This window comes from Panthera onca, chromosome B1 (genome assembly GCF_046562875.1).
Source record: "Panthera onca isolate mPanOnc1 chromosome B1, mPanOnc1 haplotype 2, whole genome shotgun sequence".
Classification (NCBI taxonomy): Eukaryota; Metazoa; Chordata; class Mammalia; order Carnivora; family Felidae; genus Panthera; species Panthera onca.
In genome coordinates, this window is record NC_138342.1 from 47997817 (window position 1) to 48141995 (window position 144179).

Here is a 144179-nt window from a genome sequence, read left to right on the forward strand (position 1 = left end):
CAATTAGATTTCAAATTTTTCTTACTGATTCTATCTTATTTACTCACGTGTTCACATCTTTATTCATTAAGTCATTCATTATGTCAGCACTGGGAGAGCTACAAAGAATAAGACAAAGCTCTAGAACTAGAGAGACTAGTCTATCTGATAAGGCTGGCAGGCAAATAGACAATCACGATAGTGAAAAAGAAGCAAGCCCAGTTCTGTGGAATCACAGAGAAAGTAACGGACTATAAGAAAGACCATGTAGCCCATTACTCGGGATTTAGTCCTTAATTATAGTTTATGTTAGATTAACAGATTTGTTTATACATTTCCCAACCATTTATCTTTTCTGACACAACAGTTCATTTAACTGGGAATTCGAAGGTTGTTTATTTCAGCTATAAGAAAACAATTCTGGATTCTATCTTGAAAATCTGTCTGTTAGTTTTGCGGGAGGCAAACTAGTGGTGGATGCATATAATAGCTTAGTAATCAAATCCTGTTTAAAAGTCAAAGTGTAGGAAGTATTATAATAATAAAGATTTCATATTTTCCTTATGCAGTGTTCAGAAACACTCTGCAGGAAGCTTATATACATAATAAATACACTGGAAGTCTGAAGAGAGACAGTAGAACCAAATGTTTACTTAGGAAGCCACTACACTAGCAAAAACAAATGAACGAACAGTGTTGTGAGTAAAGAGCTTGATGCTGATGTTTTCTCCAACAGAATGCTACCTCTTTTATTGCAAACACTTCTATAAAACATAGTAAAAAAACAGAGTTCAAGAGATTTCCATCTTGTGTAATTCCTGCAAAAGACAACTGCAAATCCTGTCAGAAAATCTGTTTATTCCTCCATTCTTAGGGATCATTCAATTGACATTATATAGCTTTCAACATTGAGTATTGGAAGAAAACCTGAAAATATGATAAAGTTTTAAAATTTAATTTTTAACAAATATTTTGAATCTTTGTGATCCATTAGCTGGTAGTCTTAAAACCTGATGCAAAATTATATTGTTTCCATTTCTTAAAGAAAAAAAAAATATATGTCCATTTTATTGGGAAAATACATTTTATGTGTTACAAATTTTAATTTATATAGAGAACGAGAAACTTCTTTTGATATAACCTAAGTTGACAGAGAGAACTGTTTATACTAATAATTAAATATTTATTCTGCATTTCAAAAATATATCTAATTTTTAAGTCACTTTCACCAGCTGTAATATGGTTACCAGATATATCTCTAACTTATATAATTTTATAGAACCATAAAACTGATTTTTTAAAGGTTGACAGCTATTAAATCAGGACTTAAAGCAATGAAGAAAGTCAGAAGCCTTTATCCTAAAGACCTTACTTTAATAAATCAGGTCACCTATCACCTTGACAAGTGAAAAGGGTCTTCAGAGGAAAGACCCAGACTTTATACTTTTATACAGTGATAATGAGCATGATTTTGATCTAGAGACATTTACAGGGTCTAAGTTACAAGATAAAGACTATTTTTTAAGACCAGCTGAAGTTAATTTATAGGATTTGAAAGATGATTAATAATGCTGTGACAGGAAACAAGAGAGAGAAAATGTTTTCTGGAACTCCTTTCTCCTGTTCTCTAAGATAGGGTCAAAGGTGTGATGTGCCCAGATGCAGTCCAATGCAAATCAGTTATATCCTGTTTATGCCCCTGCTACCATCTGTTCCTTCTTCTAGAGTTAACTGCTCAGGTTGGGGAAGAAAGACTTTCAAAGAGGGTGAGATAGAAAACAAAGTCTTCTGAATTCTTCTTATTGTAGGAAACAAAGGCAAAAGGAAACATTCAATTTTCTTACTACCTACAACCCATTGACAAGTCCTTGAAACAGGCAGAGTGACCTTCCTCTAGGAACTCAGCTGCCTCGATGTTAATACTTTGTTCAAGGCAAAAGGCAATCTTAGCTTAACATTATCCCGACCTCCAGGATCCTGTAAGTCTATTTTACCATGTCAAAATTCCTTTGGAAACTTCTTATATTTCTAACCCCAAAGATACATGTTAGCAATCATCCTCCAAGCATATGGCCCCCTGATATACATGTGAAGGGTCTCACAACAAGGCTTTTCTAAACAGTAATAAATGACCTTTCCTAACAATAGCTATCCCCCTCAAGGTCCTGGCAACCTTGCTTCTAAAATGCCTTAGAGACTTATAATATCCCTAACCACCTCCCAATTTGAAAGTATGTAATCAGTCACCTGTCACAACCCCACTACAGCTTTTTCTGCCCATGGGTCCCCTCCCCATGCTTTAATAAAACCACCTTTTTGCACTGAAAATGTCTCAAGAATATTTTCTTGACCATTCGTTCCAAACCCTAACATTTCCATATCAGTCTTTACCCACTGTGGAAGGACATGGTAGTTTTCTAAATTGTTTTGTTTTCAGAGAGCAAATATACAGTAAGTTGGAATTACACTAATAAGAACAGAATACATAAGCTTGTCTTGTAAAAAAAAAATGTTAAGAGGGTTTTAGGGCAGTGGAACCACTCTGTATGATAATATAATGGTGAATACATGTGCTTATACATTTGTCCAAACCCAAGGAATATAACAACATCAGTAGTGAACCTTAATGTAAACTATGGATTTGAGGTGATAATGATGTATCAATGTAGGTTTATCGATGGTAACAATGGTACTCCTCGGTGGCGGTCACTGACTATAGGGGAGGCCATGAATGAGTGGGAACAAGGGGCTACATAGGATATTTCAGTACCTTCTTCTCAATTGTGTGGTGATCCTAAAACTGCTTGAAAAAAATAAAATCTGTTTAAAATATTAAAAAATACTTTATAAAGTGATTGCCTACTCTAAAAATGTTGTCTTCAGTACTTAATGTATTTATGCCATTAGTTTTTAAATGTAATTTTACATCAAGGATTGAATGAAGCAACACATTTTCAAAAAAAAATGGGTAAAGTTAAAAAAAAAGTAGAGTACCAAGTAAATATCAAGTGTGTCTGAGTAAAATGTATAACTGACACAATACAAATAAACATTTGCATTGACATACAGTCTACATTTGAGTAAATATATGGATTGTAAAGTTCTTGAAAGTTTTTTAATATTTACCCTTTATTTATTTTTTAAGTTTATTTATTTATTATTTGAGAGAGGAGCATGAATAAGGGAGGGGGAGAGAGGGAGAAGGAGAGAGGGGACCCCAAGCAGGCTCCATGCTTAGTGCAGAGCCCAATGCTGGGTTCCATTCCACAACCATGAGATCATGACCTGAGCCAAAATCAAGTCAGACACTCAACTGACTGAGCCACCCAGATGCCCCTGTAATATTTATCCTTCATATAAAATGAATTGAATAATAGAATCCTCAAATTATAATTGCAAATATTTTGCAAACAAATTGCAAAATTTCTATCTTTGTTACTTATAGCATTGTATTGTTAAAGTAATTATACAAAGAGGCCATTGGACTGAGGTGAGTCTAATATCTTGGTGACTTAGATAAGCAACCCAAAACCTGAGCTAGAGTCAATGCATTTGAATCCAAATGTGAAATTTAACAAAAACCAGTAACAAACATCCACTTGGTGTTTCCCAAATATTTAAATTATAATCAATCAAATAAGTTTCATGCTTTGCTTCCTCATCTTCTTTTAAAAACCTCTCCCTTAGCTCCTCATTCTGGGGTGGTCCTAACTCCCCCTCATTTGGCTCTATTCAGTTGGAATCATATATGTGCAAACAAGCTCTTCAAACATTTTAATGTGCCTCAATTTACCTTTATACAATTCATATACCACTCAATCTGGATTTAAGGAAGTACACATGTTGTCCAAATGCTACCACATAAATCTGTAGTAAGTGCTTCAAATTAATTCTATAGTTCTGTAATGGGGATGGGGATTTGGGTTATTCTACATATTTTAAAGAAAATGTTAAAAAAGGTAATATTTAAAAACATTTTAGTAACCATAAATATATTTTATTCCCATTTAGTAGATTAGAAATACCAAATGTTTGAATTAAAAGTGGCCAGCAGAACTTCATTTGTTCTCTGTGTAAGAGCCTCTTTCTTGCTAGTATACAACACTTCACAGTTATCTGGAATTAAGGAGGTTATAGAATCTAAGAGCTTCCACTAAGATTATCCTCATCTAGAGCATAACTACCTAAGAAAATTCTCAAAGAGAAGGCCATATTCTTCCTAGACTGGCTTCTAATCTGACTCCATAGCAAATGCTCTCAAATCTTCATTACTTCTCAGAACCTATCCTTCATTTGACTTCTCTAAAATTCAGCTGCCCCTTGAGACCAATAACAACCTTGCAGATGTCTTAGCAGTGACTTCCCCTCCACAACCAACACACCATAACATCTACCAGAAGTACAAGTGCCCCTTTATTCATCATTGCTGTAATTTCCAGGAGGCTGGCATGGTTTCTGTCTCTTTCTCTGGAATCTTATTTAAGTGTAGTGATCTCAGTTCTTTACTGTGATATGGTTCTTAGACTTTCACATAAGCAGCTTGTTTTCCTGTTCATAATAAACGTTTAGATTCCCATCATTCTTCTGTCTTTATGACATTTGTTGATGCTAATTGACTTCTGTGCTCTGCTTCTTGTCTATGACTCTGTTCTGAGATTGATGCTAATTGACTTCTGTGCTGTGCTTCTTGTCTATGAGTCTGATCTGAGATTGAATCATTGATTTCTCCAAGTTTATGTGGGTTATTGAATTATTCCAATGTTTTGTATATTAATGTCTTAGATCCAGCTGTTATATCAAAATACCATAGGCTGAGTGGCTAAAATGATAGAAATATCTTTCTCATGGTTCTGGAAGTGGGGAAGTCCAAGGTCAAGGTCCTGGTTCATTGGTTCCTGGTAAGCGTTCTTTTCCTGACTTATAGGTGACAGTCTTCTTGAAGTGTCCTCACATGATAGGGAGAGAGTAGGGGAGACTGGGAGAGGGTGGAGGGTGAAAGCTCTGATCTTTCCTTATAAGGGCACTAATCTCATCATGACGGCTTGACCCTCAGGACTTCACCTAAATATAATTATCCCCAAAGATTTCATTTCCAAATACATCACATTGAGGGTTAGGTTTTTAACACAGAAATTTGGGTGGGATACAAACATTCAATTCATAACAATTCATTGATTTATAATTCTATAATGCCAATTTGAAGAAAGGCAATATACCCGCCTCATATTCAGCCACCATTAGCCTTGAGCTACACTTTTCAGAAACATGAACCTACTCATGGTTCCTCTTGGCGAAATTGGCTGCTAATTATTGTGTCCTTTATAATTTTGCTTCTCTTCCTTGGGCACTTATTATTCTTTTTCACCTGAACCTCGCATGGACAATATCTATTCAGACCCCTCATATGAGGAAACTTTAGTTGCTGTTTTCAAATCTTGCCTTTCAGACTGAGTAAAATAAATCTTCTACTAAGACCTGTTTCATAGCAATGTTTATATTTGTAGCATCCAGTGCACAAACTCAAATGGTATGTAATGAAACAATGCATGGAACCCCATGAAATAAGTTTTCTTACTCCCAAAGCACAAAGGAAGACAGCCAAGGATAAATAAAATGATGGACCAGATCATGTTGATTAGCTACCCATAAACAAATGCGCACTTCTTCCTTATCTCTTTTTTCATTTGTATGTAGTAAAATGTTCCCTATCCAGGGAATGAATAATATTTGATGTATGTCGATAATGGAATCCCATCCCAACTTGCAAGTAATTGGCTTAAGACTGAACATATGACACCTCTGGCATTTGAATTATAAATGGAACTAGGGTAGGGGGCTTGCAGGAAACATTTTCCTCCAAGTAAAACAGATAGACTAGGATAAATAGTCCTTGCTCTCTAATTAGGTCACTGTAATAAAGAAATCATGTTCAGAGGGTACTTCAGACTTTTGATAACAAAAAGAAATAATCTAAGAATATATCAGAAAAACGAACATGGAGGCCTAATTTACTCAACTGTTTCATCGGCTCTGGAACTTGCCAGATGTGGACTACTTATTACATGAAAATGTAAATTTCTATTATTTAGTATGCCTTAAGTCAGGTACCTGTTTCTTGAAAATAAATGAATCCTAAGTGACTCAGAAGTCTGATGACCATGAGTGACAGATTTTCACCTGTTAAGAAACACATCTGGGTAGAGACACTCCCTCATTTAGGTCCTTTCCTATCTGCCTTTCAAAAGCAACATGTTGGAACTGGAGGGTGGAACTGGAGGCTGCCTTAGATACAGATTTTCCAGGATGTTGCCCATTATATTTTGTCTATATAGGGGCCCTGGGCTTTTCACTCAGCTAATACTATCTATGAATGTAACCTTGTATTACCCACTGAGAAATTTCCTTCCTTTGCTTTTCTAAGCAGAAGTTCATTCTCTGAGAATGTAGTGCAAAGAAAGCTCCTGCATTTATAAATAAACTATTAGAAGAGGCATGATCTGTGGACTAGATAAAACAATTAAACCACTGTCTTAATGTCTATAGAATTTTTAAAATCTTATTATTTCTCTCCAGAAAGAGTCAGCTATCCTGAAATCTATAGTAAAGAAAAACTTCCTTCCTCTGAACGAACTCTATTTTTATTGGGTATCAGGCATTGATGGAAAACCACCTCTTTGCATTCACTCCACTCACATCTTGATGCACTCATCTTCCATAAAAATTCTCCTATTAAAGAATTTAGTCCTTTGCTAAATGAGCAGCTCCGTCAGCATATGACATAGGACATACCTCTTACCCTGATGCACAGAGTACTTGAAAATGAACATACTGGCAGGTGAATGTGTGTGAATGTATTATGAATGTGATGTTTTTAGCTGCCATACAATGACTATTATGAACTAGCAGACCCATAATATTGCGTAGAGTAATTTTCATTTGAATTTACATATAATTTCCGGTGAAAAATGTCATACAGTTGAGTCTCAGTAGTTTATCAGTGACACCTTAAAATTCCTGTGCCCTAATTACTCCATTCATAAAATTGAAGTAAAAACTACTTTTAACATGATGTAATTAAAAGTGAAAGTATGCTACCTTCAAAGAAGCAGAAAACTTTATTGTTAAATAGCTCACAATGTGTCACCTATGAAGATACTGGTAAATTCAGGAAATATTAATCAGATGTGGATACTGCCAAATATATTCAATCACAGAAGTAAACTCAAGTAGAATTAATTTTGTATTTTAAAAATTTAGATTAATTCACCACAATTATGGATTACTTTTCATACTTTTAGGTATTATTTCATTACAATATTGAAAAAACGAGATAAAACTATAGGAAAAAAGCTTAATGAAACAGTTCATTAATTTACCCGATAAAAGGTGTAAAGTACTAATCCTAAAAATGCTCACTGACTAGGGAGAACAAAAGATGAACCCAGAACTTCAACAAAGAGATGAAAAAATAAGAAAGTATCACATAGAAGCCACAGAACTGAAGAATACAGTAAACTGCACCAAAAAACACACTAAAAGAATTCAACATCAGAGTAGATGAATCAGAAGAAAGGATTAGACAATCAGAAGAAAAGGCAGAATTTACCAATCAGAAGAGTAAAAATGAAAAATAAAATTAAAAGTGAAGATAGCTTGGAGGCTTCTGGGAAGATGGAGGCATAGGAGGACGCTGGGCTCACCACGTCCTGCGGATCACTTAGATTCCACCCACACCTGCCTAAATAACCCAGAAAATCACCAGAAGACTAGCAGAATGGATTCTCCAGAGCCAAGCATAGACAAGAGTTCCACGGAAGAGGGTAGGAAGGGCAGGCGGAGAGGCCATGCGTGCTACATGGACTGGCAAGAGGGAGCCGGGGCAGGGGTCAGCCCACAGGCAAAGCAGAGCCCCCCGAGTATGGCTTGCAAAAACTGAGGGGCCGGACGGAGTGTGTTCTCACAGCAAGCGGGGGACTTAACATCTGGAAGGTTATAAGTTAACAGCTCTGCTCAGAGAACTGGAGGAATGGAGGACAACGGGAGGGAGAGTTGTTGAGCCCCGGAAAACAGAGTGCAGCTTGGTGGGGATAAAGCACCATCTCGCTTGCCAACACCATCTCCCTCGCCCACCCCCCAGCCAAAATCCAAAAGGGAACCAGTTCTTGTCAGGGAACTTGCTTGCACCACCCAAACGCCCAACGCTGTGCTTCTGCAGATCCATCCCTCAGGCGGGTCTGACTCCCTTCAGGTGCCACAGGGCCCCTCCCAAAGCAGATCTCTGAAGGAAAAGCAAGCTGAGCCTGCCCCTCCCGCCCCTGTGAACCTTTCAGATCCACCCCAGCTAATACGCCAGATCCCCAACACCACAAGCCTGGTAGTGTGCAAGTAGCCCAGACGGGCCATGTCACCCCACAGTGAATCCCACCCCTAGCAGAGGGGAAGAGAAGGTACACACCAGTCTGACTCTGGCCCCAGTGGTGGGCTGGGGGCAGACATCAGGTCTGGCTGCGGCCCCACCCACCAACGCAAGTTATTCAAGACAGACCAGGGGAAGTGCCCTGCCGTTCCACACCACTCCAGGGACTATCCAAAATGACAAAACAGAAGAATTCCCCTCAAAAAACCTCTAGGAAATAACGAAAGCTAACAAACTGCTCAAAAAGGATTTAAACAATATAACAGAAAGTGAATTTAGAAAAATACTCAAAAAAATTAATCGCTGGGCTTGAAAACAGTAAAAGGGCAGCAGAGAATCTATTGCTACAGAGATCAAGGGACTAAGGAACAGCCAGGAAGAGCTAAAACATCCTATTAATGAGCTGCAAAAAAAAAAAAAAAAAAAAAAAAAAAAATGGAGATGACCACAGATCGGACTGAAAAGGCAGAGGAGAGAATAGGTGAACTAGAAGATAAAATTATGGAAAAAAAGAATCTGAGAAAAAGAGATATAAAAAAATCCAGGAGTATGAGGGGAAAATTAGAGAACTAAGTGATGCACTAAAGAGAAATAATCTATGCATAATTGGTATTCCAGAGGAGGAAGAGAGAGGGAAAGGTGTTGAAGGTGTACTTGAAGAAATAATAGTTGAGAACTTCCCAGATCTGGGGAAGGAAAAAGACACTGAAATCCAAGAGGCACAGAGAACTCCCTTCAGACGTAACTTGAATCGATCTTCGGCACGACATATCATAGTGAAACTGGCAAAATACAGGGATAAAGAGAAAATTCTGAAAGCAGCTAGGGATAAATGTGCTCTAACATATAAAGGGAGACCGATAAGACTCGTGACTGATCCCTCTACTGAAACTTGGCAGGCCAGAAAGGAATGGCAGGAGACCTTCAATGTGATGAACAGAAAAAAAAAATATGCAGCCGAGAATCCTCTATCCAGCAAATCTGTCATTTAGAATAGAAGGAGAGGTAAAGGTCTTCCCAAACAAACAAAAACTGAAGGAATTCATCACCACTAAACCCGCCCTATAAGAGATCCTAAGGGGGATCCTGTGAGACAAAGTACCAGAGACATCGCTACAAGCATGAAACCTACAGACATCACAATGACTCTAAACCCATATCTTTCAATAATAACACTGAATGTAAATGGACTAAATGCTCCAACCAATAGACATAGGGTATCAGAATGGATAAAAAAACAAGACCCATATATTTGTTGTCTACAAGAGACTCATTTTAGACCTGAGGACACTTTCAGATTGAAAGTGAGGGGATGAAGAACTATTTATCATGCTACTGAAGTCAAAAGAAAGCTGGAGTAGCCATACTTATATCAGACAAACTAGACTTTAAATTAAAGGCTGTAACAAGAGATAGAGAAGGGCATTATATAATAATTACAGGTTCTATCCATCAAGAAGAACTAACAATTATAAATGTCTATGCACAGAATAAGGGAGCCCCTAAATATATAAAACAATTACTCACAAACATAAGCAACCTTATTGACAAGAATGTGGTAATTGCAGGGGACTTTAACACTCCACTTACAGAAATGGACAGATCATCTAGACACACGGTCAATAAAGAAACAAGGGCCCTGAAGGATACATTGGATCAGATGGACTTGACAGATATATTTAGAACTCTGCATCCCAAGCAACAGACTATACTTTCTTCTCGAGTGCACATGGAACATTCTCCAAGATAGATCACATATTGGGTCACAAAACAGCCCTTCATAAGTATACAAGAATTGAAATCATACCATGCATACTTTCAGACCACAATGCTATGAAGCTTGAAATCAGCCACAGGGAAAAGTCTGGAAAACCTCCAAAAGCATGGAGGTTAAAGAACACCCTACTAAAGAATGAGTGGGTCAACCAGGCAATTAGAGAAGAAATTAAAAAAATATATGGAAACAAACGGAAATGAAAATATAACAATCCAAACACTTTGGGATGCAGTGAAGGCAGTCCTGAGAGGAAAATACATTGCAATCCAGGCCTATCTCAAGAAACAAGAAAAATCCCAAGTACAAAATCTAATAGCACACCTAAAGGAAATAGAAGCTGAACAGCAAAGAAAGCCTAAATCCAGCAGAAGAAGAGAAATAATAAAGATCAGAGCAGAAATAAACAATTTAGAATCTAAAAAAAACTGTAGAGCAGATCAACGAAACCAGGAGTTGGTTTTTTGAAAAAATAAACAAAATTGATAAGCCTCTAGCCAGGCTTCTCAAAAAGAAGAGAGAGATAATCCAAATAGATACAATCATGAATGAAAATGGAATTATTACAACCAATCCCTCAGAAATACAAACAATTATCAGGGAATACTATGAAAACTTATATGCCAAGAAACTGGACAACCTGGAAGAAATGGACAAATTCCTAAACACCCACAGGTTTCCAAAACTCAATCAGGAGGAAATAGAAAGCTTGAACAGACCCATAACCAGCGAAGAAATTGAATCAGTCATCAAAAATCTCCCAACAAATAAGAGTCCAGGACCAGATGGCTTCCCAGGGGAGTTCTACCAGATGTTTAAAGCAGAGATAATACCTATCCTTCTCAAGCTATTCGAAAAAAAAATAGAAAGGGAAGGAAAACTTCCAGACTCATTCTATGAAGCCAGTATTACTTTGATTCCTAAACCAGACAGAGACCCAGTAAAAAAAGAGAACCACAGGCCAATATCCCTGATGAATATGGATGCAAAAATTCTCAATAAGATACTAGCAGATCGAATTCAACAGCATATAAAAAGAATTATTCACCATGATCAAGTGGGATTCATTCCTGGGATGCAGGGCTTGTTCAACATTCGCAAATCAATCAACGTGATACATCACATTAATAAAAGAAAAGATAAGAACCATATGATCCTGTCAATCGATGCAGAAAAAGCAATTGACAAAATTCAGCATCCTTTCTTAATAAAAAAACCTCAAGAAATTAGGGATAGAAGGAACATACTTAAAGATCATAAAAGCCATTTATGAAAAGCCCACAGCTAACATCATCCTCAATGGGGAAAAACTGAGAGATTTCCCCCTGAGATCAGGAACATAACAGGGGTGTCCATTCTCAATGCTGTTGTTTAACATAGTTTTGGAAGTGCTAGCATCAGCAATAAGACAACAAAAGGAAATCAAAGGCATTAAAATTGGCAAAGATGAAGTCAAGCTTTCACTTTTTGCAGATGACATGATATTATACATGGAAAATCTTATAGACTCCACCAAAAGTCTGCTCGAACTGATACATGAATTCAGCAAAGTTGCAGGATACAAAATCAATGTACAGAAATCAGTTGCATTCTTATACACTAATAATGAAGCAACAGAAAGACAAATAAAGAAAATAATCCCATTCACAATTACACCAAGAAGCATAAAATACCTAGGGATAAATCTAACCAAGATGTATGCTGAAAACTATAGAAAGCTTATGAAGGAAATTGAAGAAGATATAAAGAAATGGAAAAATATTCCATGCTCATGGGTTGGAAGAATACATATTGTTAAAATGTCAATACTACCCAAAGCTATCTACACATTCAATGCAATCCCAATCAAAATTGCAACAGCATTCTTCTCGAAACTAGAACAAGCAACTCTAAAATTCATATGGAACCACAAAAGGCCCCGAATAGCCAAAGTAATTTTGAAGAAGACCAAAGCAGGAGGCATCACAATCCCAGACTTTAGCCTCTACTACAAAGCTGTCATCATCAAGACAGCATGGTATTTGCACAAAAACAGACACATAGACCAATGGAATAGAATAGAAACCCCAGAATTAGATCCACAAACATATGGCCAACTAATGTTTGACAAGGCAGGAAAGAATATCCAATCGAAAAAAGACAGTCACTTTAAGAAATGGTGCTGGGAGAACTGGACAGCAACATGCAGTAGAAAGAAACTAGATCGACTTTCTTACACCATTCATGAAAATAACCTCAAAATGGGAAAGGACCTGAATGTGAGACAGGAAACCATCAAAACTCTAGAGGAGAAAGCAAGAAAAGACCTCTCTGACCTCAGCCGTAACAATTTCTTACTTGACACATCCCCAAAGGCAAGGAAATTAAAAGCAAAAGTGAACTATTGGGACCTCATGAAGATAAAAACTTCTGCAGCAGCAAAGGAAACAACCAACAAAACTTAAAGGCAACCAACGGAATGGGAAAAGATATTTGCTAATGACACATCGGACAAAGGGCTAGTATCCAAAATCTATAAAGAGCTCATCAAACTCCACACCTGAAAAACAAATAATCCAGTGAAGAAATGGGCAGAAAACATGAATAGACACTTCTCTAAAGAAGACATCCGGATGGCCAACAGGCACATGAAAAGATGCTCAATATCGCTCCTTATCAGGGAAATACAAATCAAAACCACACTCAGATATCACCTCACGCCAGTCAGAGTGGCCAAAATGAACAAATCAGGAGACTATAGATGCTGGAGAGGATGTGGAGAAACGGGAAGCCTCTTGCACTGTTGGCGGGAATGCAAACTGGTACAGCCACTCTGGAAAACAGTGTGGAGGTTCCTCAAAAAATTAAAAATAGACCTACCCTATGACCCAGTAGTAGCACTAGTAGGAATTTACCCAAGGGATACAGGAGTACTGATGCATAGGGGCCCTTGTACCCCAATTTTTATAGCAGCACTCTCAACAATAGCCAAATTGTGGAAAAAGCCTAAATGTCCATCAACTGATGAATGGATAAAGAAATTGTGGTTTATATACACATGGAGTAATACGTGGCAATGAGAAAGACTGAAATATGGCCCTTTGTAGCAACGTGGATGGAACTGGAGAGTGTGATGCTAAGTGAAATAAGCCATACAGAGAAAGACAGATACCATATGGTTTCACTCTTATGTGGACTCTGAGAAACTTAACAGAAACCCATGGGGGAGGGGAAGAAAAAAAAAGAAAAGAGAGGTTAGAGTGGGAGAGAGCCAAAGCATAAGAGACTGTTAAAAACTGAGAACAAACTGAGGGTTGATGTGGGGTGGGAGGGAGGGGAGGGTAGGAGATGGGCATTGAAGAGGGCATCTTTTGGGATGAGCACTGGGTGTTGTACGGAAATCAATTTGACAATAAATTTCATATATTAAAAAAATAATTAAAAACATAAATAAATAAAAAATAAAGTAAGACCTTGAAAAAAAATAAAAATAATAAAAAAAAATAAAAAGTGAAGATAGCATAAGGGACTTATGAGACAACACCAGATTGACTATCATTCACATTTATAAGGCTCCCAGAAGGAGAAGAGAAAGGATCAGAAATCTTATTTGAAGACATAATGTCTGAAAGTTTTCCTAACTTGGAACAGAGATTCACATTCAGGAAGCTCAGAAAGTTCAAAATAAGAGGAATGCACACCGAACCACACCAACACACATTAAAATTTCAATGTCAAAGTTTACAAACAAGGAAAGCATATTAAGAGCAGCAAGAGAAAACAATTAATTATTTACAATGGAACCCTAATAAGAACATCAGCAGGTTAGTCGCACAATATGCAAAGTATTCAAAGAAAAAAATATCCAACGAAGAATACTCTACCCTCAAAATTATTAGTCAGAATTAATGCAGACATAAAAAAAAAAGTCAGACAAGCAAAAACTAAAGGAGTTCATCAGCACTAAACTGGCCTGACAAGAATTGTGATAGGGACTTTGTTAGGCTGAAAAGAAAGGGTGCTAACTAATAACAAGAAAACAGGAAAAAAAAATATCTTACTGGAGAGGTAAATATATCAGAAAGGTAGTGGATTAGTCACTTGGAAAACTAGTATGAAGTTTTAAAGACAAAAATTATAAAAAAAAAACACCCTACAATTACAATAATTAGTTATGGGATATACATGATAAAAACATAAAATGAGCTCTCAAAAACTTAAAACGTAGGGGGTGAAAGTAAAAATACTAAGCTTTAGAATAATATCAAACTTAGTGTTTATCAACTTAAAATAGACTGATACAGATACAAGTTATTTGTAAGCCTCATGGTAACCATAAACCAAAAAACTTACAGTCAATATACGCAAAAATGATAAAGAAATATAAGACTATCATGAAAGAAAATTATCAAACCACAAAAGATGAAAGCAAGATAGAAGAGCTAAAAACGTCTAATAAACAATTAACCAAATGGCAATAAGTAGATAACTATCAATAATTACTTTAAATGTAAATGGACTAAATGCTCCAATCAAAAGGCATAGAGTGGCTGGATGCATTAAAAAAGAAAAACACATACAAGATTCATCTATATACTACCTACAGGAGACTCACATCAGATCTAAGGACACACATGGACAAGAAGTGAAGGAATGGAAAAATATATAAATGGAAACCAAAGAAAGCTGGGGTAGCTATACTTATGTTAAATAGACTTTAAAGCAAATACTGTACCAAGAGACAAAGATGAACACTACATAATGATAAAAGGGTCAATCACACAAGATGATTAATATTTGTAAATATTTATACACCCAACATAGGAATACTAAAAATATAAAGTAAATATTAACAGATTAAAGGGAGAACTAAACAGCAGTACAATAATATCAGGGACTTTTAATATCCCCCTGACATGAATAGATCATTCAGATACAAAATCAATAAAAGAATATCAGTCTTACATGACAAGTTAGACTTTATGGCTTAACAGTTGCATATAGAATGTTCATCAAAAACCAACAGAGTGCACATTCTTCTCAAGTACACATGGAACTTTCTCCAGGTTAGGTCATGTGTTAGGCCACAAAACAAGTCTAAATAAACTTAGGAGGTGGTGCCTGGGTGGCTCAGTCGGTTGAGCATCCGACTTCAGCTCAGGTCATGATCTCACAGTTCGTGGGTTCAAGCCCCGTATCGGCCTCTGTGCTGACAGCTCAGAGCCTGGAGCCTGCTTTGGAGTCTGTGTCTCCTTCTCTCTCTGCCCCTCCCCTGCTCATGCTTTGTCTCACTCTGTTTCTCAAGAATAAATAAATGTAAAAAAAAAATTTTTTTAAATTTAAATAAACTTAGGAGGATAAATATCTTATCAAGAATTTTTGACCACAATGATATAAAAATAGAAATTAATTACATGAAGAATACTAGAAATCTCAAAAATATATGAAGTTTAAACAACATGCTACTGAACAGTCAATGAGTCAAAGAAGAAATAAAAGGGGAATGAAAAATGCCTTGAGATTTTTTTAAAAAAGGAAATATGCCAAAACTTGTGGGATGCAGCAAAAGTAGTTTTAAGAGGGAAGTTCAAACCAATAAATGTGTACCTCAATAAACAACAAAAATCTCAAATAAATAACCTAACTTTAGACCTCAAGGAACTAGAAAAAGAACAAAAAACCCTCAAGTTAGTAAAAAGAAGGAAATAAAGATTAGAGCAAAAGTAAATGAAATACAGACTAAAATGACAAGAGAGAAGATTAATGAAACTAAGAGTTGGTTTGTTTACAAGTCTTTTGTCACATTCACCAAGAAAAATAAGAGAAGGCTCAAAATTAGAATGAAAGTGGAAATATAATTAACACCTCAGAAATACAAAGGATCATAAGAGACCGCTATGAACAATTACATGCCAATAATTGGACAACCTACAAGAAATGGATAAATTCCTAGAAACATAAAACCTACCAAGACTAAGTCATGATGATAAAGAAAATCTGAGCAGACTAATTATTAATAAAGAGATTGAATCAATAACTAAAAACCCCACAACAAACAAAATATGGTTTAACTGATGAACTCTACCAAACATGCAAAGAATACCAATCCTTTTCAAACTGTTCCAAAAAATGGAAGAGTGAGGAATTCTTCCAAACTCATTTTATTAGACCAGCATTACCCTAATACCAAAGCCAGAAAAAGATACCATGAGAAAAAAAAAATACATGCCAATCTCCCTGATGAATATAGATGAAAAAAATCTCAACAAAATATTATCAAACTAAATTCAACAATGCACTAAAAGGATTATACAACATGATTAAATACATTTTTTTTTCCTGTGGATACAAGTATGTTTCAGCATCTGCAAATCAGTCAATGTGATATATCACAGGAACAAAATGAAGAATAAAAGTCATATGATCAATCATTTCAATAGATGCATAATAAACACTTAAGAAATTCAACAAACTCATTTATGATAAAAATTCTCAACAAAGTAGATATAGACGCAACATGATAAAAGCTGTATATAACAAGCTCACAACTAGCATTGTACTCAATGGTGAAAATCTGAATACTTTTCCTCTAAGATCAGGAACAAGACAAGGAAGTCTACTTTTGCCACATTTATTTAACATAGTATTAGAATTTCTAGCGAGGGCAATTAGGCAACTACAAGAAATTAAAGGCATTCAAATTAGAAAGGAAGAAGTAAAACTGTTATTTTTTGCAGATGGCATGATAATATATATAGATGATCCTAAAGATTACATTAAAAAAAACTGTTAAAATCAAGGAATGAATTCAGTAAAGTTGCAGGATATAAAATCAATACACAAAAATCAATTGCATTTCTATATAACAATAACAAACTATGAGAAAAAAATAAAGAAAACAATACCTTTTACAATTGCATCAGAAATAATAAAATACCTGGGAATAAATTGCACAAAGGAGGTGAAAGATCTATACATTGAAAACTATAAGATGTTAATGAAATAAATTGAAGAAGACACAAATAAATGGTAAAATATTTGAGGCTTTTGGTTTGTTAGAATCAATATTGTTAAAGTGTCCATACTACCCAAAATTGCACAGGTTTAATGTAATCCCTATAAACATTTCAATGGCATTTTTCAAAGGCATAGAACAAACAATCCTAAGATTTTTATGGAGTCACAAAAAACCCTAAATCACAAAAGCAATCTTAAAAAGAAAGAACAAAGCTGGAGGCATCATGCTCCCTGATTTCAAACTACATTACAAAGCCATACTAATCAAAACACTATGGTATTGGCATAAAGACAGACACATAGATCATTGGAAAGGAATGGAGAGCCCAAAAATAAACCCATGCATACATGGCCATTTAATTTACAACCAAGAAACCAAAAATTGGGGGAAAGGACTGTCTCTTTAATAAACAGTTTTGGGAAAATTAGACAACCATTGAATGAAATTCAATCACTATCTTACTCCAAACACAAAAATTAACTCAAAATGGATTAAAGACTTGATTGTAAAAACTGCAACCCATAAAATTTCTACAAGAAAGCATAAGTGGTAAACTCCCTGACATAGATGTTAGTGATAATTTTTAATCTGGTACCCACCAAAAGCAACAAAAGCAAAAATAAATAAGTGGGACTACATCATACTGAAAACTCTACCGAGTGAAGGAATCCATCAGCAAAAAGGCAACCTACTGAATGTGAGAAAATATTTTTAAATCATATATCTGATAAGGGACTAATATCCAAAATATGTAAACAACTCCTATAACTCAATAGGAAAGAAAATAATCCATTCAAAAAATGGGCAGAAGGCCTGAATGGATATATTTACAAAAATGGAATATAGCTGTCTAACAGATACATGAAAAGAGCCTCAACATCACTAAACATCAGAGAAATGTAAGTCAAAACCACAGTGAGGTATTACCTCATACATAGTATAAGTGCTATAAATAATTAAATTAAGAAATGAAAAGAAAAAACAAGTGTTATTGAAAATGTGGAGAAAAGGGAACTTTTGTGCACTGTTGATGGGAATGTAATTGGAGCAGCCACTGAGGTAAACAGTATAGAATTTCCTAAAATTAAAAATAGAGCTACCATGCCATCAAGGAATTCTACTTCTGGGTATTTATCCAACAAAAACAAAAACACTAATATAAAAAGTTATCTGCACTCCCATGTTCATTGCGGCATTATTTGCAATAGCCAAGACATGGACACAACCTAAGTGTCCATCAGTGGAAAAATGGATAAAGAAATTGTAGATACACACACACACACACACACACACACACACACACACACACACTGAAGTATTATTCAGTCATATAAAGAACTGAAATTTCATTTGCAAGAACAAAAATGGCTCTCAAAGACATTATGCTAAGTGAAATAAGTTAGAGAAAGTCCAATACCATATCAGTTCTATGTAGAATCTAAAACAAACACACAAATAAAAAAAAACAAACTCATGGATACAGCATAGATTGGTGGTTGCCAGAGGCAGGGATTGAGGGATTGATGGTTGAAGGTCAAAAGATAAAAAAAGAAAAAGAAAAAAAGAAAAAAAAAAAAAAAGAAAAACAATGCCAAGGATAGTTTGACTGATTTACGATGTATTGAAAACTAAACTGTGCTTTTAATAGTAGGTGAGCAAACAATATTTAATGAATGTATTAGCTACTCAACTCTTGGTTTAAAAAACAACCAATGAAACCCTCTATTATACATTTTATATTAAACACGGAAAGTGGGAATTAAATGCTGTTTAAAAGTAACGCATAAAACCTATTTTTTCAAAGTAAATAAAATTTATAACAAAAAATATGATTAGAAAGGAGAGGGCTTTCATAATTTTTTTTATACTCTGCTGATATTTAATGTCTGACTTCAAAAATTTTAAAGCATAATATGTGTTGTTAATTATTTATTTTTATTTATGTACAAGATCTAAAAACAAAAAACTGTTCGGAGTGATTATACCACACAGCTTACAGAAAATAAAGTTTCAAAATATTTTAAAAGATATATTTAAAATATATGTATGTGTTTATTGTTTTTATTTATTATTTTTCTTCAGTTTACGAAGAGAGGGAGAGAGAGCATGAGTGGGGAAGAGGGGTAGAGACGGATAGAGAGAAAATATTAACCAGTGTTCATGCTTAGCATGAAGCCCAACACAGGACTCTATCACATGAACCATGAGATTATGACCTGAGCTGAAATCAAGAGTTGGATGCTCAACCAACTGAGCTGCACCGATGCCCCAGTATATATTTATTTTTTGTTGTCTCTTTCTACTGTGCATTACTGATAACTAAAAATAATTGTATACCTGGGCACTAGGGAGGCTCAGTCAGTTAAGCATCTGACTCTTGATTTCTCATGGGTTGTGAGATCAAACCCTGTATTATTAGGCTCTGTGCTGACAGCATGGAGCCTACTTGGGATTCTCTCTCATATTCTCTCACTCTGACTCTCTTCACTCTACTTCTCTCTCTCTCTCTTGCTCTCTTGCAAAATAAACATTTTTTAAACATTTAAAAAATAAAAAAATAAAAAGTAATTGTATACCACTGATCTAAATAGCAGATATCTAAAATGAGAAGTGTACATTATTTATTTATTTTAGAGAGAAAGAGAGAGAATATGCTAGTGAGAGAGAGGGGCAGAGGGAGAGCCGAAAATCTCAAGCAGGCTCTGTGCTCAGCAAGGAGCCCAATCCCACTATCATGGGATTATGAACTGAGTCAAAAGCAAGTCAGACACTCAACTGACTGAGCTACTCAGGTACCCCAGAGAAGTATACATTTTAATACAAAAATTTTTATTTAAAAATTTATATGGAATTATGCTTTACTAATTTTTAATATTTAGACTGGCACATTTTCTAAAGCTGTTATATATCAGAAGGTCATGTATAATGTAAACAATAGGATATTACCCTTAAGGAAGAGTAAAGTTCTATGAGGCATTAGGTAAAAATGGCACTCTCAGAGTTTCTTCCTTTTCAATGTACAATAAAAACTCGAATTGTGGGTAACTTGTTCTTCGGGTGTTCCACAAGAGAAGCAAATATTTCTAATAAATTTTAACTTGATAAACGAACCATGTCTTACAATACAAGTACTAAGTGATGCCGAATGTCACATGATCACAACTGAGCCAATGGTTCCTCTCTCTCTCTCTCTCTTTTGCACACATGCATGCTGTGGGATTGTGGGTGATTATCTCCCATGCTTGGATGCTCAGTCTCAGACAGAGGTGTTTGGCAGAAATCAGTGATTTTTCAGAACATTAGAAGGTGCCCACAACTGGCACTAGTGTATTTTTTATCACTTCAAACCACCTATGGACAGTCCTTTGCTTTTGCATACAAGAGGAAGCTTAAGAATGCTTTGCCTCACTCTAGGTCAGGCTGCCTGCAGATAGAGACCCTTTCCTCTGATGCCTTATTGCCATTTACATTAAATACAGTATATGACAATTTATTAATACTGTACTGTAGTCAAAATTTGTTAGTGATAGTGAAAGTCGTCCTGCACAATAACCCTCCTTTCTCTTGTTCCCTCACACCAGCCATGAAGATTTTCAAAGGTAAGTGCAGGTTAATTTGTTTATTTTTCTTTATATTTTGTATTTCCTTTATTATTTAGTATTATATTACAGTATTATAATCATTTTTATATGGATATTTTTGGGTTGTGGAACAAATCATCTGAGTTTCCATTATTTCTTATGGGGAAATTTGCTTTAATATGCAAGTGCTTTGGATTACAAGCATGTTTCTGGAACTAATATTATGCTCACAAACCAAGGTCTTAACTGTATTCTGAACAAGTCCAGCTTACATATGGCAAGTTAACATGGTATATGGGTTATATTAACTAGTTTAAACTAAATAAGTGTCAAAATTAGAAAATGACCTTAAAACATTCCTATAAGGAAACAGCCTATTAAAATTAGCACCAATGATTCAAAATAAACAAAAAAAAATAGCAGATACAATATTTACACATCCTAATTTAAGCTCTTATCTGCTACGTCATGAGACAAAGCAATGATGATTTTTATCTTATCTGATAAGCTGGCAACATTTGGGAAAATATCAAATTATCAGAAATAGGGATTTAGAACCATTATATTTAAAAACGAATAGTGCTCTGTCTTGTAGTTCATTTTCTGAGTTAAGAATGCTCTGATGTTCTTGTGATTAGAAAGATTAAAAAAATTATTTCATCTTCATTTTTTAAAGATCTATATTTTGAGTATTCTGACTATGCTTACAGAATGTATAGCATGTCAGGATAATTGCTTACATACACAATTTGTTTTAAAGTTTATATTTGGGAGTAATTATTAATAATTATTAAGAGGTGGATTTTTTTTAAGTTTGAATACCACTTTTCTGTGAGCTGAGATTTGAACCTTTTTAATGAGGATGGAAACTCCGTTTAATATTTGTAATTGAACCATTAAAACTTCAACATAAATCAGGGCACCTGAGTGGCTCAGTTGGTTGAGCGTCTGACTTCAGCTCAGGTCATGATCCAGAGGTTGGTGAGTTTGAGCCTGGCATTGGGCTCTATGCTGACAGCTCAGAGCCTGAAGCCTGCTTTAGATTTTATTTCTCCCTCTCTCTCTGTCCCTTCCCCACTCATGTTCTGTTTCTCTCTCTCAAAAATAAACAAACATAAAAAATGAAAAAAAATTCAACATAAATCTAACATACAATCTACAAATATGAATATTTTAAAACAAAATATATTAATTACACAATCTGGAATCTGGTATTCTTTACACTTGCAACATAATTGATTTCTATGCAGCTAATATGTATTGGAATTGATTGTTATTTGTTAACTGAGAAAAAAAAATCTATACCTGTGTCCATAGATGCAATATTTATAAAAACACTGTTTTGATTTTCAAAAAACATATCTTACTTTTGAGAATTTTTAACTGCAAACTGTTGGAATGTATATCTATGTTAATCTGGGCTTCATCTTTCCTATGGATAGATTGCAAAGGGAATTGGTTCAATTTCATTAATAAAATTTGGTCAAGATCATGTTCAGAGGCATACATTTCACCTTTGAATCACTTAAGGTAATCTATTTTATCTAAGAGTGAAACTAAGTTACGTCAAAGGCCCCATACAATTTTTCTGGTGGTGACACCTCCTCTCTATGCTAATCCTCACTCCTGCTAATCCTTCAAGTTTCCAAATCATTCCGGATCCTCTGTAAATCCCTAATGTGTTCCTTTAATTATATACTCTGTCTGTCAGCACACCTTAATGTTTAGAAACAGATATTTTGAGTTTGAATCTTGACTCAACGCCTATTGTATGTGACTTAAAAAAAATCTTTTTTGATATTTATTTATTTTTGAAGGCGAGAGAGACAGAGCATGAGCAGGGGAGGGGCAGAGAGCCAGTGAGACACAGAACCCGAAGCAGGCTTCAGGCTCTGAGCTGTCAGCACAGAGTCCAATGCTCAACACGGGGCTGGAACTCACAAACTGTGAGATCATGATTTGAGCCAAAGTCAGACGCTTAATGGACTGAGCCTTTAAGCAAGAGGCTAAGGTCTCAGGATTTAGTGTGTCAATACACGTAGCCCTTGGAAAGTATGTGGCACAAGGATTCATGGACATATCTTCTATTATCATCATCACTGATAACTTCTGGCATTATGGACAACAAAGGGAGTTGTTCAGCCACAGGTGCCACCAAATCTACTGCCAGCACACTGTGCTCTCACAATACCCAGAGGGATCTTTTGCCAGGAAAGATGCCAGGTCCTGATGCTGTAAGCACTGACATGTGATCTGAGGTCCTGCCTGCTCTGGGCACCGTGTGCATCCCTGAAGTTGGCTGCTGATGCTGTGGCATTCATTGTTCCATGGAGACTTTAGTCAAATGGGTCATTCTTCTATTTGCTTTTTTTCCGGATCTTTTGCCTGGAACGAACATAGTGGCCCACTTTCCTTTATCCAAATCTTAATGTCCAGAATAGAGATTACAAACTAATAGCTCACAGACAGTATTTAGTGTTTATTAATATGTATTTAAGGGGTGCCTGGATGGCTCAGTTGGTTAAGCATCTGACTTTGCTCAGGTCATGATTTCAGGATTCATGAGTTCGAGCCCCACATTGGGCTCACAGCCTTGAGCCTGCTTTAGATTCTGTGTTTCCCTCTCTCTCTGCCCCTCCCCCATTCACACTCTGTCTTCTCTGTTTCTCAAAAATAAATAAACATTAAAAAAATATGCTTTGAATGCCTTTAGTTTGGCTTTTCTTTTCTTTTTTTTAATTGAAATATAATTGACACAATGTTGCATTAGTTTCAGATATACAACACAGTAATTCCATTTTTTTTAGTAATTCCATTTTTATTTTTATTTTTTTTAATTTTTTTATTTATTTTTTTAAAATTTTTTTAACGTTTATTTATTTTTGAGACAGAGAGAGACAGAGCATGAATGGGGGAGGGCCAGAGAGAGGGAGACACAGAATCTGAAACAGGCTCCAGGCTCTGAGCTGTCAGCACAGAGCCTGACGCGGGGCTCGAACTCACAGACTGTGAGATCATGACCTGAGCCGAAGTCGGACGCTTAACCGACTGAGCCACCCAGTTGCCCCAGTAATTCCATTTTTAATTGACTATAGACTTATTAATTATTACCTTGAAACCTAATACAGTTCCTTGTTTGGTTCCTGAAGGCATTTTTCTTGGGGTCTAGTCTCTTTCTTGTATTGTAGGGTAAAAGTATTTCCTCCAGGCTCTTTGTTACCACATCTGCATAAACTCTGGCAAGCTACCTCATTAGTTCTATAGATGTTTAAGAATTTAAGACTGGTGTGGTTTGGGACACCTGGGTGGCTCAGTCAGTTGGGCGTCTGACGTCAGCTCAGGTCATGATCTCATGGTTTGTGGGTTTGAGCCCCGCATCAGGCTCTGTACTGACAGTTCAAGCCTGGAGCCTGCCTGGGATCCTGTGTCTCCCTCTCTACCTACTCCTCCCCCACTCACACACTGTCTATCTGTGTCTCTCTCTCAAAAAAAAATAAATGTTAAAGATTGGTATGGTCTGGGGTTTGATATAGAAGTTTTACTACAAACATAACGTGACAAAATAAGATCTTGACAATTTTATAAAGTGTTCTCCATCCTGGCTTAAAAAAAAACACTCAAAAGTCCTTATAGATAAGTTTTAATTAAAAGGATAAATTAATATTATAAACATGCTTACCATATGTTCTTACACAGATATTTATATTAACATTTTAGAGAGTTTTGTCATGCATTTATTCTTTTTAATAATCAAATTTATAGATGGAATCTAATCTAACTGAACTACTTTAAGGTATAATAAAAGATATGCTGAAAATAATGAATTTGAATAAACTGTTTTTGAAACCTAACTTGTATTAAAAGTTAACATTATATAACAGGTCTTAAAATTTTTGAAAATCTGTATTAACAAAACCCAAAGTTATTCTGGGCCTAATGTGAATTTCTTCTTTTAATAGAAGTTTTACGTGGCTGGCTTTTTAATTCTATATCTGTATAACACTACAAAGCGATCACCACAAGCCCAGTTTTTATCCATCACCATATGGTTGACCCCTTTCATCCATTCTGCCCATCCCCAATCTCTTTCCCTTCAGATAACCAATAGTCTGTTCTCTATATCCTTGAGTTTTCTTTGTTTTATTTTGTTTGTTATTTTAGATTCCACATAGATAAATTTTAATTATCAAAACTACCTTCACTTTTCAGAAATCGGACTGAAAACAAAACTGTTAAAAGTGCTACAAACACACAGGGCTATATAAATTGTGGCAGTTGAACAAAGATTGAGTTATGGAAGCATTGCCCTGATGGTGACTGAAGCCAACAAAGAAAGAAGGGAACTCTCAATCAAGACACTCAAACTTAGGCTATGGGTCCATCTACAATCCAATATCCATCCATCTAACAAGTCACTCTGATCCAACCTGATTGTTCTTCTTCAGAAGTCCCTAAAAAGCTCTTTGATTTCCTTTTCTCTACCACCTGTGTTAGAGACAAGTGACTATCTCAATCTATAGGCTTCTTTTCTTCCTTTATAAATGAACCCTCTATTTTTTAGTGAGAAATCTGACAATCCAGAATTCAGACTACATTTTCCAGCCTCTCTTTAAAATGTCTGTGACTCATAGATCCAAATTCTGGCCAATGGTATGGAGGTAACATGAAGTATCAGTTACCAAATGAGAATCAGTCCTCTTATTCTGTATCAAATGGTGGTAATACTTTTAAGAATGCAGGTAATGGTGAAACCCAGATGAAACTTGAAGCAATCAGGATTACCAAAACCATTCTCCAGGTCTTGGCTTTTCACGTTAGGATGCTGCCAGGCCCATTTTAACAGAGGAGGTCCCTAAGTGATGTGTGTTTCTCAAAAAGAAGCTATTTTGGCCTTGAAATATCTTCAATTTATACTCCAACAGTTACATAGTTTAGGTGATATTTGTTTTAATGGAGCTATGCCTAAAAGATTTCATAGATTCATAGATTCCAGGTGTGTTAACCAGAAATGATTGTAAATACATTGTCTATATCCTGCTAAAAGTATCTTAGAGATAAGTATTCTCCAGCTAGTAAATGTCATTAGTGAGTTTGTCAAGGTATTAGCATGGTCACAAAAGGATTTGGTTTGCTTCTTACCTTTTACTGATTAGATTATATAAATCAAAAATCCATGTGTGGCTCCCAGGATTCCTTCCTATAATGTTATACCAAACCATTTCCACCAACTCAACTGCATTTAGCATTGACCAACATGGAGTCCAGATGGTCAAACAACCAGGAGTTGGCGCTTTTGATAAAGAATTTATATGCCCCTACTGATGAAGCCAGTTTTAGTTAAATGTAAGACTCTTGTCTCATGTAGCTTTCTGAATCCATTTCCACAACAGTCGCAGGATTTACACTGACATAAATTAATATGATTTTATAATTATTTTGCTATGTAGGTCTTTTTCTTTTGAGTTAAAATTGCATACAATTCTCTGTGCAAGCTAGATTTAATATAGTTATAAATCTAGAGGTAATTACGGATGGATGAGAGAATGGGGCATGAAGACATTGACAATGTAAATAATGCAAATGATGTCATTACAAGGTTTTTCAGGGCATGAATTACTTCAGTGCACTTGTAAGGGGACAGTCTCTGCTGTCAGAAAAAGTTCACGGAGTTTAGAATTTTGGGATATACAAGGGCACCTGGGTGGCTCCGTCGGTTAAGTGTCCAACAGTTGGTTTTGGCTCAGGTCATGATCTTGCAGTTCATCAGTTCAAGCCCTGCATTGGGCTCCAGGCTGACAGAGCAGAGCCTGCTTGGGACTCTCTCTCTCTCTGCCCTGCTCTACTCGTTCTCTCTCTCTCTCTCTCAAAATAAATAAATTAATTAAAAAAAGAATTTGGGGATATACAAATTTATTTGAATTCACAAACATGTCTCCTTTACATTATTGGGATCTCTCTGTGTACCTATCAATACATCAACTTTCATAAAAAAGACTTGCTAGGGCTGCTGCTTTAAAAGATCCTGCACTGGTGGCTTGTAACAGCGGTACCATAACCCAGAATGGCAATGCTGTCACCAAATATCTATGCTTGTTTTACCGGGTTTTCATTCTCTGATGGTGATAGTTTCTTTGCAGTCTTAAACCCCAATCATGTTAGATAACCACTCCTGATTCCCATTTTCTTTAAAGATTGTTTTGTTGCCTTTTTTTCCTTTTTAGTAACAATTACTAAACACAAAAAGTTATAACTTCCAATTATTTCCAATGACTTTAAATAGACTTGGGTTTATTAAGAGAGAATTAGAGGATGAAACTAACACACTGAAACCTGAATTTCTAGGCAATACTCCCTAAATTAAACCATAGACCCAGAAACCAGTGTACATGCCACTTCTGCCCCTTTAGAGGGGACTGACTAGACGTTGCCACCAAAGCTGTTACCTCCAGGACCATGACACCTCTGTAAGAACTCTCATTAGTAAACATGTTTGCTCCCTGCCACTCTTGTGACAAGTAACTCCACTCAAAAGTAAACTCACTTAAGAAATTTTCTTATCTCCTGTGGCTAAAGGTTGCTCAATCTAATTTGTAAAACCTAAATCATATCCAAAACTCTAATGTTAATGAAATTTGAAAAGTAATATCTTTGTCTCATTTCTTTATACACTGACAACAAATTTAGGTTGGTATTGAGCAAGACAAGCTACTGTATTACATTATGATGGACTTTCTAATGGAAGTCAACCATCAAAACAGAATGTTAATGTATATATGTTAAAATAATAGATTAAACAAAGTTAATATGTTCTTTACTGTGGACATTTTAAGAGCCTTTTATATGTAAAATTCCTCCAAAGGGATACAATAAGAAGCACTTTAAGGCTTAACCATGAGAATATTCTTATAACACATCTATCAGAAACTAATGGGATATTGGTATTTAGTGCAATAGAGTTTTGAAAACAAGCAGCCTAGCAGCTGTCTTTTAAAACAACCACTTAAGGGGCGCCTGGGTGGCGCAGTCGGTTAAGCGTCCGACTTCAGCCAGGTCACGATCTCGCGGTCCGTGAGTTCGAGCCCCGCGTCAGGCTCTGGGCTGATGGCTCGGAGCCTGGAGCCTGTTTCCGATTCTGTGTCTCCCTCTCTCTCTGCCCCTCCCCCGTTCATGCTCTGTCTCTCTCTGTCCCAAAAATAAATAAAAAACGTTGAAAAAAAAATAAATAAAACAACCACTTAAGTTCAGTTAATCATCTCCACCCACCCCCTGACCCACACAAAAAAATTATCAAAAGGAATGAAGCTAAAGAGAAATGTATACGCATGCATGTGTACACAGTGATATCGTGTGTGTGTGTGTGTGTGTGTGTGTGCGCGCGCGCGTGTGAAAACAAATACATGGAAAATTGAAGTAGATCACATAAGAATTAACTATAAATAAACTCAAAAATATAATAGCAAAGGGGTGCCTGGGTGGCTCAGTCGGCTAAGCATCCAACTCTTGATTTCTGCTCAGGTTGTGATCTCATGGCTTTTACGATATCAGCAAGTGTGAGATATCAGCCCCCACATTGGGGTGTGCACTGATAATGAGGAGCCTGCTTGGGATTATCTCTCCCTCTCTCTCTGCCCCTTCCCATCTCATGCTTTGAATCTCTCTATCTCTCAAAATAAATAAATAAAATAATAAAAAATAATAGGAAAATGGACACCATATGACTCTCAGTCAAGGCTCTGGAATATAGAGAAAAACAACCATAAAAAGACTAAATCAATCAAGGGGAAGTTGATACATCTGAAGAAGCAGAACTGGAGGGGACTCACTGTAGTATTTCTTTTAGTGACTCTTGAGTAACAGGTAAAAACAAAATCAACAAAATAAATGTATTAAGCTCACTCTGGTGTTATAAATGATCAGAATGTGTTCTTTCAAAAGAGCACATTTTTTGAATATTGTCAAAAAATTCTGAAAATCCAGGCACCTGAGTGGCTTACTTGGTTAAGTGTCTGACTTTGGCTCAGGTCATGATCTCATGGTTTGTGGGTCTGAGCCCCATGTCAAGCTCTGTGCTGACGAGGTGGAGCCTGCTTGGAATTCTCTCTCACTCTCTCTCTCTCTCTCTCTCTCTGGCCCCCACCAACCCACATTTTCTCTTTCTCTCAAAATAAATAAATAAATTTTTAGAAGTCTGAAACTCTACACATACCATATAACATTTTAGAACCTTAATAATTAAGAAATACAAGGCTTTCACTAAAAATGAAAAATTTAGGAGCTTTGTTTTAAAGGAAAAAAAAATAGTTTCCTTCATAAACAACAGAACAATAAATACCAGAACATATGGAATCTATATCTATACTTGTAAGAAAAAAATATTCTCCAGGAATTTTTAATATGGCCAAATATTTTTCATTTTTAATGCAAATGAAAGTTATTCACAAAGAAGCAATTGCTCATAAAATGTATGCAACATATAATTTCTTAAAACTATTATTTGTGGAGCTCCTAGGTGGCACAGTCAGTTACGTGTCTGACTTTGGCTCTGGTCATGATCTCAGGGTTCATGAGTTCAAGCCCCTTGTCAGGCTCTGCGCTGACAGCTCAGAGCCTGGAGTGTGCCTCAGATTTTGTGTCTACCTCTCTCTGCCCCTCCCCCACTCACACTCTGTCTCTCTCTCACTCTCAAAAATAAACATTTAAAAAATTTGTGAAAAACACTAATTACTATTGTACTCAAGTTAATTATAAAGTTAATAGGTCATAAGGCATCATCAAGTAGGAAGGAAATCACAGTGCATATATGTTAACAGGATGCTCTTTCACTTAAATTGTCATATGACATGAAATCTAAATGACAAGGAGCCAGCCATTCAAGGATCTGAGAAATGTAGAGTGGGAAGCCTTAGTTCATGAGCATTATGAAAATGATATCAGAAATTCAGGGAGGTCTCATGCACGTAAGTCCAGCAGTATAGAGTAAGTGTAGAAAGTTTAATCTCTTTGTGATAGAAAGACATTGCAGGATTTTGAGCAGTGGAGTTACTTGACATGATTTACATTTTGGAAATATCCCTAGATCTTCAGTGCAAAAGAGAGATTCTGGAGTGGAAGTAAAAACAGAAGGCCAGGTAGGCACTATTCTAGTAGTCTAAGTGAGATATGGTTGAGGCTGATACCAGGGACATAGTAATAAAACTGGAGAGAAGTAGAAATAAGTAGAATATGTTTTGGGGGGAAAATTGATAAAATATGCAGTGGATTGGATGTCAAGAGTGAGAAAACTAAAGAAATTAAGGGTGATCTCTTGGATTTGGTTTTAGCAACTAGGTGGATAGTGGTATCTCTCCCTGAGATGGACAATATTATCTAAGAAATACATTTATAGGGGAGGAGGAATAAAGAGATCTATGAAATGTTTAATTTGAAAATACTTATTATATGTGAAGTATGGTGAGGCTTGAATATATAACTAATGCTTTGTGTGACAGCAACACCAAGGATCTCACCCAATGTGCCACTGAAGGTGGAAAATACCATGCTTCCTGAGATATCCTAGGCATCTAACTCAAAGGATGCTGAACAGTGGCCTGGAGACGCCATGAATTACCTGAGATAATTGAATTAGGGAATGGAAAGGGAGTACATTCCACACAAAGGGTAACTGTAAAGCCACAGAAATTGTTTTGCAACTGTTATTTTAGACCCAGTTTTTCCCTGCTAAGCTGGTGCAACTTCAGACATATTTGTGCTATTACATAAGATGAATGCTCTAATGGATTCTATGTGAAACGTGTATGCATCTCACAGTAAATAATCTTGAAGGAATAGAAAATAGGAAATTGTAGTTACCCCATTTAATGCATTGTGTTGCATCCATAGGAAAGATAGGCAGGGAGTCCAGGTTGATATTAAAACTAAAAGGTACACAAAACTTTATAAGTTACTGTAGGTTTTCTGAAAGTCCAAGTTCTATATTTTTTCAATTTTTCTACAATGAGCATTTATTACTTTTTTTTTTAGTAAAAAAAAATGCATGAAAAACTTCTAACTTTTTTCACTCCTTTGAGAATTTAAATTCCTATCACTTTTTTGGAAATTCAGTTTGTTGTGTAAATTTGCATTCAGCAATTTCTATATGAAGGAAAACAGTGATTTGGGGTCAAGGATTTTTATAACAACACTATGTACAATGGTGAGAAATTGGGGAAATAACTTAAATCCCTAGTACAAAGGAGATTCAAAGAAAAAGATGCATCTCAACCATTGACAATGGAAGGATTAAAATTAAGCTTATTGGCATCTTATGAACAAGGAAAATGTTTATATCAAAACTGTTAATTGGCTGTACCAGAATATAAATTATATTTTCAGGTAATCACAAATATTTAAAATAATCATTAAGAACCCAATATGCACAATGAAGCAACAGAAAGAGAAATCAAGGAATCAGTTCCATTTACAATTGAACCAAAACCCATAAAATACCTAGGACTAAATCTAACCAAAGAGGTGAAAAATCTATACACTGAAAACTATAGAAAGCTTATGAAAGAAATTAAAGAAGACATAAAAAAAAATGGAAAAAGATTCCATGCTCCTGGATAGGAAGAACAAATATTGTAAATATGTCAATACTACACAAAGCAATCTACACATTCAATGCAATCCCTATCAAAATAACACCAGCATTCTTCACAGAGCTAGAACAAATAATCCTAAAATTTGTATGGAACCAGAAAAGACCCTGAATATCCAAAGCAGTCTTGAAAAAGAAAACCAAAGCAGGAGGCATAACAATCTCAGACTTCAAGCTATACTACAAAGCTGTAATCATCAAGACAGTATGGTACTGGCACAAGAACAGACACTCAGATCAATGGAATAGAATAGAGAACCCAGAAATGGACCCACAAACGTATGGCCAACTAATATTTGACAAAGAAGGAAAGAATATCCAATGGAATAAAGACAGTCTCTTCAGCAAGTGGTGCTGGGAAAACTGGACAGCGACATGCAGAACAATGAACCTAGACCACTTTCTTACACCATACACAAAAATAAACTCAAAATGGATGAAAGACCTAAATGTAAGATAGGAAGCCATCAAAATCCTCGAGGAGAAAGCAGGCAAAACCTCTTTGACTTTGGCCACAGCAACTTCTTACTCAACACATCTCTGGAAGCAAAGGAAACAAAAGCAAAAATGAACTATTGGGACATCTTCAAAATAAAAAGCTTCTGCACAGCGAGAATGAGGAGAAAGAGGATCTCTTTTGCACTTCTGGTGGGAATGGAAGCTGGTGCACCCAGAAAATGCTCTACTAGGTATTTATCCAAGGGATAGAGGTATGCTGTGTTGAAGGGACACATGCACTTCAATGCTCATAGCAGCACTATCAACAATAGCCAAAGTATGGAAAGAGCCCAAATGTCCATCAATGGATGAATGGGTAAAGTAGATGTGGTATATATATATACCACATATGTATATATATATATATATATATGTGGTATATATATATATATATATATATATACATATACATATACGTATATATATATGTATATATATATATACACACACACACAATGAAGCATTACTCAGCAATCAAAAAGAATGAAATCTTGCTATTTGCAACTATGCAGATGGAACTAGAGGGTATTATGCTAAGTGAAATTAGTCAGTCAGACAAAGACAAATATCATATGACTTCACTCATATGAGCACTTTAAGACACAGAATAGATGAAAATAGGGAAGGGAAACAAAAAGAATATAAAAACAGGGAGGGGGCAAAACATAAGAGACTCTTTTTTTTCTTTTTTTTTAATGTTTATTCATCCTTGAGACAGGGAGAGACAGAGCATGAATGGGGGAGGGTCAGAGAGAGAGGGAGACACAGAATCTGAAACAGGCTCCAGGCCCTGAGCTGTCAGCACAGAGCCCGACACGGGGCCCGAACTCACGGACAGTGAGATCATGACCTGAGCCGAAACCGGATGCCCAACCGACTGAGCCACCCAGGCGCTCCAAGAGACTCTTAAATATGGAGAACAAACAGAGGGTTACTGGAGGGGTTGTGAGAGGGGGGATGGGCTAAGTGGGTAAGGGGCATTAAGGAATCTACTCCCTAATTCATTGTTGCACTCTATGCTAACTTGGATGTAGATTAAAAAAAAAAAAAAAAAAACAATATGCTGTGACAGAATGTTAGCTATAGCTGTTCCTATGTATTAAAAGAAACAATTTTATTCTTTTATTTTATCTGTTTAAATCTTATTATATTTGTTAGAAATACATATGCTCTTTTATTCTATTTAGATTGTATTATATTTAGTATAATTATTATACTTCTTAAGTATAGGTCTTCTATTTAATTTTTATAAAATTTTCAATACATTTTGGTTTTGTAATCAGACAAAACTGGCAAAAACAGAATAACGTAACTTGACTTATTTGGGGGAAATTTTGAGCTATGTTTTCAATATTATTTGGAATCCCATCCGATAATTGTTATGGACTTACGAAACAATAAATAACATCCATCTCTCCCAACTCAAGTTTGAACTAAAGGAGAACTAGGACAAAAAGAGTACAGAAGGTGAAACCCAAATATCCCTTATTGCTAATAATGCCAATTATCTACTGATTAGTTTATTTCTTGATACCAAACCCCCAAATTTAATATACCCCTCCCTGATCATAGGTATCCTATGACAAAAGAGAAGAAATAACCATTTATGCAGGTCAGGTTCTGTTCTTTAACTTGGTGGCCAAATAAGTGTCTCATCTTTTGAAAAGGAAGGAGTTAAGGCAGGTGGCAAAGGGGAGGAGGAAGAGAGGGGAAGAAGCTAATGATGTTATGCTTTCCTCTCCACAGGGAAACATGGAAGGAAATCCCAGAAGTAAAGAAAGGTTGGCATGTGAATCCTATTACATGTACAAACAAATTCACTTCGATGGATTGCATTTATTTTGAAAATTTGTTCACGATATCTAGAACAAACAATATGTGCACTTCTGTTTATAAATATATACTTCAGTTACTAATTCTTCTTGAACAATCCAACCAAGTTTAGGAAAAAAGAATATTCAGAGAATTTATCAAATGCCATCTTGATATAGTTGATATAACAAAGCTTCTACATTTATCTATAGGTTTTATGTTGCTGTTGGAATATATATTCTAAAAGGGAAGTATTCCTTTTTATATATAAAGAGATAAGAGTGCTCTTTACTTTTTCAAATGGAAAATTATATATGATTATTAATTACCATTTTTAGAGAAACAAAATGATGCCATGACTAATACATTTTTATGTCCTTCATCAAAATACCTTGGACATTCTTCTATGGTAGCATATGGAGATCAATTTTTTTGATAAATATAAATATTCTATTGAATGGGAATATTTTTTATTTATCTAGTTCTGTTTTGGTGAACAATTAAATTTGAGGGCATTAACAATGTGGCAAATCATATTGTTGGAAATACATAGTTCTTCACTTAGATTTTTTTCTAAACTAAAATGGTACAATCAAAATGTCTAGGTAAAGAAATGCATAGCTAAATTTTTGTTACTATTCCAGAACTGGCATCCATAAAAAACTTAATTGAATAACAGTTCATCAAAAATAATTATCTGGGATAGATTTCCAGTTCATTCAAAGTGCTATGTGCTTCATTTTCACTGTATTTGAGTATAGAAAAAAATGATAAAATATTTAATTATTTATCATGTTATTCTAGCAGTATTTCCACAGTCTAGCAAAACATATGAATGTAATATTTAAGGTTCATAATTGCAAAATAGTTCAGGAAAAAAATTAGTAAGATATGGTGAATTTGTACTTGTTCCAAGATATAATTTTAATGTGTTTCTAATTAAGACACTTAATGAGTGAAACATTAACTGGCATGTTTTGTTTAGAAACGTATCTAACAACTGTTCAACTAGAGCCTGAACAAAAAAAATGTTTTCCTTTGGACTATGTATTCTAAAAGCAACACCCATTCTGCAGGTATATTTAAAAGTTTCATTGTGTTACAATTTCTAACCTGCAATGTTTCTGGAAATAGCTCATTCGTTCATTCATGAAAAACATATACGATGAACATGAATGCTTCAGTTACAGGGGTAAGTGACACAGATGTGTCAAACAGGACTTCTGCCCTCTATGATTTTGTAGAAACTATATCATTTGGTTAACAAAAAAATGCTGCAGCAGTCTACACAGTCTAAAATGAGCAGTGTAGGCTCAGGCAATTTCAATAATACACATATTATATTACCATAAGATTTATTGCTTGAATGAATGTGTGAATTACACCATTTTCTGATTATCACTGTAAAGTGTATACAATGCTTATTCATGCATTTAGACAAATGATAAAGTATTCAAATGTGTCCTCACAAAATCTATTTTAATGTTTTAGAGTTTAATGTTTATGATATATAGTGTACCCAACCATCTCTGTGCTCCCAGAGAAAGTCAATATTGTCATGACCATCAGATTGACATTTCTACATAAAGATAGAAAAATAGTTAATCTGGTATCCCTGGAAGCACACCGTATTTTCTACCATATTCTAGTTCTTTTCTCAATCCAGGATTCTACGATCAAAACACTGTCCATCACATATCTGTAGCACCAGAGTCTAACTCTTAGTTAAGGAATCAGTGACCTACTGAAGAAGGGACAGAAAAAGGTGAGGAAGGCAGTTAGTGTTTTTGTTTGTTTGTTTGTTTTGTAATTCATGGATAAAATGACTATGGAGTATTTATCCTTTGTAAGACACTGTGCTGGGTGCTAAGGATCAGTGGGAGAATGGAGCAGAACTGAACCTGACAGGAAGAGGAAGACTGAGATGTCAAAGTATTATATTGTTATGGATGGTGTATCTACAGGGTCATTTGAATGGGAGGTTTAGTATCTTCCAGTTTCAAAACATCCAGTTGTATACATGAGACTCTTCTTGTTTCTATGTATTTTGCCCACAAGTTTTTTTTAAGATAGTGAAGAATCACTGCTTTCATATCATGCCAATTATGCATTTAAAATATCCCCCATGGGGTGTATCTGAGAGATTCAACATCACAGAGAAATAGGGAGACCCAAAGTTCCCTTGTCTCTCAAATACAGAAGTGTTGAGGCCAAAGGACTTTGAATTCCAAGAATCCAGGCTGCAGAGTGTCAGAGATGTCTCCAGGGGCACTTGTGGACAACCTCGTGGGCCATAGGTGCATGACTGCAAACTGGGAGAGATAAAATGGGTGGCGTAGGAATGGACGGGAGGGATCCCCTTCAGCAGAGACAAAGGGAAGAGAAAGAGAGGCTGGGGAAGTGTAGGACTGTATCTGGACAAGAGGAAAACCATGGACCGGGACAAAGAAAGATCCAATCTCTAACTGCAGGGCTTTCTCCAGACTGGGGTAGGCTGCCCTGTTCTCACACCTGGGGATGAGAGGACCCAGTCCCTCTCTTGGTAACTAGTTCAGATGTGCAGTCTACAGTGGGAAAAAGCAATTCCCTCCTTGGAGTTCTGGTGAAAGAAGGTATATATCCACTCAAAGGAGGTACTTCCCTGAAACCAGAGCATATGGAGTGGGAACCTTAAAGACATCTGGGTTTGTTTAAGTGCCAGCCAAGCACCAGGGAGGTACAGGAGCCAGCGGAGAGGGACAAACCACTGGAGCAGCACTGTGAGGTGGTGGGTGGCTCTTTCTCAGAACCTGGACGCACAGAGCAGGAATCTTCAAGACATTGGGGTTTAAATCCCAGTCAAGTACCAGGGAGGCACAGGAGTTGGTGGAGCAGGACAAACCACCTCATTTGTGCCTGTGGCACAGTGAGGACAGCTTGAAGAGAATAGTTTGGGACACCCAGTCCGTGGAGGAGAGACTGGGGTGTCATGTTTCTCCCCATCACCAAGGTGGGGCTTCAGGAATCGGACACTGGGGACCTCAGGGGAGGTGGGACCTGCCCACACCAAACCATACCCCTCTGCGCTTGGTAACTGCATATCTACTGGAGCTGGATTGATGCCGAGGAACAAGGCAGCCCCTCCTCTAGACCTGTTGCACTGTTGCATTGCCTGATTTAATTCTTGGACAGTTCTCATTTTATGTATAAATATATTTTATATATTTTTCCTTCCTTTTCTCCTTCTTATCTCTTCCCTCCTCTAGTCTGGTTACTCTGGTTGTTGGGTTGCTTACGCAGACACATTCGATCTATTCTCTTTATACATGTTCTACACCTCCTTTATTTTCCCTTTTGTCTCTCTGAATTAAACCATAGTTTCTCTGTCTGGTCAATTTTCTTTTCTTTTCTTTTCTTTTCTTTCTTTTCTTTTCTCCCCACCTTCTTCTTTATTTTCCTTTGTCTCTCTCCGGATTAGCTGTATAGTTTCTCTGTCTGGTAAATTTTTATTTTCTTTTTCCCTGTCCCTGTCATTTCTCTCTTTGTATGGGATAAGGCCTCTCCTATCAGCATAGGTTCCATCCTGTTGTTTACTTGTAGCTGGTGTTTCTGTTTTTTTGTTTGTTTGTTTGTTTTTATTTGTGTGTTTCTTTGTTTTCTGTTTGTTTTGTGTTTGTTTGTTTTCCTTTCCAGGGCTATTTAAAAGAACAAATCAAAGCACATATGGTGGAGGGTCCAAAACATCACTAGAGTAGAAGGATAAAGTGATCAAAGTCACAACAACAGAGAGCAAGTAACACTCCAAAAAAAACACCTGCTGAAGGGCCAGGCTCTGGACAGTGTTTGACTCCTCTTTAATATACTAGTACTCGCAGGTGCAGGCCACATAACAAATTTTTAAAACACATAAAGGACAGAAAACTAGCCAAAATAATGGAATGGAAGAATTATCCTCAAAAGAAATTCCAGGAAGAAATGACAGCTAAAATTGATCAAAACAGATATAAACAATATATCTGAATCAGAATTTAGAATAAAAGTCATAAGATTAATTGCTGGGCTGGAAAAAAGCATAGAATACAGCAGAGAATCTATTGCTGCAAAGATCAAGGAACTAAAAACTAGTCATGATGAATTAAAAAATAATGTAAACGAAGTGCAAAATAAGCTAGAGGCAGTGACAGCAAGAATTGAAGAGGCAGAGGGGAGATTAAGTGAAATGGAAGATGAAATGATGGAAAAATATGAAGCTGAGAAAAAGAGAGATCAAAAAATTCTGGACCACCAGGGGAGAATCAGAGAACTAAGCTATTCAATGAAAGGGAACAATATCCATACCATAGGAGTTTCAGAAGAAGAGAAAGAGAAAGGGACTGAAGGTGTACTCAAACAAATCATAGCTGAGAACTTCCTTGATCTGGGGAAGGAAACAGACATTGAAATCGAGGAGGCACAGAAAACTCCCTTCAGACATAACTTGAACTGATCTTCTGCACAACATATCATAGTGAAACTGGCAAAATACAAGGATAAAGAGAGAATTCTGAAAGCAGCCAGGGATAAATGGGCCCTAACTTACAAAGGTAGACACATAAGACTAGTAGCAGACCTATCTACTGAAACTTGGCAGGCCAGAAAGGAATGGCAGGAAATCTTCAATGTGATGAACAGAAAAAATGTGCAGCCGAGAATCCTCTATCCAGCAAATCTGTCATTCAAAATAGAAGGAGAGATAAAGGTCTTCCCAAACAATCAAAAACTGAAGGAATTCATCAGCACTAAACCAGCCCTACAAGAGATCCTAAGGGGGATCCTGTGAGACAAAGTACCAGAGACATCGCTATAAGCATGAAACCTACAGACATCACAATGACTCTAAACCCATATCTTTCAATAATAACATTGAATGTAAATGGACTAAATGCACCAACCAAAAGACATAGGGTATCAGAATGGATAAAAAACAAGACCCATCTATTTTCTGTCTACAAGAGACTCATTTTAGACCTGCGGACAACTTCAGATTGAAGGTGAAGGGATGGAGAACCATCTATCATGCTACTGCAAGTCAAAAGAAAGCTGAAGTAGCCATACTTATATCAGACAAACTATATTTTAAATTACAGGCTATATCAAGAAATTAAGAAGTACATTATATCATAATTATGTGGTCTATCCTTCTGCAGCAAAGACAGTCCAAAGAGGAAAATACACTGCAATCCAGGCCTATCTCAAGAAACAAGAAAAATCCCAAAGACAAAATCTAACAGCAAACCTAAAGGAACTAGAAGAAGAACAACAAAGAAACCCCAAAGCCAGCAGAAGAAGAGAAATAATAAAGATCGGGGTGCCTGAGTGGCTCAGTCGGTTAAGCATCTGACTTGGGCTCAGGTCATAATCTCACAGTATGTGAGTTAGAGCCCCACATTGGGCTCTGTGCTGACAGCTCAAAACCTGGAGTCTGCTTCAGATTCTGTGTCTCCCTCTCTCTCTGCCCCTGTCCAGTTCATGCTCTATCTCTCTCTCAAAAATAAATAAATGTTAAAAAAAAGAAATAATAAAGATCAGAGCAGAAATAAACAATATAGAATCCAAAAACAAACAAAAAACAATAGAACAGATCAATGAAATTAAGAGTTTAATTTAGTTTTTTGAAAAAATAAACAAAATCGATAAACCCCTAGCCAAACTTCTCAAAAAGGAGAGGACTCAAATCGATAAAATCACAAATTAAAATAGATCACAACCAATACCTCAGAAATACAAACAATTATCAGAGAATACTATGAAAAATTATATGTCAACAAACTGGACAACCTGAAAGAAATACACAAATTCCTAGACACCCACACACTACCAAAACTCAAATGGGAAGAAATAGAGAATTTGAATAGACCCATAGCTAGTGAAGAAATTGAAACAGTTATCAAAAATCTCCCAGTAAATAAGAGTCATGGTCCAGATGGCTTCCTAGGGGAATTCTACCATACATTTAAAGCAGAGTTAATATCTATCATTCTCAAGCTGTTCCAAAAAATAGAAACAGAAGTAAAACATCTGGACTCATTCTTTGTAGCCAACATTACCTTGATTCCCAAACCAGACAAAGACTCCACAAAATAGGAGAATTTCAGGCCAATGTCCTTGATGAATGTGGATGCAAAAATTCTCAACAAGATACTAGCAAATCGAATTCAACAGCATATAAAAAGAATTATTCACGACGATCACGTGGGATTCATTTCTGGGCTGCAGGGCTGGTTCAATATTCACAAATCAATCAATGTGATACATCACATTAATTAAAGAAAGTATAAGAACCATATAATCCTGTCAATAGAGGCAGAAAAAGCATTTGACAAAAAAGCATCCTTTCTTAGTAAAAATCCTCAAGAAAGTCGGGATAGAAGAAACATACCTAAACATCATAAAAGCCATATATGAAAAGCCCACAGATAATATCATCCTCAATGGGGAAACACGGAGAGCTTTCCCCCTGAGACCAGGAACACAACAGGGATGTCCACTCTCACTACTGTTATTTAACATAGTGTTGGAAGTCCTAGTAATCAGACAAGAAAATAAAATAAAAGGCATCAAAATTGGCAAAGAAGAAGTCAAACTTTCACTTTTCGCAGACGACATGATCCTCTACATGGAAAAGCTGAAAGACTCCACCAAAAGACTGCTAGAAACGATACATGAATTCAGCAAAATCACAGGGTACAAAATCAATGTACAGAAATTGATTTCATTTTTATACACCAATAATGAAGCAACAGAAAGAGAAATCAAGAAACTGATCCCATTTATAATAGCATCAAGAACCATGAAATACCAAGGACTAAACCTAACCAAAGGTGGAAAAAATCTGTATGCTGAAAACTATAGAAAGCTTATGAAGGAAATTGAAGAAGATGCAAAGAAATGGAAAAAACATTCCATGCTCATCGATTGAAGAATAAATATTGTTAAAATGTCAATACTACCCAAAGCAATCTATACATTCAGTGCAATCCCAATGAAAATTGCACCAACATTCTTCTCAAAGCTAGAATAAACAATCCTTAAATTTGCATGGGACCACAAAAGACCCTGAAAAGCCAAAGTAATATTGAAGAAGAACACTAAAGTGTGAGGCATCACAATCCCAGACTTTAGCCTCTTCTACAAAGCTGTAATCATCAGGACAGTACAGTATTAGCACAAAAACAGGCACATAGACCAATGGAATAGAATAGAGACCCCGGAATTAGATCCACAAATGTATGGCCAACTAATCTTTGACAAAGCAGGAGAGAGTATCCAATGGAAAAAAAGACAGCCTCTTCATCAAGTGGTGCTGGGAAAACTGGAGAGCAATATGCAGAAGAGTTAAACTAGACCGCTTTCTTACACCATACACAGAAATAAACTCAAAATGGATGAAAGACCTAAATGTGAGATAGTAAACAACCAAAACCCTAGAGGAGAAAGCAGGCAACAACCTCTTTTACCTCAGCTGCAGCAATTTCTTGCTTGACACATCTCCAAAGGCAAAATAATTAAAAGCAAAAATGAACTATTGGGATCTCATGAAGATAAAAATCTTCTGTGCTGCAAAGGAAACAATCAACAAAACTAAAAGGTAACTGATGGGATGGGAAAATACATTTGCGAATGACATATTGGATAAAGGGTTAATATCCAAAATCTATAAAGAACTTACCAAACTCAACACCCAAAAAACAAATAATCCAGTGAAGAAATGGGCAGAAGACATGAATAGACCCTTTTCCAAAGAAGACATCCAGATGGCCAACAGACACATGAAAAGATGCTCAACATCACTCATCATCAGGGAAGTACAAATCAAAACCACACTGAGATACCACCTCACACTAGTCAGAGTGGCTAAAATAAACAACTCAGGAAACAACAGATGTGGTAAGGATATGGAGAAATAGGAACCCTCTTGCACTATTGGTGGGAATGCAAACTGGTACAGCCGCTCTGCAAGACAGTGTGGAGATTCCTCAAAAAATTAAAAATAGAACTACCCTACGACCCAGCAATAGCACTACTAGGAATTTATCCAAAGGATACAGGAGTGCTGATTCATAGGGGCATACGTACCCCAATGTTTATAGCAGCCCTTTTAACAATAACCAAATTATGGGAAGAACCTAAATGTCCATCAACTGAGGAATGGATAAAGAAGATGTAGTTTAAATATACAATGGAATACTACTTGGCAATGAGAAAGAATGAAATCATGCCATTTGCAGCAACATGTATGGAACTGGAAGATATTATGCTGAGTGAAATAAGTCAGTCAGAGAAGGACAGATATCATATGTTTTCACTCATATGTGGAACTTGAGAAATTTAACAGAAGACCATGGGAGAAGGGAAGTGGAAAAAATAGTTTTAGAGAGGGAGACAAACCATAGGAGACAAATACAGAGAAAAAACTAAGGGTGAGTGGAGGAGGTGGGAGAGAGGGGAAAATGGGTTATGGGCATTGAGTGGGGGCACTTGCTGAGATTAGCACTGGGTGTTGTATGTAAACGATGAACTACGGAAATCTACCCCCAAAACCAAGAGCACACTGTACACACTGTGTGTTAGCCAATTTGACAAAAAAAAATATAGTAAAAATAACAATAAAAACCATAAAATATCCCCCATGGGGTCTTCAGGAAGCTCTTGATTTCAGCTCAAGTCTTGATCCTAGGGTGATGGGATTCAGCCCCACATCAGGCTCTGAGCTGAGTGCAGACCCTGCTTAAGATTCTCTGTCTCCTTCTGCCCTTCTCCCTTCACCCCCTCTCTGTGTCGAAAATTAACAAAAAGTAAAAAAAATAAAACATCTTCCACCAGAAGCCTGAAGAATATGTATCATTTTCACAATTTTAATCATCTTTAAATAAAAGTAAGCATAGATAAATAAAAGTGGTTTCTTTATAGATGATCAGTAAGATGAACATAAAGCAGGTATATATTATCTGCCACTTGAGCTGAGATCAGTACTACCTAGGCATTTGCTTGAAATGAAGAATCTCAAGCTCCACCCTGAATATGCACTTCAAAAGATCTATAAGTGTCCACATTAATGGCATAGTAAATTAAGAAGCGCTGCTCTATAGAGTTTTGTGGGACTTGAAACAGAATGAGTCAAGGTTAAAATGCGAGGTAAGGTGCTAAAAGGAATGGCAGATTAGAAAGGAGACACATTTGAATGGTCAGTATGGCGGTGGCAGAGCATGAATTGGAATGGGAAGGGCAGATGTGCTGTTCTGCCCGCTCTTTGTTTTGTTCTCCTTGAGAATAACCAATGATCCTGGGAGTGTTCTGAAATGTTTGTGATATGCTCCTATACACTCAGGCAAAATAAAATTACATATTCTAGACTTGCAAGTCTCTTGACCTAGATGGCGATCTTTACTAAGCAAATTGAATGTTTGAAGTTATTTTTGAACAATTACCGACTGTATTTTTTTTCTTCTTTCATGCATTCCCAGCAATGAGCAATGACAAAACCACCAGGCATCTAAAACCTATTCTTTCATGAAACTTGGAAGAATATCCTAAGCAATCACCTTTGGCAGAATCATTAAACTCTCTAATTTGTGCTATTGTAGAACTTAATTCCTGCCTTGAGGATTATATGTTTGTCTCCTCACAAGACAGACTCCATGAAAACAGACCCAGCTCTCTGTTTCTGTAGCTTTCATCCATGGCACCGTGCCTATACACAGCAGGTGCTTGATACCTGCTTAATTAGGGAAGAACTGATTGGCTCAATGACAGAATGAGTGATGGACTAAATAGTTTCAGTAAAAAAATATTTCATTTGCCATCATAGTCTAACAAGGAAGAAAAGGAGAGCTGTGTCCCCAGCAGTTGCACGGAGAGGGTCATTAAGCTACAGGGGCTCATCCCTTGATTTTTCAAGTGGCAGCTGATCCGTTCACGCAGCAGGTAACGCCAGCTACTCCATCACTGAGAGCCCCAGGGAAGGCCACTTACGGGGTAACTGCCACTTTAGGGGGATTTCCTATTTGCAGAGATAGCAGGCTACCAAGTCTATACAAGCCTATCCTATTTCTCCTATACGTTGCATGCAACTTCTCGACACCAACAAGAATGTATATGAAAAAAAAAAATTCTATTGAATCCCCTTGTCTTCTCTGCCATATGCAGGGTCACTGGGTAGGGCAGACACACATTATGGGATTAAAGGAGTTCTTTTGAAAAATAGATAACAGAGAGATGCAAGGTAATGTAAGTAAAATCATAAAATGAATTTTATGTATCATTAATTCTGATAACTGATTTTACTGCTTTAGAAAATTATTATGGCAGTCTGCTACAAAATACTTAACCTAATTTAAATTTCAGAACACAGTTTTTGGCAAATCACTAGAAGCAATATTTTTAATCAATGAAGTGGATCTAATTTGGATTTCAGATGCACAGAGAAAGAGAGACAGGGGAGTGGGAAGGAAGAAGTTTCCTAATGTAAGCACTTTGTATTTCACAGCTGTGTTTTAAATGTTCTGAGAGGAGCAAAATTAAATAATGACTTTTTATTTCTATACAGAAAACCCACAAAAGATGAAAGTCTGAAGTATTTCCTTGCTACTATATTTTAATTTCTATGTGTATATAGTTATTATAGTTCCACAAAATTACTTTATTACCCCTACACACCATAATTTTGCCAAGAACCAGATAATGTTTAGAAGTTCTATTAGAGGGTGCCTGGGTGGCTCAGTCAGTTAAGCATCCCTCTTGATTTCGGCTCAGGTCATGATCTCACAGTTTTGGGAGTTCAAGCCCCACATCGAGCTCTGTGTTGACAGTGTGGAGACTGCCTGGGATTCTCTATCTCTCCCTCTCTCTCTCCGCCTCTCCCCCACTAGCTCTGTCTCGGTCTCTCTCAAAATAAATTAAAAAAAAAATTTTAGAAGTTCTATTAGAATACCTATTGTTTTAGGAATTACGATTTTAAAACTGTTTTCTCTTTGCTGTGACCAAGTTATTCTGACTCTCAGAAGTTTAAATCAGGAAAGACAGAACTACATTGTTTTCTAAAGTTTAATTTTTCCAGTAAGTTCAGATTTGTTTGATGGAATCATCTTTTTCAAAAGGTTTGGCCGTATCAAACATTAATGCTATAAATATAGGTCTCTTATACAGATGAAAAAGAAAGTCTCTACTTTCAGATTGGCTCCCTATAAAATGTTGGAAAATGTGAGAAAAGGCAATGCTCATATCAGTCAGTTGACTACATGCTGTGAATTGTAGGCAGCTCTCACAGAACCCTGGCTTCATTTCCTTGTTTTATTTCTTCCTAGAGCAATCATCCATGATACCAGCAAATAAAGCCATCCACTGCACTTAACCTAAAACCTAGATGAGGTCAGTGACTGTCAGAGTCGAATAAGAGCCAGCAGTACATAAAATGGTCTGTCCTCTGGACATTGTTGAGGAATGCAAACATTTTTTAAAATGATGCATGTGTGTTGATAGGAGGAAAAGTGAATTAACTCAGTTTATTCAAGGGAGATCAGAGGCTTTAAAATCAATGGGCCAAATTCTGCTTTTTTATTTATGTGTCTATCACTCCTGATGAAGCCAAGATGCACATAAATGAAAGCAGAAGGAGCCCAACTCATTCTAAATATTGGCATGCTTTAGCTTTGTCTTAAAATGTTATGTTTGTATGACACACACTCAAAAGGTTATACAGAGAGCACGTATTTTTACTACCTGTGATTGACAGCCCCATTTCTACTGACATACCTTTCTTTTAAGATGTGTGGAAGTATGTGAGAAGACTTAAGTTTTCCTTAAATGAATTTAACATGATTTGGTGAGAAAAATTAGGTACTTAGAAAATAATATCACGAACCAATTTTCTAGGTGGTCCTCAGATAAAGAGCAGGCCACCTCAGTCTCAAGGGGGTAGTTAATCATCCCTTAAAGACATGAAATTCTGATCCTCTTAGAACACAGAATGGAATGGATAACTGAATCAAAAGAACTTTTGAATGGAAAACAAGAGCTGCATTTTTCACAAAGCAAGTTCAAAATGTGTCATGTAGAGCAATGGATTTCTTTCTAGGAAATCCAGCATGCCATCATCATGGGGGAGGGAAGGGTGGATGATCAGGAAATTACATTGGGCCACTGATGATTTAGTCTTCTTCTCAACAGACCATTTCACCAAATAGGAAATCCAAAAGCCTCAGGCAATAACTGCAGGTAGAAGGGATGATACTCTGACAAGTACCCCATATTTAGGTGATATTATTTCAAATACCATAGTCTCATCCTCAAAATATCAGAGGACATGGAGGAAATGCATTTGAGCTTCTTCAGAATGTGGTAGAACAGTATGGTCCATACAAAAAAGATTCCTTTCTTAAAGGTAATGGATGGATATACAATGGAATAATTCCAAGATAATATATGGATATTTTACATATTCATATGCATTAAAAGAAAATAATCAAAAGGAAATAAAGAAAAATACAGAAAACCTGTATCAGAAAATTTAAACAGGAGTCTCTTCATTATCCTTATACTTTCTACATTTTATAACAAAATACAATACTTTAATATTAGAATGGAGAATAATTATTTAAATAACTGCTGTCTTCTATATATCTGTGCAATTAAAAACATACATGTAGCTATCTGATTCATAAACTAAATCAAAAAATGTCTTACATGTAACACAAAGTGAAATTTCTTGATATTTTAATTGCATAGGCCATTTCCACATCAGGTCACTCAAATTGCGAATTTAGATCATTTCAATATACACTTACTGAATGTCGTCCTATCCTGGAAAATGAGATCCCGAGAGTTTCTTGAACTCGACTAATAATTCAAAAATTATGTTAAAATAAATTATTTTATTTTATCCTTGCACGTCTGCAAACTTTTATTTTTAGCAAATGTGTAGTTAAAGAAAAAGGATTAGGTCCCATAGTTAAGACATAAGAGAGACACAGAATACAAACACAATGTTCTTGCTATGCTCCATTTTCTTTCTACTATTATAATTGCCACCTAATAACTGAAATAAAGATACAGTATTTTTGATTCACTAGACTAAATGTGTTACTTGTGGAAAGGTTGCAATAGAGTACACAATCTAATTCTTTGTAAGATAATAATGACCAGTGACAAAACGATTCCAAAAATCAAGTATGCTTTCTGCTTTCTAAGGAGCTAACAAAGAGGTTGGATCATGTTGGATAACAGAATACTGCATGGAACATTATGTAGGAACAAAAAAAAGTCCAGTGCAGATGATGCAGAGGAAAGAGAATGTAAAGTGGAATGAGTTGAGCCTAGAGAAGTAGGTTGGGGCACATAGCATTAGACCATGAAGATTGTAATATCAAGAACTTTAGCATCCCTCATAAAAGTCTAGGTAGGAATCTATTCAAATATTTTAGGAATATTCAGATTTTTTTAAGTTTCTTTCTTTTTTCTTAAATTTATTTATTTTGAGAGAGAGTGTGTGTGTATAGGAGGGGCAGAGAAAGGGAGAGAAAGAGAATCCCAAGTAGACAGTGCGAGGAGCCCAATGCAGGGCTTGAACTCACAAACCCGTGAGATCATGACCTGAGTGGAAATCCAGAGTCAGATGCTTAACTGACTGATCCACCCAGGTGCCCCTCAGATTTTATTTGTCTAAAAATATAGCTTGTAATACGTGGAACTGTGGGAAACCAAAGTAGTCACATAAGTCACAGAGAAAGGTATCCAATGGTCTCTATAATTCAATAATCTTCAAAACAGGTCATAGTAGTTTATGGCTATTTAGTATGGATTATGAACCAAAAGATACATATGACCCATTAACTCTAGCAGTTTACATACATTTCTTTTTTAAATTTTTTTTTCAACGTTTTTTATTTATTTTTGGGACAGAGAGAGACAGAGCATGAACGGGGGAGGGGCAGAGAGAGAGGGAGACACAGAATCGGAAACAGGCTCCAGGCTCCGAGCCATCAGCCCAGAGCCTGACGCGGGGCTCGAACTCACGGACCGCGAGATCGTGACCTGGCTGAAGTCGGACGCTTAACCGACTGCGCCACCCAGGCGCCCCAACGTTTCTTAAAGGAATTGTGTTTTAACTACAGAGTGTAGTTAAGGAAGGAAAAAAAATGGGTCGTCACATTAATTTCTGAATCATTGAGTACTGTTTATTCATTTTAAAGGGGTATCACTAAGAAATATTAGATATTTGACCTCAGATGAGTACACAGTTGCTGATTTGATTGTTTTGCAAAAGGACATACCTGATTTTTTCCTTAGCAGTAACATTTTCTAACAATAAATGTTTACTTACTATTCTGTATATAGTCACAATTGAATTTTTGATTAAACTATTTCAAACAGTTGTACTGGTTAAACATGTCAAAAGCCAAACTTCATTTTGCCAGTGAAGCTTATTTAAATTACTACCTACCAATGGTCAATATGCTAATCTTGCTTCTTAAGGACCTGGTAAATTGCAGCACCTGAAAATACTTAATTTTAAGAACTTAATAGATACTGTGTATTGAGAGCCTGTGTAGTGGACCTGGAAACGCCCCCATTTAGATGCCCTGCATAATTAATTGAGGGCTGTAGCTGCTATTCCTCTAGTTTCTCACCACATCCACCCCCAGGCAATGCTTGTCTGGATTGCTCCCAGCCAATGAATGAACACTGTGGGGGTACAAATGAGGACCATTTCTTTGAGATATGGGACTTATCTGATGAGTGACTTCAGCTCTAATACCCTGAGCTTGCCTTGCCAAACCTTGCTTGAATATGCACTGCACACTGAGACTCTTTCTATTCAAACTTCCTTTTCTCTGGGGCGCCTGGGTGGCTCGGTCGGTTAAGCATCCGACTTCGGCTCAGGTCATGATCTCACGGTCTGTGAGTTCGAGCCCCGCGTCGGGCTCTGTGCTGACAGCTCAGAGCCTGGAGCCCGTTTCAGATTCTGTATCTCCCTCTCTCTCTGCCCCTCCCCTGTTCATGCTCTGTCTCTCTGTCTCAAAAATAAATAAACGTTAAAAAAAAAAAATTACAAACTTCCTTTTCTCTGCTCTTTTTCAACATCGATGCAGCTAAAGGCTGTCTGCACCTTCTTCCTTTCCCTTATTTTTATTCTTAACCCATATTTCTTGCAATCATTCACTCCCATATCCAATTCTGTCTCGGCACATGCTTCTCAGAGGAACTGTAGAAACAGAAGCACTGCAAGGAGTGGTCTGAGAAAACAGGCATGCTAACTACAAGTTAGCAACGCCCCAGCTGGTGATGTTTCCATTACTAAAGATTTCACTGTTGATGACCTGAAAAAGATGTCTGGAGGGAAATTGTCTTATTGGCACAATGATTCCAGATTTTAAAGCTATGAGGGTAAATGGGCTCTGATCCCAATTTCTAATATACATGTTGTGGAAGTGCACAAATCTACCCATTCCCCCACAAGCAATTCTCAGCCACCATCTGATGTCCTACAATATAATTCAATTCTACAGGAGATTCTACAGGTTAAAGGCTCAGTCCCACAAGACTGCCCCGACTTCAGATGCCAATCCCAAGCCCAGGTTGTTATCTGTGCTTCTGACTCATCAGCTATCAGCTCCCAGGACCCCCTCCTTGGTTTTAATTTGCTAGAATGGCTCACAGAACTCAGAAAAAAAAAACAAAACAAAACAAACAAACAAAAAAAACACTACTTACTAGATAACAGCCAGATGAAAGAGATGCATAGGTCAGGGTAGGACAAACGGGCTCTGAGTTTTCAGGCTCTCTACAAGCACACAACTTCCCCAAGTCTCCATGTGTTCACCAGCCCAGAAGATCTCCAAACCCCATCCTTTTGGGTGTTTATGGAGGTTTCATAACATAGATATGATTAATTAAATCAATGTCCACTGGTGACTGAACTCAATTACCAGCCCTTCTCCCCTCTCTGGAGGTCAGGAAGGTGGGACTGAAAGTTCCAGCCCCTTAATCACATGGTTGGTTACTCTAGCAACCAGCCCCTGTCCTTAAGTGGAGTCACCTCACTAACATAACAGAAGACACCTTGATCACTCTCATTACTTATGGAATTCCATTGTTTTTAGGAGTTCTTTGCCAGAAAAGATGAAGAACAATTATATATATTTATTATAAATCATAATATCAGAAGGAAATACCTACAGGGATAGTAGAGTCCATGATTACCGCTGAGTTGTGTTGATACATTATAAAGGGATAGTGCGAAACTGAAGGTCATTAATTAGAAGTTATAGGCTACATATGAAAGTCAGGGAGTCTCTTTAGTCACTTACAAAGAGGCACTTATCACCTGGAATGGATGACTAGACACAGCTGAACAGCAGACTGAGGCCCAGATAAAGTAACAGAGTAAATGTGACATTTAAATATCCAACCAAAATAAGTCATTATGCTAAAGTCAGACCCTTATTGTTAGAATGTGGGGCCAAGTAGCATGGGATGAAGCTATCTAGATAAATGTACCAAAAGATGTTGGCTCCACAGCAATCTTTAAATCCTCAGAGTAATGTAGGCAGGCAAGGTCTGAGGACACAGAGAGTGTCCTATAGAACCAGCCAAAGTGAGTCCTTGGCTTCATGCAGGATGGAAATCAAACTCAAGTCAGCAGGAAATGAGAACGGAGTATATTGAATATACAGAGAGAGCAGATGCTGATGGAGCATCTGGGAGATTCAGAAAGGAACAGGAGTCTCATCTTGCTTGAGTGTCTGGAGTCTTTACTGAAGATGGTGATCTGGTATGCGTGTCAGGAACTGGTCGAACAAGGATGACTGCTCAAGTGTCCTCCATAAGTTACATATACCCTGGAGGTCACTCCTTAGATGCTATCTATTGTGCTGGAAGAGTCCAAAGACATCATTAACTCCTTGACCTTTACAAGGAGGATATATATTAAGACATGTGTAAGGTAGGGATGTAGATCCTAGCAAGAATAGAAGCAAGAAAAGAAACAAAGAAAAAAAAAAAAAAAGCTTTTTCTTTTATGGAGTCCCTTCAGTTTCCCTGCCTTGAGAGCTTCAGAAGTTGCCAACCTTATCCCTAGAGGAGGCATTTCTAGGGAAGATATAAAATGCTACAGAAGCCTCTCCCCAAGAAGACAACAGGTGCTATACTCAGAGGTTGTCTCCATCTTGTCTCTTGGCTTCTAGGCTAATGAGGGCTAAATCCCAGGAAAACTCAGCTGCAGATTTGCAGGGCATGATATGGGAAGGAAGAAACTATATACCAAAGAGCTGCAATGATTAGATAAAGACTTGTCATACGAGCCAAAAGAGTATCCTTGAGTTTGATTTAGAGTATACTTGATCACCTAAACTAGAATGTAAGACTTGATAAACAAGAAGTTAATGATTTGGAGGCATTTTCTTGGGATACGAGATTTCATACCCAAATAAGAGCCCCACAGGTTGGGGCCAACTCACTTTTGTAATGGCTCCTAAAGGTGTGGAGAATGTGATGGTCAACACTGAATGAAGTATAAACACTTGACTTGTCATGGCAGGTGGGAGAGTAATAAATGAAGAGCTGAGAGTAGTAGAAATACTGGGTTGGGTATATATGTGAGGCCAAAAGACAATGTTTCACAGGTAAGCCTAGAGGACATAGTATTTATTCATTAAGACTATGAGAATGAACTGATTATTGGAGCTCCAGCAGCACTATGAAGTTCAATGGTGACTCTTTTCTTCAGGCTAACCGTGAGGTTAAGAGAGTAATCAGAGAGCCTGGTATGATGATATTGATGGGGATAATACAGCCTTAAAGCAATAGACACCAAGTAGAAAGAGTGACAATGCTAACTGTCAAAAGCCAGGATACTGTATCTACTTTATTCATGGTGGAGGGGCATTCAACGGGGCTTGGCACACAGTGACTTATGGAAATAATAAATAGTTTGGTTGCAGTAGGGATTAAATAGATGGATGGTGCTTAACATCCACCACCAGAAAAAGGTGAGAATAGATCAGGAGGATGAAGGTAGTCCTCTCAATGAAAAGTCATAATTCCTTGCTCAGTACCTAGACCAGAGCCAATTTTTTATATCCAGAACTCTGACTAGAGAAGCATCTGGGTCCCTAGGAGGAAAGACCCTGCAATACAACTATAAGTGTATCCTCTAATAATTCCTCTAGTCTACTGCAAAGTGACCTATGGCCATTTGACCAGGTATTTGCAGGCAAACAAGAGAATACCCAGGCATTAAAAACACTAAGGGTAAAAGGGTATGATTTCAGTGTTACCTGAAGACCCAAAGCATCAAATCAACTTCCTACTAGAATAGCATGCCAGTTAAATTTCTGCTCACAGGAAAAAAAAGCCAATAATTTTTGAAAGCCTAAGATTTGTAGACATCAATGACCTCATTTAGTAAAATTCATATATTTGTTTATTGTATTACCAACATTATTAGATGCACAGTTGGCAAACATCATAGTATGATATAGAAAGTATGGCTTTTCGGCACCCTGCATTCATGGACCCACCTAGAAAAATCCAGTAGTTATTTCTCCAGTCTCTAGTGTATAATTGGAATTGATAATACTTGACAGTTGGGATAACTGCCACATTTGGTTCTTGGTCTATGGGGTAAAAGGTATCATAGTGGGAAAAGTCTAAGTAGAAATCTCTGAAACTGCACTGCCTCACACATTGGCCAAAATATAAACCCAAATAATAAAGTACCCTGGAAGGAGAAAGGGACAATGATGGAGTTTAGAGCCATTATTAAAGGTGTAAATGATGCAGAGATACCAATACCTATCATATACATACATTTATTTTGCCATTTGGTGTCTGTAGAAGGTGGAAGCATCTGAAGAATAAATGTGGACCACTGCTATCAGTAGTGTCCCAATAAAAATAGCTGAAGGAAAGAAAACTGAGCAATGTTGGTTTACAGATGGTTTAGTTTTTTTTTTCTTATTTTATTTTGAGAGAGGAGAGACAGAGAGCAAATGGGGGAGGGACACAGAGAGGGAGACACAGAATCTGAAGCAGGCTCCAGGCTCTGAGTTGTCAGCACAAAGCCCAATGCGAGTCTTGAACTCATGAACCCCGAGATGATGATTTGAGGTGACGTCAGACATTTAACTGACTGTGCCACCCAAGCGCCCCTAGATGGTTTAGTTTTCTGTGTGGCTGAAAACTGACAAAAAGGTAGTGCCCTTGAAAGACAACAGAGAATGACAATCTTCCCAATAGTTGGAATTGCAAGCACTGCACTGCTCATTTACTTTATGTAGCAAGGGAACTGGCCCAAGAAGAGAACATAATAGAGACAGAGATAGAGAGACAGAGACAGAGACTCGGGCAATAGTCAATGGCTTTGTTATCTGATCAGGGCCCGAAAGAAAAAGGCCTGCAGCTGACAACAAGAATATCTGGGATTGAAACCAGTGGATGCGCATTGGGATTGAGCACAGAGAGTGAAAAGTTTTGTATCATACATTAATGGCCACGAGCAATCACCCAGAAAGCAGTAGACATTGAACAACAAAGTCAGCACAATGACTTGGCCAATAAATATTAGTGAGTCATCACCCTTGTCTATTCTGGACTGGCATAACGGGCACATGAATGAAATGATCATGGTGGTAGGAAATAAGGCTGTAACAGGACACATTCTTTACTAGAAGTGCCAAGAATAAAATACACAGAGAAATAGGTAACTATTTTGTGTATTGAATGCCTTTCCTGCCACAGATCCATAACCAGCAGTATTATTTGAGGTTTTATGAAATGTCTATTCCACAGGGATATAATGCACAGAAAATAGTATCTAGTCAGATAATCAACTTTATAGTGAAGGAGGTGTGTGAGAGCATCCAAGACCATGGGATCATGGCATCCACTGATAGAACAAAATACTGTGCCATCCAGAAGTAGTTGGCCTTATAGAGAACTGGAATGGCACAACTGAAGTGCCAACTAAGAGGCAACCCTCTGAAAGAATGGGATGACATCCTTTTGGATGCAGTATAATGCATTACATTAGAGACCTTTATATGGTGATGTATCCACAATGGACAGATACATGGGCCCATCAGCCAAGGAGTGGAAGTAGAGATGGCTTCACTTACCATCAGTTGTAATGACCCATGGAATGGTTTTTATTCAGAGTTCATGTGATTGAAAGTCTTGATCCCCAGAAGGGTATGCTTTTGCCAGGGACACAATAACTGCTCTGGTGGACTACAATCTATGTTGCCAAAGCACTTTAGAGTCCTTGTGTCCAGGGACCAGCAGGTAAGAAGAGTTACTGTCATCACAAGGGTAATCAACCTTGATCACAAGGAAGACGTGTGACTGCCTTTACACAATAGGGACAGGGAAGAATAAACATGGAACCCATGTGATTCCTGCAGTTGCCTCCTGTTGTTCACTTACATTATTGGAACTGTAAAAGGACATGTGCAGCAAGCCTGCTTTAAGAATGGCATGATTTCCAAGGACTCAGACACTTAAGTAATGAAGGTTTGGGTCACAGGACCATATAAGCCATCAGGACCTACCATGGAGATAGCTGAGGATTACACTGAGAGGGATTTAGAATGGATGAGGGATAAATAAGTACCAGTTGTGGCCTTGAAACCCACTTTATCAAAGAGGGAATAATATGTCCTAAAGGACTTCTTCACATTTTCTCCTTAGAAAGAGAAGCCCATGAGAAACCATAAAGAAACAACTTCCTAAACTTGTGGAGTAAATTACATCTATATTGACAAAGGGTATATGGTGGCAGCCATGAAAATTCACAGTTCAAATTTTCTTGTGGGTAGCATGCTTGACTGATGTCCAAGCTGCTGACTCTGGACTCACCATGTGTTCATGCTGAGACCACATTTCTCATAGGCTTCTTCCACATATGACCTGAGTACTGTGGAGGGGTGCTACTGCAAGTGTATTCCTGAAATGTATGGGAAAATTTACTGGGAAACTTTGGCTCCAGAACTACCATACCCTGGCAGAAACTTTCTTGGAACTGCCCTGCAGTCAGATTCTTTCTGTTCAATTCTCTGGTCTTCCCTCATCTTGCATATGTATTAGACATCATCACAGTCTGCAATCTCTCCCTGTATTCTTTTAATTTCACTCTCCTTTTATCCTTCACCAATGTTTTCCCTCATAAATTTCTTCTAAGTCATATTCCATTTTGGTGTCTGTTTTCTGGACATCTCAACCTAACACATTCTGGAATGGACTGGACACATAGGACATTCTCTGTCATGTTAACAATAGTTGTATAAGGTAAATGTCATCATCACCATCATGTCAATAAGAAATTGGTTCTCTAGAGGTCAACATATTCATCCAGGAAAAAAAGCTAGAAAACTGTGCACAAAGTCTTCCTGAATCTAAGGCCAGTTCACTTTCCACTACATCTAGAAGTGATTCTTCACTTTTAGCCCCCAGATCAATTATTACCTAGTACTTTGGAATCCAATCACTTTTCCATTGCAACCATTTCAAGTTGGCTCAGGCTCCAAAATCCCTTTTTCTCTCTACCCTCCATCCACAGTGGCTTCTTCCATTTTTCTTACATGCATAATATTTCCTTTTGTGGTAGGGACAAATAAAATCTCTCTCCTACCTTCTTTCTCTGGTTAGATTTTCTTTATATGTTAGGTTTCATCAAATATTATTTCTTCTGGAAAGTATCTCTAGCCTTCATTCAGCTATAGTCAATATTGTGTGGTCATTTGACTAATTCTAATTATAACCCTTCTCCGACTCATGTAACCTATATGAGACAGAGATAGTATCTGATTTCACCTTTGTTTTGCAGCATCTTATACAATATCTACCACAGTAGACACTCACTAATATATTGTTGAAAGACTGAAGAAAAGATAGAATGAATACATAATACTTCTTAACACTTGGTTTTTAGAACATGTATTTTATTTGTTTCAAAATCCATTCTAATTGCAAAAAATATTAGAGATGGTTTACATAAATCTTATGCTTTACTTGTCATGCTTCCTAGTAAATTTCAGTCACCATGTAGTAACTAGTAAATCATAAATTGAGAGACTGAGAATTCATCAAATGAGGGTGGCCAAAAATGGGGCACCATTAAATTTGTAAAACCAGAAAATTATCATTGGGGTGACTTTGAAAAGCACAAAATTATAACTTTCTTATTTTTTGTCTTTTTTCTTATAATAATAACACATAAATCCAATTATAAAAAATTAGAAATGTATGATTTGTCTATTAAGATAATAAAATTAATGATATTCACCATTATTCAATTTCCCTCTGCTTCCATGTATGGAGAAGATTCAACCCTTCCAACCTTTTGAATTTAGATATAGCAATCAATAAGTTATGGCCATGAAATACGACTGGAAGTGAGGCATACTCAACTTCCCAGATCACACTTCTCTTTCTGTATGGACACTTAAAGCACATATAGAGATGTCAGAGCACTTTCACCAGCATCCATGAGAGTGTAGTGCAGAATTCTGAGCCATGTATTGCAAGAAGAAGAAAATATTTATTCAAAGCCACTAATATTTTCAGGTTATTCTTCCACACATTAAAACATACTCCATCTTGACTTTTAAAACATGTTTAGGTTTATTCCTGAGAAAGTAGAAGTGTAGGGGAGAGAGTATCTACCTACATATGTATTTTCAAATTCTTAGCTAGCTAAAATAGAGGGTAAAGAACTATATACAAGGAGCAATAACTGAGCTTATGATCTCCATAGCCATTTGGGTTGTGAAACAGAGTAGCTCTGTCCTGGTTAAGGAGATTGTAGGGAAGTATTATACTGCTTTTTGGCCATGCTGAAAACAGTTGACCAGTATCTAGTATACAGGGGTTGGGTCCTGCCTGTGCCCATGAATTCCTTAGACCATGTTATTTATGGAATACCTTAACTAGTTCTCTACCCTGTCATCTGGCAACTACTCTTTTGTAGTCTTGGGAACACCTTGTTTTTTGCACGTTTTCTATATGTTCTTACTGGCACATAGCCGCTGACGTATTGCACGATGTTTTCCCTGTAATGTATGCCTAATAAATACAGGAGCGTGAGAGCAGTTTAGGGAGACTTCCCTTAGCTCCCCTCTCACCTCTCTTGATTATGGAGGCTTGAGTTATCCTTTCTGCCATCCTCAGCTTTGCTGGACAAAGCCGAAAGCCGACCCCACGATTGGTGACTCTAACATGATAAGCTGAACCTGCAATTTGGAACTTAGATGCCTCACTTTATAACTACATATGTGAGTGATAGCTACTTAATATTTAATGGTCACCAAGTCATGCGTTGTGTTACCAAGAAAGATTTCTTAAAAGTTTACTACATGGTTGTTTTTTTTTTCTTTTTTTGAAAATGATAAAAGGTTAATGGTTTGAAGTGGTTATGAAAATTACCTGGTAAGTCATTAATATAAAGCTTATAAAGTCCCAGAATAAAGATGGTCTCTGAAATATAAAACAAAAATATGAGCTATTAACATTTCATGTTTTAAGTAAAAGTCCACCACAGTGTTTCAAGGGCATGAAGCCTTTTAAATTTTTTTGTTTGTTTGGTTGGTTGGTTGAATGTATTTTGTATGCATTGTTATTTTTTTATTTGTTTCAGTAATATAAATATATATAATAATATTTTCCAGATAGAAAATGCACTGTGCTTTGTGTATGCTATTTCATTCCTTTAACGTATGGTTTTAATCTTGATGCTTTTTGCATAAAAAAAGCAAAAGTTATAAAGAAGTGAAGATTTTAGAATATACCTGGAGTATACATTTTCAAATATACAGTGTTCCATAATATAAACACCATTAAATATCTCAACACCTTAGTTTGCTTGTTCAATTTCTCTTGAGTTCAAAGAGTAAAAGCAAGAAAATGTATTTCTGTAGTTCTCTTTTATCTCTCCCACCTTGTTTGATGGATCAGGTACCATAGGAAGGGCTGCCTCCAAGCAATTGATAAGTAGATATTCTCACAGGGTGAGAGTGGAAAGTTTACAAAATGTTACTTCTTATAGTTTGTAAACTTCTCCCTCACAACAACTCTTGAAGGAAAGGAAATCCTTTTAGTCTTTCTCTGGATTCTTGAGAAAATAATACATAATTTCTTAGTCATAAAAACACACAGTTAATAAAATGTTGAGTTGGCTTCCTAGTCACATAGTAGAACATTCGAGCCCATTAATAAATAACTGAATTAGCCATAATTTAGTATGTACAGTCACCATTGTTAAAATTAATTGTGTTAACATTGGAGTCTTTAAATTATTTATTTTACCAAAATCCAATTAAACTTCACTGTACACAATCTTGTACAAAGGTAATTAAATGATCATAGCAGTGTTTATCATAATAGTAAAAACAAAACGAAACAAAACAAAAAGCCCCACAATAATCCAAATGGTAAATGGATAAACAACGTCATATGTCTATACAAGGACATGCTATTTGCAATAAAAACAAATGATATATTGATACATGCTGCTATATAGACTAAACTCGGAGATGTTACATCAAGTGAGAAAAGTCAGACACAAAACAATGCATACCGTATAATTCAATATATATGAAATGTTCAGAAAGGGCATTTTTTAGAGGCAAAGATTAATGGTTGCCTGGAGCAGAAACTGCAAGACAGGATTAATTGTAAACAGTCACTGGGTTGATGGGATGTTCTAAAGCTGACCTGTTGGTGATGGTTACAACCTGGTAAATTCACTAAATTAATTATTAATTGTGGTCTTAAAATGGGTGAATTTTATGGTATATACTTATTATATCAATAAAATTGTTTAAAACACCTAACTCAAGGGGTGCCTGGGTTAGCTCACTTAGCTAAACATCTGACTCTTAATCTCATTTTAGGTCAGGATCTCAGGGTTGGTGGGATCCAGCCAGGATTGGTGGGATCAAGCCCCGCATGGGGCTCTGTGCTGACAGTGAGGAGCCTGCTTGGGATTCTTTCTCTCTCCCTCTCTGTTTTTGCCCCATCTCAAAATAAATAAAAAAACATGGAAAAAAATAAAACACCTAACTCAATATTATTGAGAAAATTACATATGAAAGATTAAGGAAAAATAATCATAATTATAGTAAAAATGCTTAATTTTAAGAAAGAATATTTACAATGAAGATCTGTAGGGGTGCCTGGGTGGCTCAGTCGGTTAAGCAACTGACTTCGGCTCAGGTCATGATCTCATGGTCTGTGAGTTCAAGCCCCGTGTCGGGCTCTGTGCTGACAGCTCAGAGCCTGGAGCCTGTTTCAGATTTTGTGTCTCCTTCTCTCTCTGACCCTCCCCTATTCATGCTCTGTCTCTCTCTGTCTCAAAAATAAATAAACGTTAAAAAAAAAAAATCTGTAGTTATTGAAATAGGTGGCCTGAATTTTATTTCTGGTATTTTTGACTGCATTTTATGCCATTACATTTTAAAAGAAGATAGTTAAAACAAAAATTGATTCACACGTCATTTTCATCATCTCTAAAATGTATGGATAATCAGCAATTTGAAACCAGTAAGAGGTACTGATAAAATTATAAAAACATTATTTTGTTATAAAATTTATATTCTCATAGTGACAAAATAGAAAAAAATTGAAAATCAGACTTAGGTAAATGACACTAACAAAATAATAAGAGAAAAAAAAAAGGAACCAACTGAAATCTCTATAAAGTAAAAAAGTATCAACTGATGAAGAGGATGCAATGTCACAAACTAGGTTTTCTATTTCATTGAAAAATAAAATCTTAGATTGAAAAAAGCCCGTCTGAAAAGTCTATCTACTGTTTTATTCTAATTAAATGACAACCTGAAAAAGCAAAACTATAGAGGCAGTAAAAATCAGTGGTTGACAGTTGGTTAGAGGAAGTGGAGCAAAGTGGAGCATAGGGAATTTTTAGGGAAGTGAAACTATTTTGTATCATAAAGTAATGGTGGATATATATCATTATGCATTTGGCAAAACCCACAGAACTATACAACAGAAAGAATGAGTAGTAATGTAAACTCTGGACTTAGTTACTAATAATGCATCAGTATGGTTTATCAGTTGTAATAAATGTACACACCAATACACGATGTTAAAAATAGGGGTGGCTCTCCTGTGCTGTTGGTGGGAATGCAAGCTGATGCAGCCACTATGGAAAATGGTATGGAGGCTCCTCAAAAAAATACAACCACCTGGTTGCTCAGTTGGTTAAGTGTCCAACTTCAGCTCGGTCATGATCTCATGGTTGGTGAGTTCAAGCCCTACATTGGGCTCAATTGCACTGCTTGTCACTGTTAGCGCAGAGCCACTTGGGATTCTCTCACTCTCCCCCAGTTGGGCATGTTCCCTCTCTCTCTCTCTTTCTCTCTCTCTCTCTCTCTCTCTAAAAATAAATAAACTTAAAAAAAAATACAACTACCCTAGGATCCAGGAATAATGCCACTGGGTATTTACCCAAAGCATACAAAAACACTAATTCAGAGGGATACATACACCTGTAGGTTTATAGCACTATTATTTATAATAGTGAAGATATGGAAGCAGCCCAAGCATCCATCAATTGATGAATGGATGCAGAAGATGAGGTGTGAATGAAATCTTGCCAATTGAATGGTGTGGATTGAGCTAGAGAGTATAATGCTAAGCAAACTAAGTCAGTCAGAGGAAAAACAAATACCATATGATTTCATTCATATGTGGAATTTAAGAAACAAAACAAATGAGCAAAGCAAAAAGAGAGACAGAGAGAGAGAGACACACACACACACACAAACCAAAAAATAGACCCTTAGCTATAAAGAACAAATTGATGGTTACCAGAGAGGAGGTGGGCAAGAAGATGGGTGAAATAAGTGATAGGGATTAAGGAATTGTATGATGTATGGCACTTGTATGATGTATGGAATGTTGAATCACTACATTGAACACTTGAAACTAATATAACACTGTATGTTAACTATATTGGAATTAAAATTAAAAAAAAATCTTCAACGTATCCTTCAAAAAATAGGGGTAACTGTTGGCAAGCTAAGAAATATATAGAGGGGCACCTGGGTGGCTCAATCAAGTTAAGCTTCCAAGCCTTGATTTCAGCTCAGGTCATGATCTTGCAGTTGTGAGATAAAGGACCACGTCAGGCTCTGTGCTGGGTGTAGAGCCTGGTTGGGATTCTCTCTCTCTTCTTCTGCCCCTCTCTCCCACTTGCACTCACTCTCTAAAATAAAAAAATAATTAAAAATTAAAAATTAGAAAAAAAGGAAATATATAAAAACTGTATTTTCTGTTCAATTTCCATATGATCCTACAGTCTAAGAAATAAAGTCAATTAATTATTTTTAAAACAAATTCAATAGTTCCTGAGGGTATGTAAAATAAAATGACATCATTTTATTTTTATTTATTAAATCATTAAAAAATTAAAAAATGATAAACCAATGATAAATACAATTCTGGGAGTTTTATAAAACATATACCCATCTATTTCTTTAGACATTTGAATGAATGATACTCTTCTAAATATGGCAATATATTTCATGCTCCTTAAAAATGTTCTTATTTGACATAATAATCAGTCGTAAATGTCACACTACATAAATAATATGAAGAAAGAAAAAAATAAAGTATATTAATTACTATTTTAACAAGCACAATGTTTGATAATAGCAATAATAAAAGTTAATGGGTAACATTCAGTGAGAGTTTGTCTCCCATGCTACGGTAATCTCATTACATATACAAACTGAATTTCAATGATTCAATGATTAAATAACTTGGTTGTCATACACTAGGCAAAATGTTGTAGCCCTTAAACATAGGTATGGATATGAGGAGGAAGTATAGAAAATGTTTATAATATAGTGCTAATTTTTAAAACAATCACAAAACTTTAGGTTGTAAAATCAAAATTTTCAGGAATATAAAAAGAACTAGAATAAACATGAAAGGTAAAAACATTTTGTTGGGATATGGAAATTGTGAATATCCATGATCTTTTTCATTTCCATTATTAGGAAAATTTTGTCTGTGCATTAAGTACAACTGTTGGCCTTACATTATAGCAGCATAATAACATAAAATCTTATGTTGTATTTACTGTGTGACAGGCATTTTCCAAAATTTAGAAATCTATTATGCATATCTACCACCATTTCAACCCAGTTTCATAGACAAACACATGGAAAGGACAGGCCTTTGAAATAGCTCCCCCAAGATCATGCAACGAATGGCAGAGCCACTACCAATGATATAATAATTGGGCAATAAGAGTATAATGAAATCATTCTGTAAAATTATTCAAGATATCCAGGCTTGAAATCAGACAGTGAAAAGAAATGATTTTTTCAGAAATATTTCGAGAAAATAAATCTCTGTCAGAAGGTCCACCAAGAGGTTATGTTTTAAACTGTTCTACAGTAATTATTTGACCTTTGATTTGTAGAGATCTCATAATAGAATGATGTGGCCCACACTATCCCATGTGATATTGGCAGTAAATTCTTTAAGAAGAGGGAAATGTTACTTTTTGGCAGATAAAAGCAAACAAACTCTGAGACTGGGGGGGGGGGGGCGTTAAATCTCTAGCCAATAAGAAGGATGGAATCAGAGACCTTCCCCCTCAACATCTGCACAGTAGCAATTCTGCTTTACCTAGGTATATCCTGCATTTACCTTTTGCTCTATATCCTCCATTGGGCTTCCTTATCTGAGCAATATCATGTTTAATTTCCTCAGAGAATTAAGGTTTCTAAATTCTGCTCTAAGAAGTTTTCAGGTGGAAGAAGAGCAGGAATTTAAGAGCATAAGAAGCTTACTTTTATCTTTCATCACACAAAACTCTGTGTAATTCAGAAGTAAAAGATGAACAGAAATGTTAACTTTAAACTCAAGGATGAATACAATTTTTCCTTTCTCTGCAGAAATGTACTTCATTAGAACAATTCGACTTTTGTATTGCCCAGTGCAGGTGAGGATACCTTCCTAACTAGTCTCGTATTTTCCCAGTAGTAACCACAAGCTAGTTTCTAAAAGGGGAAAATATACTCATTTAGCCACACTAAGATCAGTTGTCTTAGTTGACTCACCAATTTCCTTTAAAATAGGCAGTGACTTCCTTGAAATCACTTTCAGTTTTGTAATGAAATAGTAATTTTATAAACTATGTACTTTCTCTATGTTACTTCTATTCTATATGATAAATTTGGTTACTTGTTAACTACATCAAACTTCTTTCTTTCTTTATTTTTTTTAATATTTTTAAAAATTTTTTTTTAATGTTTATTTATTTTTGAGAGAGAGAGACAGAGCATGAACAGGGGAGGGGCAGAGAGAGAGGGAGACACAGAATTGGAAGCAGGCTCCAGGCTTTGAGCCATCAGCCCAGAGCCAGATGCGGGGCTCGAACTCATGGACCGCGAGATCTTGACCTGAGCTGAAGTCAGACGCTTAACCGACTGAGTCACCCAGGCGCCCCAAATTTCTTTTTTTTTTAAATATTTATTTATTTATTTTGAGGGAAGGGGAGGAGCAGAGAGAGGGAGAGAGACAATCCCAAGCAGGCCCTGCACTATTGGAGTGAAGCCGAATATGGCGCTCAATCCCATGACCCGTGAGATCATGACCTGAACTGAAATCAAGAGTCAAAACTTAACCAACTGAGCCACCCAGGCATCCCAGCCACACATAACTATTCTTAACATATTCTTAACATAACTATTATTTTGTAAGTAACTAATTGAATAAATTGCATTTTTAGATACTAATTTTAAAATTGTAATAAATAGTAATGCCTATTTTTTTAGTTTTATGAAATTTTGAAGCTTATTCAATGTTTGGGGTGCTCTTTAAAAACAATGCAACATTTTAATTAAAAATCAGGTATATGACATTTGAAGGAACCCTAACAAATAAAGATCCTGAAGCTTAAATTATATTAGCTACTTGGTACATCAACCTTTGCTAACATGTAGTAAATAATTTCCCAACCAATAGGCTTTATTGAAAATGATTTTCAAGTCTTATTTCATTTTTTTCACCCTTATGATGTCCATGTGAGGTAGATACTTTTATTAACCACAACTGATCAATAAGGACACCAGGACACAGAAAGATTAAGAAGATAGTAAATGGTGAAGCTGGAACAAAACTGAGTAGCCTGTTCTTGGGTTTCTAATAAATAAAAATAAAAATAATGAGGATATGTAAAAACAGCACAGACCTTCACCATTTTGCCCAACATCTTTATTTTATGCAAAGACTTCTAAGGTCAGATAAGTGACTTATTCCAAGTTTATACCTAGGCTATTTGTCATAAAGTTAAAACTGAAACTTTAAGTGACATTTGACTTTCATCCCAGTTACTTTTCCTCTTACCATTTCTACCAGGAACAAATTTTTAACAGACAATGGCAAATCACCATGACACTTAGTCATGCTAACTGATTTTGTTTAAAATTATTTGCTTTGCAGCAATTTCAAGCTTAGCCACTTTATGTTTTCACTGGGACTTGGTACATATCTTTTGATATCTCCGGCCACAGACATCTAGGCCACAGAAAGTCATAATGTCAGATTCTATTTGTTCTTCTGCCCATTGCAATTTTGTTCCTGCAAAGCTTTCAATTCTACTTATTTTCAACCCAGCTTTGTAGTTGGTTACTTGCTTCACTCTCTGTTTAATTTTGAAGCTTTCTCCTTTGTCCCGCTGTTAATTCAGTGACATATCATTCTAAACTGATCTGTCAGTCTCATGGGTTTGCATTCAACGTTATTCACATTTTGCTTAGTTTTATAGAGACCTGTATGCATATCTTTGACAGGAGAATATTTCACTGAATTGTGGAGATGTATGCTGTATGTGGACAAGCATATAAACATAATCTTTATTTCCATGGCTTTCTCTGAAATTTAAGTCCAGTCTTTCTATCCAAAACAAATGTCTATGTTACCAGCTAGATGACAATGAGACATATAGTTGAATATTTGTCACTTTATTACTTCTTACTTTAAAAACATTTCCCAGAAGAATAACATACAGTATAAATTTTATTGGGGAGCAGAATGAGGATTTTATATACTGCAAAACATCATTCCACATATTTTCTAATGATCAGAGGAAAAAATGAGCTGTGAGATATACTAAAATATAGACATCACATAACCAGATCTTTTACTTCACCAATATTATATTGCCTGAAACACAAGAAATATCAACAACTTCCCAGGAATTAAAGATTTTGATTTAACTAATTAGATTTTTCCCAAAAAAAATAGATAAAGAAGTAGTAGAAAACAGCAAAAGAGAAAAGAATAATAAAAAATTAGAATAGGTTAAGGAAGCTCAGTAACAAAGGAACAAAAAAGAAAGAAAAGAAAAAGAAGAGAAAAGAAGGCAAAGAAAACATTGTAGTATTTTAAAGGAAATATTTAATATGTGATAATATTGGATATATGAGGTTTTTATGGTGTATACGCTTTCAAAATTAAATTGGAAAACATGTATTATTACTCAAAGTGAACACTGAAAACTTGGATCAGATCAGTGGTTTAAAAAACATTAACAAAAACCCCATACCTTTTAAAGATAAAATTTGACAAGAATGTCTGATGTTCAAAGCAGATACACTGAAGCTGTTCAGTTTCAAAACGTGATTGGACATCTGAGAGCCCAGCCTATTCCTCCTGCTGGCATTCCCCTCCACAGCCTCAAAGGGGTTGGCTGGGGCTGTAGAGGTTCTGTAGGGAATAGTATGAAAAGTTCTGGCTTCAAATGTGTTTTTAAATTTATAGACCTGTGAAAGGCTTTCTATGCTCTTACCCTTTCAATTCCTATCACTTCCACTTTCGGAAAATGTTCGCCAGTAAAACAAAGTAAATCAGCATACACTTTTCAGTAGTGGGTCATTGGCATTCTGCTATGAATGGAAAGATGGTTTTTGCCGAGCAGCCAGCTAAATGTTGCTGTGAAGCTTGTGTTAACTGTGGGAGGTCAAAATTCATGACATTCATGACAACACAATTATGAACATGTTCACCTATATTTACTTGTGATGAGATAAAGTTCGAAGGCAAAGTTGCAGGAGATCAAAAGCTTTTACACTTGCTTGGTATGAGAGCAGCATACCTAGAATTTCTCCCTTCTTCATGGTAAAACCAAAGTGATATGGCAATCCTAGAAGTATAAAAGGAGTATCAATATTAACAAAAACTTGAACATGCATGATGGCAATGAGTACAATATTGTCATTCAAATTTCTCATCTGGCTTCTTCAAGGAAAAAAAAACACAAGAAAATATTGAAAGAAAAAAATGAATCATAGTGAATCATGTGTAAACTCACTCAGGTGGTGGCCCCAAAAGTAGTCATTTTTTAAAAAAAATTTTAACATTTTTATTCATTTTTTGAGGGACACAGCATGACTGGGGAAGGGGCAGAGAGAGAGGGAGACACAGAATCTGTAGCAGGCTCCAGGCTCTGAGCTGTGGGCTCAAACTCATGAACTGCAAGATCATGACCTGAGCCAAAGTCAGCCATTTAACCGACTGAGCCACCCAGGTGCCCCTCAACTGTAGTCATTTTACTAAATATAGTATTGTTAATAGAACTGATCTCTACAAATTTTGCACCTGGCATGAGGTTATTTATACATGGAAAATTTTCTTCTTGATCCATTATTAGAGATCATTGAAAGAAATTTACAGACACACAACAAGAAAAGCAGTGTAACAAAAGTCTATGTTAATTGTCTGCACTCTGTAAGTATATAGTCCTGAATACTGTGCTGACCCATTATATTAATGAACAATACTAAGTGGGCTTACTGAGGAGAAAGCGGTGAGTTCTATAGAGATAGAAAGGCATAGTTATGATGTAGGTACAAGAAACCGATTTCAGAAAAACAAAAACAAAAACAAAACAAAACAAAAACAACAAAAACAAGGGCCTGTGCACTTTTTAGGCAGTTAATGGTCTGGGTTATGCTATGCTATCCCCTTTAAGGTACAAGAAAAATAGTTGTACCTTATATTTTCTGCCACTAAGATAGATGCATGGCACTTGAGATTTTATTATACTCTTCCACATAATTTATTGAATGACTTCAATGGTTGTCAGTTTTATGTGAGGCCCAGAACAAGACTCCTCTTAAGGATATTCAGGCAATGGGGAAATTTCTATCCCACTTGGGATGTAAGATTCAATAGATTGAATCTTGCTAAATGTATCCATGATCGATAATGATGGCATGTGGAATCAGGAATGTCACAGAATGGACATGGGGTCCTGAAATAGGTGATATCCTCCTCAGAAGAGTACTGTTATTACCCATGTAGAGAATGAGGCTCCGATATTAATACACTAATCAACTAGGCAACCAGGGCTAGCCATCGTGAACGCTGTGTCATCCAGCTTCCCCATGCACAAAGTTAGGCAGATGTAGCAGCAATCTGTTGCATGATGATAGTGACACAATCAGGGACCGGCCTGATCAGGTGCGGAAGACATAAAGATGCAGCTGTCTTATAACTAGAAGCAGTTGTTCTATACTCTCCTCTCACCAACTTCCTTTGCAACAATGCCACACAAATAGTTTCATGGGAATATCCCAATGATTGACTGATGGAAGAAGAAAGGATGAGTCTTTAAAAAGACATTGGCATGAAATGTGGCAGGAAGCTGGACAAAAGTAGCTGCTAGATTGCTGCCCCTATATAAATTGACCATGAAGATGGAGGTGAAATACAATCCATAGAGCTGCTAGCAGAACATTTGGCTGTTCACATACCATGAAAAGAGAAGGAAGTTGAGATACGGATATGCTTTGATGCCTCAGAGATGGAGAGTAACATGGCTGGTGCCTGGGATTTGGACATTAATTATGTAAATGAACCTAAGGAACTGGACATGTGGATCTTTGGTCCTCATATAGCACTAATCAGAGATCGTCCAAAACAGATGAGGCTCTCCAAAACCAGATGGACTGTATAACTCAACCTGTGAGGATCACCAGTTTCTCTCTTCAGCTTACCCTAGACTGGGCATAGACTCAAAGCAGAGTGGACATTGTGGCAGGGAGAACTACGATTGTTGTCAACAGCACACGCTGTCTATCTCACCACAGCTAGTCTAGACCTTGACATTGTCATTCTGCTAGCAGTATAGATGGACTCTGAGCTCTGGAGATAGCATTGTATTTTGGAGAGACCAGCCATGCACTAGGTGGTAGATTGTTAAAATTTCATAATTTCCATTTACAAGGAGAATTAATTAACCCTTAACAGAATACATATGTAATCTGGATATTAGAATATCTTCTCCGGGTACAGTGACTTCGCCAATGCCTTTTGTCAATGGTGTTCAGAATGCCTGATGTATCATAACGGTATCCCACACATTACCTTGAACCAAGAGATGCATCTATTGCACAGGAGTGGATTGGTGTGCTCAAAACTATAGGATTATGTCATATATATCATGTACTTCTTTACCAGGAAACAGCTGGATTAATAAAATATCAGAAGGGGCAACTGAAAGCTTACCTCAGTCAAATCTGCAGCTTGGACAAATTATTTTGAATGATTAGGATAATGTCAAAATGGAAAATATAGTATAGTATCTCCACCACAATGACCAATTACAAGTATAGGAATCAAAGGATGAAGTAGGATGGACATTTCTCATTATTGCTTTCATTCACCCACTTGCAGAATTCGTACTTTTCATCTCAAATCTGCTAGATTTGAATTCCATGTTCCGAGGAGTCTAACCCTTCTATCAGAGTATATTGTAAGGTTTCACTGAACTGGTGTCTGTACTTACTACCTGCTCATTTTAGACTGCCCCTATCAACAGTCCAGGTAGTAGAATAATAGTTTCTCTATCAGCTGATGTAATAACCCTGCTAACTATGAGAAGATGGGGTTGTTAATACATAATGGAAGAAGGGAGGTAAGCTTGCAACACAGGGGTTTATTAAATTATTTCCTAGAGTTTATCTTCCCAGTGATAACTGTAAATGGGCAACTGCAGTAACATGCTCATATATATCATGAGGAAGGTCTGGATTGCCTTAATAAAGTCCAGAATAGATGGTGAAGGAGATTGATGTCGAATATTAAATATTGCCCTAGAACCAGCCACAGAAGCAGTGACTGTGTTTCGCCAAAGCTGTTTAAGTTTTTTTAGAAAATTGTAAGTGACCATATCTTGAATACTTAGAGTCCCTCAGAGGTCAAAACTAGGCTTGGATAGAATCCTATTATATCTATTGTAGCAGGAATCACACCAACTTCAGGTCATATACCAGGACCAAACAGAGGTTGTGGCTTTCCCAGATGTAAGTCACACCTGATTATGTGGTGGAGTAAATGCTCTGTTGGGTGATCTTTCATCAATGAAAACAAAAAGAAGCAGTTAGCATATACATTGGTTGCCTTTTCTTTCCCACATAGACTGTTTTGAGATTCAGGGAATCCATTATCTTATCTGAAGATATCCAAAATGATTGAGTGATCAGCCACATTTTCCTGTGACCTTACACTTGATTGAGACACCAACTTCAGGGGCACCTGGGTGGCCCAATCGGTTGAGAGTCTGACTGTTGATTCCGGGTCAGGTCTTGATCCCAAGTTTGTGGGATCAAGCCCCATGTCTGTTCCACACTCATCATGGAGGATTATCTGCTTGGTATTCTCTCTCTCTCACCCTCTGGCCCTCCCTTGCTCTCACACTCTCTCTCAATTAAAAAATAAAAATATATTTTTTAAAAAAGACACTAACTTCAATTTCCTTTCTCCCTTCTCTACCTCATTTTCCTTCTTCCCTCATTCTGTATCTTTTGGGATTGCTCACCCTAAATAAAATAACATATCAGTTTTGTCTCAGCCTATGTCTTCTAAGAACCTTGGACTAAATTTAGAGCCATATTCAAAAAGGAAAAGTCTCCTTTGACAGATCTCTTTACTTTGCAGGATGAATGGATGCTCCTGGAAAAGACAGAGGGTACCAAATGGTAGCAATCCATCCTGACACTGAGTATCTGATGTTAAGGTCTAACTTACCCAGAAAGATGATTTTCTCTCAAAAACGTCTCTTTACTTTCTTAGAATCTATTCTCCATCAGGTTATCATCTGTCTGTTTTTGATATATGTAGATGTCTTAAGTCCGGTTATTGACCTGGTCCAATTCTTCCCCATTTTGCACATGGGACCAAACATATGAGAAACTTGTTTAGTGTCTTTGGAAATGACTTTTAAGGAAACACTGATGTTTCAGATGAGAAATAACCCTTGTGCATATCCTGTGGTCTGTTTCAAAAATTTAGTGCATATATTCATGGACTAAACTAAATAGTTTCCTTGAGAAAGGTTTGCATTGCTGCTTTAACCCTTGGTTCTTTCTTTCTTTTTTTTTTTAATAACATTTCATATTTTATTTTATTTTTTATTATTCTGAGAGAGAGAGAGAGAGAGCTGGGGAGAGGGGCAGAGGGAAAGAGAGAGACAATCTTAAGCAGGCTCCGTGCTCAGTGCAAAGCCCTACAATAGGCTTGATCCCATGACCCTGGGATCATGACCTGACCTGAAATCAAGAGTTGGAAGCTCAACCGAGCCACCCAGTTGCCCCAACCCTGGTTCTTTCTAATAGATCCAGATCTGAAAATGTTAATTAAAACTTTCATCTAAATTTCAAATCAGCTCCACACTTATCCCAAAATTCAATTTAAGGCCTCCAAAGAAGGGGAAGGATGTGATGATATGTAAAAGAAAATGACAAGATATCTGGAGGTCCCACTGCCGATGCTGAATCCATGACACTGAAATCCTTGTTCTCTCAGACCAGGTCACTATGGTGACCCACAGAGAAGGATTATTTCACCGCCAAGCTGCCTCACTCTCTTGAAGCTGGGAGGTGTTTATAATTCTTCAAAAACTTGCTTTAAAATATATATGAGTATTTGGAGCCTTACCAAACTCAATCCTCCATTTGTAGTCAAATTTTAGACAGTCTTGTCCTAGTTGTCCATATTCTGGGACACAAGGTATGAATGTCCTTTCTAATAGAAATACATATTTGCAAAAGCATTAACCTCAATAAATTTTTAGCTGATAAAAACAATGCTTTTGAATATATATGCATATACATGTAATGAAATATAAATACCTGTATTTAATTTGTATTTACTTAAGTAAATATTTCAATATGTAAGTAAATGTACAAGTAAGTACATATGTGTGTTAATATATGTGGATACACATTTGTGTGTGAGGAGTGAATCAATAGAAAACATGGAATATTAACATTGCAACAAATTCCAGAGATTGTCCCATATTTTCTAAGAATTCACATCATACATAGACATAGACATACATAGACATACAGAGACATGTATCAAAGTTGACCTTGACTGGTTATAAATTTGTGAGATGGTGTATCTGCCCTGAATAGTGGCTCTAATTCTCAGAAAGAATTATCCAAAGTGATGTTTTGACAGATATTGTATAATACAGATCCTTTTCTGCTTTTGTATACTTCTTCATTTTAACATTCTATGTCTATATTGGCTTGTGAACTAATCAATGACTACCAAGATGTCTGGTAAATAGTAGATATTCAGTATAAATATTGATTGGAAGTTCTATCCAACAAACAAATCTTATATTTTGTCCAATGGCCAACATACAGCTTATAGCTGACTTGACTGCTGTCTCCCTGCTTTCTACAGTGAGTACTGAAATGACTGTATTATCTTCTAAGACTAACACATAAATATGTAAGTAGTATCTTTTAGAATGCCTATCTTTCATTAATCAAAAATGTTAAAACTGATCCAAACAAAGAGACAGCAGCTGTCATAGCTAGAAACTGTAGGTTTGAGTATCAATTTATGATGAGAATAGTACCATCTTAGTCCCTTTCCTTGTTGTACCCTGGAGACTAGACAGGAGGTGTTAGAGAAATGGGCAATAACAACAGAAAAGGAGATTCTTCGGCCAGAATAAAGCATCTATTTGATTAAAATTCAGCTCCAAGTTGTATTTCCTACCCACAAGAGGTGCCTAAGGGCAGTAAAGGCAAACTACCTCTTATCGAGATCAATGAAATGGTGATGTTTGATTTATATACTCATGAAACCTACAGCAATTGGGTGGGGGTAGCACAGTGAGATATACACTAATCACATCTACTAAGATCAGTTACTTAGTTTTGCACATTTCATACTTATATAAAACCTCAAATTGATAGGTGCTGGGGTAGGAGACCAACATGCACACTGGTCATGTCTAGGGCTCACAAGTTAGGGTTTACTTAGAGTAAACATTTCACTCTTACCTTCACAGCTTTGTGACATTTGCTCCCAATATAGGGATGCATGGTTCTTTCTGCTCTCCAAAACCTGGGGGTTGGAGTCTCTGGCTGAAGTTTTTGGAACTTGCTCTGATAAAAGCGAACATGTTAGATCTAACTTATATGCAAATGCCCAATGGTAGAAAATAACCTAGTTGTTAAGATAAAATGACCTGTTTACCCCTACTCTTACAAGGGGGTGTTATGTATTAATAAGAATATTTATCTTATATAGTATTGATTGTCTATAATTTATTGTTGTGCTGAATAATTCTGTAATAACTATGGGTGATTTGAAACAGCTGCCTCTCATTAATTTTTACAATATCCTGTCAAAATGGTAGGGTAACTGAGATCTTTGATTAAGGCCCTCCATTCAAAGAGGCCCCCTTCATCTGGATGTTTGTTTTTCTGTTTGTCACAGGCATTATTTTTGTTTTAGCAATTGTTCCTTCAATTAAAAATGATTAATTCTTCCTTGTTTGTTTGGTAGGCAAGCTCATAAATAGGGAAAAATACCTACAAGGCTTGATGAGAAGGGAATAGATTGAATATCAAGAATAATCATAGTCTCTTAATTTCAGATGTTCATACTTTGAAATGAAATTCTTCAGATAACTGTTACCAGATACAACTTCCTGGGGGTTTTAGTTTCAGATGCTCTGCTTTAGGGAAAAAAAAAAGGGACTTGTTTATAACATCTGCACTTCTATTGCTCTTTAAAGAGACACAAAATAAAACATATATGTATAAAAATATTCGTCTTGGATTTTTAATGGTAAAAACTTGACACAACTTCTCTTCAGATTTATTCTTAAGTAGATAATTATGTCACATTATCAACACATTTAAAGTAGTGGACTAGCTAACATTTGTCAATCATTTACCATGTATGCATAGTGTACTTTTAAGTGTTGTCTGTAATTCTCTTCAAATTATATGTTATTGTTCAAGTTTTATGAAAGATAATACAGAGGCTCAAAAAGTTGAAATCCTTTATACATACTTACATAGCTAGTGATAAAATCGAGATCCAAACCTAGAGGTCTCCAACTCCAAGTTTCATGTCTGCTGTAATTCAATTCTAACCTAAGTATTTCTATAAGACATATTCTAAGTTCATAAAGAATCTTCTGGAATTAAGACAGTTTTCATTTTGTGTGTACAAGACTCATTAAAGTTTGGTTATGACCATTTTCCCTGTGGAAAGAAAGAAACGTGGGCAAGAGTGAGTCTCTGCAAGGGAAATTAAGCACATACTTTTTAAAAACGATTCCTTCATGTGAAAGAGACAAAAGTATTCATCGAGGGGTAACCTTTTTTGAGTAAATGTATCAGAGATAAATTTGTGTGAGAGCAGGTAGCAGGCATATTTTGAATTCTAATATTTGTTAAATGTTATTTTCCTAAGACAGCTGAGCCAGTAGAAGGCAGCAATTCCTCAAACTGGGCAATCAGTGGAGATGATCCAGTGAAAAGGAAGTTGCTCAATTCATGTTGGGAGTGGACCCAGTGAGGAACAGCTTCTGCTTTCGGACACTGTGGAAGAGAGACAATACCATCAAAGGACTGAGATACAGCTTGGTGCCCCCTTTCCCTGTTGCACTATTTTTTTTATCTTGCACACCTCTTGGCAGAACTTTGGGTGTGATCCAATGTGCCTATATTTCAAGGGGAATCACTAATACATAAAGAGCTGTTAACCGCCTCTACATCCCTAGGTACTATCCAAAGGCTGTATTAGTGTCCTGAACGGTAAACAGGCATGGGCAAAGTGAATTAGGAGTTGGCAAACAAATTTCTTTGGCTACTTTAACACACAATTAATAAATCTATCTTTTCTTATGTGTCCGGTTTGAAATCTATGTTTAAATATCTTACGTTAGTTATTCTTCAATATGCGATACATTCATTATTCGATGGTCTGCTATTTTTGTATGCTTTCTATGCTGCTACTATGTTCACTGTCATAATTTAAATTGCTCCACACCATCAAGGTTATATTTACATAATTACCTTAATAAAAATATTTAAATACTGTTGCCGTTTACTTTTCTAGCCATCACTAATAATCTGTTTATGGGAATCTTTGGATTGGACATTCATCCTTTTTCAGGTATTAGTTGATACCCTTAGAGAGATTCAGAAAAGAGGAAATATGGGCTATGCACATACCATTTCAAAATGTTTAAAAGATAGTATGCCACAAGCAGAGTAGCATTTTGTGCCCTTGATGGCCACTTTTATACATATAACATAATTTCAAAAGTATATACCTCATTCTGGCATACTTTTTTGGAGGCTTGACATGAAGTAAAGTGCAATAATGCATTTTTTTAAAATTAAAAATAAGATTTTGCCCTGATTTAGCAAGCTGTAAAGATAGTCCATTAAGATTGCCAACACAAAAATTTGCATTAAATAACTTTTGCTTAGCTTTATATAGTCATTTTTAAGCTAGTTTTCAAAATTGACCTATAGAAAATTTACAGGTAATAATATTCAGGCAGCAAATCACAAATACTATTTTTTTTAGATTTTCTGACAAAAGTATTTTTGATGTATTATTGATGTGTTGTTTTGATCCTTACCTAGGCTAATGTATGTTTGGGTCATAAATGAAATTGGATTCACTGAGGGTTTTGTTTTTTGGTTTTATGTTTTTTAATATTTCAAATGTTTTTTGATCACAGATCTGTATAGTATTTAGTGTTAATATGCAAAACAGGAATCCTTGATTTCATATATTTTTACACTTTCAATTGCCTAACCCAGATTTTTTTTTGAATCAGATAAGGAGCTCAATTAGCAATTTATATAACCAAAAGTAATTTTGCTTACTTAAATATTAAAAGGACCATAGAAGCATTTCATATTTGTTTCTTGCAGGTGTATTTCAATGTTCAGCTATTTTATTTTATGTACTCTTTTTCCCTAGCTTTATTAGGATGTAATTGACATATAACCTTATGTAACTTTAAGGTGTATGGCATGATGAGATGATTTGATACATGTATATAATGCAAAATAATTACCACAATAAGGTTAGTTAATGTATTCAGCACCTTACAGAATTAAGTTGTTTTTTTTTTTTTTAATGATGAGAACATTTCAGATTTACCATCTTAGAAACTTTAAAGTATATGATACAGTATTGTTAACTATGGTCTTAGGCTGAATATTAGATCTCTAAAACAAAGTTACTTTATAATGGAAGTTTATGCATTCTGACCCAGTTTACCCCACTACCACCATCCTCTAGCCCCTGGTAAACATCATTCTATCCTGTTTCTACTAGTTTGGCTCTTTCAAAATTCCACATATAAGTGAGTTCCTACAGTATCTGTCTTTCTCTGTCTGACATTTCACTTAGCATAATTGTTCGGCTCTGTTTATTTACACAATATGCTGTAGTACAAATGAAAAATCAATGTAATAACAGCTAAAATTGATCACTTTTATATGGATACTTTTTTTCAGTGCAGAAGCAAGAACAAGTTATGTTACCAAAGGATACAGGACAGATGGTCTATTATTCTGCGTGTAAGACTTAGATGATGCTCACATCCAAATGTAGACTGATAGTGAGGATTATCACATATTCAATTTCCTACTTTCCAACCCAATTCAGAGACTGTATGTGATATAAGACACCAATTGAGGTATCATATATTTGTCCTTGAATCTACATATGGTAATGTTTTATATTTAGGAAAGATTTTCCAGAATTACATTACTGTTTACTAAATCTCTATATCTGAACAAAAACTTCTCAAGTTTATGTAACCCTTGAATCTATGTGCAGTGGCAAACCTGGAATAATACGAGACAGGAGATGGTGAGGGACGATGTTGGTCAGAATGTCAAGTTCGCAATGCCTCGTGGCATCTCCTACAAATCAAAATTTCAAGATTACATGTCATTCTTGATACACTGAGACCTTATGGTAGTCAAAGTTCCATGAAATTTAAAAGAAGTCATCCATGTAATGACACTATCCTGGTGTTATTAATATTACACCTTTTAGGATGAAAATTTCCACTCAAGCATTGTGATCTAGAGTCCACCTGGTACCACTGTGACCTCCATCAGACCTGCCTGGCGCAGAGTGTGTATAAGCTTCCAAGATTGTGTACTTCTTTACACTTGTTAATTTTTCCCATAAAACAGGATGAGACAGTGGATTCTGTTAATCCTTTCCAAGAAGCCTTTCTCCATCCCTTATTCTCCTAAGAGGCCAAGGCTTTCAGAGGAATGACAAAATGGGGCAAAAAATATTAATTCCTTGGAGCTGCAATATTAAAAATAGTTCACTCTATGTTCGTATGATCTGGCTTTGATTAGAAGTCAGCAAAATATTGCCTTAAATGATCTATAGAGTGACTTTTAGTTATAGTTTGGCACAGCTTGGGGAATTTTATGTGTAGTCTAAGGTATAATTATTAATAGTCTCGCTTTCACTCTTACAGACTCTACTGAATAATAAATTGTATAATCAAACTACTGAGAAGACCATCTCAAGTCTTTTTTCTCCCTATTCCATAGCTAAAATTACAAAGGCCTCTGGTTGCCTGCCTAAGGAACTTCTATTCAATGCTCTTTCTTGAGTACTCTGGAAATTCAAGGCAGAGCTTAAACCTTCAGGAACTTCTTGTTCAAGGAGAAACCCAGTTTTAACATCTCAATTAGGGCGCCTGGGTGGCTCAGTCGGTTAAGCATCCGACTTCAGCTCAGGTCATGATCTCGTGGTCCGCGAGTTGGAGCCCCGCGTCCGGGCTCTGTGCTGACAGCTCAGAGCCTGGAGTCTGTTTCAGATTCTGTGTCTCCCTCTCTCTCTGCCCCTCCCCTGTTCATGCTCTGTCTCTCCCTGACTCAAAAATAAATAAAAAAAAAAGTTAATGAAATTTTTTTAACATCTCAATTACATGATATAGTAGAAAAGGCTGTGGCTGTTAGAGCCAGAGAAAACCTAGGTTTGCATTTCAATTTTTATACTTAGTAGCTACTATGCTTTTTCTCTTATAAAAAGTCTTAACTTTCTGACCAACTAAATAATTCATTATTTATATCTTTCATTTTCTGATCCCCCTGTAGTTTTCAAGAAGGTGGGAGGTTTAAATACTTTTTTTTAGGTTTAGCACCATATATCTTGGTTCTAAAAGCAATGCTTTCATATACTCGGTGCTCAATAAATATTTGTTGAATGAAGAGAAGTAAAGGATGACTTTCAGTCACCAGTTTCCATAGTGATGGGAAGTAAATATAAGCATGAATATGTTTTTGGCTTGAAATAACTGTAGGCCTTCCTTCTTCCTCCTAAAGCACTTGCCAGGAGTGTTTAATATTATTTGGTTAAATGTTATCTCTTCCTTTCATTATATCATTCCCTCATTATTTAACCAAAGTTTTTAAAAAACGTCTAATTTAAGGTGATTAAAATACAGAGACAATGGTCGCTCTATGCTTTAAAGAACAGATGCCATGATGTCCTTATGACATTTCCAAATAGATGCTCAAAATAATCCAGGTGATGTATTGTATTAAAATATTACCTCCTAAACAAACTTTTCAGTCTTGAATTTAACTTATATCTAAAAAACAAGTCAGAAATTCATATTACCACCCTATAACATTGGCAGGACAGTCAACAAAAGTAGTTCAGGATGATGATTCACAAAGTGATTTTTAATCTCTAGCACTATAAATACCTGAATACGTTTGGATTCTTTTTTATATTCATCTCTTGTATGGCCTAAATCTCCCAACTAGTCTATTGCACTACCACTGATAGGTTTGGAATATAAAATACTTCCTAGGGAATTTGCAATCAGTAAAAACTTCCTGAATGGTAAATAGTATCAAAACCAAATCAAAAGACAAATAACAAACTAGAAAAAATACTGCTTGAACACACAATAAATTGCCAATTTTCTTAACTTTTAGAAAGAGTACAACTCATTCAAACAGGAAAAAGTCAAAAACAAACACACACACACACACACACATACACACACACACACACATACACACACACACAAAATACCCGATAGAACAACAGGCACAGTATATGAAGAGACAATCTACTATGTATGTGTGTGTGTGTGTGTGTGTGTGTGTGTGTGTATATATGTATTAACAAGGAGACTAGTAAACATATGAACAGATGGTCAATTCTGTGCATAACTAAAGGAATGCAAATGAATGCAAGAAATCATTTTCACCAATACATTGATGTATATGAGAATGTTACTGATATGAAACACCATTTAAGGTGTGGGGAAAAGTGTGTACATTAAATACACATCTATATATCTGATGATAGTATAACTGCACTTTTTTTTTAGAGAAAGAGAGAGAGCAAGAGAGAGAGCGAGCACATGAGCAGGGGAGGGACAGAGTGAGAGAGAGAGAGAGAGAGAGAGAGAATCTGACAGCACAGGGCTCAGTGCAGGACTCTATCTCGAGTCCACGAACCATGGGATCATGACATGAGCCAAAATCAAGAGTCAGAGGCTGAACCCACAGAGCCACCCAGGCACCCCTCATTTTTTTCTCTTAAAAAGACATCGCCTTATTCTTTCTGGTGTCTCCATTGCTTACTATTTCCTACTAATGTCAGACAACTTTTACATGCTGACTAAATGTTACTTAACCTAATTAATAGGAAAACATTCATGAACTGGTAAATTTTGCTAAGCTTTGACCACCATGGAAATAATTTATAGTAGGCAGTAAATCAACGTACTTTGTCTTTCTATTCAGTGATTCAACCACCCAAAACGAAATTGGACTGAAATACATTCAAGGTTATGAGATAATCTCTAAAGTGTTATAATTTATGGCATCATGGCAGAGCAGCTAAAATGGTAAGTGGAATTATGATTAAATATGGAACATTATTTTTAATAGACAGATATTTAAGGTTCATTCAAGTCTCCGTGTGAGTCCACAAAGCAGCTCATGCCCATCTGTTGTCTTCTTACTTTATTCAATCGCCATCAATGGATGCCAAGGAGGAGTTACTACTTCTATATGAATCTTAGCACAAGGGCTTTAGATAATTAAAAATGATAGAATTGGGACAGACTGCTAAACATAAACAGAAGGATAAAAAGACATCTGGCATAATTAACAGTGAATAAACCAGGTTTAACTAGCCTGAGTATAAAGCACATTGGAACATCATGAAAAACTGAAAAACTTCTGTTGAGAGATAATTCTGCTGATATATAACTTAAAATATTTCTCTTCAATTGAATTTTTATTAATTGGAACATTTCCATAAAATGGGATATTTGGTTTTTAGATTTCATCTGTTCCTGCTGTTTACTTCTCAGTTGAAGGCATAATCTTTTGTTTGTGGCACTGAAATTGGCTTATGTAGAGATGATTATGATGTACATTCAGACAATTGTGACTTCAGGTGAGACATAAGCAGCAGGAACAGATGAACCTCTTAGCAATAGAGAAACTATTTTCATGCAAATAACTCCACAGTGACAGAAAGACGAGTAAAAGAATTACAGAACACAGAGGGCTTAAAAAAATATTATTTCATGATATTGAATGATTTTCTAGTTGGTTTTTTTTTTTTGCGTGTCGAAGAATCAATCAGAAGTTTTTTAGAAATATATTCATATGTCGCTATAAATACCATTAAATTCTCCAAGAGAAATTATGTTTACTTGTTTCCATTACTAAATCAAAGACAGTATCAGCAGGCATGCCCCTTCAGCTAGTTTTCAAAAACCAGAACTTGAACTATAGTTTAAGCATTTAAAATCTAAGAAGCAAATTCATTCAGTAAAATGAGAACTTGATATATTGTTCAATAAGATATGTTTCTGTTTGGATGTTTTACATAACAATCCAGTATATTTTTTAAAGGAAAAAAGAGAAATGGAAGGCATAGTCATCTAGACTAGACATATATGCATACACTAACCAAATTATAGCAAATTGAGATAATCAACAGTCTATGCACACTAAATGTTAATACTGTCCTCAAATCTACTTTAACACTTTCCATTTGTCAATTCTTAGGTAGGGATAGAATAGGGAAGTCAGTTTATAATATGCTATTTCCTGTGATTTATGGATAAAGCATCAAGAAGATAAGAGATTATGCCTTAGAGGAAAAGAACATGAAACTACAATTTTCAGTCATGTAATGTTTAGTTTGTGAATTGGTTCTTCATAGGTAGATATCATTGACCTATGTAACGATTTGGAGCTAGAATTTTACCAGTAAAAGTGGAATAACATCACTCACTCTTGGTCTTACCCAGTTTCTTTCAATTAAACCCAAAGATGGGACTCAGGTATTAGTCACAGATAAAATGGCACACTGATGGAACATGGGTAAGAGCTAGAATCTAGAGGCAGAATACCAAAAGTCAAATCCAGTCTCTGTCATTGGATGAAGAAACTTGCATTGCCAGACCTAGCAAATATACTGAGCACATAGTAGTAGGGAAATGGAAAATCATCTTTCCCTCTTTGTCTCTCTCACCCTTGCTCTCTCTTACTCTCTCTCTCTCTCTGTGCCATTTTGTCTCTTGTTTATGGATAAACTTCTTTACTTGATATAGATTCTATATATTTTTATAGAAAAAATATATAAATATCTTGTACATTTCTGACTTCTATCCCTGTTGATTACAAAATATTCTCATATCACCAAGGTGATAGATGTACTGCTAATGATCAATGCTAGAAAAGGTTTATTTGGAATTCACTCCTATAGATAGTCCTCAGCATGTCTTCCATCATTAACAGTATGAAGTATTTGTCCCTACATTTACTATATCCAAAAAATTTCTTTCTTTGAAAATTTTTCAGTGTTTTTCACTTCCTCTCTGTATTAATCATCATAATTCCTTAAAAGACTTTAATTTTCCCTTTATTGTGTTTGGGCGCCTATGTTCCTGGATCCTGTTGTAGCTTGTTAGAAATCTACTGAGTACCTACAGTTGGTAAGACACTAGATCAGACTCTATATATTCAGTGGTGAACAACTGAGGCATAGGACCTGCTTTCACAATTCTTGTAGGTCAGTGAGAGAGAGACAGAGAGTTAAACAAGTAAATACATGTAACCATCTTAAAAATTGTTGAGTGGCATTGAGTAAAAATAAATTGATAATAATAAAGAGTAACGGAAATATGTCTTATTAGTAAGGAAATGCCTTTCTCTGAAAGTGATGTTTTACCTGATGGAAAAGTTGGATGTGAAGGTTGCAGAAGGGCATTTCATGAGAAGGGAACAAGCAGATTAAAAAAAACAACCCTGGATTGAGTTTGATCCTCTCTCACTCCCCCACCCTTGTTTCTTTACATTTATAAAATGAGATAAATATTTTTGAATACGAATGCTCAAGAGATATGTGGAAAACTATGACATTAAACTTTATGCAGGATTCAGATAAAATAAAACCTTGTAATCTATGTCCTGAGTGGTGCAATTGAAAGTCAGGTAAATGGTGTAGGAGAAGAAGAAAGCAAGAGGATTTGAGCGGGCTTCAGGTGAAGGGAAGGAATAGTGAGAGGGTGGTTTTCTCTGAGGAAGATGTCATTTATGCTGGATTCAATGTTAAGTAGTGGTTTCTTTGAGAAATCACATTATCTTACTTAGGTACAGTATTGCTTTATTGTTATCATAACATTGATATCACTGCTATACTTTAAGGAATAATGTAGTGACTACCAGCAAAAATAACTGTGGTCCTGGTAATACTTAGAAATCACTAACCAGACTCACACAGTCATACAGTCTATGCCCCACGATTATAGTTCCTCTCACCCTTCTTCAGGAAAAACCCTCATCTTCATTAACCTGACTAGCTGTAGCAGTGTGGTCCTTTGTTAAATCTACTCTGAACTCTAGCTATAAAAAAGGAGCTTATACATAAAACAGCATAAATGCAGAGAAGAAACATTCCTCACATTTATAGGCCCATTTTTTCCTGCAAAAATTGAATATCAATTTATAAACTCTGTTTTATTTCTGCACAGCTTAAAAGTCATACGAATTCACATAAATAGAATTGAATAGGTATTTTAGTAGCTAGGAAATAAACTAAGTGGCTCTGATAAAGAGATGCTAAAATATAGAGCCTAAAAAAGACAGAAGTCATTTCTTTTCCCCCTTTTTCTGTCAAAACTCAGAGGGAACTATTCAAGGCTGAGAGTCAGCTTTGTTCTGTGAGGTTATCTAGGGACTCAGGTTCCTTCTTTCTCATTGCTTCATTGTCCCCTAGGGTGTTGTTCTCATCCCCAGAGTCAGAACAGACTCAGCAGAGCTGTACCAACCTATAGCCCTCTAGAAGAGGGGAAGAGAAGGGGGAAATGAACACCGAGACACTACAAAGGCGAGACTCAGAAGTTGCACACGATACTTCTGTTGACATATGGATGGCAAAATCAATTAGATTGCCAAGGAAGCTATAGAGGAGGTTTGGAAATGTAGCTTTAGTTGGGCAGTCATGAACCCACCTAACATGCAGGTAAGATAGTGTGGTCCAAGTCACTAAAAGGAAGAAGGAATGAAAATCAATATTAAGAAAAATAGTCTCTGATGCAAGGACTATTCTTAAAACACATGACCATTCTCCTAGTCTGTTTGATAATTGATATTCAAAATATTACCCAGTCTTCAATTATGACAGATATAATCTTGGTATTTAATATAGAGTCTATGCCTCTATGAAAAAAAAACTTGGTAATTTTCTGAACCGACATTTATCCACTTCTCTAGGAATTCTTTTTTGGAGAACTTTTCTCTGCTTATTCAACACAACACAAAATGAGATAAGCACAGTTTGTACTTCTGGCCATTTACTAATTTTTATTTCACAAATATTTAATAGGCACTTATTATACATTCGGTTCATAGCAGATTCCAAATATACACTGGTGGTCAAAATGCACATGATCTCTCTACCCATGAGGCCAGTAGACCAGTAAGAAAAATAAACATTCAAAATATTCACATAAATTAAAACTTCTAAGCATCGTAAGTAGCATGAGGCAGGTAAATAGTGCCATGGAGTGCATAATAGGAAGGTTGTGTCTGGTCAAGGAGTTGTGGGAAGGCTCCTCTGAAGAACTGATGGTTAAAGGGAGATCTGCTGGAGAGATTCAGGCTATCTAAGGGAAGGAGAAGGGTGGAGGATAACAGTGTGCCTGGTAGAGGGGACAGCAGACACCAGGGTGCTCCTGTGGGAATGTGTTCAACACTTGTTGGGGGGAGTTAGTGGAAGATTAGTAAGAGTAAAGCACAGAAGGCAAAGAGGTGAACTGAGCCCTAGAACCAAGTAGGAAGGAGATCAGCTGGACCTTTGAGACCTTATTAAGAGTTTTGTTGTTTACTATCACAGTAGTGAATTGCTATTGAGTTGATTAAGCAGGGAGAAAAGTGATCAAATTTCCACATCACAATGATCTTTCTGACAACAGTGTGGAGAATGGTCTCTTCAGGATAAAAAATGGAGATTTGTTCTTTTCCAATAGCCTAGGTAAGAGCTAACTACGAATGAATTGCATAGATCATTGTCTCAGTACATCTCTGGACACTTTGTATAATTTTAAAGAAGAAGAATTGCTCCACATTTTATAACCAATCATTCTAAAAACAACCTGAGCTGGTAGACCATGTAGTATGGTATTGCTTACATTTTTGTAAATGCACAAATCTGCAAATGCTTACACATTAGACATTTAAATAATTTTCTAATGTTTTCATGAAGTAAGGCATATAATACATCTGAATTTGAAGTATTTAACTAAAGAAAGATACTTTTCTTTAATCAATGACATTATTTAAATTGGAAACAAAGGAACATTTAAATGGAAATTATGCATGAACATTTGCATGTATAGATGAATATGAGAATTAAAAGAAATTTGAATGTATTATTAATCTGACTGTATTCAAGAGGCCTCTGCTATGATTAAACTTTTAGATATGGATAAAATAAAACAAAAGGAACACATTAAAGTGCTTAAAGTTGTTGCATCCAAAAGCCACACACCACATCTCATAAATTCAAATATATTTTGGTTCTACATAAAAAAAGCTGTAATGTGTAAAAGAGCCAATCAAGAAATGATAGTTCCTTTGTTGTACTTGACTGACATAACTCTTTAACTACATTTTCGTTAATTGTTTTTGTTTTCTTTTCTTTTTTTATGTTTATGTATTTATTTTGAAAGAGTGAGAGCAAGGAGGGGAGAGGCAGAGAGAGAGACAGAATCCCAAGCAGGCTCTGCGATGCAAGAGTTTGAACTCATGAACCATTAGACCATGACCTGAGTCAAAGCCAAGAGTCTGATGCTTAACTGACTGAGCCACCCAGGCACCTCTGTTTTTGTTTTCTACATGGATTGTTATAAAGAGGATCAGAAATGGAGAATTTACCTGGATATATTTAAATTAACTATTAAACATTTAAGTATTGTCCTTTAGCAGAAATTCTCACAGATAAAAGTTTAACGTTCACTGTTTAACTTCAAACATAGGAACGTTCAAGGGAGCCGAATGTAAGGAGTCGTTTGGGGAGATAGGTGGGCCCAGTGGAGAATTTGTTATGTGAAAAGATTTTAGAGTAAATATGGGAGAGTCATGGTGAGTGTTATTTGCCTAGTTGGCCACTATCTTCCTCGCACAGGATACATGTTTTGTTCTGTTTTTTTCCCCTTACTGTTCACATTTCATGATTTCTTGTTTTTTTATTCTAATAAAACCAGTTTCTCTGCAGTTGAAATTAATTAGGCCTTATCTAAAATTTTTGAAATGCTAATAAAAGTAAATGAGGAAAGAACAGTAGATTTAGCAATCTGGCTTCAATATTAATGAACATTTGATCTATTTATTGCAATCAAAATATAACTTTGGAACTGATTATAATCACTTTGACTTGGGTAGTCTTGGTAGCAAATAACTGTCTTTATGTGTCAAGAGACAAAGCAAAATGGCTATCACATTGAGGTTCTAATTTAGCTTAGAATAATAATGCTACATAAAATTAAAAGGAAAAAAAAATGAATGTCTGTTATTTTATAAGTTCAATCAATAGTATTGCTATACCTCTGGATTCAGAGCTTTGTCCTTATCAGCAAGTTTAAATAGGAAAGCTGAAGACTTTCTGGGGACATAGACCTGGCTGTGAAACTATGCACTGTGATTGTTAATTTTATGTGTCAACTTGACTAGGCCATGTCACTCAAACAAACACCAGGTTAAATACTGCTGTGAGGGTATTTTTTGGATGAGATTAACATTTAAACAAGTAGCATTTGAGTAAAGCAGATTATTCTCCATAATGTGGATGGGTCTTGCCCAAATAGTTGAAGGATTTAAGAGAAAAAAAGACTGAGGTCACCCAAGGAAAAGATAATTCTACTTCCAGATTACCTTTGGGCTCTAACTGCAACATCAACTGTTCCCTGGGTCTCTAGTCTGTTGGCTTCCAGTTTTGAATTTCCAGCTTCTACAATCATGTGAGCCAATTCTTTAAAATCTTTCTTTCTCCCTCGTCCCTTCTCTTTTCGTATAATATAATATACAATATAATAATATAATATATAATATATAATATAATACAATATAATATAATATAATATAATAATATAGCAGGAACAATGTTTTATGTCACGTGGTCCATGATGACTATTCTACAATTTTTTTTTAATAATGATGATGAGATATACAATTAGAATAAAGTGGCTTAAATAACTGTATATAATTATTCTTATTGGAAAATTCTACTACTGAGGCCATTCAATCTGTTCATACACATGTGCAACCAAGGAGATTTACATTTTTTCAAAAAATTCTTTATCAATTTAACATAAGAGGATTGTTTTGTTTTGTTTTGTTTTGAGAAGCCAGAAAGATGTATCATTTGTAAGTATCTTTAAGTTGGGTTCCATGATGCTGTGAGGAAGAAGTCTCTCGATTACACATCCTCAGTGATGGAGATGCTGCTAGGTCTAGGGGCTTTGCTACGCCTCAGGGTGGAAATGGTAGCATGATATTAGGAAAGCCATTATCCTATAAGTGAATAACCATTGTCTTTATCCATTCATCTGTTAATGGGAATTTAGGGGATTTCTATATGCAGTAGAATGTTAATCAGCATTAAAAAGAAGGAAATCCTGCCTTATGAAACATGGAGAAACTTGAAGCTTATGCTGAGTGAAATAAGCCCATCACACAAGGAAAAATACTGCCCAATTCCATTTATGTGAGGAATCTAAAATAATTGAACTCTTAGAAACAGAGAGTAGAATAGTGATTGCCAGGGACTGGGGAGCAGGGCGAGGAGGAAATGGAGAGTTGTTAGTCTATAGGTATCCAGTTTCAATTACACCAGATAAATAAGTTCTAGAGATTTGCTGTGCAAATCATGCTTAGAATTAACAATTCAGTATTGTTCACTTAAAATTTTTTTCAGAAGGTAGATCTCATGTTAATTATTCCTACAACAAAAATAAACAAATGAAACGGGGCAAGAGGAAACTTTTGGAGGTGGTGGGTATGTTTATATCCTTGATTGCGGTGACAGTTTCACGGATGTAGGCATATCTCCAAACTCACCAAATTGTATATATTAAATATGTCAAGGTTTTTTGGTGTATCAATTACACCTCAATGAGACTGCTTAAAAAATGAAGGAGCAAACAGCCTTCTTGAGGAAGAGATTCACAGGCCACTATGCAGTAAATCATAATGGAAAGAGAAAAGCTGAGCGGGGAGACCACAGTCAATCAACTTTACCACAGTGAGAAAGTGAATGTTCTGGCAGTCCAAGCAGACTAACATGGTCTGCTACTTGCTGGTAGTTTGACCTGAAAAAGTCACTCACTTCTGCCTTACTCACCCAACTTATTTCTGTCATGTACAAAGGAAGATCATACCAATCTGACAAAGCTGTTGTAGTTATTAAATATTAATACCTATAAATATAAGGGCTCTGTCTGTATTGTTCATCTCCATATTCTAAGAGAATAGAAGTGTGCTTGGAACTGAGTCTCAATAGGATTTATTACTAATTAATGAATATCAAAGGACTGGTACACTTAATTCCTTAAAGTAGGCAATAAGGTTGTGGTGGCTTCTAGCTCTATTCAGTGTGATTAAAGGTGAGGGGAGTAAAAACAATTTTTGTAGAAGATAAGTTACCCTGGGAAAAATTCCAGATGGCACACATTATAAAATAACAAAATCAGTAGTTCACGCATTAAATTGTGCAGAATAAAAGAGGTCAATGGGATTTAGAATGGATGGAAAGGACATTATGCAAAAGGTGAGGATTCTTAAGGTCTTTAAAGATCAACATTATTTGGAAAGAAGCAGCTGTTTAATGTAATATTTTCATTGTTAACAGTAAGAGAAGTATCAAAAATGCACTGTATTCAAATTGGAAAGCTATGATAATTTTTCAATACCTTGTTAACTACGTTCACCTCAAACAACCCTCATTGACTTTTAATTCTTTAACAGGAGTGTCACCAATGAAATTGCTTTATAGGGAAATGACTGCTACCAGAAGCAAGAGTAAAAAGTTCAAATTGGTTAAAACCTCATTCTCGGGGTGCCTGGATGGCTCAATCGGGTAAGCCTCCAGCTTCAGCTCAGGTCATGATCTCATGGCTCATGGGTTTGAGCCCCACATCAGGCTACCTGCTGTCAGTACAGAGCCTGCTTGTATCCTCTGACCCCCCGCCTCCCCCCACCCCTCTGTCTCTCTCTCTCTTTTAAAAATAAATAAATGTTGTTTTGTTTTGTTAACCTCATTCTCAACAGCTTGTAGTTCTGAAAGACTGAGTTTTACTAAATGTGTCAGATTCACAGTAATTTTACTGAGTCCCTGGCAGGCTGTCACACTTTAAATATGAGGAGGTACTGACTTTAGTCATAGGATGCAACTGTTGTGAACTATATGAACACTGATTAGGTTGCCTGTGGGATATCTGTTTTCAATCTTCCAAATTAGCTGTGTTTCATTCATTCCCTCAAATTCCTTCAGAACGTAAAGTTTTGGAGTGCCATCATTCTTACTAGTTTATCTTTACAAGGAATATAGAAAGGGATTACGTGATTTATTTCTATAAATATGGAAGAAGATCTAAACCAATATTTATTAGCATGCAAGTGATTACACTCAGTTCTTAAAGAACCTTGTTTTAGTCTATTAATGCCTTCATATGAGCCTTTAACTTCTCTCATAACAAGGTAATTTAAAGTACTGAGATAAATCCTAAAATGAATTTCTAGTCAGATTTTTTTAGGACAAGATCTTATCAGTCTCTTTCTGATATGCATTTTCAAATAATTTTAGTATTAGCTAGGCCAAATATGGGATATAACGTGATCATTGGCAAATATTCTCTGTCTTTTCTGAGGTACTCTTATTCTTCTCAACCTAATTGTTAATTTCGGTCTTATGACTTAACTAATGAAATGTTGTAGAAAATTGTTAAGTATCAGTACTCTTTTCCTTTACCTTATCAGTTAGCAATTTTCCAGGACAGAAGTCCTTCTATTTGCCTAATTTCTGAAAGCAGTCAATGCAAAAGAGATCCACAGCCAACCCAAGATCGTTATGGAGCATACGTAAGAAATAAACTTTCCTTGTTGTAAGTCACTGAGATCTGAGGATCTTTTATCATTGCAACATATAGTACATTATTATGACAGATTAACCCAGACTCTTCACCATGGATTTATTCATTCACATCACAACTATTTTGAATACTACACCATATTAGGCACGGTGCTATATACAGAGGTTTTTGATTTTCTTAATTTTTATTTATTTCTTTTGAGAGAGAGAGACTGACAGAGTATGAGCACGGGAGGCGCAGAGAGAGAGGGAGACACAGAATCCGAAGCAGGCTCCAGGCTCTGAGCTATCAGCACAGTGCCTGATGTGGGCTCAAACCCATGAGTGTGAGATCATGACCTGAGCCAAAGTCAGATGTTTAACCGACTGAGCCATTCAGGTGCCCCTAGATGCAGAGGTTCTAATGGCAAGCAAAAGCAGATTATTTTCCTGCAATTGTGGAACATAGTATGGAAGGACATTGCATCATGATGATATTTTGCTATTGCATGCTCTCTCTCTCTCTCTTTTTAAAAATATATTCAATATGCTGACTATCACAGAGCATAGCTCTGTCTGTCAAATTGTAGAAGTAGCAGTATCTGACCACTAAGGATAAAAGGAATTTGAAAAATGGAAGAGCAGAAAAAAGATAAGGCCGGAAGGAAGGTGGTATTTTAGTTCATACAGAAGGCCTCAGATGTTATTATATGTATCTCTGTGAGGATTGATCAAAGCAGATGAAGTTGGAGCCCTGTTTATCTTCTCTTTGTCTTCCTCCCTACAGGAAGTTTCAAATTGTGCTTTGAGTTATTTTATTTTAGAATGTACCTGAGGCTCAGCATTGAACTTCCTTACTCCTAAGTTTAGAGTTAATAATATTTTCTTTTTTTTTATTCTTGGAATTAATAATATTTTCTAACTCTAAAATAAATCCCTATAAATACAGAGTTTAAATAGTGCAGTAAATTATTTTCCTGAATCTCTAAAGTATTATCACAATAAATCTCATTTTGACTGCAAATAGCTTGCTTCTAGCTTGACTCATAAATTTATATAGGTGATTTTCTATGTTATATATAATCTATATATAAGATCTACAGAACTTCTCAACTTACAATGGGGTTACTTCCCGATAAACTGATCTTAAGTTGAAAATATTGTAGGTCCAAATGCAGCTAATACATCGAACCTACCAAACATCATAGCTCAGCCTAGCCTAGCTTCAATGTGCTCAGAACACTTACATTAGCCTACAGTTGGGTAGAACCATCCAACACAAAGCTTATTTTATAATAAAGTGTTGAATATCTCATGTAATGCATTGACTGCTGTACTGAAAGTGAAAAGCAGAATGGCTGCATAGGTATATAATGGTTGTCAGTGTGCGAGTGGTTTACCCTCATGATCTCCTGGCTGCCTGGGAGATGCAGTGAGCTGCCCTTGCCCCGCATCACAAGAGAGTATCATGCCTCATATTGTTAGTTCTAGAAAAGATCAAAATCAAAATTGGAAGTACAGTTTCCACTGTATGAGTATCACTTTCCCACCACTGTAAAGTCAAAAAAGTATATGACAAACTATTATAAGTTGAGGATGGTCTGTATAGTCTGTATATATATTAGAGACATATACAGGTAAACCTTGCTTTGCATAATTCATTCCAGAAACATGCCTGTAATCCAAAGCACTTGTATATCAAAGTGAATTCACCCTAAGAAATGATGGAAACTCTGATGATTCATTCCACAACACAAAAATATTCATATAAAAATGATTATGATACTGTAATATAATAAAAATAATAAAGAAAATATAAAATATAAAGAAAAATAAACAAATTAACCTGCACTTATCTTTGAAAACCTTCATGGCTAGTGTGAGGGAGACAAGAGAGAGGAGGGTTATTGTGTAAGATAACTTTCACTATCACTAATGGGTGTTGACTACAGAACAGTATTAATAAACTCTTGTCATATACTGTATGTAATGTAACAGGCAATAAGGTAGCAGAGGAGAGAGTCTATATATGCAGGCTTCCTGACCTAGAGTGAAGCAAAGCATTCCTAAGCTTCCTCTTGTATGGAAGAGGGACTGTCCATAAGTGCTTTGAAGTGACAAAAACACACAAGTGCCAGTTGTGGGCACCTTCCAACATTCTGAATAATCATTGATTTCTGCCAAACACCATGGCCTGAGACCGAAATCCGAGAATGGGAGATGATCACCCACAGTCCCACAGTGAGAGAGAGAGAGAGAGAGAGAGAGAGAGAGAAGAACCATTGGCTCAGTTGTGATCATGTGAAGTTCAGTGTCACGTACTACTCGTATTGCAAGACACTGCTCATTTATCAAGTTAAAATTTATTAGAAATGTTTTCTCTTCTTATGGAACTCCTGCAGAACTCACAATCAAATGTTTTACTGTACTTTATTGTGTATTATACACCTATCTATATCCCTATCTATATATCTTCTAATTGTTTTGATCTAAGTGTCCTAACAATTTTCTCTTTTCTTTTTAAAAAATGCTTATTTATTATTTTTGAGAGAAAGAGTATGAACAGTGGAGGGGCAGAGAGAGAGGGAGAGAGAGAGAGAATCCAAAGCAGACTCTGTACTCTGGGTGCAGAGCCTGATGTGGTGCTCAAGCTTACAAATCATAAGATCATGACCTGAGCTGAAATCAAGTCAGACGGTTAACTGACTGAGACAGCCAGGCGCCCCGTAACAAATTTATTTCTAATTTTGTTTGTCTTAAGAATTTTTAAATCCTGACAAATGCTTACTTCTGAAAGAGGTAAAATGTGGGCTAATTTTTTTCCTGTATTTTCCCAATATAGTGGGGAAGTACAAATTGGCCCTACTGAGAATCAAATCATTAGAACATAAACATTGTTTCTCACAGGATATAGTCAAGGCCATCATGCAGCAGCTAACAGGACTAATCCCCTCCTTCTGAGCAATGATTGCTTTTTACCAACATCACCTCTTGCTCTGACTTAGTCCTCCTTCCTCCTGGATAAAAATTGTTACATCATCAAATCAACACATTTCTCCACTTTCTGACAATATCCAATCCAGAACTGGTCCCTATTTCTCTAGTGTCCCCACAAAATTACTGAATAATGTCCAAAGTCCTGGAAGGAGCCCTCCCAACTCCCCTTTCCTGAAATGCCCTCCAACTTCCCCTGGTGTGTGTTATCCCTTACTTTAGAGAGCTAAACAAAAACTATTTTTGTTTAAGTGCAGGAGTGCCCCTTTTTGATTTTTGATTGGTGGATTTCAACAATAATGATACAAGGCTCAAAGGAACTCTTTTACTTAATGGCTACACACACACACACACACACACACACACACACACACACACAGACATTGCCCTAAGTATCAATAAGTCTGTATACGACAGGGGAAAAAATTGTATATTTTATGCAAAAAAGAAATCTTTCTGAGGAAGAACATTTTAGTACCATTCAGATTTTAAATGAATGGGAAAGGCTCCTTCGTGTATGTTTCCAAACCTCCGAGGAGAATCCATTGTCTTTTGGCTGCCTTACAGGTTTGGTCATGTAAGGTGCTAAGCCATTTTAAATGATGCTGGGAATACAAGTCAGTGGGCACAGTGAGTCCCGAGATGATCAATCATATTGCATTTACTGCTAAAACCAATATTTCCATTGTTTATTCTTGTTATTTCAACCTCATGCTTCCCTGGCAGCAACAATGAACTGAGTGGGACAGATTCTGAGAATTTTACTAGCAACAAATATATGTCAAACATTCTTCACCCAAAATATATATTCCAATGAAAAATAAATAGAATTTATACATTTCCCCCAGAAAAAATAACAATTTGTGAGCTAGTTTAGTTTCCTGGCCAGAATTCTGTGAATGCTTTCTGCTATAGTCACAACTTGAGATTTGTTACTTTAAGGATATAAAGGAAGACTATAAAAAAGATTCATAACCTCAAATTACATTAACTGTACATTAAGGGAGATGCACAAATCCCAAGAAATAATGAAATGTCAGGGTTAGAATCATCCCTTTTCAGGTTTAGTGCTCAATCTCCTATGATCTTGCATAAAATGCTATTGCTGTTCACCTTGCTATTAGGAAGTACAATTGATTTGCTTGCAATATTTATTAGTGCATTAGTCATGTACATTAGCACCAAACTGGAAACAAATAATGCTTTACTTCCCTAAGTCTGTGGCAAGCCAATGCAAGTAAAAATGTAGGTACCGATATAAATACAAGCGTGACTCACGCTCCTGAAATATCCTTCCTTTACCCAGATTTACCAGAAAAATTTAGAGGTAAACATATTCCAACCATTTCAATCTTTGATGAGTTAGAACAGTTCACATTAGTCAGGTTAATTTTTATTCTTTCAACTTGGTGTCCTTTTGACAAATTATCAATAAGAGGTCACGAAATAAATCAAAACTGAAAGGAACAGTTTATCTGATATTAATAAACACGATAGATCCAACTCCGAGGCTTTCATTTTTGCCAAATATTTATTTCAGCTCAGGTTGTCATCCCCAATTCTGCATAGGACTTGGTTCTTGGTTTCAAAAAAGAGAGAGAAATGTATCTTCAACCAAATATCGGTAAGTCTGAAGGCCTGAAGTTATTCAAAGCAATTGTCTTAACCATCACCACCACCACCGCTGCTATAATGTCTGTTTCTACACCTAATTCAAGCCAACTTTAGACAGTTCACTCCATGACCACCTATTTCAATTTCTGTCTCTGGCTACTGGCATACAGAATTTTTCCATCATAAAAACTAAAACGAGCTCTTCCCAAAGGACTTTGGATTTGCTGAATCCTTGGTCCTCATCCTTCTGAGTTTTTTTCCATGAGAAATCTTGCCTTGTGCAACCATACCCTATCTTCTAACCCTTCAATAATTTCCCAAGACGATTAGCCTCAGGACTGCCCACGCCTCTGCTTTATAGGGGAGATGGGAGCAAAAAATAGAAGGGTTGATGGCATTAATGCATGGCATTGGTAAAATAGTTTTATAAATATTGTGTGTTTATGTATTTTGTACTAGAATCCTGTCTTTTTAATGTTCATTTTTGATTTGGCACTATGTTCAGACCACAGTATTTTTTCAAATAGTGCTGTCATTTTACTATTTGAGACTTTGTGAAATCCACACTGTCCAATCTAATAAACCGCCACCATTTATTAAGTGTGTCCTGTGTGCCAGATTTTGATACGTTTCCTAAACTTCATAAAACCCTTGCAAGATAGGCATCGCTATACCATGTGGCATATTGTATTTCTTAAAACTAGCCAGAATCATACCTCCCGTTGGACCTTCCTTTTGCAACTTGACTTTGTTATTCCTTATCAAATTGTCCCAACTATTCTCCACTCTTGAGTCTGGTCAGGCCCTGTATCCTCTAATAAAGAACATAGAGGAGCTGCACTGTGCCATTTCTTACAGCCCTTGACTGGCCTAGCAACTTCTACTTCCTGTCTCTTCCTGTCTCCTGGAAACCAGCAACCATGTAGGATTTGTGACAACCCTAAATCCACTATACTATGAAAAGCTCAAGAAACTTAAAAGGATCCTGAAGGATGAGATATTACATGAAGAAAGAGAGGCCAAGGAGCATTAAGGTGGCAGGAGAGTCATGAAAAAGCCACCACAACCCAGTCAAATGCCAGAGCACAGGTGCCAGGTGCTGTGAATCAGAGACGACAGTCCCCTCTTGCCAGGCCCAAATTCCCCTTCCATGGGATTGTGAACTTTTGAAAATGTTTGCTATTTTTATCTATAATCTTGGGATTGTTTCTTAGGCAGAGATAGACAGCTGAAACCGCACCATTTTGAAGAGAAAATGAGGGAAATTAAGAAATTTGACCTTCCTTAGGGAAAATAAGAAATTTGCCCATGTCCACACAAGTCTAAGGTTGCTAAGCCCAGGATTTGAATCACATTCTCTGAAATATATATCCCATGGTCTTAACCACTACAAAATGCAGAACTTCAATGTATATCTAGAAATATTTTTCTAAAGAGACTCAAGTTGTAAGTAGTACTACAGAGAACATGTTACTTAAGAGAATAATCTCAGTTTATGGGCTACAACATATGTGTGTTTATAACCAAGCAGATGCTCCTAATTACAAATTTATTTTATATATTTATTGAAACAAGCTGACATAGTCTCTACTTAGACACACTTTAATTTAAAATATGTATTTTAAAGCAACAGAACTGCTTGATTTTCTTTCTTTAAAAAATAGGGGCACCTGGGTGGCTCAACTGGTTGAACATCCGACTTCAGCTCTGGTCACGATCTCGCATTTCGTGGGTTCAATCAACGCGTCACGGTGTGATGACATCTCAGACCCTGAAGCCTGCTTTGGATTCTGTCTCTCTCTCTCTCTCCCTCTCTCTCTCTGTCCCTCCCCCACTCATGCTCTGTCTCTCTCAAAAATAAACATTAAAAATTTTTAAAAATATATTTATTTGTATTTTCACCAATTCATTCTAAATTTCCAAAATTTTCAGTAACATTTCAGACAAAATTTACCTAAATTGTGCTTTCCTATAAATTATTTCTTTAGTGCTCAGCTACAAAAACAAGTCACGGGTACTTGGGCGACTCAGTCAGTTGAGCGTCAGACTCTTGACTTTGGCTCAGGTCATGATCCCAGGGTTGTGGCATCTAGTCCTGCATTCGGCTCTGAACTGAGTGTGGAGGCTGCTTAAGATTCTCCCTCTCTTCCACTGCCCCTCTGCCCTGCTTGCCCTCTCCCTTTCTCTCAAACTAATTAATTAATTAATTAATATTTAAAAACATTTAAAAAAAAAAGAACACAAGTCAAATAAAGGAGAGGTGTTAGATAACATTTTCCAGCTGAGATTTAGGTAAATTGACAAGAAAAAAAATTCTATGAATAACTGAGGCACCTCAAACTCCAGGCTTCTTCTTTCACACGTGTGTCTATTTCACACACATTTTTCAGGTTTGACATCTAGACCCATGTTCAAATTTCACCAACCCACCGCAACAACTCGAGCAAAACTCTCTTGACCAAGTTTTTATCAGTCTTGACTGAAGATTTAAGGAACACGAGGCAATGCTCGTTTGCACTCAAAATTCTTGTTTGTCAAAGTTTCTTCATTTATCCTTGGACTTCTCTTTGAATTTTTAGCTCATCTAAAGCCTAGTTTTACTAAAACTCTCTGTTTTCAATCTGTCTTTCTTTTGTTTTTCCTTTTTTGTCTTTCCTTTCACGAGCACACCAAAGTAGTGAACCTTCAACTTTATTTTATTTTGTTTTATTATTTTATTTTATTTTTGTCTTTCCTTTCATGAGCACATGAAAGTAGTGATCCCTCAACTTTATTTTATTTCTTTGTTTGTTTGTTTATGTATTTTAATGAAGGAATTAATTTTTATTCACTTTTTAAAAAATATGGAACATGAATTTGGGTGTCATCCTTATGCAGGGGCCATGCTAATCTTCTTTGTATCCTTCTATTTTAGTATATATACTGCCAAAGTGTGCACTCAATTTTATTTCTTTTAATGAAACATGTTGTTATTTAATTTTTTTTTTTTGTTTTTCTTTTGCAATTTGAGCTCCTACCTCCACCTATTCCCAGAGGCCCTGGTATTCCACCCTAACCGATGTCATAAAAACATTTTCCATAACAAGAAAATTCTCCCTCATGAGCAACTTTGATGCTAGCTGTGAAAACAATAATGCACTCACCATTTGTTTCATGATTCTGACCACTCTAACTCTGAAGCCTTTGGGGAAGTTACTTAACACGGTGTTAGCTTTCACGAAATAAATATTGAATAACAGCAACCTCAAAATGTTCCTGAGAAAATGAAGTGGAATAAGGAAGATTAAGTCTAATAGAATGAATGAACTTCATCAACAGTCATTTCCTTCCTGCTGATCTCCTGCAACCTTTCCTTATGCCTTTCTCCCAGCTATTAAAATCAATCTAGAGTGTTTCTTCATCTTTAAAATAAATGTTACACAGTATCAACAGAGCTTCCTGTTATTTAAAAATAACTTTTTCTTATCATCTTATTGCCTATTAGCTTCCACCCCAGTCTGTGGATATGCCTGATTTCATATATAATGTAACCTATTCTCTAGGTATAAATGCATGAAAGTAGGGAGATTTCCTTCATTCTATTTTTATCCTGTACTCCTAAACTCTTGAAAAAAGAATCATACCCTAGAGAACAATTTTAATTTATTCTGTTAAATTGACCATGTACAGCAATCATGCTATAGTGTGTGTGAAGACAGTGAAATCTTATTTTTTTTTCACAAACAAAAATTATACTCTACAAGGGTATAAGAGAATGTCTTTGAAATAGTTAAAGTTAAAATAAAGCTATCTTATCAGCCACAAGATATTTCTTCGTTTGATTTTGGGTTTTAGAAAAATTTGTACAGATTATTATAATTAACACAATTATAATTATAATCAAAATAATTGCTATGCTTGTTCTCTGTAAATTTCAATGAAGTGATGGAATTTTTAAATCTTTAGGCTTTGATTAAATGTATTTAGTTTTTTTTGTACTCCCTACATCTATATTACTATGACCTATTCAAAGTAATCCAGAAGTTAAAAAGTCATGTGAATTAAAGATGCGTACAGCAAGAAGTCAGGAAAAGAAAATATGAAAGATATGTTGTCCTTAACACCCCATGCCTATTGTATGAATAGGAAATGTCATCTGCTTGGAATTACAAAAGGTGTTGAGGTATCAGACAGAATTACCCAGAAATATCTGCCAGAGTGAGGACACCACCTGTTGCTGTTCCACACCACTTCCATCAGAGGAGAGAGATCGGCGGGACTAGAAATGAGGAAATAATCAAAGAGCACATGCGGACAATGTTTCTTACTTCTCTGGGGGGGGGGGAATAAAAAGTAATCGCATGACGTAGAGTTATGAAAAGGGTAAAAAGTGGGTGGAAATTTTCTTTATTTAGTATTGTGAATGCCTGAGGTAGTGTTTACCTTTAACCTTTATTATATTAAATTAATAAGAAGGACATGCTCTAACTTCAGACACAATTTTGCATCTCCAGATACAATTTGGGGGCTTACCAATTCGAAAAAGTACAATGATAGGTAAATATAAAACTGCCGCAGATTTGCCTTTTTTTTTTTTTTTTTTAGCTAATGCTAACACTAATTTGCTCCCATGTTTGATTTGACTTCCATTTGCAACAGGTTATCTATACTTGCCTCCAAGCTCCATGGGCATATGGGATTCAGAAATGGCTGATCAAATAATTTCATTTCCCAGCCTGCATTTAATTCAGAGATGTGACTGACCTAATTTGTTCCAATGAAACAAAATCTCTAGAGCTACTGGACAAAGCACAATTATTTATGTATGCGTTTGTTTACTATTGCTGAGAGGAGTAATATGCTCAAAGGAGAGTTACTGTGCAAAAAGGGAGCACGGCTTTGCCTCCAAAACCAAGGGACCAATGTTATGATTTTGTTTTTCCACTTTTCTACAGAGTCCATATTGCATCTCCATCCACTACCAAATTCTCAATGACAATTGAATCTTGAAAGCCTTAAGAGCCAATAGGAAGGTTTACTTGCACTGTCACATGTAACAGATAGAATTCCCTTGCATGGTTCACCCAAAACTGGCAAGTGAATTAGAAGGTATCAGAGATAATATCTTAGTAAAAGTGTACAGAAGATATACACAGTTTAATTTTGAGAGAATATGCAAAAATGTCTCTAGAATATTGAGTAACATAGGATTTTATTGATGCAGCAGGTTTTTGTAATTTCAAATAATTTATTTTTTAATTTTTTTAATGTTTATTTATTTTTGAGAGAGAGAGACAGAATGTGAGTGGGTTAAGGGCAGAGAGAGAGGAAGACACAGAATCTGAAGCAGGCTCCAGGCTCCGAGCTGTCAGCACAGAGACCCATGCGGGGCTCGAACCCACAAGCTGTGAGATCATGACCTGAGCTGAAGTCGGATGCTAAACCAATTGAGCCACCCAGGTACTCCTCAAATAATTTATTTTTAACATCTCTTTCATGTGTGTGACTACCAACATGTTCAGAGTACCTGTCCATTTCTTTCTAGTTCTTATTAGATTAGTATTATGAAAATTGTGGAACAGTGGAATACTCTTGGAAATAGTTATATAGTCATAGTCCATGTGAATAAATTTTGGACAATGCAAGACATATTTTGGATGAAAGCAAACTCCTGAAGTTGATTGTTACCAGAGGGAAAAAAAAAGAAGAGAGGTGCCTGTGTGCCTCGGTCGGTTAAGTGACCGACCTCGGCTCAGGTCATAATCTCGGGGTTTGTGAGTTTGAGTCCCATGTTGGGCTCTGTGCTGAAAGCTCAGAGTCTGGAGCCTGCTTCAGATTCTGTGTCTCCCTGTCTCTCTGCCCCTACCCCGCTCGCATTCTGTCTGTCTCTCTCAAAAATAAATAAATAAACATTAATTTAAAAAAAAAAAAAAGAAGAGAAATCCATTTCCAGAAGAATAGATACATATCAGATGGTAAGAACTAGATTATTTTGCTTTGGAATAACTGAGTACTAAGTGCTAGGGACTGGAATAATTTTTTTTTTTAGTAGAAAATACCCATTCTGACACAATCGTTACTTCTGATAATTATTCTTCAGTACCTTCAGTCATACACTTAACCTATTGGAGAATTAAATGGAAATGCTGTAGGAGTCATTATCACTGCATCTTTCACATTTTTGATGATAGCTTAATTTTTGGAGTTTCCAAAGAAACAATATTATTCTGTTATTGAGAAAAAATTACACAGGATGAAATGCACAGATCTTATGCATACAACTGATGAGTTTTTGTAAATGTATATACCCAAGCAATCATCCCTCCAAGTAAGATCTAAAACTTTTCCATCTCCCAAGAAATTTCCATCATTTCCTTCCAATTATATCTTTGAGCAGCTCTCTAGCATCCTACTTCATTCATGTCATAGCAAAGCTTCTCTAGATCTGGGAAACCAAGGCTATTTTTTTTTAATTCCAGAGTTTTGTGATTCTTACTCCAATTTTCCAAATCTCCCTCATCATCCCTTCCAGTCCCACCTATCCCACCTCACTTAGGAAAATTATATTCTGATCTATCATCCAAAATTAGTGGTGCCTATACTTAAGGAGGCAAATGATGTGATGGTATGTAGCTTTCAGGAAATACATTGTTTTACAGAATGGATATACAATCTTCCAGTCTTTGCTCAGGAACCTGTGGCTATTTAGATATACGAGCTGGATGCCATTGTAATCTATTGATTAGTATAAGCTTTACTATTGTCAAGTGATAAATGAAATTTGACCCTAGTTTACCTCAGGGTAAGGCCAAAAGAATCGTAAAGAAAGCTGCTGGTAGTATTTCTGTCTCTAAATATACTATTTGAAATAAATATGGCAGTTCACTCAGGTTGAGTACAATAAAAAAGGAATAGATAGTATGTGGGTAATATTTCTAAAAGAAGAGATGATCATCATGCAAAAACAGTACGTACCTATTTATCACCACAAAATTATTCAGAAATTTATTAACTATTTGGTGCTGACAAACTCAAGTGGACATTTCAATTAATTCAAGATTTGGGGAACAAAACTTATTGCAAGGAGGACTCATTTGGAGGAAATCTGAGTACAGTGTTGAAATAACATCACAAATAAAAAATTGATACAAAATGGATATACATGGAATGTTATTTATTCAACTCAACATAGACATGATTTATTCAATTTAACAAATGTGTAATTGAGTTTCTACTTATACATGTGGTTGTGTGCTTAATGCTAATTTCATATGTGGTTACACACAAAAATATTATTGACACCTTTATTAGGCTACAGTAGGTGTTGTAGATAGATACTGATTTTACAGAATGCCTTCTTAATCTCCTGTAAGGAAGGCACAAGCGCACCAAACATTCCCATCTATTTCTTACACATTTTTCAGGTCCCATGCAATTAGGTCGGGCCAAATTACTACTCTAGTCAATGGGCTGGGGCAGAAGTGACTTGTTTTGCTTTTAGCCAAAGCACGTAAAAGCCACTGTATACTGCTCCCACTTTTTCCTCTCCTAATGAGGCAACCCATTTTTGATATATATGATTTCTGATATATGTGATCTATGATATATGACATACACACAATACATACCCATTCAAATTCCCTGTATGCTCAATTATGCTTTTCTCACTCCCTTACAGTTGTTACTGAGAACATTTCTTAGAAAAAATTTCCTACATGAAAATCTCTGTCATTGAGGCTGTTTCCTAGGGAACTGGACTGGATCAAGGCATCTCTGTTCACTGCCCTCTTCTCCCACTTTATCACAGGCTTCTCCCTGAATCACAGCACCCAGCGCCTTCAGCCTTTGAAAGATTTCAATTTCTGGGGCTTGCAGTTGTTTTCTGTTTTTTGCCCCAAAGATTTTCTCTTTTTGTTCACATAGCTAAAGCATTTTCAATGTTTAGGCTTCCGTGTGCTCTTCCAAAATAGCCACCTTGACCATCTTGCGCTTGCTTACAAGCCTTGCATGGCAGGATGCGCCTGTCTTCTGTTCACAGCATGTCTCTAACACTTTATCCATCTCTGATTTCTTATTATGACTGTATGTTTGTAGCAAGTGAATTAACACTCTATAAAATAAGTTTTTTATGATTTTTTATCATTCAACAGAGGCACTGGTTTTTTTTAATGTTTATTTATTTATTTTGAGAGAGAGAGAGAGTGCAGAGGGAAAGGGGCAGAGGGAGAGAGATGGAGAGAGAAAATCCCAAGGAAGCTCTGCACTGTCAGTCGAGCCTGATGTGGGGCTCGATCATGAGATCCAACAAACCTGGGCCAAAATCAAATGTTGGTCACTTAACTGACTGAGCCACACAGGCACCCCAACAGAGGCACTTTTATGAGTGTGAATGGGAGCTAAAAATTCATGAAAATTTTATACTTTTTGGAAGAGTTATGTAATAACTAAGAAATTGATAATTTATTAAAACATTATTTTAAGAAATAGTTCTTTATAATATATTAAAATAGCATATATACATTAAAACACAACATATGCACAAACTAATCAATCATCAAAAATAATATAAGGGGTATAATAATTATGGTACATAGCCACTAAATGTCAGTTGTGTCTATCCCTAATACTATGTCACTAATACCATATTGTTTCTCTGAAGCGTATATTTTTCAAAATAGTCATATTTTTTCATATAATTCCCTGCAATCCTATTTAAAGTTGAATTTTATGGTTACTAAATGTGATATTATACACACCATTAATTAGGTATTCTCTGCTGACAATAATAGTTTTAACTGGGCGCCTTGGTGGCTCAGTCAGTTAAGCGCCAGACTTGGGCTCAGGTCATGATCTCACAGCTCATGGGTTTTAGCCCTGCGTCAGTCTCTGTTTTGACAGCTCAGAGCCTGCAGCCTGCTCCAGATTATGTGTCTCCCTCTCTCTCTGCCCCTCCCCCACTCATGCTCTGTCTGTCTCTCTCTCTCAAAAATAAACATTAAAAAAAATAATAATAGTTTTAACTGATAAATACTCTAGAGATGCTGTAAGAATATTGGTAAGCTCAGAGCATATTCTGTGAAATCAAAGATATTCTTAATTATAATATTTTTTATATTTAAATGTGTAAATATTTCAATCCAATTATTTAATAGACATTTACTGTTGGCCTCCATTCGAATTACCTTTCTTCAAAAAATGTTCTCATAAGAAAATTATCATATTCATTTTCTCTATGACTATTTATGTTTTTCTCAATTTAAATGCAGCAAATAATAAGCCTTCTCATTTTTATTCAATCCCACCACAGAATATAAATTTATTCATTTAGAATTATGAATTCCTTTAAAATATTTTTTACCAGAAGTTGAGACCTTCCAAATTGCAACTTGATAATTTCAAGTTCAACCCAGGATACCCTTTGAGGTCTCTATTGCATTCATTAGCTCCCTTACTTTCTACAGAGATACATTGCAGTGTCTGCCTGTTTGCAAAATTGTCAATAATTACATTTCCCTAAAAGCTTTGGAAGCTGAATTGTTTCTGAGTTTCATTTGCTGAATACTTTGATTAAAGATTTCCAAATGTTTCTGTATAAAATACAAGCAATATTCAGAGGATTCATTTACAAAAACTCAATGTGACTATTGAACACTTGGGTTGATTTATAAAGTAATTCCTCAAGTTGCAAAGACTGCCTTTTATAAAGTAATTCAGTTGTTGTGTCTCCTTACTCTTTTCTGATCTGTGATCATTCCCAGTCATTTCTTGCCTTTCATGATCCCTAAATTTTCAAAGGTGATCAATGAACTATTTGTGGAATGTTGCTAAATTTGGATTTGTCTGGTATTTTCTTTTTTTTTTTTTTAACGTTTTATTTTTTATTTTTGAGACAGAGAGAGACAGAGCATGAACGGGGGAGGGACAGAGAGAGAGGGAGACAGAATCAGAAGCAGGCTCCAGGCTCTGAGCCATCAGCCCACAGCCCGACGCGGGGCTCGAACTCACGGACCGCAAGATCGTGCCCTGAGCTGAAGTCGGACTCCCAAACGACTGAGCCACCCAGGCGCCCCTGTCTGGTATTTTCTGATCAGAACGAAGTCATGAACTTTTGACAAGAATACAACAGAAGTGATGGTATGTCTTTTTCAGTGCATCATATCAGATGGTCCAGGATCTTGATGTGTCTATTCCAGGTCATGTTAACCTTGATAGCTTTCTGAAGTTGCCTGCCAGCTTTCTCCACTGTAAAGTTGCTATTATTCCTTTTATAATCAAAATTACCTTTGGGAAGAGGCATTTAGATCATGCAGATATCCTATTTTCAAACTTTGATCACTGATTTTACCATCCATGGGTGGAGTCTGCCTGCAATAATTATTAATGTAATGTTAGCTGAATAATGACTTTATATTTGCTTTATTCCTTCTATACTTTAAAATTTGAATTCTTTTAGAGCTATTCCTTCTCTCCCACATTTTTATTATTTAATTAATATCACATGTAAGTATGAAACTCATAGATATTTGTTTTATTCTATTGGTTATAATCCAATACTAAAGTTTATTTTGTTCCTTAAGTTGTTCCAGTTTGGCATTCAGTAGTTTCTTCAGGTTGGCTCCTTTGTCCTCTTGACATGATCTCACTTTTTTTGGAATACTGCTGTGTTTCTGGCACCATAGATATTTATATTTTCACTAAACAGCTCTGGAATAAAGTACTTCTCTTAGTAGCTCTGGTACTTTTCACTGGGGAATCGTATTTAGAAACCATGATCTAGACACTAGTTGTGCACCGATACTGGAGTATCATTGGGTTGGGCTCTTTCAGTGGATTACACATAGAAATGTGTGTGTGTGTGTGTGTGTGTGTGTGTATAGTATGTGTGAACATATACATGAATATATATGTACATACACACAAAACTGCATACACATGCATCCGTACCAATCTATCAATATATATATAATATTTATGATATATTTGTGTCATACTGATACTTCTGATTCTAATTTAGTATCACGGGAATTATTCTAGCCTCCTCCTTTTCATTACTTATAATATTATAAATAATGAAACATAAGTAATATTTATATTTATTACTTCTTTCTCCAACAGTGAGAAGCATAGTTCTCTTTATCTACAATAACTTTATGTATTTGTTTATCCTCACATACACATAAAATAGTTTCAGAATTGCTACTTTATACCCTGCAGAAAACAAATCTACTAACTAGAGTATGTAATATACTTTAAGGATTGTAATACATGTATATATTTAGGGAGATTATGAATTTTTAAACACAGCTGCTGCCACGAATTTCTAATAAGATATGTACCAGGACTTCAGAAGAAAGAGTATAGAGAAAGCTGGTATAAAAAGTACACAGCTTGATAAATTTCTAGATTCAAACACAAGTATAAGGTGTCATTTTAGAAGACATGTAGTACCTGTTCAATCACTGTTCTAAGAATACACACAGGTCATCACTTGCCTGAGATACCAGGTTGAAAGCTACACTTAATGTTAAACTTACCATGAGTGAAAAAAAAAACATAGCATAGGAAATCAATACCATTCAGTTTATACTTATTCAAAATTATATTTCAAATCATTTAAGTTATGATAAAACTACTAAACTGCAATATTCCTAAATAATAATAGCAAATAATAAGTGGTAAGTCCCTATTGCTTTTGTTGGCTTACTATGCTAGCATTAATCATGATGAATTATTTTGATATTGTAAATGGAAGTATAAGGCATAATACTACCACCATGAAGAGTGAATCATTCCCTCAGCAGTTTAGTGTCTTATAAATACCTCCCTTATAATTTTTGAAGTCATATGCTATTCATGACATGGACATGAGACCAGAGAAAGAAATTAGCACTTAATTCAATTGTTTAATAGAATATTATAGATGTATTACATGCTCAGAATAATGAAGCTGGGTTATTGAAAACAATGTCAACCCATCTTCCATCCTTCAAGTTTACCTTGTCTTCCATGAAGCATTATACAGTTTGTTTTTAACAATCTATTTTCCATTTAAATCCAAATTTTCACAAGGTGGAATTAGACACTATACCATCTTTGGAATTGTGTTTTCTTCATCGTGTTTTCTCATATGAGAAATAAATCTCATAATGTTGCTAATATTAAATATTGAAAAATCAAAACATGTTTTCTGCTCTATATGAAGAGATTATGTTTCAAGATATAAGGATCAACATACCACACATATCTATAAAGTATAGTGTTAGAAGGCATGTTTCACACTCCTCTTGATGAACATTGAGAAATATATGGAATTGTTGAATTGCTCTATTGTACACCTGAATTTAATATGACACTGTGTGTTAACTACCTTGGGAAAGGAAAAGGCATCTTTTAATCGCTTTGTATATTATTTTTTGTTTGTTTACTATCAAAGAAAATTATGTTTAAATACATATTCAGGAATAGTGATAATAGAAGGCACATTTGCTTAATGGCTTTTTACAACAAGCTAGGAAATCAGAAATTAATATATTTCAGGGCACCTGGTGGCCCAGTTGGTTGAGCATCCGACTCTTGAATTCAGCTCAGGTCATGATCCCAGGGTCCTGGGATGGAGCCCGTGTAGGGTTCCACGCTGAGCATGGAGCCTGCTTAAGATTCTCTCTTTCTCTGTGCCCCTCTGCTCAGCTTGCACTCACTCACTCTCTCTAAAATAAAGAAAAAATACTACTAATAAAAAAGAAATCAACATATTTCTTCAGATAGAGCTGGAAAATGAGAGCATTTTGTTACCTAAGTAAAGGAAAATAACTTCTAGACAATTTTATACTTCAGAATGTTATTTCAATAATAAAACAATCCTAGCACTACATAAACAGTGGTTTGTGAGGCCACTATTTAATCTACAAGTATTGTGATGAAAACCTACATTTTATAAACCTGCCCCCTGAAACTGAAGAAGCTTAGTCTAGTATGCTGCTTTGATGCCAGTAATTCACACTACATTTGTATGTACAAAATCAGCTACACAAACTAGGCAACAGGAAAGACAACTAATTTATCCACGTCTAAAGTTGGAAGCCTAGGATAATGCTAATTTAGATAATTTGGGCCGAAAATAGAGCCCAGAAATAGATAAGCAATTCTCCAGTTGCTGACAAATAAAGTGATAACATCACCAAACCATTTTAGCGGTTAGTGAGAACAATGAGAAAAGCTAGACATACTTTTTAATGGTTTTGATATGTATTAATTACATAGTGTCTCATGAAAATTGAGCTATGTTTAAAAATATTAGCTGTTTATATTTACATGGGATTGATATATAGGGTTAATATATAGGATTGACAATACAAATGGGTATGAAGAAAAGAACATGTTATTACTTCTCTCTATATCTCCCAGATTCAAAAACATTAATAATAAATTTCCATTTTTTGTGACTCTACAAACCAGTTAAAAAAAAAGAATTATTAAGTTTCTCTGGGAAAAATTATTTTTCAAAAATGTGTCTTTATTCAACTTTATGCTGAGAACAGAGATAAACAATTTTTACAATATCTCACTTATTCTCACAAGAACACCTTGAAATAGATAATGTTATCATCCTCATGCTATAGATGAAATAATAAGTATGAGTGAAATTCAGTAATGTCTGTAGGGTTACACAGCTATCAGATCAAAATTGGAATTTCAACTGGTCTGTCAGTTTCCAGAGCCAGAGTTTCTATATACCGTGCTGAGTGTGTGAGACATCCTACCAGCAACTCTATCCCTACACCTTCCTGCTCAAAAATTCCATTTTCATACACTTTTGGTTTAGTTTAAAATATAGTGAATGATTCTATTGTATTTTTCAGAAAGTAAATTTAAGATATGAAAAACCAGTGATGGAAAGCCAGAGAGAAGTTAAAATTCTTTGGTTAAAGAGCATCATTCAAACACAAGGTATCCTGAAATTCCTATTTCTTGCATATCTACGACAAACCGTGGACAATACCATCCTTTGAAAAACAAAGCATCTATTTCTGGAGGCACTGCTGCTCTGTCAAGTGCTCTGGGGATGTGGAGGAAGGAGACTTGTGCCATGGAAGGAGGGTGCGGGCATCTGGTAACCAACTAAATATAAATTATAGCACAATGAAACTATCTAAACATCTGGAACAGATGAATAGCCTAAAAATATTACATTGAACCAGACATAATTCACAATACCACAAACCCCAAACTACTAGGAAGTTGATATTAGGTAAAACATGCATGAAACTCCATTTAAAATTTATTTAAATAAATTTATTAAAATAAATCTGTAGGCTTTATAATATATTTTGGTGAATATAGTTACTTGTATTATTCTGGAGACTAAGTATCCAATTTAGATACTGTCACAATTCTTGTAAAGATATAGCATCTAAAAATGGCATATAATCTTTTCTCTGAGCAAAGGATAAGCATTAGTCTTCAATTTAAAGTAATAGTATAACTTAAAATATTCTCATACTTCGACTCCTCCTGCACATTTTACTGGCTATTGGATTTTAATTCCCCACAAAGTTACTTGTTGGCACAGAATTAAGAGATGAGTTGTGAAAATAATATTAACAAGGTTGCATAAAATTTTGTTTAAAGGGCAAGAGAATATTCATGTAGTAGATTGTTTCCGATCTATCATTGTTGGTGCATAAGCTTCTTGAAATCTCTTTGCTGTCATGATTTGTAAAGAGAACTCTTAAATGGCAATTTAAATAAGTCTTTTTTTTTTTTTTCTTGCTCTCTCTCTCTCTCTCTCTTTAATATATAGGTCTAATGAGGTGCAGAGGATACCACATATTGTCAAGCTTATCTGAGGCAGACAATCTTCATCTCTCCTTCATGCCACAGTGAATTAAGTAGATAAACATGTCGTGAGAAATTAAGATGAATGATAAGCTTGCTGGCACCATCTTGAAGGCACAAGACATCATCACCCTCTCCACAGGTATTTGGCTAAAATACTCTATCCTCACATTGTCAGGTAGCACCTTGAAGAAATATCATCCACATTGTTGAAAGCAAAGAGAAAGTCAAAGATAATATGACTCATAGTTTACATATTGCATACATAATATGGTCTTGATATGAACTTGAAAAGACTGAATAAAATATGCACAATTAACACTCATTTACAGACGTTAGTTCAACCAATATATAATGGAAGAATTTTTTCTTTATTTTATAGATAAGTTTACAGGAAAAAAATAAAAAAAAAAAAGAGAAAAGATAATTGCCCTGAGCCATACTTACTTTCAATTAAAAATCTAAGTCCAAATGCATCTGGCTGCCTCTGTTTATATCAGACAAAGAGCAGTCATTCCAAATATAAATATAAAGATGAAAAAATATAGTTTTATCATTTTCTACATGAAATTCAAACCATTTAGCAAGGAGGAGCTGTCTAGCATAGACAACTATTTTTTTTTATAACAAAACCAGTTATACTTATTATGGCAAATTGAATGTTAGAATGATTCTCATGTCATTTCAAAGACTAGCTCCAGCTCAGACATTTCATTAGAAGGTACAAAAAATAAACAACTAAAATAAAGAGGCTCTGTTGACCTCTGCTGGAGATGTTTCACCACCTTTTCCTTTCTTGAAGAGTGCTTACACAAATGAAAGGTTTATTCTTTGTTGTCACTTGTCCCTGCCTCACTACACATTTACACTTAGGAAGTACTTAATATACATTTGGTAGTCAAGACGTGCTGATTTAAATTGAAATGAACTAAACTAGAACACACATAGATATCACAAAAACATATATGTGTGTATCGTATATGTGTGTATATATGTGTGTATTGTGTGGCATATGCAATACTATGTCATACAAACACTTATACATTTATATGTATGTTCTCATAACATAGAATATCTCATTTTCACACATATACACATAAATCAAACTACTCTGAATTGCTTGCCTTTTTACTCTTCTCTAACCTCCTGTCAATTCTTATGTTCTTTTTAATCTAAGCAGTGCATATCACCTTACTATCTCATACTACTACCGTTAGATTTGAATTTAACTTGTCAAAGTTTTGTGTCTTGGGTCATCAAGCCAAATGGAGGATTTGAAAGGGTATAGAATGTGCCATGAACACTATATTCAACTTACTGTGCCATAACGCTATATGCATAACTTTGCACATGGAAGAAAATAAATATTATTGACGAGGTGATAGTGTCTGTAAAGAATAAAACTATTTAGTCTGATTATATTCACCTATCCCCTCTTCATGATGTCATGAAGATAGGCAACACGGAATGAATAATAACCCACAAAATAACTTTCAGTCATGTTAATTGCTGTAAGAAATGGAGTATACTGACTGATCTTGCTTTGCATAGGTTGGGTCATAAAATCCAGGATATATTTAGACATTTTGATTTGAAATTTACCCTTGAAATTCCTATTATGCTAACCTTAGAGGCGTGGTTGTCTCTCTTTGGATTTTGTATGAAAATTCTTCACCCTGGCTGAGTTTTGCAAATACCGACATAATTTTCTGAAGAAAAATGCTGCAGCCACATCCTATAAAAACAAACAAAAGTGCTGGCCCAAACCCGTTGCTTAGCAATAACATGTTCTTAGTCTGGAGCAACTTGAATTATTTTAGTTTATAATATTTATAATGCCTTTCAAGATTTTACATGTTACAAAGAAATGTTTATGACTATCTGTTATAGAGTTGTATAATTAATACTGATATGATTTTTTCCCCCACAACCCTATGTAGGACTAGGAAGTGAAAACATTTGAATCCATAATATATTTGCAATTGAAGAAACATATTGCTAGGCTGTCTAAAGAAAACCTTTGTCTGGCTGTTTGTTTGTATACCTTTGGTATATCCTACAATTACTTTTCATAGATTTATAGAGGTTTTGTAATGCCCCCCCAAATTCTACATTTTAGAACCAATTAATTTTGTATTCAGTGACTGTAGTGTGATGAATAGGGTGTGGGATTTATAGTCAGAAGACATTGACTCAAGTCCTTGAGTCAGAAGACATTGGTTTAATACTTTTTATTAAATCCATAACATATTTTTGTGAGTATGAGTGATTTTGATTGTAAAACTGAAAGAACAATTAATAATAACAATAGCAATAGCTATTAGTAGTAGCTATAGCAATAGTAGTAGCAATAGCAAGTAGTAGAATCATACTTATATAATATTCGTTTTACTTAAGATGTAAACTTAAGCATTCAGGTAGATATACACATATGCAACAGATACACATACATAGCTTGCAAAAAGACTTTAAACACTTTTAAATATTGGTATATATAGCTTATGCAGAAAAATAACAAGTATATTTATTTGATGCATTTTCTTCCAGGTATTGTTCAAATGCTTCAACGACAATAATTAATTTAAAAATTCTTAATATACTTTTCATTTTACAAATGATAGAAAGTTTCAATACCTTGTCCAAAGTCACATATCTTAGAACTGATACTAAGTCTGATTCTAGAAACCACGCTTTTAACACCTACTATGACACTTTAAAATGAGATCATCAATGATGCAGGAATTATTCAGAAACATTTAACACACTGTTATCATGGTTCAATGGAACCAGTCATACAATAGTCTTCCTCATGCACAGGGGATATGTTCCAAGACCAAGTTCTAGAAACTGCAGATACCTAAACTGCAGATACCAAAGAGTCTCAGATCCTATATATACTATTTTTTTGCATATATACATACCTATGATAAAATTTAATTTATAAATTGGGCATAGTAAGAGATTAACAACAATAACTAATAATATTTTAATAGAACAATTATATTAAACAATATTCTGTAGTAAAAACAAATATTAGTGAATGTGATCTGTTTCTGAATATATCTTTTATTTATTTATTTATTTATTTATTTATGTATTTATTTATTTATTTTTAATTTTTTTTTTAACGTTTATTTATTTTTGAGACAGAGAGAAACAGAGCATAAACGGGGGAGGGTCAGAGAGAGGGAGACACAGAATCTGAAACAGGCTCCAGGCTGTCAGCACAGAGCCTGACGCGGGGCTCGAACTCACAGACCGCGAGATCATGACCTGAGCCGAAGTTGGCCGCTTAACCGACTGAGCCACCCAGGTGCCCCTGTCTCTCAATATATCTTAGTGTAAGATACTCACTCTTCTTCTTGTGATGATGTGAGATGATAAGAAGTCTATGTGATGACAGAAAGTGAGGTGAATAGTGTAGGTACTGAGGTGGCATTAGCCATTATTGACATCCTGACAATATCTTAGAATGGGGATCATCTGCTTCCAGAACACAGCTGACCACCAAAAGTAAAAATATGGATAAAGAAAAACTACTGTATAAGGTTTGTTTTCCTGTTAAAAGTGAGTATTTAGACTTGAAAAATTAAAATATTTTGAAAATGAAATATGAAATATATTTCATAGATATTGACCAACTTGATGTTACTTAAGAAATGACATCATTATTAACCATCTTTAACTATGAGCCAAGTGTTTTATGTCACTTTTCAACATTTTTTCCTTAATGAGAAAAGTAAGAATAAAGAATTTGGGGATTACAACAACAACAAAAATATACATTTATATAACTTTTAATTCTTCACTTATTATAGTGATGCTGTATATAACATGATTGGATACCAATGCTTTTGATTACCTGTGATTTTTTCTTGAGTATAAGCACTAGAAGAATATTTGGTTTAATTATTCTTTGAGACCTATTCTCAAATCCAAAGAGAAAAGAGAGCATGAGAGTGTTTAGATCTGAACCTGCCAGTCAACACAGAGTATAATCCCTCGCATGAAAATGTGTTGTTTTGATAACTGAATGTTAAATGAAAAGTCATTATTACTTTATATACATTTCTCCTTTTTCTATTAAAATAATTGATGTACAATATTGTATTAGTTTCAGGGGTATAACATAAAGATTCAATATTTATATACATTATGAAATGATCACCACAACAAGCCTAGGTACTATGTATCATCGTACAGAGTTGCTACAATAATATTGACTATATTCCCTATGCTATACATTACAACCCCATATCTTATTTATTATATAACTGGAAGATCGTACATCTTAATCCCCTTAATCATCGTCTATTCTGCCTCCCTCTAGTCTGGCAACCACTAGTTTATTTCTGTTTTTATGACTATGTTTCTGTTTTGCTTTGTTCATTTGTTTGGATTCCACATAGAAGTGAAATCAGTTGGTACTTGTATCTCTCTGTCTGATGTACTTCACTTAACATGATACCCTCTAGGTCCATCCATGTTGCTGCAAATGGAAAGATTTCATTCTTTTTTGTGGCTGAGTAACATTTCATTGTATGTATATGCTACATCTTTATCCATTAATCTATTGATGGACATTTAGGTCCCTTTCATATCTTTGTTATTGTAAATAATGATTCAATGAACAGAGGAGTGCATATGCCTTTTCAAATTAGTGTTTTGTTTTCTTTGGATAAATACCTAGAAGTGGAATTGCTGGATTGTGTGGTAGTTCTATTTTTAAGTTTTTGAGGAATTCCCATACTGTATTCTATAGTTGCACCAATTTATATTCCCATCAAAAGTGCTCAAGAGTTCTTTTTCTCCACGTCCTCACCAATACTTGTTACCTTTTGTTTTTTGGATGATAACTATTCTAATAGTTGTGAGGTGATATCCCACTGTGGTTTTGATTTGCATTTCCTGATGATTAGTGATTTTGAGCATCTTTTCATGTGCCTGTTGACCATCTGTATGTCTTCTTTGAAAAAAAAAAAATGTTCAGGAATACTGAGGCATTCGTATTAATTGATAGCCAACAAACGAGTTCTGATTATATCTTAAGTATATATTCACATAAAATTGTGTACATAAAGCTTATACTAATGGAATACATACAGGAATGACAACAATCCTCAAGCATGCCAAATTTAACTTTTGCTCTGGCAAAACAAATAAAAACTGCAAGTTTAGGGCAGCCTAAAACAATAAAGAAACAAAAAAATAAATACAGTAGGTCTTCTAAAAGATTTTAGTAAGTGATATACAAACTGATGTATATTTATTTGTATATTATGTTTATTATTTGTATATTAATTGTGTTGAATCTATATCAATATATAATAAAAATATTAAAGTATCTTCTCTAGAGATCTTTAAAAGATTTTCATAAATTTGTATCATATGTACAGATTACCATTAGTCTGAGACAGTTCTCTGACACTCCGCAGTTTCATGGCATTTGCTTTTGGTTTATATACCTCTAAGGAGTGCAGTGCAATTTTACTATGCTCATTCTCATGCCATGTTATTACCATAAAGTCTGAAGACAATTCTGAGAAAATGTGACAGTTTCAAATCATGAATAGTGAGTTTTTGGCCCAGAGAATAAATAAAATAAGTTCAAAAATCATAAATTTAGAGTTACTTGGTAGTATCTGAATATCATTTTAAGTACCACCTAAAAACTGGACAATCACTACACATATGGTCCTAAGTATTATATTTACATTTCATTACGTACTTTATGTTTATACTCTCTAAGAAAGCCATTATATTTCTGAAAACAATGATTCATCAGCTTATATATATAACATAAAAAAGAAAGAAGGATGTTAAATTAACAAGGCTAATATTTTAAATTTGTTGCTTCTACATTGTTTATACAACAAAACACATATATGGCCCTTTATAAAGCAGGAAAAAATATATCATGCTCATAATTTCAACTCAGACAATTGTTAAAAGGCCATAAGGGAAAGAATACTTTAAATTAGTAATACTGAATCTAAATGGCAAAAATCTAAATCTCCCAAGTTGAAAAATTTAGGAAAAAAGTTATGAGTTTCCTCTTCTGTATCACAACTGAAAAAAAATTTGCTGAATTATCTACTAAATAAATCCCCAAGTTTGCACTGAAGCATATTTAAAAATTTTATATATGTAATTCAGTAAATTAGATTAGAATAAGAAGGTAGAGCATGTGTCAACTTCTATATTGATATGCGTGTGTATATGTAATGGAAAAATTTAAATTATTGTAGCTAATGGGCATTAAACTTCCCACATTCAAGATGATGTTCAAAAAACATTTTATGGATTATGGCATTTAATTCTCATAATAAATTATGAAATAGTAACATTTATCTTCCCTGTTTTACTAGGTCACTACTAAACGGTAGACTCAGGATTTAAACAGAGGCACTCTGATCCCAGTATTTGCACTCTAAGCCATTAATACACACAGAGAGATACCCCTAATTTTAGGAGAAGAGTGTCAGGAGAGAATGCAGATGTAGAGCTAGTAGGTCTTGCTTTGACTTTACGTGAGAAAATGGGACTGAAGTTACTGGGGCAGGCCAGATCATGTGTGTTAGGTCTGGGGCAGCAAGAGCACGATGAAATGGGATCTCTTATCTTGGGACTGTGTGCCACTGCATACCAAACTATTAGCACTATACCTACTGTATTAAAATGCACAGTCTGTACAAATCCTATTTATTCCAAGAGTTTTAAGTTTGTCTTTCCATGAAAAGTAGAGCTCTCTCTCCACTTCTTACTTTCTTGGACTCTGATTTCCTTTGCAGAATTAGAGAAATATTTTTGTTTTGTTTTGTTTTGTTTTTTCTCTAACTGGTTCTCATGTAGTTTTTCATTTCTGGCTTAAAATAAATTATTGTTAATAATACAAAAAATACCTGTTAATTTCTCAACTTGCTCACCTAATGGGAGATACTGTATTAACATTACCATAAACATATATTTACTCATGTGTTCCACATTCATCCCATTACCTGGTCTCTCTCTAGATTAGATGAGGTAACAAGCATACTAAATCCTGTTATCAGCTGTCTTTTATTTTATTTAAAGTTTATTTATTTATTTTGAGAAAGACAGAAACAACATGAGTCGGCAGCGGGGGCGGGGCAGAGAGAGAGAGGGAGACAGAGAATCCCAAGCAGGCTCTGTGCTGCCAGCGAACAGCCCGATGTCAGGCTCAAACTCATGAAATGGTGAGATCATTACCTGAGCCGAAACCAAGAGTTGGATTCATAACATACTGAGCCACCCAGCGCTCCTCAGCTATCTTTTAGAAAAGCGGTAGTTTCTACTCTGAGTAATAAAAGAGAATGTGTTGATAATGATCATCATTAGATAACTTATTTTTTGCCAGAATTTTGGGAATACAAATCATTGGGGACAGTGATATGTATTTCCCTAATCACTAATAAGGCTGGACATGTATTTAATTACTTATTGTCCACACATGTTGCCTACTTGCAAAAGGTCTTTCATGTTGTTTACTCATTTTTGTTGTATTAGATTCACTCTCTATGTTATTCTGAAGCCCACTGTGAACAAATATTCCAATATGATTACACAACTTAAGGGAAGCCTGGTATAGTATAATAGGAATAAGTTCATGTGAGATCACACTATCTAGTTATAGATCACAACTCTGTCTAGACTCTACTTATTCGAGTTGGACAAATTATTAGCCTACGAGTATCTTCTTTTCTCTCCTATAAGTTGGAATGATTATTGTCTACGACGTATAGGATTGTTACGAGTATTAAAGAAGGTACTTCATGGACATGCTTGGCATATAACAGGCACATTTTAAGCAATCAATAATCTTGGTTATTATTATTATTGTTATTATTAGCATGTAAAGTACAGAGAAATACCATGTAATTTTTGTTAAAGATATTATTGGACAGTTAGGTAGGTGTATAGGACTTATGTTAACAATAGCACGGATTTTCATTCATTGTGTAATTCTTCCTCAATCGCCACACAAAGATATGATAACTCATCAATATTAATATGGCTAACCTAATAGTTGTGTTGCACCATTGTGATGAGATGTAATTGATAAGATACCAAAACTTTGCTTGTGAGTTAAGAGCCAAGCCCTGCTTACATCATATAACAAGTTTAAATTGTAGGGGACTTGAGACTCACCTCTGGAGTTTCTTTTCTTTTTTCTTTTCTTTTTAGAGAGAGGTGGGGCAGGGGGGATAGACAGAGAGAGAGAGTGAGAGAGAGAGAGAGAGAATCTTAAGCAGGCTTCATACTCAGTGCATACCCTGACCTGGGGCTTGACCCCATGACGCTGGGATCATGACCTGAGCTGAAATCAAGAGAGGGATGCTTGACAGATGGAGACACCCAAGTCTCCCCACACCTTGAACATTTGTAATTCAAAGTTTAGGAGGCCTTTTCTCCATAAAATGTCATTGTGATGTGACAAGGTGGCAAAGCACTACAATTAGGGAAATGCTGTTGACTCTGGGGTGATTATTTCTCCAGGCATGTGACTGGTTTTAAGTGACTTGTTCTGAATTTCTAAAAAGTCTATATCTTTCAGCTGTGGTTATATTATCAATCTAAGAAGGTCTCAGTTTTAGAAATTAAGAATGGAATGAGGGACATCTAAACAAAGCCAAGAAGACAATGGCTTCAAATACTCAGCTCCTGCAAACAGAGATCCGTTTCCAGAATGTACCTATGACAACACTCATATCAAATGAACAGATAAAACTAGCGCTGAAGGTAAGTGGATGATAACTGGACTCACCTAGTTTACACAACCCAGTAAGACATGAAGAACCCAAGGTGTGGAGATAGTCAAAATGGGATATCTGCATATTTGGGGAGTAAAAATTTTAGCAGTAGTCTGTTTTTGCATATGATAAGCAACAAATATTTGACAGTATAAAGACTATCACGTGCATTATCAGGAGCATAAAGGGCAAGGGGAATATATAATAATTGGAGACAAATCAGTTTGGTATGTATTTCTTCTCCACACTTTTTTTTAATGTTTGTTTATTTTTGAGAAAGAGGGAGACAGAGTATGAGTGGGAGAGGGACAGAGAGAGAGAGAGAGAGAGAGAGAGAGAATCCGAAACAGGCTCCAGGCTCTGAAATGTCAGCACAGAGCCCAATGCAGGGCTCAAGCTCATGAACCGGAGATCATGACCTGAGCCGAAGTCAGATGCTTAACCCACTGAGCCGGTCAGGTGCCCCTCTTCTCTACACTGTTTAAAAGAGATCTAGGCTAATGGAACATCTCTCTTCTTTAGTACATGGTTTTCAAGGTCACCAGTCCAGCTACAAGTGGCAGTGAGTATGGAAAAACATGAAAGGTTTTTACGTGTCAAGTCTACAATTGATGCGTATTACATTCTTCTTGATTCCATTACTTCAGAATCAGTCACATGGCCACAAACAGCAAAAGGAGAGGTAAGAAGTATCATACAGAAAAAGAGAACATGGATTTTGTTGAGCACCTGACAATTATCTATTTATATGGTATATTTTGAGAGATACTGAGTGTGATTTCTTTCCAAAACATCCTTTCTTATTATTATCAGAAACTGCTATTCATCTTTTAAGTATTAAAGATTTAGGGAACCACAAGGGCATCTTATTAAAATTTCTGAACAGAATGTCATTACAAACTAATATCATTTATCACATCCTTTCATAATAGAAAGTTACAAAAACTGAAGATAGTGATCGCCAAGAAAACTTTCTCTACTTCAAAATTTGTACAGGGACCTGAATAATAAACTAATGTGGTAATTGTAAAGTATTCATTATTTAAATGAAATCTCCCAAGCAGCTTTATTCCAACATTTGGTAGCCCAATTTGAGAAATTACACATCTTTACAGAAGTGTAACACTTCATGTTGTTCAAAGGGTTTAAAATTCTAAAATCTAAAAATTTATGCTGGCCTTTACCATGTTTGAACTGATTAACATTGCCTAGCTATTATCTGGAACTCACAGGTGAGTATTCTGACTTGCAAAAATGGAAATTACTTTTTAAAATCCATAGATTACAAATAGAAAATTCCTAAGTCTCAGAACAACCAAATAATTTTAGTTTAAATTAGTGTCCTGGGGTCAGGCTGTGTTTTCATAATCAACATAAATATATTCATTCACTTCTACCCTGTGTATAAGGTAGGGAAATCAAAGCTCTACAACTGCTTTAAATATTTGGGATGAGAATGTGTTATGTCAAAATTATTACAAGGATCACATTAATACACTATATCTCAAAGGCTAGTATAAATTCAGTGACTTGTAAAAGTGATTTTTCTTTGATATTTACAAATATAGGTGACATTTTATCGCCATTCCATTTACTCAGTCTTATAATATTTCTCTCATGACACTATGCAGATGATAATATACTTCATTCCCCCACCCCCAGATGAAGACTAAATAGTTTCTTATTTACAATGAAGAATAAAGATAGAGTTCACAACTCAATTCTAATAAGGTATTAAGTTTTAAGATTCTATCTCATATTAGACCTTAGGAGAATATAATGAGGAAAATAGAACATTTATTCTCAAGAATCACATCAGTAGAGAGAAGGAAAGCATGTACACTTAATAGGATACAGCATAATGCTGTATTTATTATGGCCGTGTGTTCTCAAACAAAAATTTGGACATATGGTCAGACAATAGAGTGGAATATTTATAATATTGCTATTATACTCAGGATATATAATTGTATACACTGTAATAAGAGAAATTATATTTGCTTGCTCTGTGATCAGACTGGGCTGGAAAAAGAAATGTAACTTGAACAGGATTTGAAGAATGGGAAAAAGTTTGCCAGAGAGACAAAGAAGCCTTATAGGAATGGGGTAAGGAGATTGAAAAAAATACCAATATTTGGTGCAAAAAAATACAGCTTACACAATATCAGTATATAAATGTTAGCAAGATGGTTAGCGTAATACACTCTGGAAGCAACCTACCAGGCGCAAACTCTCAGTTGAAGACTTTCTTGCTGGATGCCCTTGGTCAAGTTATTTAACTCCTCCAAAATATAGTTCACTAATGTACAAAATTAGAAAAAAATGGTTTTACCTCAAGATGTTGTTGAAATGATGAAAATTGGTGAAAAACCTTAAAAGTGCGGGGTACCTGGTGGCTCAGTCAATTACACAACCAAATTCGGCTCAGGTCATGATCTCATGGCTCGTGAGTTTGATCCCCACTTTGAGATCTGTGTTGACAGCTCACTGCTTCGGATTCTGTGTCTCCCTGTCCCTCTCTGCCTGCCCCTCTCACGCTTTGTCTCTCTCTCTCTCTCTCTCCTTCAAAAATAAATAAAAATTAAAAAAAAAAGCCTAAAGTGCTTAGAATAGTGACTACAACATAATAAATGCCAACATATGATTATTGTAAAAGCATGATGGGCACATTTAGAAAATAGCAAACATTTGCATCAGGTGGATAGGGAGTAAAGAAGTAACAAGATATGGAAAAGATAGAATTTAACCCAGGCTTTGAAGAATGTTTCTTCTTTACTCAAGGATTTTGCTATTATATTAAATTATATTAAACACAAATTATATACATATTTTTAGAAATGTGAAGCGATATAATGTTTTAGTAAAATAACTCAGGTGGTACTGTGTTGTAACATTTATTTGAGATAGAAAAAACTGTTGATATCATTGAAATCAGTTAATCTTTTCACTGGTTTAGGTAACTGTTCACAGGGAACTTGACAAATACAACAAACCTGTAGATCAATAGGAGAAAATCTCTGAGAAAATGTTTTAGAACTCAGTTATTGTTTCAGTCTGTCAAAGGACAATGGGGGGCAGGGGGAGTGGTGGGGAAAGAAAACTCTAGAGTGATTCTCAAATTACTGTTCTGAATTGGTAGGTGCTTAGTGATGCTGTTAACAGACATAGGGATTGGAGAAAAAAAAGCGATTACTAAATCATTTTTACGCATTCCCATTTTAGTGTTGGCAGGACACAGGGATGATTTCTTATGAATCTTTGGAAATACAAGTTTAAAGTCCAGATCTTTTTTTTAAAGTCACCACGGGTGTGAAGGTGGTTAGTTAAATCAATGAGCAATGGGAAACGACAATCAGAAAATGAGAAGAAAAGATGAGGAGACAGTTCTAATGAAAAAAATTGTTATACTTGGAATTGAAAGTGTTGTAGTTTCCATTTTACTATTTGTGTTTTATAATTTTGAATAAATATTACCTGTCTGAGCCTCAGGTCTGTGGATTCTTCCTCACCAGGGTTATCATCGGAATCAAATAAGGTAAAAAAGATGAAAAGTACATTGCAAGATGTAAACCTCCTAATAACACTACTTGTTATAAGCACTGTGCAATAGGTATAAATTCATTAGATAACTAATGTTGGCAGACATGGAAAAAAGAAGAATTGTTTCTTTCGTCACACTGTTTGCTTCACTCTGAGTATATCCATGAGTAGCCATGGGTGCTATTTTATTTCTAATAAGAAAGAAAAGTCAATTTTATACATAAGTTACCAGAATTTAACTACTAATAATCAGTATAGTATTTAAATATTGATGTCATGGTTTGAATCATGTCTCCTTAAAAAAGCTGTATTGAGGTCCATAGCCTCAGAATATGATCTTGTTCACAAATAGGGTGATAATAGTTGTGATTAATTAAGATGAAGTCATATTGGAGTAAAGTGGGTCTCTAATCCAATATGAACTGAGTCCTTCTAAGAGGCTGCATGTGAAGACAGAGAAACACATGAGAAGCATGCCATACAAAGATGGAAGAACGGAATGTTTCCAGAAGCTGGAAAGACCAAAGAATGATTTCTGTACACATTTCAGGGGGTGTGTGGCCCTGCTGACACCTTGATTTTGGACTTTTAGTCTCCAGATCTGTGAGACAATAAATTTCTGTTGTTTTAATCTCCACAGTTTGTGGTACTTTCTAACAGCAGGTCTAGGACACCAATACAAATTATAAGGTACTTTCCAGAGTATAGAATGTTTTCATATTTGATTATTATAGGAATTAAAATAGTGCTACTCACAAAGAGGAATTAAGTCATGCAAAATCACACAATAAATGGGAAACCAGAATTTCAAGTCATGTTTTATAATTCTGATCTAAGTCGTCTTTGAACTAATAACATAAAATGATACAACAAAACAGGCACTTGTTGGCTTGTCTGAGAACCTAGCCATAGTTTATACAGGCAATTTTCTTCTGCATTTCAGACTATGGTTTTACAATTAGCCTTTTCATAAAATGAGTTTGGCGATTCTGGATTACCCATGTCCTAGTCCTTGATTCTAGGTCCACAGAACAAAAAAATCAAAAGAAAAGTAACACCAACAAAATCAGTTCATAGGAAAATAGGCTAATGCTTATCTTTCCTTTATATTTATTGTCAAATGTGGAAAAAAAGGAATGATAGTGAAATAATGTGTATTCAATAGTGCGTGTTTTAGCTTCTGTTGGTGCATAAAATAGTGACTAGGACACATGAAATTTTCACTGAATAAATGCCCTCTCCTGTCACTCTTGCTATACTGACATTGGCATAGAAAAATAAAACAAAAATAAACTCCCTCTAAAGGCTCTGGAAATTGAGTAAAAGCAATTCAGAAGAAAAAGTGCAAACACAAGATAAATATATGGCGTTTTCTGGGGTAAAGGCACATTTTAAAAACAGAATATGATACCTCTTCTGCTATATATCAGTGGGTTCTACCTATATGGATGAAAGGAAAATAAAATGAATATTACAAGAGGAAATAGAAAGACTTTTATGTGGGAGTTTATGTTCTGTGTTTTGTGTCTAAAGCTGTTGTCATATCTCTTAATAAACCAAGTCAGTTTGTATCCACATTTTACATAAAGTGCAATAGACATAAAAAGCAATAGACATATGTTAGAAAGGATGCCTACTTTCCAAAGCTGCTATTGTGAACACACGAAAGACAAATAAGGTCAGAAGCTTCTCCAGGGTCATGGAGGTATTAAATCCAGCATAACCTTTGTGGCTGGTGCTTCACTAATAAGGAACAGTCTTATATAAAAATTTCTAGTATATATTCAATACTTGAGATTGGATCATCCATGAGTACTCAACTGAATGCAATGTTTGATTTAAAGTTCATCTAGTATCTCCAATTAAGCTTATGCAGAAAATGGTAAATCAAAATGACACTTGAAGAAAAGTTTCAGTTGCCCTTTTTCTATTCCTCAGTAAGTTTTACTCCATGACCTCAGTATTACAAAAAATAACTGAGCAGAACATCGATTGCAAGACATTGTCATGATGTTTCCTATGTGCAGTGGCTAGGCAGGAAATTTTCATTTCATACACCATTTGAGCCTAGCTGCAGTGATTTCACAAAAGTCAGTAGGCTTTGAGAAGTTAATGATAAAGTAAAGCATTTGTTTTTGTTATTTTGAGAAAGTACTTGAGTGTTTAAAACTAGAACCTATGGAGGTTGGTTAGCCACGAGAGGTGCAAAATTTATTTGATTTGGTAGTGCTTATATTTATATCACATTTAGAAGACAAGAGTACTACGGAAATAATATTGCAATAGAAATTACATTGAGAGCTATGTCAATAAAATGTCATATGAAATATGAATGAAAATATATAATATGCAATAATACACAAGACACCTATAAATAACACATATTAAATATGACCTACTTATAGTATTTAATATAATAACGATTACTCTCCTCATGGAAGTACATGAAATTTGCTGTCAAGTTTATTTATCTATCTACTCATTCATCCTAAAGGTGTTTGTTAATATCTTTTTTCAACAATAGGAACTATTTGAATGATAAAAAACAAAAATATAGCTGTGAATTGTAAATTTATGTTAGAAAATGGGTAATGCCCTTGGTGATTGCTTCTATATCACCTTGAAGAATATTTTTTGTTGTTGTTTTTAGTTAGAAGGCTATAGAAATATGAAGGTAAAATCCCAGTTTAGATATGCTAACTTTGACTCTGACACTAAAACTAATGATTTTATATTGCCAAGTTTTATCTCCTAACTGGATATCCTAAAAATGAACTATACCACTGCCTTGGTCAGACCACAATCACTTTCTTCTTGATTCTTGCTATAGCCTCCTAATGTTTTTGCCTCCGTTTTCCTCTTTTCTTCTGTCCTTCCCCCACTCCAACATTTTCAGAAGCATTATCCTTTATTTTTTAATGTTTTTTTAAGTTAATTTATTTCTTTTTGGGAGAGAGAGCAGGGGAGAGGTAGAGAGATAGGGAGGCAGAGAATCTCAAGCAGGCTTCATGCTGCCAGTGCAGAGCCTGACATGAGGCTTGAACCCACAAACCATGAGATCATGACTTGAACCAAAATCAAGAATTGGATGCTTAACCTACTGAGCCACCCTAGTATCCTGAGAGGCAGTATTCTTTAAAGAAAAATAAAGTACTCTTTTCCAACTGAGGACTTATATTAACATGAAGTTTCCTATAGAATGACTGCACACCTCTACTTGTTATAGCTTTTCATAGCCAGGCCATCTGTTTTGTTTTCCATTGTTCTTGCTCTTTATACCCTACATTACACTCACCAAATCCTTCAGGTTCTCCAATCAAATTTCTAAAGGTCCTCAACACTCTCTTTACTCCATTTTTATACATCCTTCTCTTATCTTTAGAATTCTACCCCCTTTGTCTGTAAAGCTTCTACTCATCACGTAAGACCCATTTCAAATGCAAACTCCTCTGTGAAATATTCTCAAATTGCCCAGTAGAGAGGCATTCCCATTTCTGTTTACTAATAAAGTTTTGCATCTATCCCTGTTTCACTTTGTATCTACATACAGCAACTATGACAGGACCCATAAATACAGTTTCTACTTTATCTTACTAAACAACTTCCTCCTACATTTGACGAGATCCCCAAATCCATTTTCATTGTATAATTTTTGTATTATTCTTATCAGCCAAACAGTTGCAATAAGAATTGCATATTGTTGGGTGCTTTGGTGACTCACTCGATAAAGCGTCGAACTCTGCATTTGGGCTCAGGTCATGATCCTAAGGTTGTGAGATCTAGCCCCAAGTCAGGCTCCACACTGAGGGTGGAGGCTGCTTAAGATTCTCCCTCCCTCTCTCCTCCACTCACTCACTAAAAAGCAAAAATAAAAATAAAAATAAATTTAAATTAAAAAAATAATTGTTACACATATATTTCATGGTTAATCTTGTTTTTCAGTGTCAGTTCAATTATATGTAATGGCATGCATTTTATATAAGACAGCATTGACATTTGAAAATATGTAAACTGTATTTATTATACATGCATGTTACTAAATTGATTTTCCCATGAATTAGATTAAATAATTTGGCAATGGCACTCCTTTTCCCCCCTTGCATCTGAAAGATCATTACAATGTTAATATTTACAGATCATCTCCTCTAATAGGAGGAAAGGCATAAACAGAAATATAAATAGGGAATTCTGATACTCCAAGAATACTAAAGAAGATCATTGTGTATAATAGTCTTTTTAAAATAGGATAGGCAAAAAGGAACACTCCAACTCTTTATCTCCTTAGTAACATTCGCTATTGGATTTTTTTTTGTATAATTATAAAGTAAGTGAATTTTCTATTACCTACGTTGCAAAAGTATAAAAATGCAAAATAAAAATGGCCCTTCCATTCAGAAGTTACCATCTCTATGTATCCCTTAAAACATATATTAAATAGTAGAGTTATTTGCAATTCCTATTTAAAAGTCATTCAGCAATTCCTAATTCTTTGTAATGCCAGCATTTTGCTGTGAATGCAAAGATGAACAAAGCAAACACTTACTGATAGTATACTACGAGTTAGGCTTGGTAAGAAGTGTGGAACCTAGAGGTCAATGAAAATTGACGTGTAGCCCTTATACTCGTGAAAGCTAGAGTTGAATGACGGCAACAGATATTGGCAAAAGCAAACACACAATCACATAAATGTTAATTTCAGAAGGTCAAGTGTTATGCATGGGTTTGGGAGATGGTGTTGGCCTGAAAAATATAACTGGATTTGGTAACTAAGAGAAGGCCATACCAAAAAGATAAATGGCAAGCTAGAAACTCAAAGGAGACATGGAGTTAAGGTAATGCATATGCTGTAGGAATTTTCAGACTTTCAGAAGATCAAGCCAAAAATACATCTTGGTGAATTTGACCATTTAAAATCTGTCCTCTCATGTATTTTCTGGGTAATCTCTTTCTGGAATTGCTATACATTGAACCTGTTTAAGGGATTCCCTCTGTCTCTTCTTCTTCCCATATAATGTCTCCATTTTCTTCTCCTCCCCTCTCCTCCATTTTCTCTCTCATTATTTCTGTTATATTTTCTTGACTTTAAGTCCCCAATTTTCATACCATTTATTTTTTATTTAACAATTATATTTGTAATTTATTAAAACACCTTTTTAATACCCAATTCTTTATTTTAGGCCATGTTCTTTTTATGTTTATGGATTTAGTATTTCAAATTTCTTTGAATATTATAGGTTGGACTCCTAAAAAACTTGAACTAATTTTTTAGAATCAAGACAGATCTATTCTCCTTTGATACATGTCTTTCCTCCTTTTTGTGTGCCATTTCACTTCTACTTTTTTTTTCCCCCTGTAGATATTTCTCTCCAGTGTTCAATATCATATACAGTTCAAAACTGCTTCCTTGACATGACAGCCTCAGCCTTAAAGTGTACATCACTTTACAGGTCAAGCAAGCACTCATGGATAATTAACCAATTTTATATTACCTGAGGAAGAAAATCAGATCGATCTACTTGAGGAAATGTTTCTATCCAACTGGCTGTAGAGAGTTAGTGTCACATTGCACACTGAGCAGGATGTGTGAAAGAAGAATCTCAGAAGGGGCATCATCAGTGGATGGATTTTGAGGCGTTCTTAAAAAAGAGAAACTGTTCAAATAGAAACCTAAGAGATTCTGCTGCAGCTATGCTGGCAGAAGTTACTCCTAATACAGCCTGTATGTATAGTGTAGCATAAATTATTTCAGAAACTGTGAGCAAGACAAACTTTTGTGTTGGTACTGGAAACTTTTTTAAAAGGGCCAAATAGTAAATATTTTAAATTTTGCATATCATAAATTGTCTATTGCAACTATCTTTTGTTGTACTAGGAAAGCAGCCACTTATTTTCTAAGTTAATGAATGGGGATGGCTCTGTTTCAATAAAACTTTATTTGCCAAGTCAAAAGGTTGGTTGGCCTGCTGGTCATAATTGGCTGAGCCAAAGAACTGGGAAACAAGATTGCATATTTGGGGGGATTTGTTACAATTGTATTTCTGTAGGCACACTAAAAGAGAAGCATATTTCATGCAATATATACAAACACAGTTTGGCAGAAGACAATTAAAGCTTCAGTTAATGTATATATTGCCAAATTGATTTTCTCCAAATAGACAATTTTAAGGACTAGTTTCTGATTTTTCATCACTTTTCAGACTGCTTTAGTTGTAATAGAAATAACTTTTTTTCGTGTTCATTTAGTTGCAAATGTATTCTAAGTTTTTTAAAGCTATTTTTCAAAAGGCTAATTATGTGTTGAAGCACATCTAAAATTGTGATAAGTGCTTAGGTGGGAAGTGTTCCTATCTGAGGAAAAGAAAAGTACTAATGGAGCTAAAGTCGAGAATGCTAAAGTGGGAAAGACAGAAGCCATGTTGAGGGAAATATCGCCTTCAAGTAATTAACATATGCCAAGAGCTACAGAAACTAAACTGTTAGCTTATATATATGTAAAAACTGATATTACCACTTTTCCTTTCCCAACTCCCACACACTAAGTTGGTTGATGGAAGATGTGGAATTGGGAGCTTGAAGTCATAGAGTTCTGGATAAAGGTTTCATCAGCATTAATGCATATGGTTCATGGGAAATCTAACATCATACTGAGAAAGAGCATAGTGGGGTGCTTATGAAGAAGTAGAGGAAATGAATAAAAATATTTATTGTGGAACATTCAGCGAGTAATCCTTTTTTCTAATCACACCGATACTGTGGAATGATGTCAGCATATACTATGAGGATAGTTGATAATGAACTAGATATTTCCCAGCCCCAAAGAGTTACTGAATCTCAAAAAGATTGAACATTATTATGGTCAATAGAGACATTATTTATTTTTCAACGTTACAGAAACCAATTTCAAAAAATTTTGTTAGATCTGAAACTTTATATATCTATAAGAAGCAAGTGTTCATTTTCATGATGTACTACCCAGTCCGTGTGACACAGCTTTATAAAATTAGCTACAATAGGATAAGCTTATCCCAAGTTGATAGTTGTTTCTTCTTTTGTTTTTGTTTTAATCTGTGGTTGTTTTCAATAGTCTGCCATGAAACACAACATTATTGACAACAATCGTAATGATTGATCACAGTGAATCAAATTCACGCAGTCATCCAGGTCAAAAACTAAGGTGGTAGAAAATAGAATTAATTTGACAATAATATCCATATGGAGACAATACTAAGATTGCAAATGTTTAGTTGCTAAAAATCTTGGAAAAATTAATTTGTTCTTAGGTACTGGCCATGTCCCTTTTAGCTGTATGCTCATTTAATTACATTTTCCAATATATTTCATTTGGTTCCTTACAAATAATATTTTCCTGGAAAAGAAATAATTGTCTCTTCGTTTCAATAAATTTCTCATATTTCAGATTTTCTTTAAAATGACTATGGTGATATGCTACAAGTTTTAAGAAACAGTTTACTTGTGTAGTTTCTTAAAATCTGTAAAAACAGTTATATGCATTGTGCTTAATATTTGGGTTGACTGATTTTGCTTTATTGCATCTGTAAGCGATTGTCATTAAAAGTGTCATTTTGCACTTCTATCTCAAGGAGTTGGTCCCATTTCTAAATTTTGGCAGGCTTTTCATGAGAATTAATAAATAACAAAAAGGGCACTTTCAGAAGTGCATGAACTCATGAGATGATGGCTAGCCTTTGAAAGGGTAAAATTATGTTAATGTTTAAAAACATAGTTAAAATGGAAAAGGACTTAAATATATAATGTAAAGATCAAATTTTTATACTGACAGACACAGTACAATATTGTTGATGATGATGAAAATAAAAAGACTCAAGTACTCAATATGCAGGGCATGCATGATGACTCATTAGGCAGAGAAAATTATTACTGCCCATTAAAGAATTAGCTTTTACACAAATGGAAAAGTTGATTAGTGCACCACAGAGTGGCTGGTTTCTAAAATTATAAAATTAATGTATGTGTGAAATGCTTAATTTCACACATAAATATCTATGAAGAGAAATTAATTGTTTCATACAATAAAAGTCATTTATTTTACATGCAGGATCAATTATTAAATCTGAAATCATAATATATCTTTTGGTAGTGTTTGTTCATGCCAATTTTGTGGCAAAGATTATAATATTCCTATGGATCTTAGAAGTTACTAAAGTGGAAAAATCTCATAATACCAATGGACATATTGCTATGAAACTAATAATTTTTGTACATGTTACTTGTATGCTAAAAATGTTTTTGAGATCCACTTGGTCAAATAGTTTACATGATGGAATTATGTAAGGAGAAAGAAAATGAAATATATTGATTGGATTTGTAGCATTGTATTAGATGATAGCCACAATTATAGAATAACTTATTAAATTAATTCAGTAAGCCACATGTATTTTATCCATTGTATACCATAGCATACAATATAAAAGGTTTATGAGAATGCAAAGCCTTTAATCTTCTGAATTAATAAATACATCTGAGCTTAATATAACGTGCCATCATGTAATATTTTCTTACATTTAAAGCAAAGTCGAAAGTCAAGATTTTATGCATCATAGTATAGCATCTATTCTCTTGAAAGTTCCATAACTGCAAAGTTGACCTGAGAATATGAAAATTTTAGTTATTGAAGTACAAATTTATGTTTTTACCAATTAAAGCCACTTCAGTTTGTTTTATAAAACAGGAATAAAAATGCTTATCTCATAGAGGGGATATGAAGCATCTTAAGGAAATGGCTTGAATCACTTAAGTATTTACATAGAGATAAATGTATAGTATATATATATATATATATATATATATATATATATATATATATAGCTGTCTATAGATCTACCTATTTATAGCATATAGAGAGAGCTATCTACTGAAAAGTATATCTATAGTTGTATATAGAGTATATATGCAGTTCATATATAGTAAGTATATAATATATATTTATATATACTACATATGGATAGATGGTTTATATATGTGTGTATAATAATAATTATTATGATTATTTTCTTACCATATTGATGTCAAAATTTCTACCTGGTTCAGTGGTTCCCACGTTCCAGCGAAATCATTTTGAGATAATTACGTCTTTCTTTCTTAAGTGTCATTCTCATTAGATCAGCCTGTAGACCCTAGCTAATAAAGCTTCAAATCCTCTGCAAAATGACGACTGAATGAATTGTATTTAGTCTGGTCCTATCTATTATGTTAACTTATGAATTTAACCAATTTCTACATACGTATTAATTATGAATAATTATAGCATAAAGCAATAGAATCTATGGAAGCACTATAGATTATGATCATTTTTTATCCACTGTATAAAATAAAACCAAACAAAAACTCAAAGAACGTTTCCTACAAACTTAAGAAAATAATAAATCATGAAAAAAATTATTTTACTTGGAGCATGACAACATGTTCCTAATGAATAAAGCAAAGCTTAATGGATCAGGAATGGGGTAATGGGGAGAGGGGGATGAGATGATTATTAGAAAATGAGTGACATTCTCTATGAAAAATATTAGATATAGAAGGTATGAAATTGGATGTTAAACTTACTTGTCCTCAGTGAAAATAAGGAAGACTAACTTCCTTTCAATAAAAATGTTAGAAACTTGATTCTTTTTAGAAATGAAGAGTTACCCCTTAGCTGACTTATTTTTCCAAATAGCATAGTGAAAAATTAAGAAACCATATCCTGAATTTGTTTATTCCTAAAAAAGTAAAACTTAATGATATAAATACAATATTAGAATTATTTTATTATGACACCATCTTCATCCAAGAAAAAAATTAAATTATCTTTTCAGTTGGAGTTTCTATGGTGAAATATTTATTTTTTGTTAATGCATATATAAGTGCATATATACATATATGAAAAATACATATATATGTATTTATATTATTATATTAAGTGTGTGTATATATATATATATATATATATATATATAAATCTTAGTCTTATAATGCTCTTGTTTGGTGTGAATATAAAAATAGAATGAACCTTCCTTAGAAAGATGATTGTTTAGGATTGTGACAAATGTTCAAAAGTAATTATAGCAAAAAATTGGAGGATAGTATCTATTCATCTATTATGTAACCACTATATTTTCATCATTTGCCAGAATGTACCAAAACAAAAAAGTAAGGAAAAAGACTCTAAACACATTAATGCACATTTCAGACAGGTATTTCACACATAAATGTTATCTAGGGTTATTCTTTTCTACAGTAAATACGCTATTAAAAAATTTGCTGGTGATTAAACTTTGGACAAGAAATTCACAGGCCACATATGCTTTCTGAGAGTGGGTGGATTTGTACTGATTCCTGAGAAGGAAATGACATCCTTTTCTCTGAGTTTTAAGTAAAGAATCTGAATAATGCTAGACATTTTCAAAAGAATGCAAATGAAACAAAAGTGGTTATCGGGTAAGATGCTCAAAGCCGAAATTGAAAATGAATTTACTCAGTGACGAAAATCTATATTTATTTTCATATAACATAAATGTTATCACAGGTAAAATTCAAGAAATAAATTACAGAGAAATTTATACATATAATAAAGATAGAATGTATATGTAGAAAATGATGTCCAAATCATTAAGGTTATTGAGACCAACTTGAAGTTCTCATGCTTAAGAGGACAAGGAAAATGGTGTACCATTCATTGTTATTGCTTGCATGGAGGTGCCTCTAATTCATTTTAATCTTTTATTTCTTCCTCATTTTTTGTTCATATGATTATTGTAGGACTGAGGTTCTATGCTATCCTGTGTTAAAGTAAAAAAAAGAAAAAAAGAAAAAAGGGAGAAGGAGAAAAGAAAGGAAGGGAGTGAGGAAAGTATGGAGGGAGGAAGAGGAGAGAGAGCAAGAGAATGACAGAAAGAGAGGGAAAATGGAAAAGGAATATTTTTTAATTTTAATATTTTATGCCAGTCTTATTTTACAAAAAAATTCTTCCTTATTTCTTGTTTGCTTGCTACATGAGGAAATATCACTTGTTGGGTAAATGCTTCAAAGTAAATGTCCTAAGATGAACTAGCTAAATATGAGTGTACCAGGACAATGTACAGGAAGCCACATCAAACAGTCTCCCTTTAAGTGTACCCCTCACAAAGTGTATTGACATATTCAAATTGATGTGCAGAAACAAATCTTAACTCCAAAGAATTATTAGGCTTGCGTGCTTGCATTACAAATTACTGTTTTAATACAATGCTCAATAACTGTGCATTTTCCCCCATTCACATATCACATTCACTATATAATATAATAAGGAGGGTGTAAAGTTTTCCTCAACTGCTAACATTTCACAAAACTTTCTAATGATCGGGCAGAATAGCATTTACCATTTATTTTAAACTTTTAATGATCATTCCCCCCCATGCTTAGCAAAGCAGCTGTTTTTCTCTGAGACGGAGGCTTATGCCAAGTTTAAAATGTTAATGTTGTTGAGCCATGTGCTCAAGCATTAAGTATCTCCAATTTCCAAACTGAAAGATCTTGGCAGCTCTCACTCACTTAAATAAACTCAGAAAGAGACTTATAATACTAGAGGGAAGAAAAGGAATCCAGCCACTTTTCTTCTTCAACTTTGTGACCTCTCTAAATGGCCAAAAATACTAAGGATCCTTTTAATAATCTGAAATGAGCAGAATATTGATTGTAGTAGTTGGCCTAGAAGGTTGGGTTTTAAATTAACAAAATGAGATATGAAAAGAAAGGGGTAAATTATAAATAAGAGTGTGTGATACCAAGGTGAAATAAGTGAGATTATAAAAACAAGTAATGGTTTTAAATAAGTTCAAGGTTCTTAGTTATGAAAATTTTGTGTAAGCCATAAGATAGTCTTTCAAATATTTGAAGATTACTATAATTTTCACAAAATTCTTTTCTTTCCTAGGGGGGGAAATTCCCCAGCTTCTGTGAAAGTTATCTTCCCTTTGTTGTGTCTTCAAGATCTTTTGATTATCATATATTAAAATTTATGTTTTGGCTTGCATTTCTATGAATTACAACACATGTAGAGGTTCATGTAACCAACTAGCACAGTGAGAATACAAAACAGTTCCATTGTCCCAAAAATATTTCCTTGTGCTATCCATTTAAAATCATATCTCCTTTATCCTTAGACTCAGGCAAAGACTGACAGGTATATAATTCACATAATGTCATGTAAATACTAAATGTCGTGAAATATGTAACCTTTTTTGTTAATGTTTATTTATTTTTGAGGGGCAGAGAGGGGAGGACACAGAATCTGAAGCAGCCTCCAGGCTTTGAGCTGTCAGCACAGAGCCATACACGGGGCTCGAACTCATGAGCCATGAGATCATGACCTGAGCTGAAGTCAGACGTTCAACTGGCTGAGCCACCCAGGTGCCCCTAAAATATGTAACCTTTCAACACAGACCTCTTTCATTCAGTACAATGTCTTGAAGATCAGTTCAAGCTGTTGCATGTATCAATAGTTTATTCTTTTTTGCCAAATGGTATTCCATTCTATTGATGTACCAGTGATTGTTTATGTATCACTTGTTGAAAGATACGTGGGTTCTTTCCAGTTTTTGGTGATTGTGAACAGAGTTACTATAAAGATTCAAGGGCAGGTGTTTGTATGAACAAACATTTTAAATCCTTCAGGGCAAATAACAGGAAGGGAATTATGTCACATGGTTAAGAAAGAAAAAAAAAAAACAAAAAAAAAAAAAACTTACTGGATAATCCCAACAGTAGAATTGAACTGATGGAGGAAAGAATCAGAAAAACAACTGAGGAAAATTGGGAATAAAATTACTTATATCAAAGTGTTCTAGTGAGAAATTAAAAGAAAACATTTGAGAAGTCATAACAGCAGACACATGGAAATATCTTTAAAAATGTTAGTTCCTTTTGACACATGACAGATGCAATATATCAATGTTAACACAATCTATTAAAATAAATTATTTCTCTAATTCTCCCTGGTTTAAAAAATCAAAACATTTCTAAAGGAATTTAAGAAATATTTCTATGATACATTAAGGGCTCTCTATGTATATTTATTTTTATTTTATTTCAGGCAAATGGGGATTCTGGTGGTCATTTTTCTTAGATTCTTTAAGGCAGTTTAGATACAAAATGTGAGAGACTATATTCTATAAATGTGATGTTTACTAGTATGAATTTTGGCAAATAATGTAATATTATGTCTGTATTTTGGAAAACAGTACAGTCATTTTTTTATTAGTATATGAACTTTATTATTAAATTCAGGTTTTTTCCAACTATAGTTAGGTTTACTGTTCTAACATTCTTATATATATTTCACCTATTTTCCTCTGTTACAGTGAAGGCAGTATTGTTCTAATGCATTTTCTAATAATGTGGTAGCGTATATAATGTGTCTGAAAGACCTGTGTGAATATGTGTTCATTTTATAGAGAGTCTTTCAGATTTCTGCATTTTAAATACATTTTACCAGTGTTTTGAGTGGTTGTGAGACACTTGGCCACGGCCGAGGTCAACAATAGCACTGAATCTATAGGGTTGGAAACAGGAGCCAGACCTGGCTTCCTGTGCATCAGCATCGTTTGAGAAGGCTTTCTCACCACGAACATTTGCATGATAAATTTATGGACTCTGGCTCTACCAGCTTGATTGAACACATTGCATTTTGCTAAGAACAGCATGTCAACTAGCACAGTCAGCATCCATATACATCTGGGAAAACTGCAACTGTTAGAATTGTGCCATGGGAGTGAAGACAAGAAAAGCTTTGTCAGCTGTCAGTTAGACATTTCCCTTCACTATCTATTTTATAGGTGATGAATGAAAAGTGTTGCTAATATTCAATGCGGTATTTCATATATTACTCCTTAGACTCTGATTGCTCCACAGGTAAAGAGACAGGTCAAAAAAAAAAAAAAGGCAAAAAGATAGGAAAAAAATAGTTGCTCTTAGTCCTAATATTTGAGTATACAAGAAGCAAGAGAATAATTATGAGCATAATAAAAAGTTTGTGTGAGAAAGCAGCTGGAGGTTGGTTGGCAGAAAGCAAGGCTTATGACAATGATTCACTTTAGAAAAGATCATTAGTTCCTCTGTCACCCACAAAAAAAGCGGCAGGATTTTCTCTAACAATTATATTTTTCCATTATCTGAAATAATTGCATGATTTCGACCCAGGTCTGAAGATTTCAGGAGTTTGTCCACAGGGAATTTTGTTTGAGAGTCAATTTTGCTCTATTCTCCATGTAATTTAGACAGGAATTTTTGTCTCAAAGATTAAAAATATTCATTTGAACTTTCAACTTAATTTTCCCAGATGTAAACTGCTTTGAAAGTAGATTTTGAAAATCTGAGGTGAATGGTCAAAATAACTAGAAATAAGAATATAAATTTGTTGGAATGCATTAAAAAAAACTAAATGAAAAGAAAAGTGAGGAGGTATTTGCTTTGTCTATTCCAGAAGGGCATCAGTTATCTTGTTAGTGTTAAACAGGGACATGATCTTACTGTAGAATTGGATGAGTGATTTAGAATAGCTATTTAGCAGTTTGATGTGGTCACTGCGACATCACTGATTTTGTTTCTGGACACTTTGATGCAACCTGCAAAGGAAATCATTATGCTTGAAGTCCTTAGTACCAGTGACTAGTCATACTGCTTTAGAATGAGGTGGGACATGAGGACGAGACAGGGCTCAAGAATGTGTAGAGACTGAGACGTGGTAGGATGAAGAAAAGGCACAATGCTTTGGTGATTATATAAAGTTGCAAGTTTCAAGTGAGGTTGCATGCTGTAGTTGGGTCACAAATGTCTGATGCATCCTCGGTTATTAAACAAAACATTCTAAATCCATGACATTGCTTTTTTTTACTGCAGGTATCACAGATTGCTTCGCTCTGTATAACTCTCGCTATTGTGGAATGACTGCAACTGACAAGTGTCTATGTTTCCCCAGTTTGTTCATGAATGCTTTTGGAAAGGAATTAATTCCCTAGTCATGAGATCAGCTTGCTTATGTTTGTATTCTCCTAGAATAAAGGTATCGTTTAAATCCATTGATATATCCCCCATTGAAGATTCATAAAAGAAAACAGTTGTAAACTTAGAGGGAAGGCACTATGCCAAGATATCAAAGTCAACATTAGAGCACAGTTCTATTGAGATCATGGTCAGAAAAGGAAAAGAAAATTGCTGGAAGGCCAAGCCAGTGAATATATTAATAGAGCCAAATCAAAAATTAGTATTTAGAGAAAAGGTCAAAATTGACATAGAAAGAAAAGGATGTGTTGGACAAGGTATCCAGATGTCAAACTGCATGAGAATGGAATGAGATCCTTTAGATTGGGTCCAAAGACTACTTCTGTGACACTTTCTTTTACAGGCCTAGTCTGCCATTCCTAAGGTTTTCCCTTACTAGGAATTGAAGCAAATAAATTGCTGGTTTGGAGGCTTTATGCCATTCAGATCTCCTCGGGGACAGATCTGTATCATATTAGAAGTTCCTTTCTACTGTTTTCATGAAGTAAAAGCTCAGTAACCAAATACATTTGCAAAGTCTTAGAATAAATTGATCATGAGGCATTCTGGGTGAATTGTTTACTTGAGGAAAATAAATCACTGTAAATACTAAAGTTTCCAAACATTTTATTCATTCTACCTCTTTTTCTGTCTCCCTCTTCCACATCAATTTTTATCCCTCTTTCTGTTAAACTCACAATTCAAATATCGCTTTCCTTTAAGATTTATGATCTCTCAGACTCTTCATATTTGGAGTAATTTGTACTGTGTTCTATCCCTGCTTTAAAGGAAGTCCCCATGTTTTTAAAGCCTTGCAGGAATAGCAAGCAAAGGAAAAAGAAGCTTTTTTTTTTTTTTTTTATTTAGGTAGAATAGGTCCTCAAAGCTCACATAAACTTCAGCCCTGTATACAAAGGTAGTAAATTATAGAGAAAAATGAAGAGAAAGACCCCACTTGTAAAAACATTTGCCTAAAAAAACCCCTTGAAATAGACAGCTAATCTTAAAATGGTAGGTGTCAAATATTTTTCTTTATTAGTAGGAGTACCGTTATTATTATCTCCACTTGATAGATGTTGACTACTTAGTCACATAGGGACACATTAGCACGAATTACCCAGATAGTCCTGTCATAGCTAGATTTAGACTCAGACACCAGGTTTTCTCTTAACCTCTATGCTCCCCTGCCCAACTTTCATTCAATAGTTATTGGAAGTCTCGTGCTGTTCCCAATATTTTTGCACATGGTGACGGTTAAAAATCTTCAGAGAACCCTAGGGAATAAATGCTAATATTATTCTCATTTGCCAGATAAGTGAACTAAGACATAAAACTAATATATACTAAATAGGAATACAAGCTAAGAGAATTTGGTTCCAGAGTCCTGACAACCTTAACCTTCAGGAGGCTGGTCTTTAAAAGCGGTATTTGGTTTTTGAACAAATGAGAACATATCTAATATGAATTTGGCATGGAAAAATTCAAATAAAGTTATACAGTCCCTGTCTTTAAGGTGCTCACCATCTAATAAAAACAATAATTGTAGAGAACATTTGGAAAAAGTGTTAGGTGGGGGAAAAAATCAGTCTTGAAATTTGCATACACATTCTAGAAGGGATCTTTGAGTACAGTTGTTAGAACCTAGTAGTTGGGAAAATATTATTTGCTAACATATGCCTTTTTTACATTTAAAAAGTAAATTATTATGCCTTAATTATCTTTAATTCCACTCCAAAATTCTTTGATTTATCAGGAAACATGTAAGTATGAGGAATTGTTGACACAAGTGCTTTGAGAGTTGAAAATATTGGATTAATCACTACTCTTATTTAAAAAGGAACATGAAGAAAAAAGTAAATTTTTAAATTAATTTTCATTAAGTTTATTATATTTATATTTATTTTCTATCTTGTCATTTAAAATGTTGAGTTTATATAGCTTTTAATTTTAATTTTTTTTAGATAAAAAAGAATAAGAATATGTCATAGCAATTCATTTTCATTTTTTAAATTTTTTAAAAAAGTTATTTATTTATTTTTGAGAGAGAGAGTGAGAGCAGAGGAGGGGCAGAGAGGAGAATTCCAAGCAGGCTCCTTGTGGTCAGTACAAGGTGGTGAGGCTCGAACTTGAATGGTAAGATCATGACCTTAGCCAAAACCAAGAGCTGGACACTTAACTGACTGAGCCACCCAGGCACCCTGAGTCATAGCAATTTTTAAAAATAATTAGTTAAGGGGTGGCTCAGTCGGTTAAGTGCCCGACTTGAGCTCAGGTCATGATCTACTGGTTTGTGAGTTTGAGCCCCGCATTGGGCTCTGTGCTGACAGCTCAGCTTGGAGCCTGGGGCCTGCTTCGGATTCTGTCTCCCTCTCTGTCTCTCCCCCACTTATACTCTGTCTCTCTTTCTCTCCAAAATAAATAGACATTAAAAATTAATAATAATTTGTTGATTGTAACTTCATGGGTCTAGCTCTAATCAACTCAAAAGACTTAAACATCCTTAGATGCATATCTAAAAATTACTATTTTTCCTTATTAAAAATAAATAAACTGAAAAGTTGACTCCAGATTCATAATCAGAAACTTGATTTTCCCTGTTACTTTCAAATAGCAGTGATAATTGTTAGACTTAACTTCAGCATTATAAGGATAAAAAGAACTAACTTCATGCTACTGCTGTATTAGCTCAGAGATTAATAATCAGTCAGAGCCTGTGTCTTTGAGAAAGACCTCTTCATTGAGTGATACAAATTCTACTGATTCCTGAAGCCATTATAATTTAATAACTACCATTATTTGTTCCTTATAGGACATCACCTAAGTAAAAGATATTGTTCCTGCACACAAGGCTGGATCTTCCTAAATAATATGGCTGTTCAAGTACCTGTATTTCTGGTTATTAATGTGGCTTAACATTGTACATATTTCTATATTAACATATTAAAATAGTTACACAACCTGCTTAGGTAAACTTAAAGCTTCTGAGAACCAATGATAGCAAATTAATACACATATCATTTAAGGACCTTTGATGTTCCAGATGAGTTGTTGGATGTATTACCTCTAATCCCCCAAACAACCATGCTAGGTGAGAAAACCAGAGAAGCAGAGAAGTAAACTAGCCAGAGACACTGATGTTTTCATATAACTTGCTGTGAGTTTGAAGTCTGTACATGACATCCTATCGATGCTCATAAAAAGGATATATAATTTTTATTTCTGGTCTCAATTGAAGTTATTAGAAAATAGATTAATTCCATAAAGCTGCTTTCCAGATTTCATGGAAATGTGAGAATAGGAAAATGGAGAGAATGCACACACACACTCACTTTTCAGATTTTGGAATAACAAAAAGGGATACTAAATATTACATCACAGAAAGTTACATGAGTTCTAAAATATGTCTCTATATGAAGAGGGATGGGTTGCCCAAACCATATACTAAGAGCTAGAGGCTTTTATTTATATTGGCATGTAAGTTGTTTTGGTATTCCAATGTTGATATAATGAAATATTAAGCTATATTCTAATAAGCCCATAATGTTAATAAGATACCTAACTTTCAGTCCTGCCCTTATCATAAATATGTGATCAGGTAAGTCTCCTAATTCCCAGAACCTGAAGTTTATCATGTGTAAATGAAATTATCAATTAGATGATTTCAAGCCCATCCTTACCTTAAAAATCTTGATTTTTATTAGAATAATTGCTAGTGAGTATCTGGATTCACTTAGAAAATGTGTATACATTGAGACCAAAACTGGTGAGTCCCAGTTAGAAATCATGTTCACTATTTGCTATATATTTATTATTGAGATTACATATTCGGTTAATAAAAGTCTCTTAACAGATGAGATTCCTGAGTCAGCCTTGCATATAAAGATTACTGACTATCTCCAGGGAAGGAGATTGCCAGGAACAAGATCCCTGCATCCTTGAACCTACTATGGTCACAAGTTTCCATGGGTTATATACACAGAGGACATATCAGTTTCCTTTTATGACTAGCTAGAATTTGGCCAGGGATGGCAAAGTTAGATGCAGTCAGGGGTCAGGCAGATGCTGAAAGGGCCAGATACATAACATTTGGAAGTGGAAGACTTATGGCAATCCAGGAAACACATGATCTATGAAGATATTAAAGGAAAAGTTTAATTTTAAGATTACAGCATCGATCCTGAACTCATCTCCTCCCATGGACATACAGGGTCTACAGCTACATATGGAACAATTTCCTCTCAAAATCCTAAAGCCTGGCTGAGCAACTAATAGGCATCTGGCAAAGGAGGAGAAAACCACATCAAAGCAGATAGGAGAAGCTGGCACACAATCCCTCCATAAACCCCACCCCTGCCACAGCACCATGGAAGGCTCCCAACAGGGCTGTGTCTGAAGATTTACAAGACACTAGCAATCTGAGAAACTCTTCTTAAAAAGCTCATGTTCTCCAACTCACCCGCCCCGGGCCCAACTCAGAGGGAGCCAATTGCACCCAAACTTAAAATGAAGTAGGCTCACCTGCTTATATTAAAACCTCAGCCTGAAGAGCGGGAATCTAACTTAACACACACATCTAAGAGCTTGCTGGAACACTCTGTGGACGGAGAATGGTGGTTGCCATCTTCACATTTCCCCTTGGCTGGGCTCCAGAGCATCACTATCCCTAGGATGCAAACCTTTACGTGCATCTAGCTCCCTGATTCTTGCAGCTGACACCCAGGGAGTACCTCTTGATCACCTGGCACTGGAGGCCAGGGAGCTTGCATTCCTGGTCACATGGGACCAAATTAATTGGTGTCACTCAGAAAGAAGCTCTTAACCTTGTCTGGCACCCTGATTTTGTGACTGCTGCCAGGGGGACACTACTACATCGTTGGGCTCTGCTGACCAGCAGGGCTTTTGTTTGTGAGTCATGAAGATAGTAACCAGTGAAAAAGTTCTTAAACAGCTACAATTACCAGGGCTCAGCAAGAGGCAACAAGCTCAGGAGATCAGTGTTTCTGTGAAGGAGGCCTATTAGCTGGTCATCAAGGCTGTAGGCTGTGGGGAGGTTTCTGATGAAAAGTCCATCTGACACCTGACTGTAATTCCATCCAGAGACCTTAGAGGGTGGGTGCTGTCCTCATATTCACCCTCCGCCATGATTCACAGCCCCAGTGTCTCTAGGAGAGTGGCTTTGCATACACCTGCTGCCTGGTTTTTGTGGCTAATGCCACAGTTACTCCAAGGCTATCATGGACTAATAGTCATAATTCTTTTGACCCTCCTCACATCAATAAATTTGTTCTATATCTTTTCTTAAATAAAAGTCTCTTGATGGAGTGCCTGGGTGGCTCAGTTAGTTTAGCATCTGACTCTTGATTTCAGCTCAAGTCATAATCCCAGAGTAGTGGGATCCAGCTCCAAATTGGGCTCTGTGCTGACAGTGCATAGCTTGCTTGAGATTCTCTTCACTCCCCCTGCCCTTGTCCCTCCCCTGCTTGAACACACACACACACACACACACACACGACACAGACACAGACACACACTCTCTCTCTCTCTCTCTCTCTCTCTCTCTCAAAATAAATAAATAAACTTAAAAAAAATCAAAGTTTCTATTACTGCTGTGCCCAATGGTGTGGGGTGGAAGTTATGCTGTGGCAGTTTCTGGTTCCTTGCCTTAAACAGGCATCTTTCATTTTCTCTTGGAACACTAGCTTTTAGGACTCAGCCACCATACCATCAGGAACACAGGAAGTTTTGTAGAGACTCCTAAGTGGAGAGGAGTTGAGAGTCCCAAATGATAGTCATGGCTCAGATACCAGGTGACAGCCTCCATAACCATATGTGTAAGCCATCTTGGAAGCTGAATTTCCAGCCCCAGTTGACCTTCCCCAGACGACCTTGATATACAGACAAGCCTTCACACTGGCTTCACACTGCCAAAACGCAGTTTCATGGACAAGATAAATTATTTATTTATTTATTTATTTATTTATTTATTTATTTTTGATGCCACATTTTAATAGGGCAGTTTATGATGGAGCAGTGCATGACAGGAACAAAACTCTACTGAGTTAGAGAAAGTTCCTGTGTTTTTTTTTTTTTTTAAAGTATTTATTTATGTTGAGAGAGAGAGAGTGTGTGTGAGTAGGCTAGGGGCAGAGAGAGACGAGAGAGAAAATTCCAAGCAGGCTCTGATCTGTCAGTGCAGAGCCCATTCCTGGACTCAATCTCATGAACCATGAGATCATGACCTGAGCTGAAATCAAAAGTTGGACGCTTAGCCCACGGAAACACCCAGGCATCCCTCTTGTGCCTATTTTCTTTTGTTCACTTTACCAGTATTCTAGAAGAAAGGTCGTGGGGGAGGATGAAAAGAAAAAGAGAGAGAGTCTACAAAAAAATTATACCTGAATTATTTTTTCATCTATTTATGTCTACACAAAAACACTCCATTGCTTGGCATCCCACCCCATTTTGTGTCTCAGAGAATTTTCTTGCATCCTTCAGAATGTCTTTCGTGAACATTAGCTCTTCTTTTAGGCCTAAATGGGAGAGGGATACCACAGAACTCCCTAGAGGCTAGAGTTAAATGTGCTGAACTTTAATGTCTTCCTTTCCTCTTCTTCCTTCTTCTCCTGCTCTAAAATTATTAGCTATAGGTTATATTTTTCCTGATATAAATGATTCCATAAATGGGCCTTATACTATGAGTTTCTTTACACTCTAAGAAGCTATGTAGTGCATGGAAAGCCCTTGGGTTTTGGAATCCCTCTAATCTGGGTTTGATATTGTTTTGTGCCATTTATTATCTCTATGGCATTTGTCATTTAATTAACCTTTCCACAAATCAGGTATTTTTTAATCTGTTAAAAATGTCATCAACAATTTGCTTTGCGGATTAGATAAATGAAAATTAGTTACTGATGACAAAAATTTCCTTGCAAAATTGGGATAAAAATTAAGTAAGAGAATTTATCTAAAGTTCCCAGTATGTTTCAGACAATGATAAACGGTAGTTTTTGTTTTTGTTCATAACAATATTTTCTACATATAAATAATGGTTAAAATGGGACAACAAGGTGACTTCTTTCACAGGATTTATTTTTATTTTGGTATTTTCTATTTTAGAATGGATGAAAATATGAATCATTGAATATGACAACAAACAATAGAATGAAAGGTTCATTTGGATTCTGCTATTCAGAAGACTGAATAGCTGATAAGAAATATTCATAAACCTTAATTTTACAACAATGTTTTACAAGAAACTTTTGAGGATTACTTGAAAAGACTCACTAGTGGTAGATAAAGTTAACATATTCTATTTTGAATATCCAATACACTGGAAATACACTGGCAGATTTAGAGGTCCAGCTCTAAATCTGCATTTTAGAGTCTGCTTCCTAACATCACTCCAGGCCTAAGTGTGTTATATGGGCTTCCCGGAACAACCATGAAATGGGGGGCTGGGGTGCTTTTGAGATATACATCCGGAAAAAAAAACCCTGAGAAATCCATGTTTAAGCAGAGGGAGAAGCTAACAAATAGGGTATCAATAGAAGATTCAGCCAGTTCTATAAGGAGCTGCATTTCCCCACTAGAGTGAGAGCTGAGAATGGTCTCACTCCTATTATTCTAAAGTGGGGAAGTGCAGGCCCTCAAGGCCTTGAAGAAGGAATCAGGACAATTTCACAATATCTTCTACAATACCCTGCTGGATCCAAAACAATTTTAAGTTATTTATTAGGGTTAGTAACTTTTTTTCAAAACATGTTTCCAAAAAGCAGAAGATAAGTATCTTTGATATGTTAACAGGAAAATACCTAAAAACAAAATTAGAAAACCTAATGTGTTTCTTGTACAACTATAGTGTATATGAAGCAGTTGGCAATGTAATGCAAATATCTGAAAGTTTTTTTTTTGTTTGTTTCCTAAACAAGGGCCCCAGTGATGTACTACACTGTAATTAACACTGAAATTCTGGGAACTACTTTATCATTTCCAGGCATTATAGTTCCAAAGCTGGGAAGTGAACACTGTACATGAGATGATTGATTCCCCATGGATTACAACAGTCTGAAGTTCCCTTCATTATGCAAATTAATAAAATTCAAAGTATACAAAATATATATTAGTCATTGATGATTAATTCATCCATATCTGGGTACTGAAAGGCTGGCTACTTAAGCCACACAGATTTATTTTTTAACCTTTTCAATTTAGAGAGATTTTTGTATATCCACATTCTTTTTATGTATTGGCAAAAATTTTAAGGAAATCCTAAAACTTCAATATGGTATATACTTATACACTGAAAATACACTGAAAATATACTTATACACTGAAAATTCAGTCTATATGTATAACTTTTGAAATTTGAAACAAATAGAAGAACCTCTAATGAATATGATTTTATTGTATTATTTTTGAAGAACAGCACAAAAAAATTAAAAATTAAAAAAACATTTAAAAATACTCTTACATAAAGCTAAAACTATAGTTTTTTCTCTGTATTTTGAAAACAAAAAACAAGTAATAGAAGATTCTACTTTGTAAAAAGTGCGTCCGACACATTTACAATTAATATCTTTAATGGCAGAGGGAAAAAACAAACACACTTCAGCAATATCAGCATATAGAAGCTCAAAGTGGCTAAAGGCAGTCATTCCTTTGAAATGTTCTCTTTTCACAGGATACCTGCAGGCTTTGCATTTCCTCCAAACTAAGTTTAATATAAAGCAAATCCCACCACAGCTGTCT

The 144179-nt window shown here is 35.5% G+C and overlaps 1 pseudogene; it reads right to left on the reverse strand.

The window, feature by feature from the left end:
• Positions 1-96107: 96107 nt before the first annotated feature.
• Positions 96108-96204, reverse strand: LOC132693417 (U6 spliceosomal RNA; annotated as a pseudogene).
• Positions 96205-144179: the final 47975 nt, after the last annotated feature.